General features: G+C 41.0%; 6 protein-coding genes across 9 annotated transcripts in view; 4 read left to right on the top strand and 2 right to left on the bottom strand.

The window, feature by feature from the left end:
* Positions 1–38,001: 38,001 nt before the first annotated feature.
* HNRNPH2 (heterogeneous nuclear ribonucleoprotein H2) lies at positions 38,002–44,382 on the bottom strand. Of its 2 annotated transcripts, none has more exons than XM_028096371.2 (2): positions 44,292–44,382; positions 38,002–40,257 (listed from the first exon to the last, which is right to left on the bottom strand). In XM_028096371.2, exon 2 carries the CDS (start codon positions 40,202–40,204, stop codon positions 38,855–38,857), a length of 1,350 nt encoding a protein of 449 aa, XP_027952172.1. In that variant the 5' UTR covers positions 40,205–40,257; positions 44,292–44,382; the 3' UTR covers positions 38,002–38,854. The 2 variants fall into 2 exon arrangements, with proteins under 2 accessions (XP_027952172.1, XP_027952175.1); XM_028096374.2 differs by having other exon boundaries at positions 44,280–44,382.
* Positions 44,383–44,634: 252 nt separating this feature from the next.
* On the top strand, positions 44,635–53,834 carry GLA (galactosidase alpha). The gene is made up of 7 exons (XM_028096372.2): positions 44,635–44,885; positions 47,662–47,836; positions 48,834–49,011; positions 49,553–49,644; positions 51,056–51,217; positions 51,618–51,815; positions 52,389–53,834. The coding sequence occupies exons 1-7, from the start codon at positions 44,692–44,694 to the stop codon at positions 52,650–52,652; spliced, it is 1,263 nt and encodes a 420-aa protein (XP_027952173.1). The 5' UTR covers positions 44,635–44,691; the 3' UTR covers positions 52,653–53,834.
* A 736-nt stretch (positions 53,835–54,570) lies between these two features.
* On the bottom strand, positions 54,571–57,333 carry RPL36A (ribosomal protein L36a). Of its 2 annotated transcripts, XM_028096373.2 has the most exons (5): positions 57,223–57,333; positions 56,709–56,814; positions 56,455–56,522; positions 55,027–55,149; positions 54,571–54,735 (listed from the first exon to the last, which is right to left on the bottom strand). In XM_028096373.2, exons 1-5 carry the CDS (start codon positions 57,331–57,333, stop codon positions 54,715–54,717), a joined length of 429 nt encoding a protein of 142 aa, XP_027952174.1. In that variant the 3' UTR covers positions 54,571–54,714. The 2 variants fall into 2 exon arrangements, 1 of the variants encoding a protein (XP_027952174.1); XR_015769439.1 differs by lacking the exons at positions 54,571–54,735; positions 57,223–57,333 and adding an exon at positions 57,038–57,216 and having other exon boundaries at positions 55,068–56,522.
* A 3,828-nt stretch (positions 57,334–61,161) lies between these two features.
* BTK (Bruton tyrosine kinase) lies at positions 61,162–92,456 on the top strand. Of its 2 annotated transcripts, none has more exons than XM_088028703.1 (19): positions 61,162–61,310; positions 69,728–69,898; positions 70,437–70,535; positions 73,742–73,810; positions 75,388–75,469; positions 81,520–81,648; positions 81,936–82,003; positions 83,175–83,362; positions 83,781–83,843; positions 84,424–84,478; positions 84,691–84,770; positions 84,937–85,064; positions 85,892–85,966; positions 86,454–86,625; positions 87,143–87,359; positions 88,397–88,461; positions 89,060–89,178; positions 89,706–89,863; positions 91,951–92,456. In XM_088028703.1, the coding sequence occupies exons 2-19, from the start codon at positions 69,758–69,760 to the stop codon at positions 92,020–92,022; spliced, it is 1,980 nt and encodes a 659-aa protein (XP_087884829.1). In that variant the 5' UTR covers positions 61,162–61,310; positions 69,728–69,757; the 3' UTR covers positions 92,023–92,456. The 2 variants fall into 2 exon arrangements, with proteins under 2 accessions (XP_087884829.1, XP_027951593.1); XM_028095792.2 differs by lacking the exon at positions 61,162–61,310 and adding an exon at positions 67,288–67,840.
* Positions 92,457–93,118: 662 nt separating this feature from the next.
* TIMM8A (translocase of inner mitochondrial membrane 8A) lies at positions 93,119–95,988 on the top strand. The gene is made up of 2 exons (XM_028095788.2): positions 93,119–93,385; positions 94,937–95,988. Exons 1-2 carry the CDS (start codon positions 93,254–93,256, stop codon positions 95,096–95,098), a joined length of 294 nt encoding a protein of 97 aa, XP_027951589.1. The 5' UTR covers positions 93,119–93,253; the 3' UTR covers positions 95,099–95,988.
* A 32,955-nt stretch (positions 95,989–128,943) lies between these two features.
* Positions 128,944–143,838, top strand: part of TAF7L (TATA-box binding protein associated factor 7 like) — a 17,364-nt gene continuing 2,469 nt past the window's right edge. Inside the window, exons 1-13 of the mRNA XM_088028971.1 lie at positions 128,944–129,202; positions 132,191–132,258; positions 133,079–133,157; positions 134,462–134,595; positions 135,253–135,274; positions 135,344–135,448; positions 135,695–135,750; positions 138,862–138,903; positions 139,704–139,851; positions 140,190–140,303; positions 140,933–141,163; positions 141,361–141,473; positions 142,649–142,708. Of these exons, the coding sequence (XP_087885097.1) occupies positions 128,944–129,202; positions 132,191–132,258; positions 133,079–133,157; positions 134,462–134,595; positions 135,253–135,274; positions 135,344–135,448; positions 135,695–135,750; positions 138,862–138,903; positions 139,704–139,851; positions 140,190–140,303; positions 140,933–141,163; positions 141,361–141,473; positions 142,649–142,708 (1,431 nt within the window). The remainder of the gene's footprint in view (positions 129,203–132,190; positions 132,259–133,078; positions 133,158–134,461; positions 134,596–135,252; positions 135,275–135,343; positions 135,449–135,694; positions 135,751–138,861; positions 138,904–139,703; positions 139,852–140,189; positions 140,304–140,932; positions 141,164–141,360; positions 141,474–142,648; positions 142,709–143,838) is intronic.

The following is a 143,838-nucleotide window of genomic DNA, read 5'->3' on the forward strand; positions in this document are numbered from 1 at the left end:
CACGAGGGCAGAATTTGAGAGATAAGCGACACGATAAGATGAAACAACATTAGAATAATTGGGATCCCAGAAGAAGAAGAAAGAGAGAGGGAGGCAGAAGGTATATTGGAGCAAATAAGAGCAGAGAACTTCCCTAATGTGAGGAAGGAAACAGGCATCAAAATCCAGGAGGCACAGAGAACCCCTCTCAAAATCAATAAAAATAGGTCAACACCCCAACATCTAATAGTAAAACTTACGAGTCTCAAAGACAAAGAGAAAATCCTGAATGCAGCTCGGGAGAAGAGATATGTAACCTACAATGGAAGAAATATTAGATTGGCAACAGACCTATCCACAGAGACCTGGCAGGCCAGAAAGGACTGGCATGATATCTTCAGAGCACTAAACGAGAAAAATATGCAGCCAAGAATACTATATCCAGCTAGGCTGTCATTGAAAATAGAAGGAGAGATAAAAAGCTTCCAGGACAAACAAAAACTAAAGGAATTTGCAAACACGAAACCAGCCCTACAAGAAAGATTAAAGCAGTCCTCTAAGCAAAGAGAGAGCCTAAAAGTAGCATAGATCAGAAAGGAACACAGACAATATACAGTAGCAGTCACCTCACAGGCAATACAATGGCACTAAATTCATACCTTTCAATAGTTACCCTGAATGTAAATGGGCTAAATGCCCTAATCCAAAGACACAGGCTATCAGATTGGATTAAAAAACAAGACCCATCAATATGCTGTCTGCAAGAGACTCATTTGAGACCCAAAGACACCCCCAGATTGAAAGTGAGGGGGTGGAAAACCATTTACCATGCTAATGGACACCAAAAGAAAGCTGGGGTGGCAATCCTTATATCAGACAAATTAGATTTTAAAACAAAGACTGTAATAAGAGATGAAGAAGGACACTATATCCTACTTAAAGGGCCTATCCAACAAGAAGATCCAACAATTGTAAATATCTATGCCCGTAACATGGGAGCAGCCAATTATATAAGGCAATTAATAACAAAAGCAAAGAAACACATTGACAACAATACAATAATAGTGGGGGACTTTAACACCCCCCTCACTGAAATGGACAGATCATCTAAGCAAAAGATCAACAAGGAAATAAGGACTTCAAAGGACACACTGGACCAAATGGACTTCACAGACATATTCAGAACATTCCATCCCAAAGCAACAGAATACACATTCTTCTCTAGTGCCCATGGAACATTCTCTAGAATTGATCACATCCTAAGTCACAAATCAGGTCTCAACCAGTACCAAAAGATTGGGATTATTCCCTGCATATTTTCAGACCACAATGCTTTGAAACTAGAACTCAACCACAAGAGGAAAGTTGGAAAGAACTCAAATACATGGAAGCTAAAGAGCATCCTACTAAAGAATGAATGGGTCAACCAGGAAATTAAAGAAGAATTAAAAAAATTCATGGAAACCAACGAAAATGAAAACACAACTGTTCAAAATCTTTGGGATACAGCAAAGGCAGTCCTGAGAGGAAGGTATATAGCAATACAAGCCTTTCTCAAGAAACAAGAAAGGTCTCAAATACACAACCTAACCCTACACCTAAAGGAGCTGGAGAAAGAACAGCAAATAAAGCCTAAACCCAGCAGGAGAAGAGAAATAATAAAGATCAGAGCAGAAATCAATGAACTAGAAACCAAAAGAACAGTAGAACAGATCAATGAAACTAGGAGCTGGTTCTTTGAAAGAATTAACAAGATTGATAAAGCCCTGGCCAGACTGATCAAAAAGAAAAGAGAAATGACCCAAATCAACAAAATCATGAATGAAAGAGGAGAGATCACAACCAACACCAAAGAAATACAAACAATTATAAGAACATATTATGAGCAACTCTATGCCAGCAAATTAGATAACCTGGAAGAAATGGATGCATTTCTAGAGATGTATCAACTACCAAAATTGAACCAGGAAGAAATAGAAAACCTGAACAGACCTATAACCACTAAGGAAATTGAAGCAGTCATCAAAAATCTCCCAACAAACAAAAGCCCAGGGCCAGATGGCTTCCCAGGGGAATTCTATCAAACATTTAAAGAAGAATTAATACCTATTCTCCTGAAACTGTTCCAAAAAATAGAAATGGAAGGAAAACTTCCAAATTCATTTTATGAGGCCACCATTACCTTGATCCCAAAGCCAGACAAAGACCCCATCAAAAAGGAGAATTACAGACCAATATCCTTGATGAACATGGATGCAAAAATTCTCACCAAAATACTAGCCAATAGGATCCAACAGTACATTAAAAGGATTATTCACCATGACCAAGTGGGATTTATCCCTGGGCTGCAAGGCTGGTTCAACATCCGCAAATCAATCAACGTGATACAATACATTAACAAAAGAAAGAACAAGAATCATATGATCCTCTCAATAGATGCAGAAAAAGCATATGACAAAGTACAGCATCATTTCTTGATCAAAACTCTTCAGAGTATAGGGATAGAGGGTACATACCTCAGTATCATAAAAGCCATCTATGAAAAACCTACAGCGAATATCATTCTCAATGGGGAAAAGCTGAGAGCTTTTCCCCTAAGGTCAGGAACGTGGCAGGGATGTCCACTCTCACCACTGCTATTCAACATAGTATTAGAAGTCCTAGCCACAGCAATCAGACAACAAAAAGAAATCAAAGGCATCCAAATCGGCAAAGAGGTAGTCGAACTCTCACTCTTTGCAGATGATATAATACTGTATGTGGAAAACCCAGAAGACTCCACCCCAAAACTGCTAGAACTCATACAGGAATTCAGTAAAGCAGCAGGACATAAAATCAATGCACAGAAATCAGTGGCATTCCTATACACCAACAACAAGACAGAAGAGAGACAAATCAAGGAGTCGATTCCATTTACAATTGCACCCAAAACCATAAGATACCTAGGAATAAATCTAACCAAAGAGGCAAAGGATCTGTACTCAGAAAACTATAAAATACTCTTGAAAGAAATTGAGGAAGACAAAAAGAAATGGAAAAACGTTCCATGCTCATGGATTGGAAGAACAAACATTGTGAAGATGTCAATGCTACCTAGAGCAATCTACACATTCGATGCAATCCCCATCAAAATACCATCCACTTTTTTCAAAGAAATGGAACAAATAATCCTAAAATTTGTATGGAACCAGAAGATACCCCGAATAGCCAGAGGAATCTTGAAAAAGAAAAGCAAAGCTGGCAGCATCACAATTCCGGACTTCCAGCTCTATTACAAAGCTGTCATCATCAAGACAGTATGGTACTGGCACAAAAACAGACACATCGATCAATGGAACAGAATCGAGAGCCCAGAAATGGACCCTCAACTCTATGGTCAACTAATCTTTGACAAAGCAGGAAAGAATGTCCAATGGCAAAAAGATAGTCTCTTCAATAAATGGTGTTGGGAAAATTGGACAGCCACATGCAGAAGAATGAAACTGGACCATTTCCTTACACCACACACAAATAGACTCCAAATGGTTGAAAGACCTAAACGTGAGACAGGAGTCTATCAAAATCCTAAAGGAGAACACAGATAGCAACCTCTTCGACCTCAGCCACAGCAACTTCTTCCTCGAAACATCGCCAAAGGCAAGGGAAGCAAGAGCAAAAATGAACTATTGGGATTTCATCAAGATAAAAAGCTTTTGCACAGCAAAAGAAACAGTCCACAAAACCAAAAGACAACCGACAGAATGGGAGAAAATATTTGCAAATGACAAATCAGATAAAGGGCTAGTATCCAAAATCTATAAAGAACTTATCAAACTCAACACCCAAAGAACAAATAATCCAATCAAGAAATGGGCAGAAGACATGAACAGACATTTTTCCAAAGAAGACATCCAAATGGCCAACAGACACATGAAAAAGTGCTCAACATCGCTCGGCATCAGGGAAATCCAAATCAAAACCTCAATGAGATACCACCTCACACCAGTCAGAATGGCGAAAATTAACAAGTCAGGGAACGACAGATGTTGGCGGGGATGCAGAGAAAGGGGAACCCTCCTACACTGTTGGTGGGAATGCAAGCTGGTGCAGCCACTCTGGAAAACAGTATGGAGGTTCCTCAAACAGTTGAAAATAGAGCTACCATACGATCCAGCAATTGCACTACTGGGTATTTACCCCAAAGATACAAATGTAGGGATCTGAAGGGGTACGTGCACCCCAATGTTTATAGCAGCAATGTCCACAATAGCCAAACTGTGGAAAGAGCCAAGATGTCCATCGACAGATGAATGCATAAAGAAGGCGTTGTATATATACACAATGAAATATTATGCAGCCATCAAAAGGAATGAGATCTTGCCATTTGCAACAACGTGGATGGAACTGGAGGGTATTATGCTGAGCGAAATAAGTCAATCAGAGAAAGACATGTATCTTATGACCTCCCTGATATGAGGAATTCTTAATCTCAGGAAACAAACTGAGGGTTGCTGGAGTCAGGGGGCGTGGGAGGGATGGGGTGGCTGGGGGATAGACATTGGGGAGGGTATGTGCTATGGTGAGCGCTGTGAATTGTGCAAGACTGTTGAATCACAGATCTGTACTTCTGAAACAAATAATGCAACGTATGTTAAGAAAAAAGAAAAAGAAGAAGATAGCAGGAGGGTAAGAATGAAGGGGAGTAAGTCGGAGGGGGAGACAAACCATGAGAGATGATGGACTCTGAAGGGCAAACTGAGGGTTCTAGAGGGAAGGAGGGTGGGGGGATGGGTTAGCCTGGTGATGGGTATTAAAGAGGGCACATTCTGAGTGGAGCAGTGGGTGTTATGCACAAACAATGAATCATGGAACCCTACATCAAAAACTAATGATGTGATGTATGGTGATTAACATAACAATAAAAAATTAAAAAATAAAGTAATGGAAGGAAATATGCCAAAATTTAAAAATTAAAAAAATTTTAAAAATTAAAAAAAAATTTGCTTGACACAGATTACAAAGATTTTCTATTATATATTTTAGACATTTTATAGTTTTAGCCCTTACATTTAGGTAGATGATACATTATGGGTTGATTTTTGTGTAAGGAGTGAGATTTATTTTTTTCCATGTGGGTGCCCACTTGTGCCAGCATTCTTTGTTGAAATAACTATTCTTTTTCCACCGAATTACCTTGGCACTTTTACTGAAAATCAATTGGCCATTTGTGTGGGTATGTTTTGGGACTCTATTTTGTTTCACTGTCTATCCTTTCACCAAATCATACTCTTTTGATGACTATATTTTATATAGTCTCAACATCAGGTAGTGTGAGACCCCCACTTTTGTTCTTTTCCGAAGTAGTTTTGACTATTCTAGGTCCTCTGTTTTCCATAGGAATTCTTGTAAAGATTGTATTTATTTATTTATTAAAGAGAGAGAGAGCACAGGAGCGGGTGGGGGGATGGGCAGAGGGAGAGGGAAAAGCAGATTCCTACTAAGCAGGGAGCCCCACAGGGACTTCGGGGGAGTCCATCCAGGACCCCAAGTTCATGACCTGAGCCTAAGGCAGATGCTTAACCAACTGAGCCACCCAGGTGCCCCTCCATATAAATTTTAAAATCAGCTTGTCAACTTCTAATCCAAGAAAAGCCCTGCTGGGATTTTGCACCCCACAAATTCTGATATGTTATCATTTAATTAAGGCTTAGTTCAAAATATTTTCTAATCTCCATTTTTATTTCTCCTTTGACTTATAGGTTATTTAAAAATATACTTCTTATTTTCAAAACACATAGCAATTCCCAATTTATTTTTATTAGTTTCTACCTTAAATTCATAAAGGTCAGAGAACATATTCTGTGTTATTTCAACCTTCACCCTTTGTCAAGACTTGCTTTATGCCCTTCATATAGTCAAATTTTGTAGATGTTCCATTTGTACCGAAAAAGAAAGTGTATTCTGCAATTTTAGAGCACAGGATTCTACATTTGTTGATTATGCTAAGATTATTAATTGTGCTATTCAAATATATATTCTTACTGATTTTCGTCTTTATTATAATTTTACCAATACTGAGAGGGATCTGCTAAAAATCTCCCATTATACTTTTACAATGAAATATTTTACAACAATAATATGAACAAACTGCAACTGTGTGCAACCACATGGATGAATCTCACAAACGTAATATTGAATGAAAGAAGGCAGACACAAAATAGCACAGAGTTGATGATTCCTTTTATTTATTTATTTATTTATTGCCTGAATTAATTTTATTTTTTTATTAAGTTCAATTAGCCAACATATAGTACATCATTAGTTTTTGATGTAGTGATCAACGATTCATTAGTTGTATATAACACCCAGCATTCGTGGCATCACATGCCCTCCTTAATGCCCATCACCCGGTTACCCCCCCAACCCCCTCCCCTTCCACAACGCTCGGTTTGTTTCCCAGAGTCCAGAGTCTCCCATGGTTTGTCTCCCTCTCTGATGTCTTCCCATTCAGTTTTCCCTCCCTTCCTCTGTGGTCCTCTGCACAGATAAAATTCAAAAACAGGCAAAACTAATCTGTTTTTAGAAGTCTGAACAATGGTTACTCTTGGTAGGGGGAGAGACTTTTGTGACTGGATGGGGACACCAGTGGGGCTTCTGGGGTACTGTTAATCTCTTTCCTGATCTGGGTTCTGGCCACACAGATATGTTCATTTTGTAAAAATTTATCAAGGTGTACATGTATGGTTTGTGCACTTTTCTATTTCCAAAGGCTCTCTCTCTCTCTTTTTTTAAAGATTTTATTTATTTATTTGACAGAAAGAGAGAGGGAGAGAGAGAGAGCACAAGCAGGGGGAAGAGCAGGCAGAGGGACAGAGAGAAGCAGGCTCCCCCATGCAGGGCTCCATGTGGGGCTCCATCCCAGGACCCTGAGATCATGACCTGAGCCCAAGGCAGACGCTCAACCGACTGAGCCACCCAGGCGCCCCCTAAAGGTTCTCTTTTTATTTATTTTTTATTATTTTTATTTATTTATTTATTTATTTATTTGAAACAGAGAGAATGAGAGAGAGAGAGCACATGAGAGGGGGGAGGGTCAGAGGGAGAAGCAGACTCTCTGCGGAGCAGGGAGCCCAATGCGGGACTCGATCCAGGGACTCCTGGATCATGACCTGAGCCGAAGGCAGTCGCTTAACCAACTGAGCCACCCAGACGCCCCAAAGGTTCTCTTTTTAAAAAGTTAACCTTACGAGTGATCAAGAATCGGCAAATTCAAACAGCAGTGAAATATTATATTTTCTCACCAGAATTATAATTCTCAGTATTTGTATAGAGGTAGAGAAATGGATAGTGGCGGGGCGCCTGGATGGCTCAGTCATTAAGCATCTGCTTTTGGCTCAGATCATGATCCCAGGGTCCTGGGATCAAGTCCCACATCGGGCTCCCTGCTCAGCAGGGAGCCTGCTTCTCCCTCTGCCTGCCGCTCCCCCTGCTTGTGCTCCTTCTCTCTCTGTCTCTCTCTCTCTGTCAAATAAATAAATAAAAAATCTTTAAAAAAAAAGAAATTGATAGTGGCTTTATATTGAAGGTGGATCTTTTTAAGCACCATGTAGTTATTTTTTTTAATCCAGTTGGACAAGTTTTGTCTTTTAATTGGAATGTTTAGGCTGTTTCTCCATGATGTAATTACTGGCATAGTTGGGCATAAATCTACCATCTTACTATTTATTTTCTATTCGTTCTGCCCATACTACATTACTTTTCTCTTTTCTCTTGCCCTCTTTTGGATTGCTTGATTTTTTTTTTTTTAGAATTCCATTTTCCTTTTGTCTGGTATAGAGCTCTCCTAAGTAAATTTTAGATCCCTTGGCTGTATTCCTCACTCCCATCTGTGATTCAAAAAGCCTGTGCTTTTCCCTCAATACCACACTGCCTTGGAAACCAAGTGATTTTGGTTCTATACTTTGGCTCTTTACCACAAGGAAAGGGTTTTTATCTCCCTTTCCTCCTCTCATCAAGAAAAGTTGATGAACTGGTATTCATATGTATGCATCATTTCATGGTATATGTGCACCATTCGAAACAGCTGTAACACAGCCGAATCCTGATTCCTAGAAGTTCGTCATCCAAAAAGGGAAGCAATGTGATAAAATTGGGAAGTTATGCATATCAAAGCCAGGGTAAGAACCCAGGCTGGATGTAACCTGAAGTGTTTTCATCCTATCTTGACCTATCTTCATTTATAGGTACAATTTGATATTCTTGACTCTACCACTAGATGTCAGCAAATCCTAGAAAGGGTTGGGCTGTTCATGTTGTAGGATTGTGGGTGTTTATTCCAATTCTCTTTTTTACTGTACTTTCCAAATGTTACAAAGAACATGTATCACTTAAATTCTAGGAAAAATAAAACTATTACACATAGCAAGCACTTAATAGTGGTAAGCACCATACCTATTCCTCTTTGTTCCAGAGGAAAATAATACAGTTCACTGTCACTACTAAGCTATCACTGGATGTCTTAGTTCTGTAACCCCGGTATCTTTCCCAAAGACAAGGCCAGTTCTCACCTTCTTTGGGACTCAAGTTTCTACACCTTTAATATGTGGAAAACGATCCTCCCTCAAAAGGCTGATCTGAGTCTGTAATGCCACCATGCACATGCAAAGGCAAAGCTCTGGGCAAGTAGCTCCCCACCCAGTTAAAGAGGCACACAGGAAACACAGGAGTCCCTTGAAAGAGCACCCCTTGGTTCAGGTTGCTCAGAGCACAAACCACTTGATAGACAAGGCTGTATATGTAGTCTGTATCCACCAGGTGGGGAATGTCAGCTGGGGAAAGGAGTTTGCTGTTCTCTTGGTAGGTAGCGGATTGCCTCTGAGGGTATTTGCGTGGTAATGTCAAAGCCAGCTGCAAAGAAACTGTTTGCGGAATCTGTGTGTAAAGTGGCCTGGAAGGAGGCAGGTGGAAGATTTGGAAAGCCATTACAGGGGTTTGGTACTTGGGGCTCAAGCCACCTGCTTTCTCCCCAAAGGGCCCTCTCTACAATGTGGACAGGTTAGCAGACCTTGATGAAGACAGAGAGAGAGAAGGGGGTAAGGAAGAGAGGGAAAGAGAGAGAGAAATCAATGAATAAAGTATATATGAAACCAAATTGATAGTCTTTTAGTCTTTGTATATGAAAAAACATTTCAAGCATAATTTGTGCCATCCTATATATACTATTTAATAAGAGACTTTAAAAATAACATTTGGGGATGCCTGGGTTCGTCAGTCGGTTAAGCATCTGCTTTCAGCTCAGGTCATGATCCCAGGATCGAGTCCTGCATCGGGCTCCCTGCTCCGTGGAGAGCCTGTTTCTCCCTCTTCTTATGCACTCTCTCTCTCTCTCTCTCTCTGACAAATAAATTAATAAAATCTTTTTAAAAATAAATAAAAAATAAAAATAACATTTTGTTTCTTTAAAAATGCCTTTTTATGGCTGAGTAATATTCCTGTATGTGCGTCTGTGCGTGTGTGCGTGTGTGTACACACTACACCTTGGAGGGATGGTGAAAAAGGTGAAGAGGATTAAGGGTACGAACTTCTAGTTATAAAATAAATAAGTCATGGGGATGAAAAGTGCAGCATAGGGAATATAGTCAATAATATTGTGATAACACGGTATGGTAACAGATAGTAACTACATTTATCATGGCGAGCATGCATAATGTATAGAATCGTGGAATCACTATGTTGTATGCCTGAAACTAATATAACATTGTATGGCAACTATACTCCAATAATAAAAAAAAATTAATGTCTTTTCTTTTAAAAAGAGAAAAAAATGGGGGCAGATGCCACCTGGTGATCAGAATCCAAGTTGCAGGGGCACCTGGGTGGCTCAGTCCTTAAGCCTCTGCCTTCAGCTCAGGTCAAGATCCCAGAGTCTTGGGATTGAGCCCCGCATCGGGATCCCTGCTCTGTGGGGGACCCGCTTCTCCCTCTCCCACTCCCGCTGCTTGTGTTCCCTCTCTCGCTGTCTCTCTGTCAGATAAATAAAATCTTTAAAAAAAAATTCAAGTTGCAGTACTGAAAAACAGGACAGGAGGCTCTGCAAGGGGAGGAGAAAATAAGGTAGGGACTTGCATTTGGCCTCAGCCAGGTTTTCTTAGAACTTACCATCCAGCGGTAACAACCCTCTGTGACTATAAGCCATTCTGTGGCCTCTACGCCGTAAAACTAGACATCTGTCTCCTGCCTGAGCTGAAGCGAAAGCGGTATATATGAGCGTATTATTATCTGGAGGGAAGAAATTTGAGAGAGAAATACACATTCACAAATACACTGTCAAATCAGTTATTTTACTCTTTTCCCAACAAACCATATATTGTGAACACATTTCCAAAACACAATGTATGTGTACATAAATTTTGTCACTTGGGTGACATATTTTTGCTCTTTACAATTTTATCTTAATAAATTTCCCTGATTATAAAATTTTAAACATGATGAAAACATACATGTGTAAATTAAATTATCTGGTACATCCCATTTACCTAACCCTCACTCCCCGACTCAGAGATATTCACTGAAAATAGGCAGGTGAATATTCTCCAGGTGTGTTTCTCTGTATGTAGTTGATTGATGTAGTTACATATAAATACAACTGCATAAAATATACTAAAGTACACATGTTCTTCAAAATTGTAATCTTGTTACAATTTGCCTATTTCATTAATATGAAAATCTCTGATTTTCACTAACATTTCATTAGCTAGTGTTTACTGTGCACAAATACTGCCCCTTATGTGAATTTTCTGTTGACATCGTGGACCTACCCATCCACCTAATATATCACACATATGAACTCCATAGACTTTGCAAATATTATCTCTGCTTTTCACATAACTTTTACATTTTTTCCTGCCATACAGTGTTTTAAATTTTGAATATTATTAATTAAAACTAGACAGTTTTGTAAATCTGAAAGTATTACAAAATAACATTTATGTTAAAAATAAATAATAAGGGGCGACTGGGTGGCTCAGTCGGTTAAGCATCTGCCTTCGGCTCAGGTCGTGATCCCAGGGTCCTGGGATTGAGCCCTTAGTTGGGCTCCCTGCCCCACCCCCCACTCGTACTCTCTCTCTCTCAAATAAATAAATAAAATCTTTTTTAAAAAAGAGAGACTTTTTAAAAAGGCAGAAAATAACAAGTGTTGGTGAGGGTGTAGAAAGCAGGGACTCAGATATTTGTGCACCGGTGTTCATAGCAGTATTATTCACACTGGCAAAACTCTCTCTTTGACCAAATTTTAGTCATACACCTCTGAACCTTCTTCTCAACCTTTGGACTTCCATGTTCATCTTTGCCTAGCCTAATTTTAGCAAAAATCCTGCTAAGTCAATTCCGCAAGAATCACCACCTTGGATGTCTTATCACCCAGCCTGCCTTCACCAAGGATCCTGGTCAGGTCAGTTTAACCAGCATCCCTCCCATACCCCCAAGGTTTCCCCACCTTGACCTTTACCCTGCTCCTTGGCTATAAATCTCCAAGGAAGATTTATAGCTGTGTTCAGAATTAAGCCCAGTTCTACACTGAAGTCTCTTTCCCCATCACAATAGTTCCTGAATAAAATCTGTTGTTACCAGTTTGACTACTATACAGCTGTTTTCTTTTTATTTTTTTAAGATTTTATTTATTTATTTATTTATTTATTTGACAGAGAAAGAGCACAAGCGGGAGGAATGGCAGGCAGAGGGAGAGGGAGAAGCAGGCTCTCTGCTGAGCAGGGCCCCTGATGCAGGACTCAATCTCGGGCCCTGGGGATCATGACCTAAGCCCAAGGCAGACGCTTAACTGGCTGAGCCACCCAGGCGCCCCAGCTCTGTTTTTCTTTAACAACATTAGCCAAAAGATGAAAACAATCCTAATGCCCATGGATGGATAAATGTATAAACAAAATATGGCATATTCATAAATGAAATACTATTCAGCCTTAAAAAGAAATGAAATTCTGATACATGCTACAATATGGACAAACCTTGAAAACATGCCAAGTGAAAGAAGCCAGACACACAAGGACAAATACTCTATGATTCCACTTATGAGATACCTCTAATAGTGAAATTCAAAGAGAAAGAAAGTCAAATGGTTGTTGCCAGGGGCTGGGAGGATGGCAGCATAGGAAATTACTGTGTAAGTGATATGAAGCAAGATGAAATGAGTTCTGGAGGTGGATGGTGGTGATGGTTATACAACAAAATTGATGTATTTAATACCACCGAACTGTACACCAAAAAAAAAAAAAAAAAAAGATTCAGGGCACCTGGGTGGCTCAGTCGGTTAAGCATCTGCCTTCGGCTCAGGTCATGACCCCGGGGTCCTGGGATCGAGTCCTGCATCGGGCTCCCTGCTTCTCGGGGAACCTGCTTCTCCCTCTGCTTCTGCCTCTCTCTCTGTGTCTCTCATGAATAAATGAATAAAATCTTTTAAAAAAAGATTCAAATGGTAAATTTATGTAATGTATATTTTATAAATACATACATAAGTACATAATACAGTCCATTTAACAGAAACTGAGCAATACCTTGCCAAGCATCGAATGCCAACCCCCAGGGAGATTAGAGCACTCAGCCCTGGAGGCTTCGGGACACAAAGGGCAAAGCTTTAGAGTAATTCCAGCCTTAACTACTTATCTCTGCTAACTCAGTCCACACTCAGTGATAGGGGATTGTGCATTACTCACATGCATGAATACCAGGAGGCATGGCTCATTGGGACCATTTTAAGGACTTCCTACCACAATATCATTTCCCCATCTCTCTATATGGATTACTAGGAATGCTTTCATATATCATGACCATTAGCCCCAGATAATTTGCAAATGTTTACTCTAACCATTTCAGACAAGGTTTGCTGATTTATTTGCCATACAGCATTTTAAATTTTGCAGTAATATTATAATGTAAAAGTAATACAACTCATTATTAAAAAAAAAAAGTAATTAGCTGACCAGCATCAATTTCCCAAGGAGATTAGAGCATTCAAACCCTGGCAGCTTGAGGGGCACCTGGGTGGCTCAGTGGGTTAAGCATCTGCCTTCAGGTCAAATCATGATCCCAGAGTCCAGGGATCAATTCCCACATTGGACTCTCTGCTCAGCGGGGAGTCTGCCTCTCTCCCCACTCATGCTCACTTTCTCCCTCTCTTTCTCTCAAATAAATAAGATCTTTAAAAAAAATAGTTTAGGGACGCCTGGGTGGCTCAGTCCGTTAAGCGTCTGCCTTCCGCTCAGGTCATGATCCCAGAATCCTGGGATCAAGTCCCGCATTGGGCTCCCTGCTCAGTGGGGAGCCTGCTTCTCCCTCTTCCTGCTTCTCCCTCTTCCTGCTGCTCCCCTTGCTTGTGCATGCTCTCTCTCTCTCTCTCTCTGACAAATAAATAAATAAAATCTTTAAAAAATAAAAATAATAAAAATAATAGTTTATCAAAGCCCTGACAGCTTCAAGACACAAGAGGAGAGCTTTAGCGTAATTCAAGGTTTCACTACTAAGCAGGCATTTACAGATTGACTTTACCTCTCCTAATTTCCTATAACCTGATCTGAATTAGTGATTTAATAACAAGTAGCTCATATAGCTGTTAAGATCAAGGGAGATCTTGAGAGCCTGGTGCTCAGTCCCTCACACACAGGGCCTTCCAGGATGAGAGACAGGATGAAATCACAATGTCACATGAACTATTTTATAGACCAGTGACCAGTCCCCTCATACGTTAGGGGAGTGACATAGTATCACTCACTGCCTGGGTACACTGTACACTGCCCCCTTTGACACCAAGCCGTGTACATCCACCAGCCCTCTCAGATCACTGTGATTCTCTAGGTATTCTACAACAGCTAAATGACACTTTTGTTTATTTCTTTCTCTATTAGGCACATCAGTGGTTCTCAAACTGGTCCTTGGACCACCAACTTCAGCATTACTTGGGAACTTGTTAGAAGTTCACATCCCTGGGCCTCACCCAGATGCAGTCCAACAATTAGTCTTTACACATCCTACAGGTGATAAAGAGCAAAGTTGAAAATCCTCTGCTTTAATCCAGAAATGACTGATGGTTTTATATGTTATCACCTCTCTGAGCCTCAGTCCTCTCAGTGAATGTGCAAAATCCTACCACTTCACCACAGTGGTATGAGGAATAAATGGGAAATCTTTTGCAAATGGTATCTGTTGATACTCCTGTGTTGTAAGATGAATTACCTCCTGGAGCTGGGAAAAGAATAAAAAATCCTGATGCCATTTCCTTTTTTTTTAATGTTCTAAGACTGCCTAAAAGTAAATTCTTTAAAAAATGTGCTTTGTTGCCCTTACTTTTTCTTCTCAGTGATTTTAATAGAAAATATAGTGAGAAAACTACCTTATAATGTCTGGCACAGAATAACATTTCAACAAATACTAGTCCTGGCCTACCTTAATTTCTCTCTCACATAAAAAACATGACTTTGGGGCGCCTGGGTGGCTCAGTTGGTTAGGCGACTGCCTTCGGCTCAGGTCATGATCCTGGAGTCCCGGGATCGAGTCCCGCATCGGGCTCCCTGCTCAGCAGGGAGTCTGCTTCTCCCTCTGACCCTCTTCCCTCTCGTGCTTTCTATCTCTCATTCTCTCTCTCTCTCAAATAAGTAAATAAAATCTTTAAAAAAAATGACTTTGACATAAGCTACATGGAACAAAGCTATCATAGACAGCATCTGAAAATGTAAGCAAGAAGTAAATTATGCACACATTTGCATAATGTATAAAGCTTTGGTGCCATGTCTTCATTGATGAATGTGAGTTCTGAGGGAAAAAATATTTCCACCATTTCCTTTTATTCCAGGTGCTTACTGGGCCGTACTAGTTTAGCATAAGTTTGACATTGGAGGGGAATTATTTCTGACTGATCAGTGTGGCTAGAGGTTTATCAATGTCCAGTCAGAACACTGGTCAGGCAAAGTGGCAACAGTCAATCCGAGCTTCAGGGCTAAGGCAAACATTGCCATCCTGCTTAGAACACCGTCTGTAATATACCAGCCACTCAATACATTACAATGAATGGATTAATAAAGAAATAGTAGTGACTCCTGGGCTCAGTCTCTGGATGATCACCCATCTCCTCAGGCAAAGGGCTGCAATCATGATCTCAGGTAAAATGCAAAGAAGCAGATTCTGAGCAGCTCTGTGCATCAAGCTTTGTTCTAGGTGTTTGAGATACATTAGTGAACAAAACAAAGTCTTTGTCCTCCATGCAGCTTATATTCTAGATTCTTAGAATATAGAAGAAGAAACAGACAGTAAACAATGAAATACCATATACGCTATAATGTCAATGTGTGCTATGAATATGCATGTGGATATGAGGTTTAATAGATGGAATTATTATTCCATAAGCAGCTCGGAGAAATGGCTGATGCCAATTCTGGGGTATTTAATGTACAAGATAAGGCTAGGATGTCTTGTCATATCATTCAGCAAAGAAACTATCAAAGATTACTGGAGGGGTAAAATTAAAATACTGAGGTCATATCAAAAGGACACAGGAGATAACCTGAAGAGGCTTCTACTGACCAAAGATGGAACTTGAGTATTTTTTTAAAAGACTATACTAGATAAAACACATTGAATAAAATTTTTTTAAACTACCAAGACTGTTCTCAAAAATATATATATAAATGACTCTTACTTAAATATGTGAAAAAATATTCAACCTTACTCATAATAAAAGGAATATAAATTAAAACTAAAAGGATTAAATTCAACCTTATACTATTATACTAAAATATATATTTAGAGCAGTGTAAATGCTTTGTTTAGGAAGTGAAGTCATGTGCTGGCTGCTTCTGTAAAGCCAGAAATTAGTGGGATATTGAATTAAAGGAGGCTTTGACTGCATTCCATAGACTGGAAGCAAGGGTAGTTTTTACATCCTGTTATATGAAGCATAACTAAATGGTAGAGTAGAGTCTCAGTCCTGCAGTTAACATGTCACAAATTTTTCAAATTACTTATTCATGTTGTTGTATTAATTATATCAGAAAATCAAGACAACTATCAAGGATAACTGGGATCTTATCAAAAGCATTCAGCAACCAATTTGAAGAGTCACAATGGCCAATTTCAGTACCACTAAAAATAATAACTGCAAGAGTTTGGGAAGATGGCTGAGTAGGAGGACCCTGAGCCTACCCCATCCCACGCTTACAACTAGATATCATCCACATCCAAGTCAACAAATCAGAGAGAGACCTGAAGACTGATGGAACAAACTCCACAAATAAATATAGAGAAGAAGCTCCATCTGAAAGGTTGGGAAGGTCAGAAAGGCAGAGAGAGGTTGCCTGCAGGAGGGAGGAAGCAGCATGCACAGAGAAGACAGAGAAACAGGCCCTCCCACCAGGGAGCTCACAGGGGGAACACTAATCCCCATAATTTTGGCTTTAAAAACCAGAGGGGCTGCCTTTGGCTCAGGTCGTGATTCCAGAGTGCCGGGATCGAGCCCTGTGTGTCGGGCTCCCTGCTCAGCAGGGAGCCTGCTTCTCCCTCTGTTCCTCACCTTGCTCACCCTCGCTCGCTCTCTCTCTCTCTGTCTTGCACTCTCTCAAATAAATAAATAAATAAATAAAATCTTTTTAAAAAATAAAATAATAAAAATAAAAACCAGAGGGGCTGAATTCTGTGAGTTTGTAAAACCAGTGGGACTAGGAGCCTGGAGCTTTAAAAGTCAGCTGACTCAGCGCTGGGTGAGCCAGGAATGCCATTGATAGCTGGGACTCTGCCCTTCAAGAAACAGCAGGCTGCATGGAGAGGCAACATAAAAACGGCAGTTTTGAATAGAGAGCCCAGAAATAGACCCTCAACTCTATGGTCAACTAATCTTCAATGAAGCAGGAAAGAATGTCCAATGGAAAAAGGACAGTCTCTTCAACAAATGGTGTTGGGAAAATTGGATAGCCACATGTAGAAGAATGAAACTGGACCATTTCCTTACACCATACACAAAGATAAACTCAAAATGGATGAAAGACCCCAATGTGAAACAGGAATCCATCAAAATCTTAGAAGAGAACACAGGCAGCAACCTCTTCAACCTCGGCTGCAGCAACCTCTTGCTAGACACGTCTCCAAAGGCAAGGGAAACAAGAAAAAGTGAACTATTGGGACTTCATCAAGATAAAAAGCTTCTGCACAGCAAAGGAAACAGTCAACAAAACTAAAAAGCAAAACTAAAAGGCAACCTACAGAATGGGGAAAGATATTTGCAAATGACATATCAGATAAAGGGCTAGTATCGAAGATACTATAAACAAATATACTATAAACAACTTATCAAACTCAACACCCAAAAAACAAAAAATCCAGTCAGGAAATGGGCAGAAAACATGAACAGACTTTTCTCCAAAGAAGATATACAAATGGCCAACAGACACATGAAAAAATGCTCCACATCATTCGGCATCATGGAAATACAAATCAAAACCACAATGCGATACCACCTCACATCAGTCAGAATGGCTAAAATTAACAAGTCAGGAAACAACAGATGTTGGCAAGGATGTGGAGAAAGGGGAACCCTCTTGCACTGTTGGTGAGAATGTAAAGTGGTGCAGCCACTCTGGAAAACAGTATGGAGGTTCCTCAAAAAGTTAAAAATAGAACTACCCTATGACCCAGCAATTGCACTACTAGGATTTATCCAAAGGATACAAACATAGTGATCCAAAGGGGCATGTGCACCCCAAAGTTTATAGCAGTAATGTCCACAATAGCCAAAACATGGAAAGAACCCAGATGTCCATCGACAGATGAGTGGATAAAGAAGAAGTGGTATCTATCTATCTATCTATCTATCTACCTATCTATCTATCTATAGAGAGAGAGAGAGAGGGAAGGAGGGAGAGAGGGGAATATTACTCACCAATCAAAAAGAATGAAACCTTGCCTTTTGCAACGATGTGGTTGGAACTAGAGGGTATTATGCTAAGCGAAATAAGTCAGTCAGAGAAAGACAAATACCATACGACTTCACTCATGTGGAATTTAAGAAACAAAACAGATGAACATAGGGGAAGGAAAGGAAAAATAAAATAAGATGAAAACAGAGAGGGAGGCAAGCCGTAAGAGACTCTTAACTATAGGAAACAAACCGAGTGTTACTGGGGGGGCGGGGCTGGGAAGATGGAGTAACGGGGTGATGGGCATTAAGGAAGGCACTTGATGTAATGAGCACTGGGTGTTATATGCAACTGATGAATCACTAAATTCTACCTCTGAAACTAATAATCCGGTATATGTTAACTAAATTGAACTTAAATAAAAAAAATTTTAAAGCCCTGCTGACAATATGCTCCACCAACTCTAACCCCTCCTTTTCTTACTGGCATACTTTTACTAAGGATCATTTGAAACTTCAAAGGCTTCTTTGGGAAACTTCAGATCTCCCCCAAATTGGCTCCTCTAAAGCCTTTACCTTACCATCACCTCTGCTCCTCCTTCCTCATTTCACTTTTATTTATTTATTTATTTTTATGTTCAGTTAGCCAGCATATAGGACATCATTAGTTTTTGATGTTGTGTTCAACGATTCATTAGTTGCGTATAACACCCAGTGCTCATCACAACACGTGTCCTCCTTAATACCCATCCCCTGGCTAGCCCATCCCCCCAACCCCTCCCTTCTGTAACCCTCAGTTTGTTTCCCAGAGTCTAGAGTCTCTCATGGTTTGTCTCCCTCTCTGATTTCTTCCCATTCAGTTTTCCTTCCCTTCCCCTATTGTTCTCTGCACTATTCCTTATGTTCCACATATGAGTGAAACCAGATGGTAAGTCTTTCTCTTTTGATCTTCCTTCTAGTTCCCTTGAATCTTTTGCTATGTCCCCCTTCAAAATCTTACCTCCTCCATCCCTCTGTCCACTCTGACAGACTTTTACCTTCCCACTTCAACCCCTTAGCTCCCCACAGTCACTTGAACTGTGGGACCCTTACCCTCTAATGAGGTCCCCCAAGGAATTCAAGGACTCCCAAAAGCAACCACCTGAGGATGAATGAGGGGGAAAAAAGGCTATTTGGAAACAGAACTAGATGTTTTATACCTCAGATGGCTGTAGAGACATATCCAGACAGCTGCTAGATGTTTCCTCAGTCACTTACCTAAAATTTGGCCACCAGCCTCCATAAAATTACATATAAGAGCAAAACAAAATCGTAATTGTCTGCTTCAAAATATTAGTAAACAGGTGACCTTAACTTTCCAGAAACACTATTTAAATAAAAATTTAAAGTGGAGATGAGAGGTAACTATTTTATATAAACAAATGAGTTTGTATTACTATGTTTTACTGACTAATGGCTAAAATTTTAGAGTAAAATATATAAGACCTCTGTTTCTGTCTATATATTTATGTATGTATGCATGTATGTTTTGCATAACTGTTATTTTTTTTTACCTCTGGATGGTACTACCAAAATAATTTATAAAATCACTTAAAGGACTTCTATTCAAATTGGCTTAGTGATAAATGAGCACTTAAATAAATTAAGTATTCCCAAAACCCTCAGAAATATAGAAACGAATCCAAATGTGTTTTTAAAGTTCACATGACCTAGGATAATCTTTGGTAAATAAAGCTAGTTTTAAAATTATTGGTAAAATCAGGGGTGCCTGGGTGGCTCAATCATTAAGCGTCTGCCTTGGGCTCAGGTCATCATCCCAGTGTCCTGGGATCCAGCCCCGCATCGATCCAGCCCCGCACTGGGCTCCCTGCTCAGCGGGAAGCCTGCTTCTCCCTCTCCCACTCCCCCTGCTTGTGTTCCTTCTCTCGCTGTGTCTTTGTCAAATAAATAAATAAAATCTTTAAAAAAATAAAATTATTGGTAAAATCAAAACAAGCATGTCTTCAGATTTGTCAGCATTAAATATGATGCAGACATAAAAATTGTTTCTACCTAGGTTTACTAATCAAACAAGTTTATGTTATTTCCACTAGATGTTTAAAATTATAAAACTACAAATCCAAGCTAAGAACAAACGTAAAATAAAAATCAATCACTTGATTCATGTCAAGCGTGTCAGTAAAAAAAGGGGGGGAAGAATGGAAGAACCATCTGCTTAACTTTTTAAGATCTTTGCTTCCATAATATTTTTGACATGTCTGATTTGTCAACAAGAAAAATAACTGAAGATGATGGCTAACTTTGATGTCTCATGAAAGTTTCGTGACCAGTTCAAGCATAATTGTTAAGAACAAGTAAAATAAATAGACGAAAGTGGGATAAGAGTTTATAAATGAGCCTTTCAACAATAATTGTGCTTTATATCTACTTAAAAATAGTTTCAAAAACCTTTTTGATAACTTGAAAGCTTAAAGCTATGCTAAGTTAAATTATGGATATTCATTAAATATCTAGGTCATTTCCAAATAAAATGAAATATTAAAACATTAATTGCTGAACATAAGATTAAATTTATTTACTTTTGGCATCTTGGTTTTTTTAAGATTTATTTATTTATTTGAGGGGGTAGGGGCAGAGGAAAAGAATCTTCAGGCAGACTCACCGCTGAGCGCAGGCAGACACAGGGCTAGATCCCAGGACCTATGAGATCATGACCTGAGCTGAAACCAAGACCGACTGAGCCACCCAGGCGCCCTTTTGACATCTTGTTTTTATATGGTTTAAAGAAGCTAAATATATTTGGGTCTGCTAATAAGCATGAGAAATTGTACCATGAAAAAGATATATGCCTCTGGATACAATGAAATATTCTCAAATTTGCTACAGAATGGTACTTTGTGGTAGACAGTTTATAATTGCTTACTTTCTAGTTTTTTCTTACAGAGAAAAGGGGGGTGTTACTAATACTTAAAATTTTTAATCAATATATGTACGTGAAACTACTAGGAATAATAAGAGTAAAGAAAAAACTTGGGGCACCTGGGTGGCTCAGCCAGTTGAGCACCAGATTCTTGATTTTGGCTCGGGTTGTGATCTCGGGGTTGTGGGATTGAGCCCCACTTTGTGTTCTGCACTCAATGGGGGCTCTGCTTGGGATTCTCTCTCTCCCTCTCCCTTTTGCCCCTCCCCCCAAAGTAAATAAATAAGTTTTTTAATAAATTAAAAAGAGAAAAGACTGTGTGCAAGGAAAGTAAGATGTGTTTTTACAAGGAAAAAAGTAATTTTGTCCTAAATTAGAATAACTGAATGTTCCAGAATGAGAAAGAGGAAAGAGTAGGATAAGAACTGAATGGATATTTAAAAAAATAAGTTGTAGGAAGTTTGAGGAAAAGGAATTTTATGTGTGGTTAAGTTGCTAAGATTGAGTAAATTTATATGTTTTTAAAAACTGAGTAAATATCCAAAGAACACTGATGCAAAACTAGAATTTGGTTTTCTATTAAAAATGACAAAGTTTTCTTAGATTTTTGGTCTTCTCTTTAAAAAGAAATCATATAAAGGTTTTTCTTTACTTTTTAACTAATCTGCCTGGGAAACCAAGATTTTGTGTCTTATCAAAATAATTTCCTGTGCTTCATGTTGTCTTTATCAATCTTTGATTGCTTAAGAAAACTGAATTTCTCATATTAAGAGCTAAGATTTTTAACAGCTACATAACTTTCTGTATTTGTCTTTGAAATCTTTTAATTGTCACTTTGGTTAAATGGATAGCTAAGTATTGTTTCACAGTGATCTGTGATCCTATTTAGCCATGTGTCCAAACCTTTTGACATTTTTGACAACTTTCCCAAATAAAATTCTAGATGGAGTACTTTTGAGCTCAAACTAATTTTGAAATTTCCCAGAAGGTCCCTGGAAATTTTCAAAAGAATTTGTCTCTCACCTTGTAAAAGAAAGGTATTAAACCAATTAGATTTATTTGGTATGTTAAATTACATGGGAAGCATTGTCAAATAAGTGATGATAAACCTTTTTAGCTTATATGTGAATCAATATATATTACAAATATAGATGCTCCAGAAATTTATCAATACCTTCTTTGTCCAGTTATTTATGTTAAAATTTATCTCACAGAAATAACTAAATTTCCTTATCAAAGGAACTCTCATCAGATCTGTAACCATAGCCATTTTAAGTCATTTATGATTCACAGTTATTCTTCTCTGAAAGCATTTGATTCTTCTCGGAAAACATTCTTCTCAGTCAGCTACGGCGCGATCGCTCAGTGACGGCATCACTTGAATAACCTTGGGACAATGCCACTGGACTGAGTAAGAATTTCTAGAACTGTTGAAGAAGCTGATAGATTCATAAAATTGTTAACTCAAGAGTAAGCAGAACCAGAATTGAATTAATTACATGGGACTGAATGAACAGATGAGGATGATTATAATCTTTTGTGATTCTGTTTGAAACATTGCTGGTTCTTTAATTTGTGTTTTCCAGGTCTAAGGAAGTCTTTTTCTCTTTTCTCTTAAACTATCTATAACTTACAGCAATTTGGTAAAGTATACTTTTGTGACCAAGATGAAACAATTACTTTTTTTTGCTTCCTGATCCCTCCAGAATTTGGAAACTCTTAGTGAGTATTCTTATTTTTATGGCAGTATAGTTAGTTGCATAAGTTCAATAACAATCTGTTGTCCTTTGAAACAGGACAAAATTGGAAACATTGGATATATATAATTTATATTAAAATTATATAAATTATATATATGACTGGAATGTCATATTTGAGAATATGCATATAATATGATTAGACAGCTTTAAGAAACTAAGGTTGACTTTACGGAGAAATTAAACCCCTTGGAAAAGCCACCAGGAACCGTATGGAGCCAATAAAGCCCCAGAAAAAACCACCTGGTATCTGTAAGTGTTCCCAGTCTTACAATGTGAATAAAGAAGGTCAATTCCTGGCAGGCCCAGGAACCTCAGAATATTTGGGGGACCTCCATAAAAAGAGGAATTCACCTGAATCCATAGGTATTGCAGGCAAAGTCTGATGGCTATTCTTTGGCTTGGCTTCTTTGCCTTGAGAGGCTCTTAAAAGTCCAATCTGAGATACTTTTGAAAAGTTCCAGCCAAGAGAGCTTAAAAAGAGTTACATGGTCAATCGCTCTTCTTGCACTTATATAAATAATCAGGTGAAGTTTAATGAGATTAGGCTTCTTTTGCAAATTCTTATTGTGATGATCTTTGATAGAAACGGGGGTGAGTATTGAGAAAAAAATTATGTTTAATAGAAAACTATAGCATACTCTTGTAGGTATTAAATTCTAGCCCTATTCATTGTCTTTAAAGTTTGTTTGTTTTTTTTTTATCTACATGTAAACTGGATTTGGTCCTGAATTCTTTCTAGTTTCATCCAATGTCTGGCTACAACTCTCCAAATTAACATTTCCAATTTTTCTCCCTCTGAGTGGAATCACTGAGAACCAAAACTGTCCTTTTCCCAAAGCCCTGCAAGCTGAAGCTGGATGACTTGGTAAGACCTCCATGGAAATCACCATCACAGATCATGTATGAGCAACCTTGGTGCCTGTCACTGTGTGGGCTACTCAGAAAGTTCACTGAAACACAATGCCATGACCATGACCATTCAAACTGCAAACCAGGAAATCCATTGGATTACCACTGCTGTCCTTACTCCACCATTTAAAAATACTTTGAGCCCAACATCTAGAAATCTTCTCAACTAGCTCCTTCTGGTCTCAGAAACTGGGTTTCAAATTATTGATCTTTGTTTTTCTTTTATTTTCATAGAATTTTTTTCATTAAATGCTTGACTGCTAGCACCATCCAGCAGATACCCCCTACTGCCAAGTCCCAATAGATGATTCAGCTGGTCCTTAATGAACAAAAGGCAATCAAATGAGAAATGAACTTACATTGTTTAAGGTAAAGAAAAATGTTTCTTCTTTCCTTGAACAAGAGGAGTAACTAACAAAGATTCTTTGCTTGACCAAACTTTAGTTAGGCTCCTGAACTTTCTGGGCCCATCTTTGCACTTACTTGTAAAATCCACTTTTAGCAAAAACCCTGCTAAGTTTCTCCAGAATCCTCTGCCCTTGGTATCTGATTAGGTTTCTCATTTTCTACCATCCCCCAGGTGATATCTAATCACACTGAACTGTCTTTAGCAGAGAATCCTGTCAGATCTGTTTAGCCAAAATTCCCCTTAACCCTGATGTTTCCCCTTAATTTGTCATCCACTGGCCTCCATCCTACCTACTCCTTGGCTATAAATCCCCACTTGCTCATGCTATATGGTATGTGCTTAAACTGCGTACTGGGAAATCTAACACTGTCCACTCCCGTTCTTTTTTTTTTTGACATTTTTTGCTATCTTTATTTTTTTTGTTATTATATTCAATTAGCCAATATATAGTACATCATTAGTTTTTGACATAGTGGTCAACGATTCATTAGTCATGTACAACACCCAGTGCTCATCACAACACATGCCCTCCTTAATGCCCATCACCCGGTTACCCCATCCCCCCACCCCCCTCCCTTCTGTAACCCTCAGTTTGGCTCCTGGAGTCCAGAGTCTCTCATAGTTTGTCTCCCTCTCTGATTTCTTCCCATTCAGTTTTCCCTCCCTTCCCCTACGGTCCTCTGTGCTATTCCTTATGTTCCACATATGAGTGAAACCATATGATAATTGCCTTTCTCTGATGGACTTATTTCACTTAGCATAATCCCCTCCAGTTCCATCCACGTCGATGCAAATGGTGGGTGTTCATCCTTTTTGATGGCTGAGTAATATTCCATTGTATATATGAACCACATCTTCTTTATCCATTCGGCATCTCGGCTCTTTCCACAATTTGGCTATTGTGTCCACTCCCATTCTTTAATTCAGACTATCATTGCTTTCTGCCAAAGCAACCATGTTTCCTACCACATTGAGTCATTTGTATGTGCTATTCCTTCTACCTGGAATCCTGTTGTCTGTCCTCCACATTTGATGGACTAACTTCTGCTTTCTTTTTACATCTTTTCTTAGACATAATTTCCTTTGGGAAGCCTTCTTTACCTCAGTGATGTACTAGAGTTAGCTTGCTCTGATTTTCATGAGCCTGTTATGCATATCCCTTCCCAACTCTGTGTCCAGTGACATCAAATTAACAGCTTGAAATTGGCCATGATGAAAGCACTTACAACATGAAAATCAGCAAACACTACAAATCAGGACTTTTATTTTTTCAGAGAACTGATTGTCAAACATTTACCAGCACACTACAGCCCTGCCTCCTTCCCACATATCCCAAATTTGTGTTAGATGGCTGTGCTATGGGCTCTGATAATACCTTAACACCCTTCACTATTTACTGTAGGTTATTTGTCTATCTCTCCCTCCAGTCTGAAATTTTCTTGAAGGCAGAGATACTATATCTCTAGAATCTTATCTATGTGGCTCACAGAAAGTACTAATTAGTATTACTACTCTCCGACAAGACTGGTCATCTGAATGAATGACTTTCAGAATGCATGCTTGTTAAACACTTGCAAACCCTGGGAGAACCATTAGCAGAGAAGACAGTTGCTGGCTGCCATCTGCAGTGATCACATATTTGCCTGAAACATGAACTCAGAGCAAGGGGAGTGAGTTGGATACTTTCTATCACCTGTGCCATCAAGTTATGACTTGATGCAGGTATTTCATCTACACCACAGCTATAGGTCTGCCCTACAGAATAGACCATGCTATTCACGGTCCAGGGTTCCTTCCTTCTCCATCCTATCAAGCAACAGAAAAGACTGTTTGCTTCTCTGATTCACCTTGCTCTTTGCTGCCATTGTTCATCAGCCACCTCTTACAGTTAACATCAAGGGCTCGCAATAGCATACAGATCTGGTAATACTTGGCATAGCATATTTCCAAATCTACTCATATACAAGAGACGGACATGGTATCATAAGCAGAGCTCTGGTGCACAGAACTACTCTAAAATAGCTGTAGCCAGAAGCTTAAGAGTTCTAACTCAGCTAGCCATCCTTGATCTATCACTACAAATTCCTGGACAACCGGAAGCACCCCTGGGGATTCCAAGAATATGGAGGACTACTCCTTAGTGTTGCTATTCAAAGTGTGATCTGAGATCAAGCAACATCAGCATCACCTGAGAGTTTCTTAGAACTGGAGAATCTTAGGCTCTATTCTAGATCTAATGGCTCAAAATTTGCATTTTAAACAGATCCCCCAGGTGATACATATACACATTTAAGTTTAAGAACCACCGGTCTAGGGGCGCCTGGGTGGCTCAGTCATTAAGCATCTGCCTTCGGCTCGGGTCATGGTCCCGGGGTCCTGGGATCGAGCCCCGCATCGGGCTCCCTGCTCCGCGGGAGGCCTGCTTCTCCCTCTCCCACTCCCCCTGCTTGTGTTCCCTCTCTTGCTGTGTCTCTCTCTGTCAAATAAATAAATAAAATCTTAGAAAAAAAAAAAGAACCGCTGGTCTAACAGAACATTGAATTTTCTGAAACCAAGCAGTTAGGCCCTTAGAGTCATGGGGTTTAGGGTGTTAATGCTATTGGCATTTCATAATAACAAATACTATATATGTAACATGAAAAGATTTCCATTCATTTGGTCATTAAATCAAAAAAACCAACTCTACAACTTAGCCGATTTAAATCAACCTGATCCTGAAGCTTGAAAGCTCACCATCTGAAAGAAAGCACTCTAAACACTACAGGCTTGGGAGTTAAACAAAGCCTGGGTTTGAGTCCTATTTGTTCCACTTACTTGCTGAGTGATCCTGAAAGAACTACTTAACTTTTCTAAATATCCATTTCTTAATCAGTTAACGGTGAAAATAATAGCATTTCATTTTCAGAGCGGTGGTAAAAATTAAAAGAGAAAACCTATAAAAAGTGTCCAGCATGTAGTAATTGCTCATTAAATATAAGTTTCCTCCCTCCCTGCTACCTCCTTTCTGAAAACAAATTAATTCAGAATAAAACAAACAATCCAGGGGCACCTGGGTGGCTCAGTCGGTTAAGCATCTAACTTCAGCTCAGGTCATGATCCCGGGGTCCTGGGATCGAGCCCTGCATCAGGCTCCCCGCTCAGTGGGGAGTCTGCTTCTCACTCTCCCTCTGACCCTCCCCCACTCATGTTCACTCTCTCTCTCTCTCAAGTAAATAAATAAAATCTTAAAAAAAAAAACCCCAACCATGCCATGGGTAGTTTTGTAAATTTAAGAGCAAAAAGGAAAATAAGCACTATTTTGTACATCGATGTACATTCAATACCATCTCTGTGTGGTACAATGAATTGTTCTGATTGAACTAGGGTTGAAAGAAAAGCATGACATTCTTTTCAAATGAATTGGTGACATTCCCTTTCAGTTGTTGGACTCTAGGTTACTAGCAGAGGTTCATATTGTATTCACCCATGCTCTCTGGGAAGCATATTTTGGCCTGGTATTCTTTACCTATCAAAACACAGACACAAACACAGACAGACAGGAGAGGGTAGATACTGAGTACCTGGCAGGCGGGCAGCCCAGTTCCTAGACAGGCTTTCCCAATCCAGGGCCACCACCATTAAAACTTCTCCACTTTGCATTTGTTTCATCATCTGATTATTCTCTGACAACCCCTCACCACCTCCCACCCTGCTTTATAAACACCCTGAGCAACTGTGTCAGAGTTTTGTTGTCATTGCTTCTGCCATGAGGAAAAAACGACCATGACAACCTCGACAAGGACTTGCTTCCAACTAAAAGAATATGGCATAAGTGGTAGTGGTCACAATGTCTCTCAGACCATTCACTCTGGAGGAAGCCAGTAGCTATGTCATGAGGACATTCAGCCAGCCCTATGAAGATATTTACATGGTGAGGAATGGAGTCTTCTTGCACACAGCTCCATGAGGTATCGTAGAAGTGGGTCCTTTAACTCCAGTCAAACCTTCAAATGACTGCAGTCCTGGTCTACATCTTAAAGATTTTTTTTTTTATTTGAGACAAAGACAATGCGAGTGGGATAGAGGCAGAGGGAGAGGGAGAGAGAGAATCTCAAGCAGACTCCCTGCTGAGCATGGAGCCCGACTCAGGGCTCAAGCTCATGACCCTGAGATCATGACCTGAGTTTAAATCAAGAGTTGAATGCTTAACCGACTGAGCCATTCAGGTGCCCCCCTGCCACTTTTTTAAAAAGATTTTTTTATTCTGTCCTACATCTTAATTACAACCTCATGAGAGACCCAGAGCCAGAATCACCCAACTTAACCACTCCCAGCTGACCTTCAGAAACATGTGAGATAATAAATGTTTATTCTTTTAAACTGCTAAATTTGGAGGTAGGTAGTTATGCAACAATAGGTAACTAATAAGACACTTTTCAAATAATTTGCTCCCCTCAAAAAAGCAGACTTATATATATTACTAGAAGCAACGTATGAAGTTGCTATTCTCTGTCCACTGGTTTTGCTTAACAATTCTTTCCATAAGGGACATCACTTATCTGCTCTTCTTTATTTTTTTAAGATTTTATTTATTTATTTATTTATTTATTTATTTATTTATTTATTTATTTATTTAGAGAGAGTGCGCAAGCAGGGATAGGGACAGATGGAGAGTGAGAGAGAGAATCTCAAGCAGACTCCCCACTGAGTGCACAGAGCCAGACATGGGGCTTGATCCCACAACCCTGAGATCATGACCTGAGCTGAAGTCAAGAGTCAGACGCTTAACAGACTGAGCCACCCAGCCATCCCTATATCTACTCTTCTTAATGTATTACTCAATCAGCTTTTGTGGTGGCTATAGCATTTGTTTAAGGGTAAAATTGAATGGGCAAAATTAGCACATTGGAAACTATAAGAGACCAACCAAAGAGGACTGAAAATCTGCTTAAAAATAACCAAGAAATCAAGGTGTCTAGAGAAGTAAAAAGTGGTTTCAAAGAGGAGGTAAAACATTTGCAGTATATTCTGCAGAGAATAAAATTATTTTTTCTAACCAATGAAAAGTAAACTGAAATAATTGAAAAATACTAAATTGGAAACAAATGGAAAAGCCAACATCAGATGTAGCAAATTTTCCTATCCAACTCACATACCCTTCTATAAATTTGAAGATAGTGCTATAACAGTGGGTAAACAATTTGTCCTTGATATACTTTGCAATGAGAGCTTCTAGAGCAAAATGCAAGCGTGTCATCACAATCCACAAACAATAAAGCCACTGTCAACTGGAAATAAACCTGTATTGAGCACCCATTGTGCGCCAGGCAAGGAACTCTGCATGGGGAAAGGTGGCTTACTTTAACTACCCTCTACTTGGTAGCTCCAGCCCAAGTATAGACCCCTCCTCCCCAGGTCTGCCTCTCCTCTTCTTCCTCAACACTCTTCCTCCACAAAACAGATAAGAATAAAGGCAGGGGATCTAAAAATAGAGCTAGGAGAGAGAAACTTCCTGCCACTGCTGCTAATGAGATTTCATAACAATAAACATCATTTATGTAACTTGAATATATACTAAAGATTTATATTCATTTTTGTTTTTAAACCCAGAATAACTTCATTTCCTCCACTCCTCTCTCATCTCCAGAAACCTGCTTCTTTACCAAAGAAAAGGCTGGCTTTCTCCTTCTTTGAGACTTGATTTCTTTTCTAAAATGAGGATAACGGGGCACCTGGGTGGCTCAGTTAAGTGTCCAACTTTTGATTTCAGCTCAGGTCATGATCTCAGGGTTGTGAGATCGAGCCCCTCATTGGGCTCCGTGCTGGGCATGGAAGCCTGCTTAAGATTCTCTCTCTCTGGAATGCCTAGGTGGCTCAGTCAGTTAAGCATCTGCCTTCAGCTCAGGTCATGATCCCAGGGTCCTGGGATGAGTCCCGCATCCAGCTCCCTGCTCAGCAGGGAGCCTGCTTCTCCCTCTACCTGCTGCTTCCCCTGCTTGTGCTCTCTCTCTCTTTCTCTCACAAATAAATAGATAAATAAAAGATCCTCTCTCTCCCTCTCCCTCTGCCCCTCCCCCCTCTACATTAATTAATTAAATGAGGATAACAGTGTTCTTTGTGGGGTTGATCTGATCATGTAATGACATCATGTCATTATGACATCATGTGTGAGGGCCAAGCCCTGTGAAAATTGAATGCCAGCATGTTAAAGGGGTGTGGAAAATGCAGGAACCTCTTCAAGGAACAGAAAATGGTGCAGTTTGCCAAGAGACCAGAGGGCTTGGGAGAGAAGACTAGAAACGTACTCTGAATCCATGGGGTGGGGATCATTGAATGCTGGCTCAGGACTCTATAAATAATGTCAGAAAATCCAGTCTGGCTAAGATACTGTTGTCTGGGGGCAAGAATGGGGATATTTCTGTATAAGAATGTCAAGAAAAATGGTATTATTTCAAGTGATAATGACATACAAATGTTCTATTTTGTTTCCTTCCACTTATTCAAGATCTTATTTATTGTGGTTAATATACATCATGTCTTATTTTTCAGAATCCTAACTACTAAATTTAATCTCAAATAAAGCTGTGTACATATGTAACACTTACATTTTACTCACAACTTTCTGACAGCGATGTCATTCCAAGACCTTAGGGGATGGGGGATGGAGGGAGGTGGCAGTCAGGGCAAGCAGTATGTCCTTCTGTTGATAGGGAGTAGGATGCCTCTGAGAGCATCTAGGTGATAAGATTCCATCCAGCTTCAGGAAAGCCAATCTGGGCAACTATGAACTATTAAAGAGAAATTATTCCAACATTTGTTAAAACAATAAGGAAGACTTCATTCAACATTATTGCAGTAGGGGGGAGAGATTGAACTCAACTCCAAATACAGCAAAGACAGCTAGAGCTTTATAGCCAGTGAGTAGAGTGAAGAGGTCAGTGGATGGAAAATTATTAAGAGGAGACATCAAGGTGAGGGGGATTCTTGCTAAAGACAGGCCAAGGGCAGGAAGCCAAGGTCATGGCCTAGTTCAGAAGAGGGCTCAAAGGAGTTTGACCAAAGTTTGGTCAAGAAGAGTGTCTTTGCCAGGGCACAGTTGCTCAGAAGAGAATGATGGAGGTGAGGGGAAGTCTGGGAAGCCTTTATAGAGGTAGAATACTGGGAATATGGATGGGTTGTTTTCTCTAATGAGCCCTCCCTAACTGTGTGGACAGCTCCCTTGATGTGAGAAAGGAAAGAAGCAGATCATCTGGGAGAGTGTCCTCTCAATGATCTCTAGGTATCCAGTCAAGAGACACTGGTCAGTGAGGTAGTCTAATAATGGCTCCCAAAGATATGTCCACGTCCCAATCCCCAGAACCTGTAAATGTTACCTTATTTGGAAAATGATAATTTGCATATGTAATTAAATTAAGAATTTTGACATGGGGAGATTATCCTGGATTATCTGGATAAACCCTAAATGCCATTACAAATGAATTTATAAGAGGCAGGAAGGCAGAGGGATATTTGCACACAGAAGAGGAGAAAGAAAACAAAACAAAACAAAGACCAAACAGAAGGGGGAAAAATACAGGTTATGTCCTGATGCTCTTCTACTTCCAGCTGAGATTACTCCCTGGGAAAAAGGCAGGACTATGAAGAGCGCAGAGAGGATCTTGAATTTATCAGCATGCTTATCCTAAAGAAACTAAGTTCTAACCCAGAAGTAACTGGGTTATCCTGAATTGGCAAATTTAGTTTTCAGTTCTCATTAAAAAGGTTTGGGATGGTGGGGTGGTAGTTGTGAGATATATTGAGTTCAGTTATAGAGAAATAAAGTTACATTTTTGCAAAAAAAAAAAAGGAGGAGGAGGAGGAGGAGAAGAAGAAGAAGAAGAAGAAGAAGAAGAAGAAGAAGAAGAAGAAGAAGAAGAAGAAGGAAGGAAGGAAGGAAGAAGGAGGAAGAGGAGGAGGAGGAGGAGGAGGAGGAGAAGAAGAAGAAGAAGAAGAAGAAGAAGAAGAAGAAGAAGAAGAAGGAGGAGGAGGAGGAGGAGGAGGAGGAGGAGAAGGAGAAGACACAATGTGACCACGGAAACAGAAATGAGAGCAACCTGGCCACAAACCAAACAATGCTGACAGCCACCAGAAGCTAAGAAGCAAAGAATAGATTCCTCCCTAGAGCCTCTGGATTGGGTATAGCTCTGCCAACATCTTGGTCTTGGCTCAGTGAAACTGATGCTGAATGTCTGGCCTCCAGAATTATGTGAGAATGAATAAGCTTCTGTTCTAAGCCACCAAGTTGGTGACAACTTGTTACAGCAGCCTCAGGAAACTAATACAGTCAGGCAAAGCAACCTCATTGTTAACATCAGCATTGCCACCCTGCCTGATACACACTAGCCGCTCAGTATGTGGTCATAAATGGATGGAGGTGACTCCTGGGCTCAGTCTCTGGGTGAGCACACACATCCTCATGCAGGAGATTGCAAGGAAGCAGGGTCTTGGTACCTCTGATCCATGTCCACTGGAGGCCTTCTGCTTCACAAAGGGCAGCATATTCAGGAGTCCCCAACCTTCCTCCCATGTAAACCTTGAGCCAGGCTCCCTGCAGGAGTCCAAACACAACCCTGCCTCCCATCCTGAGCATTGAATTGGGGTTTCTCTGTGCTGAGGCTTTTTGGGAAATGGCTCTCAGGAATATAACAGAAGGGGCGCCCAGGTGGCTCAGTCGGTTAAGCATCTGCCTTCAGCTGAGGTCGTGATCCTGGGGTCCTGGGATCGAGCCCCGTGGTGGGGTTCCCCGCTCAGTGGGGAGCCTGCTTCTCCCTCTCACTCTCCGTCTGTGCTCTCTATCTCTCAAATAACTAAACAAAATCTTTTAAAAACATTAAAAAAAGGAATATGATAGAAAATGCCCATAATGTAGCAATCTCTCTGATCTCTCTTTGTAGGGTGGGAGACATAGTAGGCCCACCTTGAAGAAAGCCCCTTTTTGCTGACAATCACAGATTTGGGCTGGATGAAATAGAACCTGATCATAAACATGCACTCACAATGTAAGGCATGATCAGCCTTTATTGATAATGGCACAGATACTAAAATCTTGGGAAGGTGGAGTAATCTCCAGAACATTCTTCCAGTGCTGCTTTCTGTGGATATGGTGGCTTAGAACCTCCGCAGAGGTTCTTTGCTGTAGTAAGATGAAAGCAGGACAGTATGCTGTCTTGCAGCTGTGCACGGCCAGAGACAGGTACAGCTGGACTGTGGTCACTGTCCTACTGGCCTTCAAGCCATCTCTTCCTCCATTCAGTAAGGGATCGTGGGTCTCAGTGGGCTCTGGAGGTGTCCCTGCCTTGCTCCTGCCCTGTGTTGATCCTCTTCTTTCTGTCTGCAAAGTCATGCCTGCCTTTCCTTCCTGGTCCCTTCCTTATCTCTCTAAATCCAGGTACAAGTCCAAAGGTTTATAGGATGTAGGAAACTGTATCGGAACCGGCACCTGGCAAGTCTGGCGGGTGCCAGTGCTGACACAGACACGGCAGCAGCCTTGCAAATGGATCTACAGCAGGTTGATGAATGTTATTAGGTGACTTCAGCATTGACTTTACAGGTGACAGCTACTGTTCCAGCTTGCTACGTGTAGCAAATCAAAAACTGTAACAATATCATACAGCAACATTATTACTACCTCCACGTCACAGGTGAGGAAACCAACTCAAATAGGGTCTCTGTCCAAAGTCACAGAGCAAATAAAAGATTGAAGCAGGATGCTGACCTATACCTGTCTGATTGCTAAGCACTAGGTATTTCATTCTAAAATGGATTCTGGTCTAACGGATGGCAATTAGCCATGGTTCTGCTCTCCAGGGCCTCCACTAGTGCCCGAGTAACCCTACTTGCCCCAGTATGGATTTCAGCTTAACTTGGCTCTCTTCTGTCCTTCATGTACCTTAGGCAAACCTGCCTTATGGTCAGGTTTGAACCAGACCCTGTGTATTCTTAGAACATATGCCTTCTCCCATCCCTGAGTTGCATAAACTTTAGTCAGGCCCCCTGCAGTCAGGACCAAGCGGGGTGGTTGGGATGTGCCCAGGGGTGACAAAATTACACAGAGGGGACATGGCCCAGGGCAGGCCGACAGTCTGATACCCAGGGAGTCATTCAGTTGCTGAATTTACCAACTTTTCAGCACAGCAGAAGTCAGAAACCTGCTTTGCAGCATGGATCTATCTCATCTGCAGGGGCTGACTCATATGTCCATACTCGGGAACCTACTGGAACTGGGCAGATTTGAAAGATTGCAGAAAAGACTTGCAAAAGTCCACTTGTGTGTGGGCTGAGGAGACTCCTTGGAAGGTACTCATGATTTGTATATAGTTGCGGGGGTGGGGGGGGGAATCTAGGAGGCTGTTTGTGGCTGTTGGTGATGAAATGGACCCAATCAAAGTCTACTCGCAGTAGAGGCTCAGGAGCCTCCAGGAAAGGATTCAACTATGCCTGCTCCTTGAAACAAGGCACATCTGAAGAACTGGTGGGGGGGCCTGCCACAAGACTATTTCAGGTCATAGTGGGGGTAGAGAGGTCTGAGCAAAAGGAAATTCATCCTGAGGGAGAATGGAGCCAGACACAATGATGTCAGCCCAGAAACAAAGTCTTGTCATTAGGGAGGTAGGGCCAATGACAGCCCAGGGACTAGGATTCCCGGTAGTACCTGTTTCAACACCTCATAGTCCAGTATAAGTAAATGGTTCAAAAATAATTACTGAATAAATCACAGTGATTCTCAGATGTTGTCTCTCAGGACCCATCTCTTTTTTCAGAAGGCTAACACTCTTTTCAGCAGCTGCTGACTGACAGCTGGTGGGAGGTGTGTTCTGGGCATCTGCTGTGCAGATCACAACCTGTGGGAGCGGGGGAGAGGCTTCCCACAGACAGGCTCCAAGCACAAGCTAACCCTCTGCATGAGGTCGTGGACCCAGCTAACCTGGTGACCCCACCGACATGACTGCTCTGCATTCACAAGACTGAATTTTGGTCACTGTGAAAGCAGGTTGTGAAATGGCCCTTGTGACACTCCCAGCTAAGCATCAGTGGCAGTGTGTAGAATTTGATTTCATCCACGCGGTGGTCTGTTCTTACAACAGCCCTCGACGCCCATCGTGGAGAAATCTTCCTTTTTGCTGACAACTTGGGAATTCTCCCCGAGGGAAAAGAACCTTGATTTGTAAGTGAATTTGCGATGCGTTTTCATACCAGTTTGGGAGGAGAAGACACAGAAGCTGGGCCGTGCTTACAGACAGATTGTCTCTGGTTTAGGGACCTCCTTTAGGATTGGATGAATGAATGCAGAAAGAAACGAATGGGTGAATAACAGGATGCCTACACTAGCCAATGGTTCTGTGCATCAGCATCACCTGCGGGGCGTGTTAAAACGCAGATATGGGGCCTCGCCCCCAGAGTTTCTGATTCAGTCAGTCTAGGAGGGACCTGAGACTTTGCATTTCTAACAAGTTCCAGGTCAGGTTGCCGGTGCAGGAAGCACACTCTCAAAACCACTGGCATCAGCCCTCAGCAGAGACCACCTTAGGGCATGATTGTTGCGGCTGCAAACTCTCAGCCAGCCGGGGCCTGCCAGGTAGCTCACAGGTGCAGTCTAGAATGAATCCCCTGGCTTGGTGGTTGGGGAGCTCTGGGTGGGTTTCCCACTTTACCTCCCAGCAAACTCTCCTGGGTAGTGTTAGGGTGTTAGATTTGAGAGAGTTAGAGGTGTGTGTGTGTGTATGTACATCTGTGCTGCTCCCCTGACAGGTACTTCTGTCCCTTTCCACACCTCTAGTGCTGACTGCTGACCTTCTCCAGGGTCTCTCTCTTTTGACCGCTTCCCTAAATGCGTGCGAGTTTTCTTATCCAGCAAGAGGCTACAAACACCTTTGAGCACAGGTCTCAGCCAATCCTTTCCTGGCATTTGGTGACATCTAGTGGCTAAGTGGAGAATCTGCGCTCATACTTAGAGAACATTCTGGAAAATTAACTGAGCCACGGAGAAAGGAAAAACACCTACTTGTGAACTCCCTGAGAAAGCCTTCCTGAAGGAGCTTAGGAGGGCAAGGTAATGACTGGCTCGGTATGGCATGAGTCAAAGTGGATTTCTTGCTCTTTTGGCAGCTGTGACAGAAATTAGACGTCATTAAAGAATCTCAAATCACCTCTCATTGTACCCCCAGTGTGAATGATTTACTAGAAATGAGACTCAATAAAAAGTATCCTTGAATAAAATTGAATCAGGTAATACCAATTTGGTATTTGCTTCCCCTCTCAGAGCATTTCTCTGGGCCCCAAGCTATAAGCATAGCCAAAGATAACAATCCATTTCCCAGCTGGTCAGGAGAGCCACAAAACCAACTTGCAGAAGTTCAGGTGCAGCTGGTGGTGACCCGAGGGCATCCGGGCCTGAGGGTCATTGAGAGGTGTAATTGTTAACCGCAACTACATATACAGAAATGTAAGATAACCCCTGGTGTCACAGGCGTTTGAAGTCCTCGTGGGAGGTGCAAGATATTGTAAACAATCATATGCAATCTGTACTTTAACAGAAAGTTTAAATTGTTACGGGAATGTAGGGGAGGCAATCAGGAATCACGGAGCAAGCTGCTTCTTAAAGCCGCCGTTCTGGGCCTTTAGCCATTAGAGAGGGATGGGTCACAAAATGGGGTCATTGAAACCAAGAGCGTCAGCAGACTTTTTTTTTAAGATTTTACTTATTTATTTGACAGAGAGAGACACAGCGAGAGAGGGAACACAAGCAGGGGGAGTGGGAGAGGGAGAAGAAGACTCCCCACTGAGCAAGGAGCCCGATGCAGGGCTCAATACCAGGACCCCGGGACCACGACCTGAGCTGAAGGCAGACACTTAACGACTGAGCCACCCAGGCGCCCTGCAGCAGCAGATTCTTAAATACAAACTCAGAATTACCGAATTTCAGAAACTCTAGGAGTGAGGCCCAGTAATCAGTGTTTTTACGAGCCCTGCAGATGATACTGGGGCACGCTAAAGTTTGAGGACGAATGGTTAAGAACAAGCTTTAACTACCCTGAAAAACCTTAAAGCGTGTTGACTCTATTAATAAATGCACGGAGACTGAATTATTTGTATAATAACATGGGCTTCCTTCTTTTTAAAAACATATAAAGGTCCCTTAGATCTTCCATTTATGATTAAATCAAAGGAAGGGGATTTATTTGCTTTTACTTCTGGGCTTTTGGAGAATGCTGTCTTGATAAAAGTCTAGTCTCCTGAGTAGCTCAATAGCCCTGTGGACATGGAGATGAGTTTAGAAACAGAAAAATACTCCACCTCAGTTTGAATTAAACAGAAATTAAAATAGCAATAGGATACCATTTTTCAACTAACAAATTAGCTACGATCAAGAATAATATGCACCACTGAGGAGGCTGGGGGGGGGGCGCATATACTCCTGGTGCAAACACAAAGTACCATAATCTTTCTGATAATGCAAATCAAAAGCCTTAAAAATGTGGGTACCTTTGACTCAGCAATTCCACTCCTAGGCATATAGTTTAGAAATAATTGATATATGCAAAAATGTATGTATAAAGATACTTTATGTGCTTATAAAAATTTTTTAAAAAACGATTTAAATTTCAAGGGCAGAGGACTTGTATCAAAGAAATGGTTCGGTATGCCTGGGTGGCTGTCGGTTAAGCGTCTGCCTTCGGCTCGGTTGTGATCCCGGGTCCTGGGATCGAGTCCTACGTCAGTGTCCATGCTCAGCTGGGAGTCCGCTTCTTCCTCTGCCTGCTGCTCCCCCCGCTTGTGCGCTCACACGTGCTCTCTCACAAATAAATAAAATCTTTCAAAAAAATGGTTCATATGAATGGGAGGAAATCAGAAAGGGAGACAAACCATGAGAGACTCTGGACTCCCAGAAACAAACTGAGGGTTACAGAAGGGAAGGGGGTGGGAGGACGCGGTATCCGGGTGATGGGTATTAAGGAGGGCATGTGCTGTGATGAGCACTGGGTGTTATATGCAACTAATGAATCATTGAACACTACATCAAAAACTAATGAGGTACTGTATGTTGGCTAATTGAACATGACAAAAAAAAAGAAATGGTCCATATGATAGAACATTAAAATAATCACGCTGTACAAGATTTTTCCAGTTTTTAAAAGGAAGATTTATTTAACAAGTTTCACTTAGTACAATACATCTAATGGAAATCACAATACAAGGAAAGATTTAAATCAAAGCCTCAGAATCTCATACAAACGACATGACCAAACTCCTAAGGTATTGGTATTACATCTCAAAATTGTCCCAGATCTTTAAAAAAAAAAAAAAAAGTAAAAGTGTACACTCACGTGCCTTACAGGATATTAAACCAAAAAGCTAGAATTAACAAACATGCCAAATGTTTTCACTTTGAATCGTAGACACAGCTCCTATATTTGAGTTTTACAGAAAAGCATGTTTCTCAACATGCATCCAAAGTTTTCAATGTATTGTGGTATAAGAGCAACATTTAACATAAGTGAAACTGCTTTAACCTAAATACGCTTACTGCTTAGGTACACTCCTACAACGTAACTAACTTGAAGAAAGCTTAAAATTGTTTTAACAGTTATGGTCAATACTGAACGTTGTTATTATACCCTAGATGAATGTTTCAGTGTTCGAAATTACTGAGCTTGAAGTTGTAAAACCTTGACTTCCACTTTACAGTAAGCATGAATCACAAGCCTGTAATGCAAAACTGTTAAACTTAATTTTTGTTTTCTTAAAAAAAAGAAAGAAAGAAAGAAAGAAAGAAAGAAAGAAAGAAAGAAAGAAAGAAAAGAAAAGAAAGAAAGAAAGAAAAAGAAAGAGAAAGCTGACCAAGAGTGATCAGAATCAATGATATTTCCCATTTACCAATCATACTGGATATACTAAACATCACTCTCATTCTACAACTCCCATAAATGCAGGGCTTTTATTTCTGTAATAGGTGTTTAGTGTTCCTTCACCTAAGCAAGGTTTGACTGATAGTCACTGGAGTTTTCCTGCAGAACTTGGTCGTATCCACTCATACTGCTCTGACCACCATAACCACCTCCATAGCCACCACTCAGCTGCTGACTAGCAGGACCCCCATAACTAGACTGGTTGGACAAGCCCATCCCTCCCATCATTTGACTACCATAAGCACCGCCACTTGCCCCTGCTGTAGAATTCAAAAAGAGTTCTACATAGCTGTGATCATATGCGCCCCCACTTGTTCCTGCAGTAGAATTCAAGAAGAGCTCCACATATCTGTGTTGCATATTAGCTTTGTCTTTTGCCATTGCTGCCACGGCATCTTCATGGGTAGCAAATTCAACATCTGCCTCACCAGTAACTCGGCCATCAGGTCCGATTTCAATGTGCACTCTCATGGGGTTAAGAGGTGAGAAAAAATTGTAAATATCATTCTCAGTGGCTCTGTAAGGTAATCCCCTCATGTGTACACAGTGCCCTGTGGTGCTCTGGAAACTGGACCCACCATCTCCATATCTATGATCAGACATTCCTGAAAAACAGTAATTGAGGTCTCTTCCAAATCTATCCGACCCAAAGCCATAACCATCATTATAGCCACCATAGTCGTCATAGCCTCCGTACCCTCCACCGTAGGCACCACGCCTCATCCTTTCAAACCCTGCCCCTCTGCCAATGCTATTATACCCTCTGCCAGCCCCCGGCCTATCATAGGGACCTGGCCGCTGCATGGCCATGAGCTTTCGAGGGGGGTCGTAGTGGGTTCGGACTTCAGCTCGGCTACTCTTGAAGATTTCAATGTACCTGTGCCCTATTCTTTCCTTGTGTTTCTTTAAGGCCTTCTCAGCTATCTCCTGGGAAGCAAACTGCACAAACGCCTCCCCTGTGCTCCGCCCCTGAAAGTCCACCGGCAGTGTCATCCCATTTGGCACAATTTCCAACCCAGAAAAGAACTGAACAATCTCTTCCTTGCTACAGCCAAACGGGAGTCCTCGAAGCCGGACGAAGCCATCATTGGCGGTGTCAGGACTATTCGGACCTGTATGCTTCAACACCCAGTCCATTTCAACACTGTTGGACTTGAAAACTTCAACGTATCTGTGTCCCATGGTTTCTCTGTCCTTCTTCAAAGCCAATTTCACTTCATCTTCGGATTCAAGTTCGACAAATGCTTCACCACTTGGTCTGCCTTCTCTGGTGTAGATGAAACGGATACCTGATGTGCCATTTTGGATTTTACAATCGGAAAAGAAGCGCATCACTTCATCAGCTGAGCAGGACCAGGGTAGGCCCCTGACCTTCACCACAAACCCCTCCCTGCCTTCTGTGCTCAGCATCATGGTGACTGTTGGGCTCTTGGTGGCAAGCTTGGCTCGATGCAATCCCGGTGTAGCTGAAAAAAATTAGAAGACTATTGTCATGGAAAAAAGTTCACAATACAGTAAGAGGAAAAAAGCAAACTAATAATATAAAACTCACATGGATAACTTTTTTCTAAAACACTCATATAAAAGACTACACCAAATTTCTAATTTGTTCACCCAATGAATATTTTACTCAATACCTATTACGTGTTGGATACCATTAACAGTGGTTATTTCTGGGCAGTAGGATTATGGGAACTTCTTGATTAAAGGAGTATTTTCTTTGGACATTTCTGTATGTTCTAAGTTTTCTACACTGAACATGTATTGACATCACAGAACATAAAAGGCATAAAAAATTAACAGCAACAAAATCACTGGAAGATGTGAACAAATATAAGATGGCTATCCCCGATTACATAAAAATGAAAAACTTCATTACATCAAAGGTAAGATTAAATAGAATTAAAAGACAAACAATACACTTGATAAGATACTTACACCAATACATTAATATCCTTATTATATAAAGAACTCATGCCAATTAATAAAATCAGGGAGATATTAAGGCCTAAGACATAAATGGAAAAAATTCACACATTCCTTTTATATTTTTCAGCTGCCAAGTTCAGGACTTGGCTTTGGGATACAAGGATCAGTAAGCCCAGAAAGTGTTTATGGTCCTACAGGGGCATTATACATCTTTACTAAAGACAAAAGGGCAAATAAACAGTATCCCTGCTATGACAAAATTCTGGCCAGGGTGAAAAGGTGGTATAAAACAGGGACTAGTTGGTCAATTCTAACAGTTGGCACAGAATTGTTAAATAAAACAGACTCACCAGTTCAAGGATCCACAAGTATATTTTAAAAAAATTACGGATGGAGCATAAAATAGGATGAGGCTCGGCGAGAGAGAAGGCTGGCAAGGTAGACATAAGATCCCAAAGACCTTACTTGATAGACAAACCCTGAGGGCCTTCTAAGGGTTTTAAGCATGGGAGTGAGGGTAGGGGAGTGAGGGTAGGGGAGTGGGTGAAGGAGTGAGGAGAGGGAAGTGGGCAGGGGAGTGAGGGGAGGGAAGTGATGTAATCAGAGCCCTTTCAAATAATAGATCACCCTGGCAACAGTGTGGGACTCAAACAGAGGGGGTTGGTATGACACCAGCAAGATCAGCTAGAAACCCAGTCACTTTGAGGCAGGCATAAGGGATTCACCTAAGGCAACAGCAGTTTTTTTGTTTGTTTTTTTAAAGTATCTTATTTGACAGAGAGACAGAGAGAGCACGTGCGGGAGCATAAGCAAGGGGAGTGGCAGGTAGAGGGAGGAGAAGCAGGCTTCCCGCTGAGCAGGACCCTGGAACCATGACCCGAAGGCAGAGGCTTAACCAACTGAGCCACCCAGGCGCCCCAAGGCAACAGTAGTTTTTAAAAAAAGAAAGGAGAGCGCCTGGGTGGCTCAGTGGGTTAAGTGGCTGCCTTCAGCTTAGGTCATGATCTCAGGGTCCTGGGATGGAACCTGCTCTCTGCTTGGTAGGGAGTCTGCTTCTCCCTCTCCCTCTGTCCCTCCCCCCCGCTTGTGCGCGCGCGCTCTCTCAAATAAACAAAATCTTAAAAAATATAAAAGAAAAAAGAAAGGAAAGATGTGATCTACGCATTCAAAGCAGTGGATTCTGCAGCACTTGATAACAGATTAAATACAGGGGAAAACAGATGTGAGGGAGGATACAGGAGAGTTGTCTGGGAAATGTTAAAACCTCATCAATCATCAGAAATCCAAGTTAAAGCCAGAATTAATCAACATTTTTCACCCACCAAGACAGTGAAAATTAAACAGGGAGGATAAGCCAATGCTAATATTCAGGGTTCTTGAACACTCCTAGAGGAGTGAAAGTAGACACAGTATTTCTGGAAAGCAATTTGGAAACATGTATCACAGTTTTTGATATAGTAAATCCATTTCAGATTATGTGCCCTCAAGAGATGACCTGAAATTCAAAGATTTATGGAGCTATATATTCTTCAAAAGGTATTTTTTAAGAAAGAATACTGCACACTTAATTTTAAAATTATACAAGTATTTAATAACATGAGGAACTACATATGCTATAATCTTATGAACCAAGATCACGGCTGCTTTATAATCTCAACTGTGTAAAAAAAAAAAACATATGTTCACATATCCTTTGACCCTACTATAATTCCTTCCAGGAACCTGGTCAACAGAAATACTCACAAATGGTCACTGTTATTGCACTGTTAGTAATGGCTGAAAATTAGAAACCTAACTATTCATCAATAGGGGAATGGCTGAATGAATTACAATATACTTTATCCTTAAAATGGAATCCTATGCAGCTGTTAAGAAAAAAGATCTGCCCTGACCTAGGAAGATTTCCAAAATGTATTAAATAAAATATGCATAGTATGATCCTACTTATTTTAAAATATAAGCATGCAGGTATATATGTATGTAAATGCATAGACGACAATCTGAAAGCACATAATACAAATTTGTGTTCTGAGAAAACAGGAACTGGAAGGTAAGGTGAGATAGATTTTCACTCTTTACCCAATATACTTCTTTCTAGTTTTAATTTTTTAAAAATCAGTCATTGGAGGGCGCCTGGGTGACTCAGATGGTTAAGCATCTGCCTTCGGCTCAGGTCATGATCCCAGGGTCCTGGGATCGAGTCCCGCATCGGGCTCCCTGCTCCTTGGGAGCCTGCTTCTCCCTCTGCTTCTCTCTCTCTCTCCCTCTCTCTCTTCCTCTGTCTCTCATGAATAAATAAAATATTTTTTAAAAATTTAAAAATTAAAAAAATAAAAATCAGTCATTGGAACAAAATGTTAGAAAAATATATATACATGGGAAATGCGGCAAATGTTAATAGTGATTGCTCTAAGTGGCAGGTTTCTGGCTTTTTCAATGTTATTTTTTCAATTTCTTGTGCATTCTTAATTTTCTGTGCGATTAATTTTATTTCAGCAAAAAATAAACTTAAACGTTTGCTTTTATAAAGTTCTAATTCTGTAATGTGCACGGCTTATCTGACATGGTCTGGAAACACTAGGCCTCTTGGAAAGAAAGTACAAAGTGTAATAACTGCCATAAAACTACACTGAGGATTCAACATTTATTAATTGCCTATTATATGCCTGGCACACTGCATCTGCAAATAACAGTCTCCCCATAAACCATCTTCAGGTTTGAGTGACAGATTTACCGACTGGTTTTTTGCATGCCTTATCTCTTGGATGACCAATCCCATTTCATGTCACTGCAGCACTTTAGAAATTAATATCCCCTCCGTAGTGGCAGGGAGATTCTGCTTCATTACTCTATCTCCTGGGAAGGCCACCAAGACTAAGTTGCTTAAGTAGGAACCAGGATTCCATTTGTGGGTTAAGAAATTGTGTATTTATATGTGTGTTATACACATACTTTTTATACACCAAAATGCTGAGTAGCTACCTCCCGGTGATGAATTACGTGTATTTTTTTAAATTTATAGTATACTGCTATTTTTTGAATGTTCAAAACTGAACATGTAGACTATTATAAGTAGAAAAATAAACGTTATTTAAATATTCAATTCAGTAAAAACATTTATTGAGCGCCTCTGTCAGGCACGCATTTGCCTAGAAGTGACTCTACAGATATAATTCACTTGGTGCCTCCCCCTACAGACAGACAATCAGTGGGGACTAAGTGCCTGAATGGATGGAACAGCACTCCGGCCACTGGTCTCAATATTTGTTTTTCCTAATCCAGGGACGTGGTTTTCAAGCGTTTTCACCTTAGAGTTTCTCTTAAGGGTCCCCTGAGACCCGCCCAGACAGACAGATATACAAATACACATACACAGTCACGAACGTCCACCATTTCCCCACCAGGCGCAGCAAAGGCGGCTTCCCGGCACTGAGATGGGGGGGAGGGGGAGCGGGGGAAGGGAAAGCGGGGAACGAAAAAGGCGGAGGCGGCCCGCGGATCCTGCTTTGGTCTTCATCATCACCACCCTCGGGTCCCCAGTTCCCACCCACACACCAACCTCTAACGATACCGGATAATTTTCCTCCTTCTTCCCTCAAACGGCTATAGCGAGACGGTAGACGACGACCAGAACTACTTCTGCTCACGTAAGCGACTGATCACGTGATCACCTACGTCATGTGAGATCTCGGTCACGTGAGCAGCTCTCGGCTTAGACTCGGGATCTCTAAAGCGCCGCACTTCCTTCTGGTATGCAAACAGGGCGGGCCAATATCAAGAAAGGAAGAGTGTGATTGGTTGCGGTGCGTTTGACGTGACTGATCATTGGTCCGCCTCTGGGGATAACCGTCCCAGTTGCCTCAGAAACAATAACGTCATTATTTAATAGCTCACCGGTGATTGGTCCGCCTCTAAAGTTAAACTTAAAAGCCCACTTCACCGGTGGAAATTTGTATTGCATTAAGGTGGCAATGAAGCTGGAAGGCCGAGTGCGGCTGCCGGGCTTCCTGCTGGCACTTCGCTTCCTGGCCCTGGTTCTCTGGAGCTTCCCTGGAGCCAGGGCCCTGGACAATGGCTTGGCGATGACCCCTACGATGGGCTGGCTGCACTGGGAGCGCTTCATGTGCAATGTTGACTGCCAAGAAGAGCCGGATTCCTGTATCAGGTATGAGAGATAATGAGTACCCCCTTGGGTTCGCCTTCCCGTGTGTTTGTCTGTCTCTGTTTGGGGGGAGGTAGAAGGTCGCAGAGGGAACATTTGAGCCTGAGGGAGGGCTCCCCTACTGCTGCTGCTGTTTTATCTCTAGCAAACTACCCTGGTGGGGAACTAGCCCTAAACTTTGGCGTGACCCCCTCCTGCGGTAGGAGTCGGGTCAGCAACCCCTTACTTCTCCGTCTCTTTGTGCCGGATCAGCCAACTAGGGACTTGATCCATTCACCATCCACTTCTGTTCAGACCCTTCTTGGGAACTGCTTGTTCTGCCTCTGTCTGCCAGGCACTGGTAGTGACCACAGCCGGGGTGAGTAGGAGAGACAGAGGACTAAGACACGTGCTCTTTCTTCTGCTTTTGGGGTCAGGGGTTCCTTGGCTGTAACTGGAGGGAGTTTAGAGGAACCAGGGAGTCTCTGAGATATCCCCACCCCCTCGCCCTTGAGTGTGGCATCTGGCTAGAATCTGGTTGACCTGGAGGAACTTTATAAAGGTTTCCCCTTCTGTCCAAAAGTTGAGTGTTCCATAAGCGGAAATGGCTTAAAGTGAAGAAGCAATTACCATTAATTTATATGGAAAAATTTTTGAGCATTCCCGGACCCAAAAAATAACTTCTCTTGGCTTTGATGCACAAAATAAATGGAGATAAATCACAGATGCTCACAGACACAGTTCAAAGCTATGGAGGCTTAATGCTGGGATGCTGAATGTAGTTCCCATCACATATTTCTTTTTGTCTTTTCCTTTTTTTCCCTCTAAGTAGTTGCTGGCTTCTTTTTATATCTGATAATAAAACTAATGCATGATCATTGCAAAAAACATAGATGGTAAAGAAGAGTATAATGAAAACACAGTTTTCCTGGCACAGAATAAGTGCTTCACAAATGCAAATTATATGTATATCATTTATTTAAGCAATCTCCTGTTGATAGCTATTCAAGCTCTTCAGTTCTTTTTATTACTGTGAGGCTGTGTTAACCATCCTTGTACATCATAAGATTCTTTCCTTAGAAGTGTAATTATTGGATCTAAAGGTATGTTACATATCAAACTATTTTGTTACATATCAAACTATCCTCCCCAAAAGTTTTACAAATGCACATCCCCAAGAACAGTGTATGAGAATGTCTATTTCCCCACACACTGGCCAACACTGTATTTTTGTCATTCTTTTGAAATTTTACCAATCTGGTGTTTTTATTTCCACTTAAATTTTTAGTTGAAATGTTCTGGGTTTGGTTTTGGGGTTGTGTGTGTATGTGTGTTTGGTCTGTCATATATTATGAATATGGTGGTTCCAGCTTATGTTGGTTTTTATGATTTCTGGCTCTGGCATCATGTTGAGAAAGTCTTTACCTACCTGAAGATAATATAGTCACCTACATTCTCTAGTAGCATTTTTATGGATTTTTAAAATATTTAAATCTTTTGGATGCCTGGGTGGCTCAGTTGGTTAAGCGACTGCCTTAGGCTCAGGTCACGATCCTGCAGTCCATGGATCGAGTCTCGCACTGGGCTCCCTGCTCTGCTCTCCCTCTGACCCTACCCCCTCTCATGCTCTCTCTCTTTCTCATTCTATCTCTCGAATAAATAAATAAAATATTTAAAAAATATTTACATCTTTAATCCACCTGGACTTGATTTTCCTATAAGGAATGCCACATTTAATATATACTAAATTCCTGGGGTACCTGGGTGGCTCAGTCGGTTAAGCGTCTGCCTTCGGCTCAGGTCATGATCCTGGGGTCCTGGGATCGAGCCCACATCGGGCTCCCTGCTTAGTGGAGAGCCTGCTTCTCTCTCTCCGTCTGCCCCCCGCCCCCCCCACTCGTGTGCACACACATGCTCTCTCTCTCAAAAAATAAATAAAATCTTTTAAAAATATGTATATACTAGATTCCATGGTACCAGATGGCTGGAAGGATCTCTTTCAGAACTTTCTAATTCCATTGATTTGTATATTCTAATGCTACTGGTACTATACCAGCTTCATTTATCTTTTGTAAAATGTTCATGTGTTCTCTCAGGTGAACTTTTGAATCATGTTGCCAAGTTCCTTAAAAAGTCCTTCTGGGGTTTGTTCAGGGTTTTAATAAATGTATAAGAGATGCCTGGGTGGCTCAGTAGGATTAAGCATCCTACTCTTGATCTCAGCTCAGGTCTTGATCTCAGGGTCGTGAGTTCAAGCCCCATGTTGGGCTCCACACTGGGCATGGAGCCTACTTTAAAAATGTATAAAGGTATGTTTTAACATTGAGTTTTCTTATCCCAGAGCATAATTACGCCTCTCCATTTACTGAAATCATTTGGGAACATCATAGTTTTATTCATATGGATTCTGCACGTCTTAAATTTATCTCTAGGTATTTTAGGTTTTTCTGTTGCTTTTTTGGTTGCTCTTGTGAATGGTATCTTTTTTTTTCCAAACAGGTTATTGTTGGTATCTAAGGAAGCTGTTGATTATAGTAACTTTGTAGTTTCTTACTTTACTGAACTTTCTTCTTAGTTCTAATTACCTTTTCAATTTCATGTATTTCTCATTCCTAATTGAGGTTCTTAGGGTGGAAGTATTCGGGCAGGGGGAAATAAAAAAAAAAGGGCCCAGTCCATTTTACCTTGCACTGGTTACTACTGAATTGGGTAGTAACTGGGTTGAAAGAACTTGCAAAACCCCAAGATGCCTTATCATTTGTTTAACGATTTGCAACAATTTTTGGAATTTCTCTTTCAGTGAGAAGCTCTTCATGCAGATGGCAGAACTCATGGAGTCAGATGGCTGGAAGGATGTAGGTTATGAGTACCTCTGCATTGATGACTGTTGGATGGCTCCCAAAAGAGATTCAGAAGGCAGACTTCAGGCAGACCCTAAACGCTTTCCTCGTGGGATCCGACGCCTTGCTGATTATGTGAGTTTATAGATGATTCTCTTCCATTCAGGAGACTGTAAGTACTTTTGTACTGAAGCTTATTCAGAAAAACTGAGAAAATAAAATAGCTGCTATTATCTGAATATCAAATTGTAAGGCTTATCACGTGGAATTTTCATTCCATCAGCAGATCCTTGTTTTGCAGTAGCTCTTGAGGCCCGTCTTGGAGAAGTTCTCCTTTTGCTGAAACCACTGAATTCTCTAGGAGGAAAAGGGAACTTGGTTCTTGACATGTGTGCATGTATTTCCATATGCTTTGAGCAGCTATTACAATTGTAGTATAAAGTAGAAGATAGAAGGAATATATTTTGGAAATTAAGGAGTAATAGAGCTGGACACTAGTTAAAGGCAATGAAGACAGATGTATTCAGTACTACTGCAATAGGGGAAGGAGCCAAGATCAATTTCAAATACAACAAAGACAAGTGGGGTTTTATAGTCAATGAGCAGACTTGAGGGGGTCAGTGGATGGAAAATTACCAAGAGGAGACATCAAGGTCTAGAGGATTCTTGCTAAAGGCAGGCAGGCCAAGGAGTTAGACACGAAGGGCAGGGGATGAGGAACTTGATCAAATACCAAGGGTAGGGAGATGACTTAGCAGGATTCTTGCTGAAACAACATGAGGCCTACTTGAGAAAAGGGCACAGAGGAGCCTAAGGTACGGTCATGGTGAGAGTCTTTGTCCAAATAATTGTATCATTGCCATGGAAAGGCAACTTTTAGGATTCCATCAGAAAAAGATGAGAGTGATAGCTTTCCCTTTAGTTCTGTATCATAGCTTACATATATAGTTTGAACTCAGCAGCATTGGAGACTTTGTCTCCCAGCTAACTCACCTGGATAATTTCGGGGGTTTGTGAAAAAAGAAGCCCCTGATACCTAGTGAAATATACTTATCTGTGCCCCCAGCCTACAGTGGTTCTCTCTACTTCATGATTGCCCTTCTACTGTGGTGATCCTTTTCTCTCATTTCAGGTCCATAGCAAAGGACTGAAGCTAGGAATTTATGCAGATGTTGGAAATAAAACCTGTGCAGGCTTCCCTGGGAGTTTTGGACACTATGACATTGATGCCAAGACCTTTGCTGACTGGGGAGTAGATCTGCTAAAATTTGATGGTTGTTACTGTGACAGCGTGGAACATTTGGAAAAAGGTATGATTTAGCCATGAGCAAAGGGAGGAACTTGGAGGCCAGGGTAACTGGAGCATTCCAAAGAGCTCATCTTCACATTTTAAATGCTCAGTCACGATACTGGAAATAATTATTCTCAATGTGCCAGAGCTCCTATCTCTTCTTTTCTTTTCAGTTTGTCCATGCATGTAAAATCCACGCATGCCTAATCATGGCTAATAATGTGCACGTTTCATTCAAGAGGGCTCCAAGTTCATTACAAATAGTAATTGTAACTTTCCATAACAGCACTTGGGAAAGCATCTGGAACGTCAGTCCCAGAAAAAAGAGCATCTTCATTCCTGCCTTTCCTCAGTCTATGCACCATCCCACACTACCTCCTGAGAACAATCCCAGCAGTCTGGGAGGTACTAAACACAATTTAATTACAGAGCAGCCACCTGTCTCTGCTGCTGGTTTAAGATATAACCACGGCCTTTCCAGGCAGCCTCTTTTTAAAATACACAGCGCCAGCTGGAAATTCCCTTCTTTCCCTTATTTCACCCATTGTTTTCTCATACAGGTTATAAGCGTATGTCCTTGGCCCTGAACAGGACTGGCAGAAGCATTGTGTATTCCTGTGAGTGGCCCCTTTATATGTGGCCTTTTCGTAAGGTGAGCTAGTGAGCACAGAATCCAACAGAGCCTCGCTGATAGATTTTCAGAACTTGAGAACAAAGGAGACAAAGGGTCTCCTTCAAAGTCCAGCCTTACTTAACAGTCTCATCCTACCCTCTCTCTCAGGATCCAACCACTTCTCACCCTCTCCACTGCTGTAATTGGAGTCTAATCTGGGAAATCGGTCATCTTTGATTCTTCCCTTTGTCCCGCAGTTCACAGGCTATCCACCAGCAATGCTATCAGTACTATCTACACAACACATCCTCAATCAGCCCACTTCTTTCCATCTTGGTTGCATCCACCCTGGTCTTGCCCGCCATCATCTCTGCCCAGACTGCACCATCAGCCTGGTCCGCTTCCACGGTCCTGCCCTCCATTTTCTAAGCAGCACCACAGTGATCTCATTAAAATGTAAATCCTATCACTCCCCTGCTTAACTGGCTTCCCATTGCATTTGGAGTAAAATCACACTCCACTGATCTGGTCCTGGCCTGCCTGCAACCTCCCCTCACTCTTTCCATGACTGCACTGGGTTTTCTTTCTGTCCCTCAAACACGCAAGCCTGCTGCTGCCTCAGGGACTTTACACTTGCGTTTTGTTTTTGCCTGGTACATTGTTCCTTCGAGATTTTTAAATGGTTGGCTCCTTAACACTGAAGTCCCAAACCAAATGCTACATATTCAGACAGCTCTTCTCTACTTTAAAACAGCCCTCTATCTGTTTATTCTTTATCACATTGATCTGCTAAATTTCCTTAAGAGCTTAGCACTGTATGGAATTATTTGTTGATTGCCTTATTGTCTGTCTCCCCACTAGAATGTAAGCTCCAGGAGGGCAGGGACCTTGTCTGACTTTATCACTGTATCCCTAGCTTAGGTAAGTGTTGAATAATTACTTATACAATGAATCCGTTCTTCCCCTCTGATATCTGCAAAATACTCTCCCTTCTTTCTCAACATCGTAAACCTCTGATACTCTCCCTCCCTATCTACAAACTTGTATTCGTTCCATTAACAAATCATGTGCCTAGGATGCAGATTGCCTTATCCTATGCTTGTGTATCCTATGTAATTTTGCAGCTTTTATTTTTACTTACAGAGATCATTTTAGTGATACATGTCCGTTTTAGGAAAGTGTGAAATACAGTAAGTTGTGAAAAAAATTAAAATCTCCCATAATCCCGATACTTAGTTACCATTTGGAAAATTTCCAACATAAACAGTGTTGAAGCCATTTTAAGGACAGATTTTAAGTTATAAGGCCTACTTCTGAAGCAGACTTCTTACAATGAAATTCCATTATAATAGGGATAAGAGGCTACTGGTACCTCCTTTAAACTTGACTGTTTTCATCTTGCAAGAATGTCAGTAGAAAGTAAACAGAAGAGTTATGTCTGTTTTCACAGCCGAATTACACAGAAATCCGACAGTACTGCAATCACTGGAGAAATTTTGAGGATGTTTATGATTCTTGGCAAAGTGTAAAGAGTATCTTGGCCTGGACATCTTCTAACCAGAAGAGAATTGTTGATGTCGCAGGACCAGGGGGTTGGAATGACCCAGATATGGTAAGAACCTGAGCCCTCCTTATTCAAGCCCCTGCAGTGGACCTGTTTCCTATTTGATTTTTCAAGGCAAATCAGAAGGGAAAATTCCTAGAATAAGGCCTTACATGAGAGTACTCAGAGCAGGGTGCCACAGAAAGTGGCTTCTGTAGCTAGGCAACTTTAAAAATGTTTGTTTTTGTTTATCTATTCGACAGAGAGAGACACAGCGAGAGAGGGAACACAAGCAGGGGAAGTGGGAGAGGGAGAAGCAGGCTTCCCGCGGAGCAGGGAGCCTGATGTGGGGCTCGATCCCTGGACCCTGGGATCATGACCTGAGCTGAAGGCAGATGCTTAACTGAGCCACCCAGGCGCCCCAAATGTTTCATTTTTTAATTTAAATTCTTGCTCTTCTTTGTCCCAGTTGGTGATTGGTAACTTTGGCCTCAGTTGGGACCAGCAGGTAACTCAGATGGCCCTGTGGGCTATCATGGCCGCTCCGTTACTCATGTCCAATGACCTCCGACACATCAGCCCTCAAGCCAAAGCCCTCCTTCAGGATAAGGATGTAATTGCCATCAACCAAGACCCCTTGGGCAAGCAGGGGTACCGGCTTAGAAAGGTACAGTAAATAATGTTCTATGGGAGAAAATAGGAATTGGCCAGGAACATATGCTTTTGCCTTCTAGTTTACAGTTCATCCAAATGTTTGTGTTTAAGATGGAATGGCTTTATGCCCAAGTACCACCGTTGTCCTGGTCCTAAATCTGTTAAATTAAAAGGATGTGCACTCGTCTTTTGAGACTACTTTTTTTCCTTAAAGATTTTATTTGCAAGAGAGAGAATGAGAAAGAGAGCGTGTGAGAGGGGGGAGGGTCAGAGGGAGAAGCAGACTCCCCGCTGAGCAGCGAGCCCATGCCAGGACTCGATCCCAGGATTCCAGGATCATGACCTGAGCTGAAGGCAGTCGCTTAACCAACTGAGCCAAGAATATTTACTTTTAATCTTCATATTATAATCAGTAATGAGGCTCCTTTTTTGCTAACCATTACCTTATTTCCAAAGCACGCTGTAGGATTTTAATTTTTCCTAGAAGCGCTCAGTTCTGACAATAACAACTGAATGCCAGTACCAGTAAGGCAGCTTCCTGCTAGTTACCAAGCTATCACACCTATTTTCTTGGCTTACTTTTCAGGAAGACAACATTGAGGTGTGGGAACGCCCACTGTCGGACTTAGCCTGGGCTGTGGCTATGGTCAACCTGCAGGAGATGGGTGGACCTCGTTTTCATACCATCTCTATTGCTTCCCTGGGTCAGGGGTTGGCCTGTATTCCTGACTGCATGATCACACAGCTCCTGCCTGAGAAGAGAAAGCTTGGGTTTTATCAGTGGACTTCAGATTTAAAAACTAAGATAAATCCCACAGGCACCGTTTTACTTCGGCTGGCAGCAACCTAGCCTACACTTTTTAAAAAGCCTTCTTTGTTGCGGCCCCTGTGGCTCATCTGTTAAGCCTCTGACTCTTGATCTCAGCTCAGGTCTTTATCTCAGGGTCCTGAGTTTAAGCCCCTACTTCAAAAGGAAAAAAAAATGTGTATTTTGTTGCCAAGTGATTCCCCCACTGGTGTCTCCCTTTTCTTCCATTCCCACTTTAGCTGTCCTCCTTTCCGTCAATAAAATTTTCCTCAGTGGAGTTTTGTAAAAACTTCTAAAGGTATCTTTAGACAACATTTTGGGGAAAAGCTTTTGAAACAAACTGAATGTGCCCGGCACTGTTCTAGATGTGTTAAGTATATTGAGCCATCTGAATCCTCACCAACAGCAGAGGCAGGTACTTATCCACTACAAACTGCAGCCAAGACTTCAGCCCAGACTTTTAACCCTTCAACTACCACCTACTGAGGTGCTTGGATGGCACTGCTTAAATACAATCTTAGCCCAAAGGGAGGGGAAAAACAAAGCTACTTGAAGGGCAAAAAATAGTCCAGCAGGAATAACCTACAGAAGCAACCCAAGAGACCACGTTACTGAATTTTTATGGAACCATCTCATCAAGACACACTCCACCACACAGGTTTCCAAATCCTAAGGTGGTTTGCAGTCTAGATCCAAAAAAAGCACATGGCTTACTTTCACCAGCAAGAGTTGATACGTTATGATCTCTGGCCAGAACTCCCTCTCCCCTTTTAAGTTGCCTCCTCTCTAGGATGTGATGAGGCAATGATCTTCAGACTGCGGTATGTGGGAATGGATCATTTTTTTAAGGAGGTGGTGGAGAATGCCAAGCAGGCTCCACGCCCAGCGCAGAGCCTGATGCAGGGTTCCATCTCACAACCCTGAGATCATGACCTGAGCCATAATCTAGAGTCAGACACTTAAGTGACTGAGCCACCCAGGCGCCCCAGGGAATGGATCATTTTAAAGGCATTTCCAGACATTAGAATTCCATTTTCCTACCATTGATTTGCCTGAGGACCAATCTGTAGTCAAAGCTTCAAGCCTGCTCATCACCTCTCCCCTTTCACAATCACCCTTCTCCCACATGACCAACGGCAGCAGCTCACCCAGGCTGAATGCACAACAGCACAAAATTAGCAAGGGACAAAGACCCTCAAAATACAAAGTGCATGTTTAACAATTCCTTTGCCTGTTAGGTGATTATCAATTATTTTCAATAAAATTGGAGGAGTAATCATCAGTTGCTACAACTGGCAAACCCAGACTTATCACCCACGGAAACAAGGCAATCTGGAAGAAAACTGCTCCATCTCAGAGATGTACTTCGTTACCAAAATGTATCGCTTATATATTTCGCCTCCCGTTTTGCTGTACAAGTATGAAAAGCTGAACATCAGTAAGAATCAAGTATACAGAGGAAAAGGATGTAAAATTTGCAACGATTAGACATCTTTAAAGATCGACAGATATCCGTTAAATTCTGCTGGGCAGCTTAATTCCCTAGACATTATATCCTCTGCAGTTATTTCAACCTGAGAATTTATGTCTACTTTGAAGTCTGAGGGGGTACATCAAAAGGTCTGAGAAATGTTAGAGGAGAGTTAGGTCTGAGCACTTAGAATACATATAGAATGCTCTGCATAGAAAACTGGGCCTAAATTCCTCATTAGATGACTGAAGTAGCAAGGGTATAGGAGAGTAAGTATTTCACTCTTGGTAAACTTTACATTCACTGTGGATATAACTGTTAGTTTTCATGGGACTCTATGTCCCATGATAACTAATAACCCTTGTGTAACAGCGAAAGGAATCCCATGAAACCCCCATGTTAACTGAAAGTGCCAAATTGGAAAATCACCATGTTTGATATGAGTTCAACCAGATCAAATAAATCCAAAATTAGCAAAGTACCCAGAAGAATCCTCAAACATAAACTGCCCCACAAGGGGAGTTTTATTGATGGCACTAGTTTATTTCCCTCTTAAAAGACCAACTGCAACCAAATGAAGTGAACATAACCTCATGATTTTATTGTCTTCGTAATATTAACAAAATATGAAGCTTAGAACTGGATCACTTGGCCCTGTAATAGAACAGAAAAAAAAAGTGAGTTTTTTTATTTTGCAAAGAACTTCTATTCTCTCAAGTACACGGTCTATCCCCCTAAAGGGATCACCACCTTTTAATTAAGTCAAGTCTCCTCCTTATCCCTCTACTACTCATGCCAAAACCCACCAAAAACTTCATACCTTCAGCTATGGGTCTAGTTATTTTAAGAGGATTGCCCCATTCCTGATTCCACCATCATTAAGTGGGGAGAAATGTTCACCTCTCCCAATAGAAAAGATTGCACCTTCCACCCATAATTATATACCTTTCTCTTCTTATCTCCTCCCAGTTCAAAATGCTTGCATCTCTTAATAGCCAGCATTCTCTTAGATCTGCAATTGGGCTCAACACATTCAAGCCTCAGCACAATCTTCTTTGTAGTTTTAGCCTGGAAAAAAATGAAGTCAACCCCTTCATAAATCACTGCAGAAAATCTTTCTTCGAAATAGGACTGTTGGGTTAAGTACTACTTAAAGAGAAGCTCTACAAATGACCGAGTTGTGGCAATTTGTCTTTAGCTATAGGGAGAAAATAGAAATATAAAAATCAGTGCATTTAAGAGGAAATTTAATAGCAAGTAGGTGGTTATCTAATTGCCATCAAATTCTCCATTCCCATCAAACATCCCAAAGAGCTTATCAAATAGGATTCATCACACCACCTTGAGCTTGTGGCCTTTCACCAGCTCATAGTTGGTACTCCCCACAACCAAAAATGGGTCAACCAAGTGTACGACACCGTGAACTAAACATAACTTTCTCACTAGGGTTAGTAATTGTTACTTAAATCTATCAGTTCTCTGGAGACTACCTAAAATTATGTCTACAATTTATGTGCATTCAACTGTATTTATTTAACTCAGCATACACTAATGAACTTTTTAAGTCTACTCCTATAATCAGAATTCTACTTCTGCCCGTTCACAGTTCTCAGAAAAGCCAAAGCCTAGGCAGAATCTTCCCACCTTCTCAACAAGTTAGCTGAATGTGAAAAGGTGATCTGGCATTCCTTGTACCACCTTGAGATCAAACCATTTCTGGCACCTAAACGAACACTAACATTATTCCTTAGTACTTTCTGGAACAAGGCTGAATGAGCAAAGCGCCAAACAAGAAATGCTGTGTTCATAGGAATGCTATTCCAGGCACTGTGTACTTTAAGGGGTAGCCAATCACCTAGGGCAGAACAGGAACTCATTTGGCCTGGATGATTGAATGACGAGAGAATTCAGGAGGGCAGCGGAAGGCCTAGATAAGGATGTTAAAGAGCTTTAAAACTTCATGAGATAGGTAGCAGACTGCAGGCTTCTGAACTGAGAAGCAAAGTAAGAGCAATTCTCACTGCAAGTAAGGGCTGAGGATTCACTAGGGTATGACAGGGAACAGGGCAAAGAAAGGATTCACTGCTGTACTCAAACTTCAGTCCTTAGGAAGTCAGGGCACATTTCCTTTACTTGATGTTTGCCTCTTCAAAAAGGGAAGGACCAAAAAAAGGGAACACAGACAGTGCAGGACTGTAGACTAGAGTCAGATCCGGGTTGCACTCCAGCTCCACTGCCTACTAGAGTAGACAGGTCACGGTAGAGCACTTCACTGAAACCACACACCTGTACTGTGCAAGTGTGGGCTGGAGAAAAATGCAAGGTCTTTACCACAGTAAGTGGGAAGCATGTCAAATAGTAATTACAACTAACCTTTTTCCGGAAAATCGGCTTAGTCTGCCCGCCATAGCCACTCTGCTTCCTGTCATAACGCCGCTTTCCTGGGAGAACCAAGTTCTTTGTTAGGTATAATCACACCCGCCACACGGAAAAGTCTTCTTACATGGTTTATCTTGGGTTTTCCAGCAGAAATAACAATACCCAGGTGGGGGGGGGGGCACGGGGCTGCTCAGGTATTATGAGAGTTCCCGAATGATTAAAACCGCATTACGTATAGACCGTCTTACCCTGGGCATAAAGAGAATCTTTGCCCTTCTTGTACTGTGTCACTTTGTGGGGCTGGTGCTTGCCACACTTCTTGCAGAAAGTCCGGCGGGTTTTAGGAACGTTCACCTAGGAGAGAGAGTTCAGAACGAGCGGCATTATCAGATACCAATTGCACAACGCCCTAACCGACCCAGCTGACATCCCACGAGGGCTTGACTCTCAGACCCCTCGCTAGCACACAACACTCGACCAGAAGGTGGTACGGCCGCACGTGCTTCAGGTCCAGCGGCCTCCGCTGGGCCCAGAAGTGGAGAGCGTGCACGTTCCCTCCACCCCCGGCTAAGTCTACCTCTTTGATCCCATCACTTCATTTCCTGGCCCCGAAGCCCAGTGCCTTCGGGGTCGATCCCGGCAACAATGGGTTTCTTTGGTACGAGTCCACACATGGGCCTAGAGCCAGCCTGGGATGGCCTCGGTCAAAGTGGGCGAAAAGATTAAACTGGATGTTACCGGGCCCACCGCCCCGGGTCCTACCATGTTTGCGAGAGCGCTATCGGCACGGAAAGAAAGAGGCTGGGCCGGAAACGGAAGTATATAGGCGGTTTCTGGTCGCTCTTGCTCATGGGAGTCGGCGAGGAGGATCATAGAGTCTAAGACTCTGTGAGCACCGCCCTCTGGCGGCTGAGGGGACTCGCTTCGGAGCCGTGGGTGGGAGCTTAAGGAAGGGCTCGGCCTGAGGTGGATCCTATCTTCGGCTTGCTCCGATCCTCCAGCTTTGCAGCTTTTCCTCACTTCACTTCTGGCGGACGCCGCTAGGTAGCAGCGTTAAAGGAGGGAAGCCGTGCTCGTTCTAGACCCTCGGGCGTCCCTGTCCCTATCTCCGAGAGAAGGGAGGACTAGGATCAAAGGGAGGGGCCCTACACACCCAGGTTCCGTTACTGTTTCCCATCAAGGACACTGGGAATATCTTAGACCGTGAACTGCTGGTTAACTGAAGGCTTGGAGGGAGCCAGTGCTCTAATTCGTTTATCACATGGCTGGCTGGTCCATTCAACAAATGTTAATTGAATTCCCATTCTGTGTTGGGCACTGTTCTAGGGGAGGGACACGATGATCAAATAATCTCATAAATGTATAATTACAAAGTACTCTGTAAAATAGTACCAACGGTCGGCATTCAAGCAGCCCCCTTTCATTGAAGGAGCAAGTTGGCTGCCCTGGGTTCTGAAAAGTGACAAACTGTCCAGTTCGTACAATAGCAATCAACAGGCCAAGAGATAGTATCCAGCAGCTCTTCCCTTCCCTGCATACCTGGCAAAAGTCATGTGCTAGGTTTCAAGAGTCTAGCAGAGAAAGACTGCCGGGTACTGAGTATTTAAAATGGGTTGTCTCAGGGCGCCTGGGTGGCTCAGTTGGTTAAGCGACTGCCTTCCCCTCAGGTCATGATCCTAGAGTCCCGGGATCGAGTTCCGCATGGGGCTCCCTGCTCAGCAGGGAGTCTGCTTCTCCTTCTGACCCTACCCCCTCTCATGCTCTCTCTCTCTGTCTCATTCTCTCTCTCTCAAATAAATAAATAAAATCTTTAAAAAAATAAAAATAAATAAATAAAATGGATTGTCTCATAAAATTCTCACAGTAATTCTAGGAGGTAGGTGGTACTATTATTCCCATTTTACAGATGAGAAAATTGAGGCCTTAGGCTAGTCAACATTTTGCCCAATGTTCATGGTATTTAGTGGAGCCAGGATACAAACACAGGTGATCTGACTCCAGAGCCTGGGTTTCTTTACCATTATACAATATGCCTGTTGTGGCCTGGAAATTATAATAGCTAACAATTACAGAGCACTTAATATATACCAGGCATTTTCCTAAACACCTCATCTACTACCTCTTGTAATCCGAACAACCCAAAGCAGTGTGTACCATTATTATTATTTAACGGGTGAGGAAACTGCAGCACAACACAGGTGGTTATTTTGTGGAGCTGGAATTTCATCCCAGGTCTAGCACCACAGCCTTGCACCTAACCGTGACATCACACAGGGCAAGCAGGGGTATCTGCACGGTAGAGGCTAATGAAGAGAGACAACTGAGCAGGGACTCAGGAGGGGGTACCAGTGATTAGGGGCTATGGAACTGTGAGAGCCTGGGGTCTCCTGCTTGCATAACTCTCCAGAAATACCCATGGGTCCAGAGCTGACTCTCTGATCATCTCCTTTTTGTTGGATAGTCTCTGGGAAGGAGTTAATGAAAACAGTACCCCTACCTGCTGCTACATTTCCTAAAGTTTCTTTGCCAAACAGCCAGCCCATAGTTTCAGCATTTTCTTCTTCTCTTTGGGCTCTTAGGCAGTCTTACTGGCCTTTGAGGAGTTTCTAGAGGTTTTTAATGTTAGTAGCATGCGAATATGAAGACGGTGAACATGGCCCCTCTTAGTGTAATCAATCTCAGTTCTTTCTATTACACCTTGTGTGATGTGCCTTTGGTTTTGATTCCCTTCACTAATCCTGGTCTCTGTTTTGGACATGCTCCAGCTCATTGTTTTTCCCTAACATGAGGCACTCAGAACTGAGCACAGGAGTCTAGATCTGGCCTGACCTTGCAGAGTAGGTGGCCTTCTACAAGCAAGCCTCATATCACCTTGGATTTTCTGGCAGCTATGTTACTGATATGACATTTCTCTTTATTACTATCAGCAAAAACCTCTGAACCATTTTCACAAATGCTCCGGCTATCCCACTTTCACCTGGAGTCTTTTGAGGTTCAACTCGGTGCCCCATTATGGGACGTGACCCTTAGCTCTGGTAAAATACCCTTGGGTGAAGTTGGCTTATCACACCAGGTGATCAAGATCTTTTTGCAAACCGATTGCTCCGGTTCCGTCATCCAATCTAGCTCACCCAACGGCCTTGCACCATTCGCAGATTAGCTAGGCTACTTTCTGTATCTTCCTCAAAGTTCATTAGTAAAAATGTTGAACAGGATACCACCGAAAACAGAACCTTATATTACCCTGGGAGTCTTTTGAGGTGACACCAGGCCATTTATTTGCACTATTTGAGTGCAGCCCTTCAATCATCTAGACAAGTGTGTTAGGGAAGTGCTCATGGGCAGATGGTTAAAAAAAAAAATGTGCCTAGGTTTATTTTACCCTATCCCCTGTCCCACTCTCCCTTGTCCAGAACCCCAATGTACGCCTGTTAATTTCCAGTCTCCACCCCCCGATGGATCTTGAGAAGGGACAGGCCATGTGACAACAGGTAGTGTCTGACTGAAGAAAAGGAGAGGGAAGGAGAATGTCTGTGACCGACTCTCAGACAGGCGACTAGAGCAGCTGTTCAGAGGTGACTAGTAAAACGATATATGTTGTCAGTGAAATAGGGAGATCGTGCAACACTTACTGCCCGTCTCTCTTGTGCAGATGTGAGGATTACCCACTCTGACATTCCTACAAAATGCTTTTTAACAAAATCTTGTTGCCTTAAAAACTCTGACAGACTTCTAGTGAGGTCCGTGCTCTGCTCCTACATTTCGATCCAGCACGGAGGCGGGGGGGGGGGGGGGGGCAAATATGGCCGTGCCTGATGTGTCAAGGTGGGCATGCAGCCCAGTCAGCCGGCACTCCACGGCAATCCTGGTCTGTGGACACTATTGGCTGCATGTCCCAGGGGAAGCCTCCAAGAGACGACTGGGGCTTAGAACATAGGCGAGGAAGTAGTTGAGGACACATTCAGGCTTTGAGTGACACGTTTAGTCGGGTTCACAGATTTACAGAATTAAAGAGAAAGGTATACACAAAGAGTTACTCCCTCAGGCAGAATCTGAAAGGGAGAAAATCAACATCCACAGAAAATGGGGAAGGGCACAAGTCTTTGTGTGGGCTTACATTCAGACATTTTTATCTGTAGGAAAAAAATGCTTTCTTAGAAAATGACTCAGCAGGGGGAAGTCTTGACTCTACCTCTCACAGGCTCTGCACTTTGGGGTCCCTTTTATGAGCACTCTCCATCTTTTGTTATCAAGCTTAAATAGTGTGACCACCCCCCCCCCAATCTCCTGTGCCTTCAAGGACAGGAGGCTCTAAAGGCACTCTTCCTCATTAGACCCTTTGTTTTGTCTTTGCAGGTCTGCAATTCCCATCCTTCCTGTAAGTCTCCACTCTCTGCTGTTTATCCCCACAGTTCTTTAGGTACGTGGTCCCTTTACCTCGGGGAGGTCAGCATGATGACCTGTCTGCTCAACCCAGCCCCATCCAGAGTCTCAGTGGCCCCAGTAATGTTGAGCAGGGCTCTCTCAGAGCACATTCAAGATAGCAGTGTCAGAGGTCCCAAGCAAATGAAGGGCGGGGACAGCTGGGGGTTGGGGGGGATAGGGGCAGCAGCAGGGAACCAGATACCATGCTGCTGAGAAGAAGAAAAAAAAAGGCATTGGTTTAAGTCAGGAAACAAAAAAAGGGAACTGAGTGGCTGTGAAAGGGTGGGGTTTGCTCAGACTGTCCTTCCTCTCTGGACTGTAAGAATATGTCTCCAGGGCCAGTGTCTTCTGAGATCGAGTCACACCTTCAAAGTCCTGGCATCTCAATGCATCTGGGAAGCTACCTGCATTAAGTCAGGACTGAGGTGGGTCTGGGGCATGGCGGGGGCTGGGCAGCCGCCACAAATACTTTTCATGGGACACCTCCCCCCCCCCCCCACTGAAGGCCGGAGAGAAAGCATGGCTCGTGCCATGTAGTAGTCTGCTGGCTAAGGAGACTGACAGAGGGTGGGAGTGTCATTCAGCGCAAGGCCCTGGCAGTCCTTCGCAATGATCAGAAGGGGCTGTAAGGGTTCCTTCCGAGTCGGGTTGTGGAGGGGAGGAGACAAGAAGAGCAAAGTGGGACATGAGGTGACCATCTGAACAGGTAGCAAATGTTGGAAGGGGGCACCCCTGCAAAACTTGGCAGCACAGGAATCTCGCTGATGGCAGTAAGATACAAATAGGCCATTTGGTCGAATACTGCCTGAAGACCCAAAAGGTTGACTTGTGTCCAGAGGCCCTTAGAAGAAGAAAATCTAAGGGGCAGATGGAGAAGACAGTAAAAGCTCACATGCCACCAGAGGCCCTCAGCCTTTGTAAACTGGGGAAGAGCCCAGGCTAAGTAACCCTGGGTGTAAGCTACCTGCCTGGGGCTGCATCGGGCTGATGTTGCCAGGAGCGGAGCTGGCTTATTGGAAAGATTGTGTGTGCGCCAACCTCGTGGTAATGTGGGTAAAAGACTGGGCCAGAAGAAAATAGCCTCAGCCTCAGCCCAGACAGTGTGGCCAACCCTTGAGGTCATGGGGAAGGTTTTTCCTATTACCGTTGCCTACCATGTGCACGGCTTTCTTTTGTCTTCATCATTTCTCATCTCCTTTTTTCTCCTCTCCTCCTCTCCGTTCCCTCCTCCTCTCCATCCCCTTCCTCCTTTTCCTGTATTCCCTCTTCTTATACGCCCCCCCCTTTATCTTGTTCATTACCGCATCCCCTGGAACAGAGTCAGAGCTTAATAAACAATTGTTGAATTGCACTGGATTATTCTTGCCCTTTCCTTCCCCTGTTCTTTTCCCTTTTTCCTTCCCCCCTACTTTTCTAGTACCTTCCCCATAGGAATGTTGTGAGTAGTAACTGTGTTAATATATATAAAACACTTAAAGCCTGGCAATAGTAAGTGCTAATATCTCCATGTTTGCTATTATTTTTATTCTGCCTGAGTGGGTCTGCCTAGAGCAAATGGTGTGGCATTTAGAATAAAAGGGATTGGTGGCCCTGCTCAAAACATCCTTGGATGAGCTATTAGACCTCCAAATGGAATCCTGGTCCAGTTTCCTTTTTTTTTTTTTTTTTAAGATTTTATTTTTTGTTTGACAGAGAGAGAGAGAGCACAAGCAGGGGGAGCAGGAGAGGGAGAAGCAGGCTCCCAGCTGAGCAGGGAGCCCTATGCAGGGCTCGATGTGGGGCTCAGGGCTCGATGTGGGGCTCTATGTGTGGCTCGATGCAGGCCTGGATCCCAGGACCCTGAGATCACGACCTGAGCCAAAGGCAGACGCTTAACTGACTGAGCCACCCAGGCGTCCCCAGGCCTGGCCCAGTCCTGATCATCCAGTTCTCCACACTCAAAATCTCTATGGCATGTTGTGTGTTTCCAGAGGCAGGACAGCCGCAGAGCCCAGAGGCAGGGGTCTATAAAGCTGAGGGACTGTCCTCTGTGCCCTTAGCTGTGTGTTTGTTCTGCGTCTGCCTTTGTTTTGCATGCCAAGCCCCTGAAACAAGGGTGCTATAGCCTCTCGGGAGCCTCAGTTATTTGATAAAACAATGTCATCCTCCTGATAAGCCACAAAATGCAAATACTCGTGGAACCTAAAGCATTCAACCAAAACAGGATCCCTTAAGGCTAGCCCTGTTTGTTCTATTCTGACCCCCCCTTTATAGTCAAACTGTTTAAGCTGTTTATGTTAAAGTCCAAATTCCGTTGCTTATGGCTAGTGATGTGTTCGTCTGGAGCCCTTTGTAAACCCTGTATGGTGAGAACCAGTGCAATTTTCCATCCACTTCGAGGGTCTTGGTGCAATTTTAAGTTATCATCACTATGATTTACTATTTCCATTTGAGCAAATTTCCTACAGAGACTTTCCTTTCAGTGGACTAGACCCATACCAGGAAGTGACTTAGGTATAAGGGGAAGATATGCCTTTTGAAAACCAGTTCGGATGTTCTCCAAAGAGTCATCCAAAGCAGATACCTGCTGCTTTTTGCCCAAAGATGCTATACTGAGATCTGATTGCTAACTCCTGGGAAGAAGGGAGAGCTAGAATTTTCAGTGAGTCAGTGCTCAACAAGAAGCTAGAGACAAGACACTGACCTAATTCACTCCAAAGCTGCTTGGTTATGCAAATGAAGCCATCAGGGGAGGGGGAGAGAGAACTTCTCTGAGGACCCTGAAACAAATGAGCCACGTGTGACTTTCAGTTTCTATAGAGGTTCATGTGCACTGACAGAGGGTGTTTGAAACACAAAAGCCTTAATCCCGGGCTTTCCTTCTTACTCTGAGAAGCATCACCAGATGCCCTGAGAGTTAATGTTGCTTATCTGAACCTCAAGGAGAAGCTCATCTCACTGCCTTGCTTCCCTAAAAAAAATAAACTCTAGTCAATTAGCTCATCCCTAGAAGAATGAAATTCTTCTGAAATTCACTGGCTCAATGAAAAAAAACAGACTAGTCGGCAATAAAAGCAGAGTAAAAAAACTGACTAGAAATGGAGCAGAAGATAAAGGAATGGGAAAAGCAGGCTCTCAAAAACTGCTATCTGGAGTGGAAATTGGTAAAGTGCTTCTGGAGACTACTTTGTCAATATATTTCAAAATGCAAAATGCACACACTTTCTGACTTGGTAAATGATGCTTATATAGAGATCCTAATATCATGGAAAAATAATCAGGAATACCGTTAAACAAGACCTTTAGATATTTTGGGGAAAAGGTGTGTTGGGTGGATGGATGGATAGATAATGTTAAGAAATACAAGTAAACTGCAAATACTATGTGCAATGTGATCTCAAACCTAAGAGAAATGCACAGAAAAAAAATGAAAGGTAATATGCCCCAATATTAATGCCCTTGGATGATGAGCTTGTAATTGATGTTTTCTTTTTAATATTCCTGTACTTGAAACATGTTTTATAATGAACATGTGTTATTTTAATATCGAAAGAGAAAATACAGCAAATATTTAAACCAGGGAAAACAAAAACTAAACTGAAAAAGAAAGCCAAAGGGCCACTCAAGTCCAGAGTGAAAGACGGACACCCCAGGAGTCACCCTCGGAGAAGAGGGACAGTGCTGAATGTATTACCACCAATCTGATGCTGAGTGCAAACTTCTGGCTCTCAGGTCCAATGTTAGCATGATGAAAGGCTGAAGAAGAACCAGAGACCCGAGACCTCTTGGAGAGGACTGCAGGAGATGAGAATTTCCCTGGTTAACATGCAGCCAGAAAACCGATTTTGGCTGGAGGGCTTCACCACAAATTTGGTCACCTGTCACGTTGACCATGAAGTTTATCAAGTAATTAGGTTTCCCTGGTGCCTGAATAGAGCTTTTTGGGAACTTAGCAAGAGTAATTAGGTTTCTGTGTTGTTATGGTTATATTCTAAAGAAGACTTCTCTTCTGGTTCCGAGGCCAGGGAATTCTCAGTGAAAATCTCAATCAGAACCTGAGAGATGCTTCTTGGAACTGAAAAGAGATTTTTGGGAATATAAATTTAGCCCATCATACTGTACTCTAATTTCAGACAGTTGATAATTCTACCAGATTCCATAGTAAAACTTCAGGAAGACAGGACTGAAACAGGAACAAGGGATAACACAAAGCACATAGGCCAACAGATAAGCCAGACCTGGGTTTGCCACTTTGTCTGAGTAACTGAGAATTCATTCTGAGAGTGAAAATATATGATCACGTGTACAAGGATGTGCATGGCAGCATTGTTTATAATTGAAAACAAGTTATCTAAATATCCATCAATAGGAGAGTGGACAAATAAAGTGTGATGAATTCATCATACAGAATAGTTTATTCATATAGAAATAGATCAAAATGTATGAACTAGAGCTACCAAGATAAATAAATCATGAACCATTATACTGGGAGGGGCACCTGGATGGCTCAGTCGGGTAAGCGTCCATCTTGTGATTTCGGCTTAGGTCATGATCTCATGGGTGGTGAGATCAAGCCCCATGTGGGGCTCTGAGCTCAGCAGGGAGTCGGCTTGGGATTCTCTCTCTCCCTCTGCCCCTCCCCCCATTCGTGCTGGGGCGAGTTCTCTCTCTCTCTCTCAAATAAATAAATAAATCTTTTAAAAAAATTATACTGAGAAGAAAAGCAAGTTGCTGAGGAATATGTACCACTTATATAAAAATGTAAAACATGCAAACCAATACTAAATACCTTTTATGGATATTTACATATCCAGGAATAATATAAAAACATGTCTAGGAATGATAAACTCCAAATTCAAGATATTGTTAACCTCTGAGGAAGGAGGGGATTAGTTATAGAGGAGTATACAAGGAGGTTTTGACTCTATGGGTAGTATTTTATTTCTGAAAAACACCGGAAGCAATTATGGCACAGTGCTAGGATTTTACAGAGCTCGGTGAGTTTTTGAGTGTAGTGTTATTCTCTGTACTATTTTCAACATTTCATAATGTAAAAGAAAGTACCTTCGATCAAAACATTGTATTCACAGTATGCAATAACAACCCTAGGGATAAGAGTGGGTGGGTATTCCATCTAATCTTGTGCTTTTATCCCATCAACAATGAAACAAATCCTGAAAAGAAAACAGCAAGTAACACCAGTTAGGATCTCCTTGTGGAAACTTCAAGGAAAATGTAAGAAAATCTGGCAGGACTAGGAAGAGTCCACATGTGGGAAAAAGTACAGTTGACAATTAACAGAGCTAAATCATCCTTTTTTGCTTGGAGGGTGATTGCAGAGGAAAATGCTCCAGGATCCTGTACTCTCTCTTATCCCCTGAACTTACCACCATTTCCTCTTTCGCCAAATGTTCCTAGAAGATGCAGAGGGGTCTGTCCCAACTGCTCTTTGATGATAGCCATTGGGGATGACTAAAGGTAAAATGATGGGTATATATATATATATATATATATATATATATATATATACACACACACATACATATATATATATCTGGGAGGCAATGAGGTAGGTATCACAGAAAAAGCAAGGGCTATGGAGTCACAGATGGATGAGGTTGGGCAAGTCACACAACTTCCATGAGTCTCACTTTCCTCAGCTGTGTTGAGAGAAATAAATGAAATAATGAGTGTAAAATGCCTGATGGGTAGACTGTACTGAGAGAAACAAGAGTTTCCTTCCATTCCCCTGGGGAGAAAAGGGAATAGACAGACTCTTTCTGGGCAATTAAGTAATGCTTTAAAGGAGAAATAAAGAGAGAATGATGTTTCTTGGATAGTCTGGCTAAGTAGCTATTTGAACTATGACTGACTGGTTATTTCTAACTAGCATCTCCGGGACTCTTCCCAATCATAGGCAGGCTGTGTAGTCTTCTGAGTTTTGCTCTGGTGTTGTCCCTAATGGTGTTTCTCTTAGCTTGAGCAATGATAGGGTCAAAGGTGGTTTAGTTTACTGATCCTGCAAGTGCTTTTCGTATCAATTCGTTGGCATAGTGCAGTTTGTAAGATGGCTGAACTCTTACTCACAAGCATCCTCTTTATGAATTCTGCTGCTCCACAGGGAGCTGGGAGGCTGCACAAGGTGGCCACATGAAAATCCTTGCATTTGTAGTTTAATAAAGAGCACATTATAGTGCTGGAACTCTGTATTTTAAATGAAGACCTCTGTGTTTTTCCATTATTTTTCCTCCTCTTTCTTTATATGAACAACAGTGTGTGTGTGTGTGTGTGTGTGTGTGTGTGTGTGTGTAACATTCATGTCACTTCCGGTTTCCACCCCCACCCCCACTCTCTGAGTGAAGTGGAGGGTCAGCCCTCACAGTGCATCTTTTGTGGTCAAATTGACTGTCAGCTGCTGATATGGTTAGAAAAAAATTTAGAACCTTTCACAAAGAAGTTGCAACTGCCCTCTAACGCAGACTGTCCATCACATGCCAACCTTCAGGAAGACATAAAGACAGATGCACCTCCTTTCACATTATTGGTGGATGGATCAGTGATGATTAAGGAAGAACTACCACATTTTCAGGCTGTGTGTGTCTGGACTGGATCACGAGGAATTAAGGGGAAAGCAGTCAAAGAAGGGGCAACCAGACTTTGGAAATCCTGGTAATCCTCCAACTCAATGATCTAGCAATAGAGGCCATTTCACCCTTTCCTCAGAGGGGTGATGGCTAGTGAGAGGCTTGCTTACTTCCTCATACTTAGACCAGCACTGAACCCTAACCCAACAGACACTTGAAAGGGAGGAAGGCTTCCTCTTGTACAAACTGGATTTGTTCTAAAAGAGAAAAAGAGCAGAGGCAGCTTCCAGAAGGACCTATCTTATAGGAAGTAAGAGCAGAGGCCAAGACTGAAGCGGATGCTGGATCAGAGCAGGGAATGTGTCCATCAAGAGCTTACAACAAAACTAAAGGTAAAATGATGGGTATGCTTTATTCAGCTAACAGAAGCAAAACTGGATGTAGTTTGTTGGGAGGCTTCTGATCCAATTTACTGCTCATGCTACTCACTTTCATTAGGGCTTTACTTTATCCTCTGTAATTTGAGTCTTTTTGATTGTGAAGAGGTACTTAATTGGAATTCACTGTGGAAAAAATGTGATATTATTACTAGGATCTTGATGAGTTGACAGTTCTTGAGACTATAGTATTATTACTTGGTTGCCACTACTTCGGAATAATCGAATAATTTCAATGTTGACAGAAATCTCAGTGGGGTTTGAGCATTAGAAAGTACCCTGGTTGTAAAGTCTTATCAGTTTGTCATTCCCGTGAGAGACCATTTAAACCAGGGAGCCAGGGAACTGTGTGGCAAGGTGTGGGAAAAGGTTTGCTCCTTGGCCTAATTTTTCTCAAAAGATCGTTTATAAACCATTGAATGAATCCACCACCAGAAGACAGTAGCATTGACATGGTGAATAAGTGGCAAAGTGATCATTCTGAACATCCCTGGTGTTCCTTTAACCTATTTTTAATGTCTCCCCGGTATGATAATAGAATTTTCTACACCACAGGAAAGAGCAAAATAACAGTGCGGATAGCCTCAGACTGTGATAAAATCTGCTCCCTTGCTTCCCTGGTGTGAGCAATAATCTGTGCTTGGCAGGTAGATAAATGATGCTGGCTTTATTTATTCTGTATCCAACAGTGCCACCAAAAGCATAAGGAGTTTAGTTTTACAAAATGTCATCAATCCCCCCTTAAGAAAAAGCCACCTGTAACAAAATTTGAGGGGAGCTGGTGATTTTGTTTCAGTACTTATTTAGCTCCCCATTTTGTGACAGTATTTATATTTTCACTTTATCTTTCTAAGGAAGGTTTGGAATTAGTAATATGTAATTGTGCATAAACTTTCAGTGAATAACTAATATGAAGTGTGTTTTGTGTGAATAAAAAAAACCAACGGTGATTTTTTGAAACTCTCTTTGCATTTCTGTACTTCAGTCACCTAAACTGAATCTTTCTAGAGTATTGTAAATTTGGAGAGGGTAAACAAGTGACTTTTCGTAAATAATCAGAGATGGCATCCATGAGTAAGACAGTTGTATCACTTTTGTATGACAATGTCTAAAAGAACCAACGTAAGAAAAAAAGGAGGGGAAAAACCAAAAACAACAACAACAACAACAACTCCCTCCCCCAAAATTATTTTTGCAATTTTAGAACAAAGCATCTATCCTTTGTAGCTCAGCCAGCGGTTGATGGGCCAAATCAGTTGGGCGGCAGTTAGTACACGTCTATAGTGCACCCCATATGCAGGTGCAGCCTCCATATCCTTATTAGACCCCTTGGTTAGCAGACCCCAGAGGGACAATGTTTGAAAAAATTGCACTCACTGTCTAGGAAACTGGGAACTGAAAGTCCAGTATCTGCCTCAGTGGAGTTCTGACACCTGCATTATCCCTTCAGGGGATATCAGAGTCAACAGCTGCACAGAGACTTTTGCTGTTCACAGATCCTGCACGTATCATAAAAGGGTGGTTAGTATAAAGCGGCCTCCAGACATTACCAAGCACACAGGTACATGTCACTTGACATCAAGAGCATTCCATGGCCTTATACAAAAAGCCAGTGTATGTGAACTCACGCTGAACCCGTCCTCCCTATTCAATGCGCATCCATTACACCTGAAAACTGGCAGAAGATGGAGGCTGTGGAAGGAGGATGTCAAGGTAGGAAGAAGGCTCTTCATTAGCTTTGCACGATTCTGTTCCATTTGAAACTAGGTGGCCAGGCTGAGGGGAAACCAGGAGGGTTGAGGATTAATGTGCTGGGTCCTCAAGAACTCTCGTTATCAACAGCACACAAGTGAGCTCCGGAAAGAAGAAGCCATGGCTACAGTGATACTGGAGAGCATCTTTCTGAAGCGATCCCAACAGAAAAAGAAGACATCACCTTTAAACTTCAAGAAGCGCCTCTTTCTCTTGACTGCGCACAAACTTTCCTACTATGAGTATGACTTTGAACGTGGGGTAAGTTTCTCTGCTGTGAAACCTGACTATCAAGGACTTGTCCTTAGATCTTCCTTGAGGAGGTAGATACTTTTTTGGTCAGAGGAGGGAGGTGGTAGGGACCTAGGTATGTTGCAAATTCAGGAAGATGTTTCCTAGCCTAGAACTAACTGCAACCATGCTGGTGCAAAAATTCAAAGGTGCTAAGAAACCATGGGGGTAGTCTTACCATGGAATCTTGCAGTTGGTGATCATTCATTAAATGTTGTTGAGAAGGAAATCCAAGTCTTCAAAATTATTCTTTATTTTTTATGGTACAGGCACACACAGTCATCCACTCTTCTATAGTATTTGCCCTCTATCTGGTAGCCAAAAAAGTTTAAATTAATAGATCTGGAAGTTGTTGTTTGTTTTGTTTGTTTTTCAAAATGACAGGTCCTGATGGATAGAGTGTGGGTGTCACCTCACTATGTTGAATGATTAGATAACAAAATCTAATCATCTGGTTGCTTAATCACTCCTAATCTTTCTCCATTTTCTTCCTCATTCTCTTTCTCAGAGAAGGGGCAGTAAGAAGGGTTCGATAGATGTTGAGAAGATCACCTGTGTTGAAACAGTGGTTCCTGAAAAAAATCCTCCCCCTGAAAGACAGATTCCAGTAAGTAGAGACCATTGTCAGAGCAGGGATGGGGCGGTTAAGAAACTTGGAACACTTCAACTCTCTGTAAATCGGTAATGCTGTGCAATGTGTTAGAGCTCCCTTACAAAATTTTTCACTCTGTTATTGGTTATACTGAGTCTCAGCATGCTTCCCCCAGATGCAGAACAACTCACCTCACCTTGAAAACGTCTACCACGAGTTTTACGATGACATATCAAATTTTCTTTTTTTTTTTAAGGATTTTATTATTTTTTTAAAGGAATCTCTACAACCAACGTGGAGCTCAACCTCACAACCCTGAGCTCAAGAGTCGCATGCTCCCCTGCCTTAGCCAGCCAGGAGCCCCAATATATGAACTTTTCAAACTGATCAGAGATAATTGGTTTTACTCTCTCAGATACCAGGATCAGATTTATAGGCTTGAGTTAGTCTGAAAGCCAGAATCTTAGGGCTCTGAGTCATGAGATTCTTTAACAACTCACTCTTTATTCTCTCCTCTCATTTCTCAGAGCCTCTCCAAGGTGTAACGCCTATGGATTTCTGAGTTGAGGTTTTTTTTAATATCATTTATTATTTTTTTCCTATTACAAAAGTAGTGTGTACTTATTATAGAAACTCTAGAAAATACAAAAAAGCACAATAAAGAAGATAAAATCATGCAGAATTCCATTATTCAGCTAAAATAACTATTATATGTTGGTACACAGACTTACAGATGTTTTTCTCCACTAGTAACACATATATTCACACTAATATGTATATTATATATTTATTTTTGTAAAGTTTATTTATTTAAGGGGCACCTAGGTGGCTCAGTTGGTTAAGTATCCAACTCTTGGTTTCAGCTCTGGTCATGATCTCATGGGTCCTGGGATCCAGCCCTGTGTGCCCAGCGGGGAGTCTGCTTGAAGATTCTCTCCCTCTGCCCCTCCCCCCACTCACACTCTCTTCCTCTCTCTCTCTAAAATAAAGAAATAAATCTTTAAAAATGTTATTTATTTAAGTATATCTACACCCAGTGTAGGACTCAAACTCAGGACCCTGAGATCAAGAGTCACGTACTCTTCTGACTGTGTCAGGCACCCCTATGTTATATATTTAAAACATAGAATCAGGGGTGCCTGGGTGGCTCAGTCAGTTAAGCAGCTGCCTTCGGCTCAGGTCATGGTCCCAGGGTCCTGGGATCGAGCCCCACATCAGGCTCCCTGCTTGGCAGGGAGTCTGCTTCTCCCTCTCCCTCTGCCTGCCACTCTGCCTGCTTGTGCTCTCTATCTCTCTGTCAGATAAATAAATAAAATCTTTAAAAAATAAAAAATAAAACATAGAATCATACTACACATCTTGCTTTGTAATCTAATTTTTCAATTTAACAATATATGGAAACTTTTCCCATGACAACAGATACTCTTTAATAACGTGATTTTAATGGCTGTGTGGTATTCTCTATTATGAATATATTCCAATTTGTTTAACCAATCTCCTATTACTACACATTTGTTTCCAACTTGATATTATAACTGTTGAGAACGTCCTTGCATACATCTTTATGAACTTTTGCTATTCTTTTCCTTATATTAACTTCCTAGAAGTAAAATGTTGTTCTTCTCTTTATTAAATCTGCACAATTTTATTATGTTTATCTTTTTATTCTATTTTATTTTCTAGCAGTGTAATTTAAATTTCATACACTCCTACAAGCTATGTATGAGAGTATCTCTATTTCTCTACATTCTTTCCAATACCAGATACTTTAAATGTTTATTAATTTGACAGTCAAGAAAAGTGGTATTTCATTGCTGACTTATTTTTCAATTTTTTGTTACTCATAAGGTTGAACGTTTATATGTCTTACGGTTCATTTACATTTTTCTGTTTTTGAATTGCCTGTTCATTTTTTTGCCCATTTTTCCATTGAAATGTTTACTTTATTGCTAGTACTTTTTAAGAGATCTTGATATATTACGAGTATCAATCCTTAGCTGTAATACATGTTGAAAATATTTTCCCCAGTTTTTTGTTTATCTTTGAACTTTGTTTATGGTGTTTTTTTACTTGCTTATTTTTACCATTCTGGGTTTTAAAATCTATGTCATCAAATTAGTTCATCTTTTTCTTAATGAGTGTAACTTTTAGCGTTATGAGTGGGAAGTCTTGTCTCCCATAAGATTATATATATAGTCACTTGTTTTTTCTTTGTCAACTCATAGTTCCATTTTTTTAAGCTTTTGAATCCATCCAGAATTTACCTTGATGTATGGCGTGAAATAGCCACCTAACTGCCCCCCCCACACACACACCCAAATTAGTGGTTAAATATTTGTCCCACCACTGATTGAGTAACCTCCCTTTCCTCGATGGTTTGAAATGCCTGAGGTTTTTTTGAACATGTATGTGCTGGATCCTATGGATATGTGTCCCTGCTGGGTTAAAGGAAGCAATCTGTAATCAGTAGCATTGTCTATGTGGGAAATTCTTCTGGAGCGAGTGCAAAAGACTCCCAGTACTTAAGGAAATCCAAAAAAAGAACAATGCATCAACCAATAACTATGCTTTCTTTTTTTAAGTTTTTATTTTAATTCTAGTTTGTTAACATGCAGTGTTATATTAGTTTCAGGTGTACAATATAGTAATTCAACACTTCCATACATCACCCAGTGCTCATCACAAGTGCCCTCCTTAATTCCCATCACCCAACCCCCCACCCACCTCCCCTCTGGTAACCATCAGCTTGTTCTCTATACTCAAAAATCTGATTCTTGCTTTGACTCTCTCATTTTTTTCCTTTGCTTGTTTGTTTTGTTTCTTAAATTCCACATGTGAGTGAAATCATATGGTATTTGTCTTTCTTGTCTGACTTATTTCACTTAGCATGATACTCTCTAGCTCCATCCATGTCGTCGCAAATGGCAAGATTTCATTCTTTTTAATGGCTGAATAACATTCCATTGTATACATATACCACATCTTCTTTATCCATTCATTAATTGATGGACACTTGGGCTGCTTCCATATCTTGGCTATTGTAAGTAATGTTCCTGTAAACATTGGAGTGCACATATTCCTTCAAATTAGTGTTTTTGTATTCTTTGGGGTAAATACCCAGTAGTGAGATTGCTGGGTCGTAAGGTAGCTCTATTTGTAACCTTTTGAGGAACCTCCACACTGTTTTCTACAGCGGCATATGCTTTCATCTTTCATTGCAGAGAAGGGGTGAAGAGTCCAGTGAAATGGAGCAGATTTCAATCATTGAAAGGTTCCCTTACCCCTTCCAGGTAAGGTATTTTCTCTCACCAGCTCTCAAAGGTCCCTGTAATGTAATTAGGGTTGGGGTGCAGGGCACAGTGAAGAATACTTGGTCCCAGTGAACAGAATATGAGGTGGACAATGAAGCTGAAGTGAGAAATGAGACTGACATGGGCTAAGAGTGTTAGCTTTTCTGTTTTCCCAATTTAGCATAGTACCTTTTAGTCCCTACACCTCAAAGCAAATCCATAATGGCAGTAACTCTATTATGGTGTGTCTTGTCTATAGTAACTGCATTGAGAAAGATGCTCTGTTGAGTGACCATTTCACTTCCTTCTGGTTCTGCCTATCTGTCTAATGGTGGTCATGTGGGTTGAAAAGACAGAAAAGGGGAGGGAAGGAGTAGTTATTAGGAAGTTCGGTATGGGGAAGGCTTATTAGACTTACACATAAACCTAAATTCTATTCTAGTCTGAAATAACTGAAGAACCACATAGACATCTGTTTCAAAGATGCATTGTAATCCATGAAGGAGAGCAAGAGCTTCAGATTCAGTCTTCAACGTGGTTTGCTTGTGTCCTGAAAACTCTGTAGGTCACATGTTGTGAATATAGCAGCCTCTGCAAACAGTGAAAGCCAGAAAAGGAAGTGGAAAGTCTCAGGGGAGGGGGCTTTCTGTCATGGATTTATGAGCACAGCAAAACTAACAAGAAAAAAGAAAAATGTGCAAGGATCTTGCTCATGTCCCTGACTGTATCAAAATTCATAAAACCTGTGAAGGAGGAGTGTTTTAGACATAGTTTTTACTATTGTCTTTCAACAAGATGATGCTGTTTGGCTGGACTAGTGGGTAATGCTAAATAACAGATAATTCAAATTAATTTACATTTGATTTCAGAATCCACTATGTAATGTCTGTTAAGTCTGTGAGGATTGGAACCACATGTCTCATGCATCTCCAGAACACCTAACACAATGCCTTGTACATGTAAAGTGTTCAAAAAATACTGCCTGTATGATCTGATGACAATGCTTAAAATAGACTTTACTTTTTTTGAAGTAAATATATACTTTACTCTTTTGTGGTTCCAAACTTGGTTAATTTTGGTGAGGGGAGGCCACTAGGCAGTAGGAGAAAAATTAGCCATGAGTTAAAATTTTGCTTCATATTATCCAAGTGAATAATCCATATGTACTAAACAAGACTTAAGTTATACAAATCATTACTTCAGTTTCTCTTCTATACAAACTCAAGGTTTAATAAGATCATAAAATATTCTTTGTTGAATAAACACAAATCCTGTCTCCACCAAGGCTGGGGGAAATATTATGAACTAAGTTTACACACAAACTGAAACACAAGTCAAGAGGATCTAGGACTCTTTAAAAAGCTAAGCACTTCTAAGTCCTACAACCCTGGATGTTAATTGTTCAGGAATTTTTCAGATAGTTCACATGACCCCAGCTCCACCGCCAACGGAAGACCCTACCTTTCTTTGTTTTCCACTATGAATATACAAAGTTGTAGCTGAAGATTAGTTCCTTCGAAGACTTTCTTCTTTTTTCCAAATCCTAACTGCTGAAGTCTGTGTGTCCATTGCTTCAGGTTGTGTATGATGAAGGACCTCTTTATGTCTTCTCCCCAACTGAAGAACTGAGAAAGCGTTGGATTCACCAGCTCAAAAATGGTGAGAATTATTTGGAAAATAATTTGGAGGTTGACAAGGAGGAAGGATGATAGATGGCTTTTTCTCTAATGTTAGTGATATGATCGAGTTTCATATTCCATTATATGAATAAGAGATAACGTGCTAGACTGAGTTTCAACCCAGTTCCACCACGATCTCTCTGGTGCAATTCTGCAGTTGTAGGCACCTCTATTTCCCTATCTATAAAATAGTCCCACTCTTTACACCAATTACAAGGGTGGTGTGTTGTGTTATTCAATGGTCATTGCAATATTTCAAATCCTAAGTATAAAATACCTAGTTCCAAAAATTAGATGATCATGAGAGTGCTTGAGGTCAGTGTAGAGAAGCTTCTTCCAAGCCCTCTTCTACCACACATAAGCTGGGTAACCTCTGGCAAGTAGGCTAACAAGCTTCTTCTGAGGTTTAGTACTTTCTTCTGAAATAGAAATAACAATGATGCCTGCCACACCTACCTCCAGGGTTGTCCTAACGATCCAATGAGGTAATGTATGTGAAAGCACGTAGAAAACTGTGAAACACCGTACAGGAAAGCACTGTACATCTTTTCATTATGGGTAAATATTTTCTAAGGAACTAGTTCATGTTCCTTGTTTTGTGAGGACTTAAACTTGAACACAGTTTCAGCATTTGACATAGACCATACAATGTGCTGAGATAAACTTGACTCTAAAGGCTTGCAGCACAGGATGCATGCAGACATATTTGTGTGTATATATAGCCACATGTCAAGTGACTGAGAGATTAACTGGTTGAGTTGACATCAGGAAAGGCTGCCTAGAGAAACAGGAAGGATGGCAGACTGATAACAGCATGGTTGGGTTATTGCATGACAGCCCTTTGTCTTAGATTCTGATATTTGGTGGCTCACTGTACCACCCTTATTCACTCCCTTGAGTGCAAGTCTGATGGGCCAAAATAAAAATCACCAAATCTTTCAAGCTGAAAGAGGAGAGGAGAGAGGAAGAAAGGGGTCATTTATTGAATTCTTGCTATGTGCCAGACAATGAGCTAGATACCTTATGTTTATTATCTCATTTAATTCTCACAGCAACCTTGGGGTAAAAACAATAGTAATAGCTAACACTTAATGAGCGCTTGGTATCTTCCAGGCTCTGTGCCAAGTGTTTTGAATGTACCAGCTTTTAATCTTCATGATAAGCTTTGAAGTATGTATCATTCCCCTGTTTAGAGATGAGGGAACTGAGGTTCAAAGAGGTTCAGTAACTTCAGTAACCTGCTCATGGTCACACTCATGGGCACGCTGAGAGGTGAAGCCTGGATCTTTGCCAGATCCCTATGTCTGTAGGACTCCAGAGCCTAAGCTTATTGCATAGTGTCATGCTACTTTGTTCTCAAGTCCAGAAATTACACCTGTAGTTGGCTGCAAGCTATTCTAGAGTAAGGCCATGTTGAGATTGCAAATTGGTGATATCTTGTACCACAAAGTCCAGTTCTTGGCATGTTTTGAGGTAAGAGGCCTGCTTTAGCCCTAGGGGGACAAAATGAGCACACAGAGGGCATGTATATTTGCACTTCCTTGGTTCTCTCCACAGTGCCTCATGCAGTGCCTTGCACACAGAAAGAGACCAATAGTTGTGTTAACAGATTTTTCTGTAAGGGTAAACAACCACCAAGGGTGGTTGGGCTCCATGTTGATGGACAGCTAGGATTTAGTTTGGAAATAGGGGAAGGTGGGACATACTGAGGGAGAACCAGAAAAGGAAAAAAAAATGTGACATGTGCAAGTTAGTAACTCCTTTACACTTAAACGACTGATTTCAAAACCAGTCATAGATTAGCCTAGCAAATACTTCTAGAGTGCCCACTACATTCAAGGGATGAGCAATGACAGAGGATAAGAATATCCAGCTTGTAAATTTGGTTTACTGACTCAAATGGCAAACTTATAATGCTGGTTATGCACTAGTATTAAAGTTCACTGGGCAAGTAAAATTACAACAGTAAAAATAAAGCCAAAACAAATAGAAAACACCACCACTTCAAGTGGGTTATTAGTGCAGATGGATAGTGTGGGTTAAGGTGCAATTTTGCCTTCTCTTCTCTTGCATTTTACTGAAGGCATTTCATTTCCAGTTGTTCTAGACCTGGGTGTATGTCTTGTTGAACCTGCTTGGGCTCACACATGACCCAGAAAGGAAGCACCTTGCAACAAATACCCACAGTTGCTAGGAGATTTAGGGGCAAGTCCTAACAATCCCAGAACAGCCCCAGGTGCTGGCAATGCGAATTGTGAAATAATCTAACAGGCACAGAATCCTACTTCAGCGATAAGTTATCCTGCTGTAGGATGAAATGCATGAGAAGGGGACTTCATCAGGGTCCTGGCTATCTCTGCAGGGGTACTGGCTATGAAAGTACATCAGGGAGCCTTCTCTGGTGCTGGATCTGAGTGGTGGTTAAACGGTTGTAGACAATGTGGCCAGTTTGCCTCAAATATGCCTCAGATTGCGCACTTTATTATATGTAAGTGATAACTCAATTTAAAAGCAAGGCCCCAGGACACCTGGGTGGCTCAGTCGGTGAAGCAGCTGCTTTCAGCTCAGGTCATGATCCCAGCGTCCTGGGATCGAGTCCGGCATTGGGCTCCCTGCTCCACGGGGAGTCTGCTTCTCCCTTTCCCTCTGCCTGCCGCTCCCCCTGCTTGTGCTCTCTCTGTCTCTGTCCAATTAAATAAATAAAATCTTTAAATTTTTTTTAAAATAAAAATAAATAAAAGTAGGGCCTCAGGCACCTCATATCCAGCCACCATCTTTTTTCAGTGGCACTTTCTATGCAAAGGTTGCACCCCTGAGGACTTAGCCGTGGTCTCTCTTCTTCCATTTCCCTGAACACGGCAGTGCACACTTTAATGGTATAGCACCACAGATACGTGTCTGTATTCGCTTTAGAATCTTTGTTTGGTTGAGCTCAATAGATCATCTCCTAATTGCAACGTCAAAAATAAGCAAAAGGCCTGAGCTCACCAACGATGAAAGAAAGAGGGGGCATTGGCAAAACTCCAACAACCAATATAGGGAGGAATAGTTCATGCGTGCCTGAAACAGAGTTTTAGATATTATCCCGATAAATATGAATATGAGAGAGCAGCCCATCCAGGACTTGGAGAATGTGCACCAACCATTAGTGCCTCCCAGACAGGACCGGCCCTATGCATTGGTGCAGTAGTCTTTCCTGGTCCTCTCCCTTGGACACTGTGTGGGTCAGCTCGGGCTGTAATAATAATAAAAAAAAATACCATAGAGTAGGTGGCTTAAACAGCATCTATTGATTTATCACAGTTCTGGAAGCTGAGGCGTTCAAGATGAATGTGCCAGTGGATTTGGTATCTGGTGAGAACTATCCGCCTGGCTTGCAGAATGGCTCCTTTCTCATATGGCAGAGAGAGAGAGAGAATCTCTCTCAAGTCTCTTCTTATAAGGGCACTACTCCCATCATGAGGACTCTGCTCTTGTGACCTAAGCACCTCCCTAAGTCTCCATCTCCTAATACCATTACTTTGAGGGCGTTATCATATGCATTTTGGGGCGGGGGGGACACACAAACATCTAATCCATAACAGACACTACCTCTGCGATTCTCTCCTAAGTAGCTGGAAATACCAGCTCTGGAAATACCAAGTTGGCCAACAAAAGAAAGGGGGTCATCTTCACGGGGTCTTTTAAGAGGCAGGCAGTATTTGGGAACATAGGGTGAGCTCCTTAGGATCCACTGGAGGTAGAGAGGGCAGAAAACATTCTGCACCCCCATTAGCATATTAGCATAGCTTAGTTTAGCAGAGCAGTCAGATGTTGATTAAAGATTCTTGGCAGGTCTACCAGGGTCTAGGCCTGCACCAGAGGGTCTTCAAATTCCCTGGGTGAAGAATAATGGTGAGGGGAGGGAGGGGCAGAGAGTGGAGGTAGGGAGAGCAATTAGTCCTGGCTGGTATCTGGAACATTGTTCAGAATTGCCAGTGCCTGGTAATAATAAAAGACAGACTTGGGTGCCTGGGTGGCTCAGTCGGTTAAGCGACTGCCTTCGGCTCAGGTCATGATCCTGGAGTCCCGGGATCCAGTCCCGCATCGGGCTCCCTGCTTGGCGGGGAGTCTGCTTCTCCCTCTGACCCTCCCCTCTCTCACGTGCACGCTCTCTCTCTCTCACTCTCTCTCAAATAAATGGGTAAAATCTTAAAAAAAAAATAAAAGACAGACTTTTGGTTGGTTTTATTATTGTTTTAAAATCCTCTATAGATGGGCGCCTCTATAGGTGGCTCAGTCGGTTAAGTGTCTGCCTTCAGCTCAGGTCATGATCTCAGGGTCCTGGGATCTCGGATCGAGCCCCATGTGGAGTCCCTTGTCATTGGGCTCCGTGCTCAGGAGAGAGTCTGCTTCTCCCTCTCCCCCTGCCCCTCCCCCCATGCTCTTTTTCTCTCTCTCTCTCTCTCAAATAAATAAAAATCTTTAAAGTCTTTAAAATAAAATAAAATAAAATAATAAAATAAAATAAAATTCTCTACAGACAGTACAGCCCCTTATAGCTTGTACCTCCATCTGAAGAGCTCCCACCACCCTGTGCTTGGTATGATGGTGAAGGGGAGTGCTGAGAAAGTAAGGGGTGAGGGTGGGCAGGGGACTAGTGGCTAGAAGTCTTCAAATCCATGTTTAGAAAAGCATCAAAATAGCACTTAAAAAAAAACAGCACTTTTGTTCATTTGCCTGTAAAATGCACCTGGCCACCAGAAGCTTCTAGGCTTCCCCCAAAGTCTTAAGTGAATGGAGTGTGACTAGCAAGCTCTTAAGAACTTGAGTTGGTTTCTATAGAGGAAAGCTGTGCCTTGTTTTTATCTTTTAAAAAAGTTATGTGGGTTTCCTCTTAGCAGCAAACACTGAAATGTGTAGGTACATTTCTTTTTTTAAAAGATTTTTTATTTATTTATGAGAGAGAGAGAAAGCATGAGCAGGGGGAGGGGCAGAGAGAGAGGGTGAAGCAGACTTCCCACTGAGCAAGGAGCCTGACCTCAGGACCCTGGGATCATGATCTGAGCCGAAAGGCAGATGCGTAACGGATCGAGCCACCCAGGCACCACTCAAATGTACATATTCTTAGACTAGTTGAGGTCTTTTTGCCCCAATGCTAGCTGTTGTCAGTTATTTCAGTTGTCTTTGCTTCTCTGTTTCTGACAACACGATCCCAGGATGACTTGTCTAATTGAGTTCATGCTAAGATTCTTGAGATGCCACAGTATTAAAACAAGTGATACCAATCCCTCCTATCTGCAAACCACTCTATTCTTTACAAAGTACTTTGGCTTCTGGGAGACCGTTTGAGCCTCACGACTCTGTGAAGGAAATGGAGGTGCTGTGTTCATCTCCCTCACAATGAGCTCAACCCACCTCAGAGGCCCTAGGAAGAATGGAACCATGTTTATGCTAGAAGCAGAATCACTTCATTTGCTCCTGAGCACCATTCTGTTGACTATTCTCTCAACACTGAAAGCCTGAGAGAATAGTCTCACGAAATAGTCTCATTGCTTTCTCACGAAAGCAAATCTCTCTAAAAGATCACTCAGATAGATGGGACATTGGTGTGCTGAGAACTGGAGTGAGAGTTTGGCTTGGGCACAATGTTTCCTGTAACTGGGAAAGAACACCATAATCAACACTTTGCCTTACAAGATTGAAATGGTTACTGGGAAAACAGACTATATATGTATGTGTGTGTGTGTGTGTGTGTGTGTGTGTGTGTATTTTTTTTTTTCCTCTTGGGCTCTGGAGACATCAGATATGCTTATCTTGGTAGTCAGGAGATAGTCATCATGACAGCCCACTGCAGAGAACTGCACAAGAACTTCCCAGGGCCAGGGATGTGAGCTAACTGGTTCTGTTGCCTGCTTTCTTCAGGGTGGGAGAGGAAGGGGCAGTTGTTCGAAGCTCACCACTAACCTTAGTCAAAGAGGAAAACATGCAAATGGTGGATTCTTCAGAATGTCAGATGTGATCTCTTTCTCTCTTTTCTCCCTGCTATAGTAATCCGGTACAACAGTGATCTGGTACAGAAATACCACCCTTGCTTCTGGATCGATGGGCAGTATCTCTGCTGTTCTCAGACAGCCAAAAATGCGATGGGCTGCCAAATTTTGGAGAACAGGAATGGAAGTAAGAGATCTGATCAATATAATTCCTCCCTCTGTTGATTCTATCTGTCACTCTTTAGAGGGTCGGCCAATGCACAAAGGGGCCTGGGGGAGGGGATAGGTTGGGGCTGACATCCCACTGGCGCTCTGCTCTCCAAACCATGTGACTTGGCACAGGCCTGTATCCACTCAGACTTTTCCTAACTTTCCTAAAGGCACTGTATACAAAAGCTAAGTCCCTGATCAAACCTGTCCCTGGGCCCTTTCCTAAGATGCATTCTATATCAACACTGGTTTCTTACTTTGCAGGCTTAAAACCTGGGAGTTCGCACAGAAAGACAAAAAAGCCCCTTCCTCCCACGCCTGAGGAGGACCAGGTATACAGGAAAATTGGCGCAGATACTACTTAAATAGAAACTTACACGGGTGCCTGGCTGGCTCAGTTAGTAGAGCGTGTGACTCTTGATCTTGGGGTTGTGAGTTAGAGCCCCATGTTGGGCATAGAGATTACTTTAAAAATAAAATTTAAATTTAAAAAAAAGAGGGGTGCCTGGGTGGCTCAGTTGTTAAGAGTCTGCCTTTGGCTCAGGTCATGATCCCAGGGTCCTGGGATTGAGCCCTGCATCGGGCTCCCTGCTCTGCGGGAAGCCTGCTTCTCCCTCTCACACTCCCCCTGCTTATGCTCCCCTCTCTTGCTGTGTCTCTCTCTATCAAATAAATAAAATCTTAAAAAAAAATTTAAATTTAAAAAAAAAAGAAAGAAACTTCCAGTCACACCCTGAAAACACACCAGTCTTAGAACTCCCATGGGACTTGGCAGTGTTCATTGGTGTTCTTGTGGAGAAATGGGATTTGTCCTAAAGAGGACAAATCTTACCACTCTTCAGCGATAAGACAGAGGGCTATTAGGAAGTTCTTGGCAACAATTTAATCCAATCACCTGTTTAAAATGAAACAAAGACTGGGTTTTTTTTTAAATGAAAAATATTTTCAAACATAAAGTTGTAAGAATTTCACAGTAAACACCCATATACCCAATACTGGATTCTACCACTAATATATTATTTTAAAAGTTGATTTTTTTGGTTACTTTTTGAAGTCTAAAGAGCACTTTCTCATATTTTGTAAGAAAGCAGGCGTTATTATGCTCATTTTAAAACAAGGAAACCAAGATTCAGAGCCACTTAGTAGATCCATGTACTAGTTTAGTGCCAAGGTTTCTTGATCGTGGCTGTTCATGGTTTTTGTCCAGAAAGCTTTAAAAATATTGATGCCTGGGCCCCACCCCCAGAGATTTTGACATAATTGGTATAGGAAACTGCCTGGGATTGTTAACTGCTCTCTAGATGATTCTGATGTGCACTCCAGGCTGAGAGCCCAGCATAAATACTTGAGAATTGTTGAATGAATGCTGAATAAACCTTTTTTTTTTTTTTTATGCCTGATTTAGGTTAGACTGGTGTCTCTAGTAAGCCAGAGAGTTGGGGGAGAAGAGGAGGGTGCTTGATATCTAGTCAAACACCCCTACTTTTTCCCCCAACAACACAGATCTTAAAAAAGCCACTGCCCCCTGAGCCAACAGCAGCACCTGTCTCTGTGAGTGAGCTGAAAAAGGTTGTAGCCCTTTATGATTACATGCCAATGAATGCAAATGATCTGCAGCTACGAAAGGGTGACGAGTATTTTATCCTGGAGGAGAGCAACTTACCCTGGTGGAGAGCGCGGGATAAAAATGGGTGAGTCCACTCCAGCTCTTCTGGAACTTTCTGCCCACCCTCTCCACACGTGTGCAGAAACATGCAGCATAATTCCCCTACTCAGTATCCCAATCAGCAATTGTTTTTCCCACCCCAAAGGGAATATGCTGTCCCGCCAAATACTTCCCAGAGTGCTCTACTCGTGGCCACATCTCTGAGCCTGTAGGGTCTGGCCCATATGTTGTCATGCACATATAATCAGTGCCACATGTGCAGAAGCTACACACTTCACTGGCCTAGCCATGCATCAGTGACATGGTCCTCTTTGAGGGAGGGGCGTGGCTTTTATATCTCCATTTGAGACTGGTTCTGAGCTCAGAGATATGGGCATATGAATCTGTCTCCACCCCCAAGGATGAGAAGTGCTGGATGATCTAACAAATTATCTCCTCTACAGACAGGAAGGCTACATCCCTAGTAACTATGTCACCGAAGCAGAAGACTCCATAGAAATGTATGAGTGAGTATGCTTATGTGCCCAGCACACAGTCTTCCCAGAGGAACCGAAGATAGGGTATACATGTTTATACTTTCAATACATTTATTTCAAGATATTTACTAAAGTCAGTGCCAATGGGGTCAAATGATGCCACCACCCTAAGTCAGTAGCTATGTCTTACCCTCACACCAAACACCCTTTGCTTATGAGAGCTGGAGAGGTCACCATGCCCTCCCCCCAAATCCAGAAGAGCCACTCCAAGAAAAGGATTTGACAACTGGATAGGAAACATTTGCAAGGGTGAAAATGTCACACTTCTGTCACTGTCCTTTCTCCTTAATTGTGGAAATGGATTGTCCTTGGCTGCCCTGTCCCTGATCCTGTCCCAGCACCCCTCTGCCACCTGCCTTTTGTCCTCTACTCTTCATTTCCAACCAGGCTCTGGGAAAGGGATGCAGAGTGCTATGCACACTATAGGTACTCAATAAGGAGTTGAGTGAACTGACTGAACCACTGGCATAGATGAACTGTGGAAGGCACTCTAACCTCTAAGCTGCTAACACCATGGCCTAAGAGCCACTGAAGCATTCTCCCTTTACAGGTGGTATTCCAAACACATGACCCGGAGTCAAGCTGAGCAACTGCTAAAGCAAGAGGTAAGGGTGTGACCACAGGCAAACAGCATTCTCCTTGCACAAGCGAGGGCTTGCTGCTCTCTGTCACCTCAAGGCAAGGAGGTGTCAAGACTGCCATTTTATGGAAGGGCAGTAAAATTAGGGCTTCAATTTTTCTCTCAAGTTTGGGCAGGCGGAATGCAGGTGTGAGTGCCACTTCCTCCTTAAAGTCGGCTTCTTTTTCGTCATTTCAGGGGAAAGAAGGAGGTTTCATTGTCAGAGACTCCAGCAAAGCTGGAAAATACACTGTGTCTGTGTTTGCTAAATCAACAGGGTGAGTGTTACTGTTTCAAGGCCCTGGGGACAACGGACAGAGGTATTTTCATGGTGGGCCCCTCCTACTGTCTCTGCCCCTTAACACTCAAAATTCATCTCACTTTACTTCTTGGGTCCTGCTGACCCTTGTTCCCAAGTCACTGACTCAGCCTCCACTTCTTCAGGGATCCTCAAGGGGTGATCCGCCATTACGTTGTGTGTTCCACACCTCAGAGCCAGTATTACCTGGCAGAGAAGCACCTTTTCAGCACCATCCCCGAGCTCATCAACTACCATCAGCATAACTCTGCCGGTGAGAATCAGGGGCACCAGAGAAAAATGATGTGACAAGAGCCAGGAGAGGCAATTTGGGACAAGGTGGTGAGGGGAAGAAAAAGCCTCATAGGGCAGGGCAAATTTGGTGAAAGAAAACCCCAATGATGTCAGGGCGAGATCAAGTAAAGAGGCGGTCAAAGGCCCACTTTACAGCCAGCAGGGAGTGACTTCTTATCGGGTGACTGATGCTCAGTGCTAAGGAAAGACATAGAAGAGTCTGGTAATTAACAAATGAGCAAGTACTCATTGAGGTCCTACTGTAAACGCAGCAATTTTCTTGGTACTGGAGGAGAACACAGTGAAATTATCAGTCAAGGTCCTTGCCCTCAAAGAACATACAGGTTGGACAATACCCGAAGACAGTTTCTAAGCAGGGTGGACATTTGAAAACCTGGAGATTGGTGAGGGCATGAAGACATGGGATAAGCTTCACTCAGAAGACTTGCTACTATCTGCTACCTCCACGCAAGGCAGTCTCAAGGCCGTCATTTTAGGGGGTCCCAGTAACACTTTGCAGTGTCAAAAGCAGAAGTTGGATGTGAGCTAAGCCTGGGTTGGGAGGTGGGGATATATTTAGTTGGGGAGTATATTTCAATGTGTATTTCCTCTCTCTTTTTTTCTTCTGAAAATTCTTTTGTGAGAGGAGAAGCTTCCAGAAACATTGGTGTTCGTGGAGATCCCCTGGGATTCAAAATGTGTCAGAAAGATGACTGTCAGAAGTGTGAGGCTTTATGTGAGGCTGTGTGCAGCGTCCCACTTCCCACACTGCACCAGCAGCATGACCCTCTTCTCTGTATGTTTCAGGGCTCATATCTAGGCTCAAATATCCAGTGTCTCAACAAAACAAGAATGCACCTTCCACTGCGGGCCTGGGCTACGGTAACTACTTATTTCTCTAGGGTAGGGTGGATGGGCCAGTGACAAGGACCACCTTTGGCAGACCCAACTAGACCTTGCAGCACACTGTCCCGCACCAGCTGCCTTGAGGAAGATTAAGTCAGGGCCAAACAAGTTATTTAATATTTTTTCTCCCTCTGGTGGCTCCTACTGGGATTGCAAACACACAGATTCTGAAAGGAATTATTTTTTAACTGTGTGATTAAAAAAAAAAAACAATCATAAAGGGATTTTAAGAGGTTGTCTAGTTTCTCCTTTCTTTATGGCTGCCTGGCACCTAAAATGCCAATTCCTCCAACCAGTAACCATCCTGTCCCTGAGATTTACCTGAGCAAAGATAGATTAGCACTCCGGAGCATTTCCCTTTTACCGCTTGCCTATTTCTACCCCCACTAGGGATTCTTATCTATTGTAGGAATTACACATACATGATTCCCCAAAAAATCATATCAAGGCTTTGTTGTTATAGGATCATGGGAAATCGATCCAAAGGACCTGACCTTCTTGAAGGAGCTGGGGACTGGACAGTTTGGGGTAGTGAAGTATGGGAAATGGAGAGGCCAGTACGATGTGGCCATCAAGATGATCAAAGAAGGCTCCATGTCCGAGGATGAGTTCATTGAAGAAGCCAAAGTCATGATGTGAGCTACAGCCCAAACTCAACCCTCAACCCAGTTGCTGGAGTCTAGGAATTACCAGGACAGTTTCCATTGTGGCTTAAGGTGACTTAGAGTGAGAGAGATTTGGGACCAGGGCCTGAGGTCAATCTTTGATTGGCGGGAGTACTAACTGCTAAGGTAACCATTTCTCTGCCTTAGATATTGGTGGATAACAGTGTTGGTCTTGGGTGTGTACTACCTCAGTAGTATTTGGGGATAAACATGGAAAATGAGACTTTCAAAGGGAAGATGGGTTCTGACTAGCCTTAGTGTTCAGTCAGCCCTGGGCTTATTTTCTGTTCTGTTTGGGCTCCATATCCCTGCCTGCCCTCACATATTAGGCACTTTTAGGGTTCAGGGTGGGAAGGAGGAAGCTCAACTTGTTATCATGGGCCCTTATCTGATGCTCTACTTCCAGACCAACCCCTTTCCTCTCCAGCCCCTTTCTCATTAGTATGGAGAGCCAGAAAGGGAGGACTGGTTTGTTGCCTCTCTGTAGGAATCTTTCCCATGAGAAGCTGGTACAGCTGTATGGCGTCTGCACCAAACAGCGCCCCATCTTCATCATCACCGAGTACATGGCCAATGGCTGCCTCCTGAACTACCTGAGGGAAATGCGCAACCGCTTCCAGACTCAGCAGCTGCTGGAGATGTGCAAGGATGTCTGCGAAGCCATGGAATACCTGGAGTCAAAGCAATTCCTTCACCGGGACCTGGTAGGACCTCAGAAGGATTGGCCTGGGACCAAGGACTGAGGGGGTAGAAGCAGCAGCGGAAGAAAGATAGATCATACCTGGATGAGGAGGGTGGCTGGAACCATCATTTCAGTTTTATCCAGAAAACATTAAGAGTTAGGTGAGCCCGTGCCCCAGTGATCAGCCAGTCGAGGATCTCCAGCCTCAACACTACAAGTCGTGCCATGATGGGAGCTGGAGCCGTGACTCATGCCCAGCCCCCTACGGCAACAAGGAAATGGTGGGGTCCCCCACCCAGAACAGAAGGGCAACCCCACTTCCCAATGGGGCTGCTCCTGGCACAGAGTCATCATTTGGTTACAGAGTCATATCCTGGGGGCCTGTGGGTAACATTCATTGTTGTTTTTTTCCAATGTTATAGATTATCTAGCAAACACTGAAAAACACATCTGAAAAAACTGTATTTCCAGCCTCTCGTGACAATCTTGGCCACCCTGAAACATCAGGCTCATTCTCACAGGCCACGCTAACAGTCGCCTGGAGCCGAGGGGCAGCTCACCTCCTTTGGACCAAAGGGCGTGCTCTGCATTTTCCTGCGATCCACCCACCCCCCTTCCCTCTATCAGTTCGGTTGCCTGGCCTCTAGAGGCCTCGGAGTTTTGTGCCCCTGTCTATGGCAGCCAGGCCAAGGTTCAATTTGTCTTAGCCCCACTGGCAGGAAAGCAAACACAACAAAACAAAACACACTTGCCTTGGGTTCTCCCTCATTCTCTCAGCAATTCAGCAGAGGACAGGGTGTCAGGGAATCGTCGGTATGAATGAAATCATTCTGCATGCCCTCCGATGCTTTACTTCTGTCTATACATCAGGTCGCTTTAGATGTAGTAGAAATGCATCCGAGTTTCTCAGTGGCATCACCTGACTCCTGCTGGGTGGGAAAGTGTCTCTTGAGTTGAAAGAGATGAGGCTTCCCTGGCTTCATTCCCCTGGTGGGCAGAAGCTTGGTGCCTTTAACCTGTGTGCTGGTGACAGTGTCACTGGTAACTGTTGTATTACAGGCGGCTCGAAACTGTTTGGTAAATGATCAAGGAGTTGTTAAAGTATCTGACTTCGGCCTCTCCAGGTGGGTGTGCCTTTTTCATCTTTCCCTCTAAAAGTAAAAATAGCACAGTACAAACATGAGGCAGCATTTTTGTTTTGAATCCTCTCCCTTTCTGTTTTCCCCCTCATTCTAGTCTTTTCCACCCTCTTTCTATCCCTTTTTTTCCTCTGAATTCTTCCTCCTTTTGTTTTATTGTAATATCCCTCTCCTCGCCTTTCTCCCTCCGTCTTTTTAAAGCTAAGATTCCCCGATACCCTATCTTGATCTGTTAATCCTGTTGTCTTTGCCCCCCCCCCCCCCAGTATCTCCTTCTTTCCTAATCAGTCTAATTCCCACTGGCAAGGGCAGCATAGAAGGAAGGATAAAACAGAGAGGGGGACAGAGAAGAGGAGGGGAGTACCTAATAGATCTTATTACGTCATCTTTGCCGTAACCATATCGTCAATGAGGAAAGCTAAATCAGATACAAAAACAGGAATACACTAAAAGTTACATTTGTAAAAGACACTGGAGGGCCTGCAAGCATGTATTTCCTTGGCACCTGGAACTGTGCCAAGAAAATGTAAGTAAATGTCAAGCTCTCCAAAATCGTAACAGTAACAAGTCCTGACCCCGGCAGGTATGTCCTGGATGATGAATATACAAGCTCAGTAGGCTCCAAGTTTCCAGTCCGGTGGTCTCCACCAGAAGTCCTTATGTATAGCAAGTTCAGCAGCAAATCTGACATCTGGGCTTTTGGTAAGTGGAGGGAATTATACAGATTATACAGCTCAAAGGAAGAGGAATGCATTGGGGAAATTGACACTGCAACCTGCACAGAGAGATTATTATGTGTTGTTTTCCTTCCCCTAACCCTTAGGAAGTGCTTGCTATTGTCAGGCACCACAGGGGTTCCTGAGGATAAAAAGAGTAACCTAGACATGATCCCTGCCTTCTTAGGACTTAGAATATACTGAGAGGAACAAACAATTTGTTCAGTATTCCACAGCTTCTGAATACTGATTATGTACCAAGGGACGCTGCCAGACCCTCTAATTACAAAGACAAATAAGAGGCTGTCTCACTCCAGAGGAGCTAATTGTCCAGTCCAACCCTGACTACCCTCCAGCGTGGTCAGTATGAGAGCAGAAGTTTGGACAAAATGTAAAATTCACAGAGTGGGGAATCAGCTGAAATCTAGTATTTGAGGTTGATCTAGGAAGACGAGGAGCCCAACTACCCAAAGAGACTGCAAATCGACTTACTGCATTTTCTTCATTTCCTAGGGGTTTTGATGTGGGAGATTTACTCTCTGGGGAAGATGCCATATGAAAGATTTACTAACAGTGAAACCGCAGAGCACATTGCCCAAGGCCTACGTCTCTATAGGCCTCATCTAGCTTCAGAGAGGGTATATACCATCATGTACAGCTGCTGGCATGAGGTAAGTGTTTTGGGGGGACCTCTCAAATTATTTCCTTGAGCCTCCCTTCCCATTTAGCCAGCCAGGCCCCCAGGCCCCACTCTCCCCGGCTCTGTGGCAGCTGGGCACACACTGATAGCCACACACATCCTGGGACTCCACCTGTACCCCAGTCCTTTCATGGCCAAAGACTTTCCCAGGCTCATCTAGTTCCCACTAGAGTATCCTCAGCAGACCCCATTACCAACTCAGCTTCAGGGGGAGGGGATGCTGTGGGGCTGTGTCACCTAGCATAAGCAGGCAGCTAAAGGCATTCGGCCAAACATATGGACACTTCAAAAGAAAAGCCATTAAAATGTATGTTCATTCCTTTGGAAGTCATTAGCCTTTTCTTCTATTAGACTAACTAACTGCCAATCTTTTTTGGCTGTGATCCTAACTGGAATTAAAAAAAAAAAAAAAAACCCTCCTGAAAGGGAACTAAAATAGGTCGTGGTCATTTTTTTATTTTTAAATGGGGTGCATCGCGGGGTATGTGGGTAGATGTGGTATTTTGAAAACAGGGAGCCTGTCCCACTATTACTAAAATGTTTTATTGCTCTCACCTTGGGTTCTTTCAGAGGTGCTTTCTCCACTTTTTGGTAGGTCCTTGGCAACCTTAATTCGGCAACCGAAATCTCTAGTAGGAAATGAATGCTACAGTGCTAGAAACAGGGCAGGACGGTGTCCAACAAGCACATACGTGAAGCTGGAGCCCTCTTGGGGGGCTGAAAAGTGGGGACTTGGATCAGAGCGTGGCTCCTTTCCCTTCAACAAGTAACTGAGGTCACAGGGGAAGTGTGGAGAAAGGGACAACCATTTCTCTTCTCTCACCTGTGCCATGCAGGATTAAGGGGGACTGACTGTGCTCCCTCCCAACTAGGACATCCTCACTCTGCTAGTTTAACTATTTCAGACAGGCCCTTTCTCCACAGCCTATTTAAAGTAATACTCTTGAAACTGGGTGCATATCAGAATCCCTGGGGAACTCTTAAAACTGCAAATGGCTGGGCCTTATCCTCAGAGATTCCAATTAGGTATGCCTGAAGCAGAACCCAGAAATGTCCTTTTAAACTTCCCAGGAAATTCTGATACTCAGTGCAGTTTAAGAACCACTGATTCAAAGGAACAAGAAATTGAAAGATTTTATTTATTTATTTGAGAGAAAGAGAGAACAAGCAGTGGGGAGGGGCAGAGAGAAAGAGAGAGAGAGAGAGAGAGAAGCAGACTTCCCACTAAGCCCGAAGACTGATATGGGGCTCAAGCCCAGGACCCTGGGATCATGACCTGAGCTGAAGGCAGATGCTTAACCAACTGAACCACCCAGGTGTCCTCTGACTTGTTATATTTTTAAATCTAAACTCCGTCTAGAGATCTGTTACCATAAATAAATACAAAGTTCTTGCTTGACTTCCTTGTATCCGTTATCCCTAATGTTCATTCATAGACTCATGGGCAGGGGCCTTAGGGATAGTCTTGGTCCAGTTTTCACAGTATGTTTAGTAAAACCCTAGGGGTTTGTGGATCATGGCTGTCACAAAGGGCCTTAGTCTAGAGGCCAGACAATGGTAATAAAATGTCCCAGGTGCTCGGGATCCCTATTCAGTGATGTAGCCCATGGTCTTGAGATGTTAATTCCTCTGTAAAACTTTGGCTATGGTATGATAAAACAGTGTTTGAAAGTTTACAAGATTTCAGTTCTGGCAAACATTTAAACTTGTTTAGTTAGCCATTTTTCATTTGAGGATCCAAAATAATGATGTACTGGTGTACAAGTCTGTAATGAATTTGCCCTCAGTTTTTAATCAGTGTTTGCCAGTTTAATTTGCAAATTGTCCCCATCACATTAATAACGTGGGTTACTAAAGATGAAAAGTGAACAAGGACTTCATGGAGCACTTCAGTTTCTTTTCCTTTTTCTTTCTTGTGTGTGTGTGTGTGTGTAATTGACAGGGTATGCTACAGGGCATATAGTATATACTTAATAAACATTTCTGCTTACTCACTGCATTTCCCTTGAATTCTGGATTCTAGCCCACTGTAACAGCCTGCTTTTTCTTTGGTTTTAGAAAGCAGAGGAACGTCCCACTTTCAAAATTCTTCTGAGCAACATCCTAGATGTCATGGATGAAGAATCCTGAGCTCACCAATAAGCTTCTTGGTTCCATTCCTCTTCTCCACAAGCCCCAATTTCACTTCTTCGGAGGAAATCCCAGGCTTACAGGCCCTGGAGCCTTGTGCTCTCAATGAATACACAAAGGCCCCTCTCTACATCTAGGAATGACTCTCTTCTTTAATTCTCTGAGATAGTACCTTCTGAGCAAAAACCAAGGAATTATTGTGCCTGGTATTGTCCTCAGAGAGAAAATTTTCCAGGAGTATTAAGACAGACTGAATTTGGGATGGAAAGTTTGGGGGAGGGAGGGGTGTAAATAGCCTGACAAGGGGTCCAACAGCTCTTTGGGTAGGCATTAGAGCTTGGGGGAGGGAGGCAGAATTTGGCAAGAATAAAATGGTGTCATAAAAATGGGAGGGGAGGGTGTTTTGATAAAATAAAATTACTGGAAAGCATTAAGTTTTCTTGCTATCTCGATTAATCATGCAACCTCCCTGGAGCGCCCTATCTCAGTGTTCCAGAAAACTGTTGTGTGGCATTGGTTTGGCATATTCCTACTTTGAGAACTCAAGATCCTCAGCAATTTAACCCCTCTGGCTCATGGAAAATTCTGGCTCTGAGTCAGAGACAAACTCACAAGCAAAGCACCAGTGCCTGGCACAGAGCGGGCATGTAATATTACCGGAATGAATCTGAAAGTTGGGGACAAATTCTATCGGAGCCTCTTTCTCCTCCATCAGGAGGCAAAACACCCTCAAAGAAAACTGGATGGCTAAGAGACGGACGGGCCAAGCTATCTGGGCCAAGAAAGCACCAGCACTGCAGCGGGAAAAGCGCGGGCCAATTTGGAAGCGGGCAGGGGCGGGGCTGTTGGGCCGGCCGGAAACCGGCCACGTGGTGTTAAGTAACTTCCTTTTTTACTTTTTTCCCCTTTCTTTTTGGGAATAACGTCTTGTCAGCACCGCAGCACTGGGCTGCATGCCCCGAGACCTCAGGGCTCACGTGGGTCGCTGCTGCGGGGTCGCAGGCGGGAACCGGGCGCACCGACGGCTGGGAGGAGCGGCCGGCGGGGGCGGGGGTGGGGTGGGGGTGGGGAGTGGGGGGTGCAGGGCCGCGCCCGGGGCCGCGCGCCGGCGCGGTGCGCTCACGGGGGCGGGCCCAGAGACGGCAGGTTGTGGTTCCGGTTCCGTCGCGGAGACACGTGAAGGTCGGTGAGTTGGTGCGGAGTTCGTCTCGGCACGCGTGGCGGCGCTGGGATGGATTCCTCCTCGTCATCGTCCGCGGCGGGTTTGGGCTCGGTGGACCCACAGCTGCAACATTTCATCGAGGTGGAGACTCAGAAGCAACGCTTCCAGCAACTGGTGCATCAGATGACGGAACTTTGTTGGGTAAGGAGCCTGGGGCTGGGACCTGGCCACTGTACCTACTTTCCCCCTGCCCTTGCCCGGCGGGACCCCCCAGAACGTCCGGGATTCGGGGAGGGGGGAGGACCGGTTAGCATCGCCTTGGTTTCTTCAGGTTTCTCAGATCAAGCCGGAAGGTAGAAAAGGTGACTCCGCTTCTCGGAGGACTCTCACCCCAGACCTTGGCTTTGTTGGTGCCGAGGACTGGGGATCACAGCCGACTTTTGCCCCTGTCCCAAGCAGCACTTTAGGCACCTGAGGTTGAAGCTGCCCATTGCTGGTCACCAAGACTGATGAGAGCCACCAATACTGAGTTTTTTTTTTTTTGAGCCCCGATTCCCAGGGAGTGAGTCTCCTGTTCCTGGACTTCTCAGGGTTTACCTGGATTACCCAGTTGCTGTTGCCCGTGAGAAATGAGTGGCTCTAGCCCACTAACTGTAGAAGTGGCGTAATCCCCCCCCCCGCCACACACACACACACACACACACACACACACACACACACTCTCACACTCGCTTTCTTGTTGGGTTGTTGTGTAATACCAAGCTCTTTCAGGTCTGAAGGTTGAGGAATTGAGTATGCTCTGTGAGGGGACTTTGTCGAAAGGACGGAAGCATTTGCAGCTGGGGATCAAAGTGTTCTCTGGCTGCCAAGGACAGCATAACCGCCATGCCTTGTGAAAGAAAAAATCTCAGGATTTAGAGGCTAAGGATAATTTTCCTTGGAAGTGGAGAGTCTGAGGTTTGTGTACACAGCAGAGAATAACGAACAAAATTCATTTGAACCACTTACTTGAACTATATACAGTCATCAGTTCCGTAGTCCCTTTCACATAAACCTATGGTATTGCTGGACTCTGACCCCTAACAGATGCTTACTTTATGTACTCCTTGGTGCTTTGATTCTTAAAAAAAAACTGATTCTTTGGCCAGAAGCGGGTGTGGTTAAGGACTCCTTTAAGAATCTGTAAGCTGTGGGTCCTTTAGGAAAATTCATAGAATTTTCCATTCATCTTGAGAGTATTCAAGAACTTCTGGCTTAAGTAGACAAGGTTATAGAATCTTGGGTAATAAATTCCTTTTTTTTTCTTCGGTAGGTTTTAGGGTGTCACGCGATTTATTCTTTCACCCTTTTTTCCCTGCAGTTACTCTAAAGGCATTTAATGTTGGCAACATTGTGGAGTTAAAACCAGATTCAGTGAAAGGTTACTCCACTTGTATTTTGCTCCCCCCCCCCTTTTTTTGGCTCTATAATAGCTCCACCATTTTCTGTTCCAATAACTTTGGGCAAAATATCTCTGCCACGATTTCCTTCTTTGTAAAATGAGGATTAATGATAGTATCTATTTTGTAGGGTTGTTGTGAGAATTTAATGTAACTGCTTGCCACATGCCAAATGTGAAATAGTAACATATCAGATACTGTTTTTAGGTGAAGTTTTTCCTATAAATAACAAGTTAGCTTTCCCTCCCTCCCCCCCCCCGGTCCCGAATTTTTTCTCAAGTTCTCTTTGTGTTTCTGTACCTTTCCTGAGCAGGAGAAGTGCATGGACAAGCCTGGGCCAAAGTTGGACAGTCGGGCTGAGGCCTGTTTTGTGAACTGTGTTGAGCGCTTCATTGATACAAGCCAATTCATCTTGAATCGACTGGAACAGACCCAGAAATCCAAGCCAGTTTTCTCAGAAAGTCTTTCTGACTGATCTCAGCATTACCTCTTTGGAAAAGGAAGGTAGTTCAAGAAATGAAGAGCGGTTGATGGGATAGTTGAAGAAAAGGCTATGGGGGAATTGGCTCCCACCTTTGTCACTCTTGGGACATCCTGTCATCTGAGAATGAACAAAGACCAATTTTGTGTGTGTGTGTGTGGGGGGGTTTGAGGGTCATATGTGTACTTGATTGTGTTTTTTAATGCTAATCATGTGAAAACAATTGACAGATGAATGGAAAACTCTACTAGATGCATATTACTGTATGTGGGACTGTGCTTTCTCAAAGTCCCATTAACTGCTCCCTATAATTTTGATAGTGGAACTGCTTTCTATAATTTGATTGTGGGACCACAGAAGTCTGTCATTTGTGTGGATTCATTTCAGATTTCTGGGGAGATTGGATATACATCGTTGTGTCTCAGAAAGGGAAGCAGTGGGAGAAGAGTAATTTGGTACTTAACTATAGGCCTCCTTAACTAGTGTTTTGACTATCAGTGCTGGAAAAAAATCTATGGTATGTTCATACAATACACTCAGCTTTCTAGATTCTCTCCCTCCCTTATGCTGTGATTTTCTTAAATGTATAAGGTATGGTCTTGAGGTAGTACAGGTAGCCTGAATGTCTAGAGGCCTTTAGTTAAAAAGGAATCTAGTCAGTGAGCATAATTCTCATTACTAAACTGCCATAAGGAAGAAGCTTACTTACCCTGTATATCAGGGTCCGAAAAATTCAAAGATGTGCCTAAATAGGTTATAAAGATTTAGGCCAGTCAAAAACTAACAGCAGTTTCAGGTAGAGGTGCATGCCTAATGTTAATCAGTGTAGACTCCATTTATTGCATTCTTTTGATCACTGAAATAAAAGCTTCTACAAAATTAAACTCTGATTCAGAAGGCTTTCTATTCTGGTTATCACCTGCACCCTGGAGAGATTTGGTGTAGGCTGGTTCCAAGACTGAAGTGTAGCCTGTCTGGGTACTTGATCTGTGCAGGTAACAGCACAGTATTCCAGGGATGTCTTGTCTGACCTTTTTGTGAGAAAGGAGAACCTTGAGATGAGTTGGGGAGGGAAGGGATTCAGTGCTGACAGTCAGCTCCCTGAGTGGAGTGGACGAGGTTATAATGACTGGATTCCCCTCCCAACTTCAGATGCTAGTAGACTGGAGTGTAGACCTAACAGGGAACTAGGTGTTGGGAGCCTCTAGTTCTGATCCCTGAAGGTTGGGGAGATACACATTTCTAGAAGCCTCAAGTCCTTTTAGCTTTCCACCATATAGGTACCACAAGGATTTTTTTTTTTTAAATCCTGGTGAAAAAATTTACAAAAGTTTAAGTGATTTTTCTGTGCCAGACACTGTTTTTGGTGCCAGGGCTTCAAGAGTGCACAAAAAACAAAGTCCCTGCCCATGTGGAGCTTATGTTCTAGGAGAGGGGAGACAGGCAACAAACCCATAAATATGTCCGTTTAATGAGTGCCATGGAGAAAAAGCAGTCTGGGGTATTAGGGACTGTTTGTGGGGCTGTTGTTATTTGAGATAACAGAATTAAATGACCAAGCCATGTTGGTATCTGTGAAGAACATTGCAGGCAGAGATGACAGCAGGTCCAAAGGCCCCAAGGTCAGAGCAGCATGCCGTGACACTAAGGTAGAACAGTCAAAAGGTCAGTAGGGCTGGAGTAAAATGAGTAAGGAGAATGGTAAGAAATAAAGTCAGAGACATAAGCGTGAGACGGATTGGGGCTGGGAGGCAGGTAAGTGCACTGATCATGTAGGGGGTTGTAGGCCATTGCAAGGACTTGGCTTTTAGCAAGCAAGATGGGGAGCCACATGAGCGTTTTTAGCAGGTGAGTAATGTGATACAACTTAAGTTTTAGGAGGGTCCAGCTGCTATTTGGAGAACCTGTACATGTACAGCAGTAAGAATAATGGCGTTTTAAAGTCCAAGAAAAATCAGGCTCTTAGGGTAGGTGTCTAGCATGTACTTTGTATCTGTATATCCCCTTTGTTTTTTTTCCTACAAAATTTAGTGTGTTCATGGAAAACCTCAAATCATAAAGGAAGGGTCCTTTAATCTTTGCCTTCTTATTCATTCTTCCTTATTCCTCCTTTTTCGTATATATTACTGTTTTATTATTAACTATCATTCCTTACTCTTCCTTTATACAGTATTAAAATACTCCAGTCACGGGTGCCTGGGTGGCTCAGTTGGTTAAGCGACTGCCTTCGGCTCAGGTCATGAAACTGGAGTCCCGGGATCGAGTCCCACATCGGGCTCCCTGCTCAGCGGGGGGTCTGCTTCTCCCTCTGACCTTCTTCCCTCTGGTGCTTTCTGTCTCTCATTCTCTCTCTCTCAAATAAATAAAATCTTTAAAAAAATAGTCACATTTAGACACAGATGTAACTTTTTTTTAACAATGTTACCTGCTTGCTCAGCTAATGTACATAATGAGAGGGAGGGTCTGTTGGATTTATACAGTATGCTTGAGCACCAAGTGTATGTTCAGTACTACTAGGTACAAGATAATGGGAGAAAGGAAAGGTAGAACATTGTCCCCATCGTCAAGGAGGTTAAGTATACCAGAGCAACAATTTGAGCTTTTTGCTTTGTCAATCTCAGAAACTTCAGAATCTTGATAGAAAGTTGGTACTGTCAGCCCTAATAACACTCAAAAGTTCTCATTTCAGTATTCAGGGTAGAATGCTTAAGACTCCCAAGTATGAAACAAAAGGATTGAATTAGCAGACTCTTTCCCTGAAATGAAATCTTACTTGGAAGCCTAATACATAAAATAGAAAAGCAAAGCTGGTTTGGAAAGAGGCCCACTGTTGTCACCCCCACCCCCACTTCACCCACTCCTGTGGTGCCTGAAGCACTGTCTTAGGACCTCTAGGGTTTTACTAAACATACTGTGAAAACTGGACCAAGACTATCCCTAAGGCCCCTGCCCATGAGTCTGAATGAACATTAGGGATAACGGATACAAGGAAGTCCAGCAAGAACTTTGTATTTATGGTAACAAGTCTCTAGACGGAGTTTAGATTTAAAAATATAACAAGTCAGAGGACACCTGGGTGGCTCAGTTGGTTAAGAACCTGCCTTCAGCTCAGGTCATGATCCCAGGATCCTGGGCTTGAGCCCCACATCAGTCTTCCTGCTCAGTGGGAAGTCTGCTTCTCTCTTTCCCTCTGCCCCTCCCCACTGCTTGTTCTCTCTCAAATAAATAAATAAAATCTTAAAAAAATATGTCAGTTAACCCCATGTAAGATAACATTCACATGCAAAGCAATCAGTCCTTTTTTAAAATTTTTTTTAAATTAAAAAAAAAACCACTTTTCACTCCTATCAGTACCTTAATAAAAAATCTTGGCCTAGGACGATTTTATTTCAAAGACGACCCAGTAGTGCTTCTTTTAAGACTCTTCATACTCTCTTCTAGCTTCATCTTCTGGACTCAAAAGAGGCCGATGCAGAAAAGTCTGGTAATTTGCCTGTTTATTCCACGGAAGAGTGAGAGTATTGTTTAGATTAACTGATCTCCAGTCAAAGGGCAACAGATACAGACCACAAGGGACATCTCCAAAGGTGTGGAGGAAAAAAGGCAGAGAACTATGGTAAGGAAACCATATGTGGTACTAACCAAGGTTGTTGAGGGCCTACGCTGCCATTCCTTGAAAGAATGGCAGAGAAGGTGATGACAGCTGTCGGGAGAAGCAGACACCACATGGCCTTGTCTGCATAGGTACTGAAAGTATATCCAAGGCCCTGTTCAGATAGTTCATTTGAATGCTACACCAATCAAAGACAACAGTATCCAGTTGAGGGCTGGCTTTGTGATTGGCTTCCCTAAAATAGCTGCTTCAAGGCAACGCCCAAACTTGATACCTGACGCAGAAAGTGAGCCAACAGAAGAGCAGGTAAGAATATACACTGGGAGGTTACCCAGGCCATCAGGAGGTCCCACTGTGAAGATAAGCGAGTGGAACTGGTCACGACACACAGCAAAAATGACAAATAGATAAAAGAAAATTGAATTACTACTTTGAGGAACTCCTGTAAGAAATGCTAAAGCAATTTGACAAATCATTACATTCTATGACACTTTAGCAAATGAGGAACATTTCAGCAATTAGCCATTTAATGTATGAACTAATAAAATTTGTATTGTGTATCTAAAACTTTTTTAAAGATTTTATTCATTTATTCATGAGAGACAGAGGCAGAGGTAGAAGCAGGCTCCCTGTGGAGCAGGGAGCCCGATGGAGGGCTCGATCTCAGGACCCTGGGATCACAACCTGAGCCAAAGGCAGACACTTAATGGACTGAGCCACCCAGGTGCCCCTAAAGCTATATCTTAAAAAAATCACTCAAGAAGGCAAAACCTATACAATATAATTATGGTACTTTTCTGTTACACAGACATGCATAGAAGGGACAATTAGGATATAGCAAGCCAGGATGCAGATGTACTGATCAGGAACTCTAGATGAACAAAAGGGCCAACAATTTGGAGATCTATCTGCAATATAATGATAATAGCTATGCTTCGCTGAGGGTATGCATACTATTTGCCACATACTGTGCTAAGTGTTTCACATGGGTCATCTTTTTAAAAATTATAACTATGAGAGAGGAACTATTATTACCATACCCATTTACAGATGGAGAAGGTCAGGTTCAGAGAAATGAACTTATTCAAGGTTACACAGCTAATAAGTTATAAGGATGGTATTTGAATCCAGGCAGTTTGACCCCAGAACTAATGGTTTGAACTACTACACTAAACTACCTCCTAAACTTCCTACCTAAAGATAGGAAGTAATGTTTCTTTAAAAGGAACATTTCATTCTAGAGATAGCATGGTATGGTGGAAAGAGCATAGGTTTTAGAGTTTTAGAGTTAGGCAGAACTGGGTTCAAATCCTGATTCCACCTGCCAACACCTGTGTGACCTTAGGGACGTCACTTAACCTCTGATCTTCAGTTTCTTTACCTGTAAAACTGAAAAGGTAATGCCCACCTTACAGGGTTGAAAAAAGAAATCACATGTAAAGCACTTGGCACACTCTAGATGTTTAAATGGTAGCTTTTTATTACTATTTTTCAGAACTGAGCATCTTGGATAACCCTGGTGGAGCCATTAGAGAGAACAGTGGAACAATATAAGGATATTTGTACTTTTTAAAACAGACAACAGTACTACATGCATGTTTTAAAACTTTCAAACAGTATAGAATTGTTTAAAATAAATGAAAGTCCTCCCCTTACCATCATGGATGTATTTTGATCACTTTAACAGCTAAATGGTAGCTGGATTAAGGCAGAGAGAACGGTAGTAAGAGTATTTTGTTAATTCAGCCAAGAGACTGTGGAAGAATGGATTCAAATAGTGCAAGTGGGGACATATTAGGAATTTGGGGGAGCTGTGAGAGAAATCTGGAGTAACGTGGAAAGGGAGTAAAACATGATAAGAAAGGAGGTAGGGTATAGAATAATGTGCCAATGAGGGGATGCCTGGAGGTGCAAAGGGCAGCAAAGGTGAGCAGGGAGAAAGAAGGTATCAACTGATCACACTGAACAGGCTGCAGAGAGGAAGGTACACAAATGGCTATGCCCAGTTCCATAGTTCCAGTGTCTAGGTAACCCCTGGAAATGTTTCTTGCTGTCTTCCGATTTAAGGAACATAAGCATACCCCTAAAGTCAGAAATACTTAAAAGATTACTCATAGATACAATGTTCTATAAACTTCTTAAATATTTTATTTATTAGAGAGTACGAGCTGGGGTGGAGGGAAGGGCAAAGGGAGAGGGAGAAACAGATCCCCCACTGAGCAGGGAGCCCGACATGGGGGCTCCATCCCAGGACCCCAAGATCATGACCTGAGCCAAAGGCAGATGCTTAACTGACTGAGCCACATGGGCACATCTAATGTTCTATAAACCTCTAACAGGAAAGTTGAGAAAAAAGCCAAGAAGAAAAAGTAAGATAAAAATACCGCTTGGGTTTTAAATACTCTACTTTGATAAGGAAAGGAGGCAGGAGTCGAATGACAAAAAAGAAGAAGGAAATGGGATTCAGGGACTCAGCAATATTTGTTAAACTGTACTTGAGACCTATAGTCATTTCCTTAAGGCTTAAGCCATTTTCTATATAATGTGACTGACTTGTGTACTAAGCCAGTGTTGTTCAAATTAAAAACCTAATGTCATGATATTGCTAGTTGTACCTTGTCACGAAAAAGGAAACATTATCGACACTGTCTAGTTCTTTTAATTTTTTTTCTTTTTGTCTAGGTCTTTCTCTAAACAGCTCTCTTTCATTATCATTGTGTGGCAGGTTACACCACCAGGTCGAAAGAGCTGATCCCCATTTTTCAAGCACTTTCTTCTTTTTTCTTCCCTCAGGCAGGTCCCAGGGATGCTTTCTTTTCCTCTTAAAGCTGCCAACACTTCTTTGGGGATTCTTCTTCCTACCAGATTAACTATTATTCCCAATTCACCCCATTCTTCCTATTCAAGACAAGCACATAGGCCCTCAGCATGTCAAGGGCTTTGTTTTAATCACTCTGGGGAATTAGACATGGGGACAAAATACAGAATAAATATGGGAAAATTGCAAAGACTATGGAATTTTAGAAATTTCTAATGGTCAACTGATTCACATTCCCTTCCTTACTGATATAGTGATTATTAAGATCCCCCTCCGTCTTTATTGAGTGAGCTTTCACCAAGCTTCCCCACTTCACACAAAACTCAAAAGCCATAAAATAAAAGGTTGTCAGTTTTGTCTACATAAAATAAGTTCTGAACAGCAAAAACTTCCATTAGCAAAGTTAAAAGAAAAACAATAAAAAGGAAACAAATATTTGAAACTTTTCTACAAAGGACTAATTTCCTTATTACATAAAGGGCCCCTACAAATCAATAACAAAAGACCATTCAATAGAAAAATGGACAAAGGATATAGAGAGACAATTCAAAGAAATGGAAATACAAATGGCTCTTGAACGGGAGAAAAGATGTTTATATTTAAGAGAAATTTAAAAACCTGCACTGAAATATCACCTCTCACCTCTTAGACTGGCAAAGCAGAAGCCTGATAACTATTGTGTGGCCAGTGTAAGGAAACAGTTGTCCTTACATTCCTGGTGGGGGTATAAATTGGTACCATCTCCATGGACAACAGTTTAACAATATCTACCAAATTATATATGCATAAACCTATTCCAGAAATCTGACTTCTAGGAATTCATCCCGTAGATATACTCACATGTTCAAAATGACAAGTTAGTCACTGGAAACCACCCAAGTGTCTCTCATTGAGATATTGATTAAATAATGTTCCTACAATGAGAGACTTAACTATGCAACTATAAAAATGGATAAGGAACCCATATATATATATATATACACACCAATATGGCTTGAACTCCAGTACATAGTTAAATTAAAAGAGCAAGATTCGTGACACAGCATGCTACCATTTGTGTAAAAGAGGGGAGATTAAAATATATGTACACATTTGAATAAGCATAAATCATCTCTTGAAGGATATTGTGAAATGTTGGTTGCCTCCAAGAAGAGGGGCTAGGTGCTTAGAGGATAAGGATGGGAAGAGACTTGACATCTTTTCTGTATGCCTTTTGAATTTCGAATCATGTGAATGTATTACCTATTCAAAATATAAATCTTATTTTAAAAAATAAAATTTCTTCCCACTTCAGAACTCTGAACTCTGTACTAAAAATTAATTAATTAAATGAAAACATAAAAATAAGAAAAATAAAAAGTGGGGAGGTAAGATGGAAACCACTTCCAGGACTAAAAGCTCTATATTTCAACTGCAATACTATCAGATGCCCACTAGTTTCAAATGGATTATTTATATACCTAAGGATCTCAAGCAAGTGTGGGATAAGTATGGGATGAATAAGGCACTCACCGTGTGCACAGAATTTAAGGGGTTACAAAACGAAAACCTCCATAATCTAGATAATTCCGCATTTGTCAACTAAAATTAATGCAAAAATCCATGATGAACAGAGTATCAAAATTTTAAATAAGGACAAGATCAACAAAAGTGCCATATTGAGCCATACTGGAGCTTGAGGCAAAAGGAAAAATGTGGGCCCCATATACATGTTTTTATGTATTCCTGAATGGTTAATTTTTTTCCAGAACATGAAAGCAGTCGAAAAATTGCAAAGTAGATACATTAAAACTCATAGCATTAAGGCTAAATATTTTACTCATGCCAACACCAGAATTTATTAAAGTTTACTTTCCTGGCTTTAATGAAAGCAAATTCATCAATAATATTTTGTTAAAACCAGTAATATTTTCATTAAGTACTTTCTTGGGCCTAATAAGAATATGTAGAATTTGGGGGAAGTGCTAGTGATCTGGTGCAACTGAAATGCAAGGTAGATACTGGAGAATCTTGAGATAAGAATCACGAGGTAGACATGGACTATTTATGCTATGCTAAGGAGTTTGCATTTCATTTTGAAGTTGATGGGGGAACATCTAAAGTATTTTAAGCACGTGTTTCAGGCAGATTACAATCACAACAGGGCCAAGGACTGAAGGACAAGACTAGAGGTGGAGACTGGATAGATTTTTAAGGTAGAAAGGTAATTACGAGGTAGATAGGCTGGGTTTTGATGACTCAGAGAAGAGGGAAAAAATGAGGATGACCAACCATTCAAGATTCACCCATTTACAACCTATTCTGTATCCATATTATATTATACATTCATTCTTGAAATGTGTGAAAGGAGATAAATCACTCTCTCCTTTCTAAAAGGCATGCCAAACAGCTTTTACTTCTGTAACAGAGCTCACCAAAAAACTGGAGAACCATTCATCTGATCAATTTTCTCATATTAAAAATGACCCATCCATAATATACGCACATATGTGAGAGGTATCCTCCCCACCTTCACTACAGTCCTTGGCAAGAAACCGGCAAGAAGTCTGGTATTCTGCCAAATGTACCAAGACTTGGATAAAAAGATTAATAAAAGAGGCAACAGACCTCAGGTAACTGGTAGGTTGACAGTTTCGTTTCCTTTTTTAGGCAAGCAAAAAATATTTTAAAATGGAATAGGGCAGAAAAAAGTCCATTTACATTCTTCTGTGAAAGGGGGATGGCCTCCTCAATAACGGAGTAACGTCTAAGCCAGTGCTGCCTGCCATCCTAAGGTTATTTTCCTTTAAAAATAATCTTTCATGTCCATTTCCAGTAACATGGTGAAAATAACCTGCAAGTCTGTCCATACTGTAAAACATGGAGAAATACAGAATAAAGTATAGCATCCTTTCAAATGTATAGCTGAGTTTGCAAGTACGTAAAGGAAATCATTAAGGGTCCAAACACAAAGTGGGAAACCCCAAACCAGAGCATTTAGCAGGAGTTGAAGCTTTAGCTGCTTTAATGGTGGGATGCAGGTGGCTTAGGTTTTGAAGACTATGCAGAGGCAGTAAACAGAGCCTTGGGCCTACGACAGGGGGTTGGAACTAAGACACCTGTAGAAAGGTGAAACTTTCAAGGATTGCCCCTACGATAAGGGTGAACCAGACAAAAATCCACTCACTAGCATAGGGAAGACAGCCTGGTATCTGGGAAGGCAGAAAAAAGGTCTCCCTATGAGGATTTGTAATCTCAAACCTGCTTTCACATGGGTTTGGAATTTAAAACGTATCCTGCAAGGTCCAAGAATGCTCCAGGTCAAAATATTAGTAGACAGTGTTTCCTAGCTGTTGATATCCCTTGAACTACCTGGCAGAAGCAACATAAAACAGCTTTAGGGGAACGAATCTTCCACAAGATCCCCACAGGTAAAGCCACACTGAACACAATTTATAATAAGAATATTACAAAACACATGAAGCAATACCCCATCAGCAGCCAATGCCTGAAGACACAACAGCAGGATTAGACTCCAAATCTTCAGATAACTCTTCAGTGTTAGAATCATCTAACACTAGAACTCTGTGTAAAATGATTACAGACATAACTGAAAACATGAGAGGGGCGCCTGGGTGGCTCAGTCGTTTAGCGGTTGCCTTCAGCTCAGGTCATGATCCCAGGGTCCTAGGATCGAGCCCCGCATCGGGCTCCCTGCTCAGCAGGAAGCCTGCTTCTCCCTCTGCCACTCCCCCTGCTTGTGTTCCCTCTCTCACTGTGTCTCTCTGTCAAATAAATAAATAAAATCTTTAAAAAAAGAAAACATGAGAAAAGGACACGATTTTTTTTTAAAAAACAGACCAAATAATTTTTTTCATCAGCAGAAAGGATCTCATTTCAATCTACCTGCTGTTAAATCAACATTTGTTGATTTCTGCTTTTTTCACTACCCCAAATTTTTAAGAAATAATTCTAGAAATGAAAAAAATAGTTTTAAAACTAAAACCTCAATGGACAAATTAAACCACAGATTGAGCACAGCTAGAGAGAAAAAGTGGAAAACTGGAATATAGATATACAGAAAACAGCACAGAGAGATAAAGAAATAAAAATATGAAAGAGAGGTGAAGACACATAGAGGACAAATGGGGGAAAAAAGTAATATTCAAAGAAGTAATGACTGGGGATGTTCCAGAACTGATGAATTAAAGATGTGAATTCTCAGATCCAGGAAGTCTGAGTCCTGAGCAAGATAAATACTACTAAATTCACATTTAGACCATTTTGGCAAATCTTCAGAACACCGAAACAAATGACCATAATGATAATACTTTCCATTTTTTATGTGCCAGGACTGTTCTAAATGCTTTAATATGTTGGCATATTTTCTTCTAGACTTTTATCCATATAAATATATGAATATACATATATATATATAAATTTCAAAGAAAATTTAGAATAATACTATATAAAGTCTTGTATTCTACTTTTTTTTACTCAATATTTTTCCATAGTCATTGTCCCGTGTCAGTAAAGCAGCAGGTGCTGCAACAGCACAAATAGCAGCTGACATTTTAGAGTTTGGTCATGAAGATGGGTTTTGAAGTCCAAATTTCTGTGTTTGAAGCCCAGCTCCCACTTACTAGCCATGTGAATATGTGAACTTGGGTAAGCGACTCGTCCTCTCTCTGATCCCATTTTCTCATCTGTAAAAACCTACATCCTAGAGTTATTGTGAGTTACTATTTACTGAGCTACCTGCCAGGCACTGTGCTAAACACATGAATAAACTTGCTGAACCTTCATGAAACCGCATGGCCTGAAACTCTTATTGCCCATATATTACAGGTAAGTGGGGCTTAGAAAGACTATGAAGTGATTTGCCCCAAATCACTCAGCCAATGATGGTGCTTCAACTTGAATTCAGATCTGTCTTGAATCCAGATCCGTTTTCAAAACCTATGCTCAGGGCGCCTGGGTGGCTCAGTCAGTTAAGCATCTGTCCTCCACGCAGGTCATGATTCCGGAGACCCGCTCAGCGGGGAGCCTGCTTCTCTCTCTGCCCCTCACGCCGCTTGTGCTCGCGCGCTCTCTCAAATAAATAAATAAAATATTAAAAAAAACTTATGCTCTTGATCATTATGCCTCACTCTTCTTCGATATATTTGAATGGCTTCAGAGTATGTACAGATCATAAAGCTCACCACCAAATTCCCCAAATGTTGCATATTTAGATCCTGGTTTCCACTTACTTCCTATGACAAATAACCCAGCGAAGACTATATTCGCCATAAAACACTGTGTGCAAGTTAGATAAACCCTTTAAGGAAGTTACTCTGAAGTGGACTTACTAAGTCAAAAAGTATGAACATCTTAAAGCTCTTATATGCTGGCAAGCTCCTTTCCAGAAAGGTCAAAATCATTTACGTACCATTGGTACTGTATGAGAGTAAGGATGAACATTTCTTTTCACATATTGACCACCTATTGATATGCTTTTGCTCTTGCTTCTTTAAAGATGTTCATTTTTCTAATTTGTTTGCATGTTATATATATGTTATATGTGTATACATGTTACATATACTATATTGTCATATATTAACTTTCATATATAGTTATATATTGGTCAGTGTTATCATACACACCCTCACGTGTATATATATATATATATATATATATATATTTGTCATTCCCATATACTTTGTTATTGAAGTATAGTTGATACACAATGTTACATTAGTTTCAGGTGTACAACGTAGTGATTCAACTTCTCTATACATTATGCTATGTTCATCACCAGTGTAGCTACCATGTGTCACCATACAACGCTATTACAATACCATTGGTTATATTCCCTATGCTGTCTCTTTTATCCCCATGACTTATTCATTCCATAACTGGAAGCCTGTACCTCCCTCTCCCTTTCACCCATTTTGTCCATCCTCCCCACCCCTGCGCCTCTGGCAACCATCAGCTTGTTCTCTGTATTTATATCATATGTATAGTTTAACAATCTTTTTTTATTTTAGAATAGCTTTAGAGTTCCAGAAGTTGTGAATGGGACACCTGGCTGGCTCACTCAGTTGGTGGAGTATGTGACTCTTGATCTCGGGGTCGTGACTTTGAGCCCCATGCTGGGTGTAGAGATTACTTAAAAGAAAATCTTAAAAAAAAAAAAAAGAAAGAAAGAAAAATGGTGACAACTGTACCAAGAAGTTTCAAATACCCCACACTCAGTTTCCCCTGCTGTCAACAGCTTACATTAGTATGGTACATTTGTCACAATTAATGAATCAATATTGATACATTATTATTAACTGATGTCCATACTTTATTCATATTTCTTTATTTTTCACCTATTGTCCTTTTTTGGTTCCAAATCTCATCCAAGATATCACAATACATTTAGTTGTCATGAGTCCTTAGGCTCCTTTGGCTGTGGCTGTTTTTTTCTACCACATATTTTTGCAAATCTTATACTTCCAATTTATAATCTGCTTTTCTCATTTATGTGTGCTGTTTTCTAATGTGTATAAAAAATTAAATTCTATATATAGTATATATATATTAAATTCAATTATATCAACATTTTCTTCTGTGATATCTTTTGCTGTCTTTATACTTAGAAAGTTTTTCCTTATACCCAAATGAGGGAAATGTTTACCTATATAATTTCTTATTGTTTCATGGTTTCACTTTTCATATTTATATCTAATTCACCAATCCATATGGAGTTTATTTTGGTATATGGTATGAAGTAGGGCCCTAATTTATTTTTTTCCAAATAGTTGCCATTTCTCTGAAACCCTCTTTTACAAAATCCTTCTTTTATTTAAGATTTTATTTATTTATTTGAGAGAGAGCATGCACAAGCAGCGGGTGGGGAGAGGAAGAGGCAGGTTCCCTGTGGAGCAGGGAGCCCAATGCAGGGCTCGATCCCAGGACCCCGGGATCATGACCTGAGCTGAAGACAGACGCTTAACCGACTGAGCCACACAGGCGCCCCAAAATCCTTCCTTTTCCCACTGATTTGTGATTCCCTCTTACCTATTAAGGTTTGTTTCTGGGCTTTCCATTCTTTTCCACTGTTAGGATGACCAACGATTCTAGTTTGTTCAGAACTGTCTCAGTTTGGGCACTGAAAGTTTTGTGTCCTGGGCAACCCATCACTCCCAGGCAAACTGGGATGTTTGGTCATCCTATCCACTGCCTATTCTTGTGCCGTTGCCATACTATCTTATTTATTGTTAACTTTAGAATACATCTTACTATCTAGTAGAGCAAGTACCCCTCACTGTTCTCTCCAAAAATTGGCTGTTTCTTCTCCTAGATGAAATTCAGAATATTTTACCTAATTCCAAAATAAAAATCCTATTGGGCTTGCATTACAATTGCAAATAATTTGAGAACAGATATTTTTGCAATACTGAGTCTTCCCCTCACGAAACATGGCATACTTCTTTCAAGTCTTCTTTTATGTTTCTTGTTAAAGATTCAAAGTTCTTTCCATATAGGCCCTTACATGTATTTTTATTCCTAAGCAATATAAAATTTTACACTGCTGGGTGCCTGGGTGGCTCAGTTGGTTAAGCGTCTGCCTTTGGATCAGGTCATGATCCCGGAGTCCCAGGATCAAGCCCTGGATGGAGGCCTGCATCGAGCTCCCTGCTCAGCAGGGAGTCTGCTTCTCCCTCTGCCCCTCACCCTGCTCATGCTCTCTCGCTCACTAGCTCTTTCTCTCAAATAAATAAATAAAATCTTTAAACAAAGAAAAATGTTTAAAGTTTTACACTGCTATAGGACATGGGATCTTTTTTCCCCCATTATGTTTTCTAAATAATTAAAAAATATTTTCACATATATCTACACAATTTTACCTAAATGCATAAATGTGAATACATGGATGCTTTATTTATTAACCACAGTCTTTTTTTTTTTTATTTTCTTCTCTCTCTTTCTTTTCTTTTTCCTTTTTTTTTTTTTTTTTGGCTTGGCTTGGCTACCCCAACTCTTCTTCATTTCTACCCTTGTCACACATATTAACAACTTAATATATATCTTTCTACTTCCCCCATACTTAGATAAGGATAGATAGAAAGATAGATAGATATGATTTTGATCATAGATTGTTTTAAAAAATGGGATCATATTATATGCATCTTTAACATTTTTGATATTGCCAGATTGCTTACCATGACTATGATACTAAATATTTCTACCATCAATGTGTAAGAATACTTATATGGAAAAAAATACTCTTCTTCCTGTGTTTCTCCTTTACTCTCACACTACTACCGCACAATACTTCTGACACCAGATGTGTGGGTTTTCCACACATCAGGCAATTCTCTGACACCAGGTGGGTGTCTTACAATTCAATTCGGTTCCAACACTACCTAGAGTTGGCATCAGATCCCACAAGTTAAGGGCTCCCACTCCCACAAGACTGCCCCACTTCAGACACCAGTTCAAAGTCCCAGGTTGTCACCTGAACTTCTGACTGACCAGCTATAAATTGGGGTTCCCATGACACCTTCCTTTGGTTTGATAATTTGCTAGAATGGCTCATGGAACTCAGGGAAACAATTAGGTTTAACGGTTTATTATAAAGGTTATAATAAACACTATGACTGAGCAGCTAGATGAAGAGAAACATAGAGCAAGGTCTGAAGGGTCCTGAACACAGGAGCTTTCGTTCCTGTTGAGTTGGGATGTGCCACTCCCTCCTAGGTATGTAAATGTGTTAAACTCAGAAGCTCTTTAAGCCCTATATGTTTGGGATTTTTATGGAGGCTTCATTACATAGGATGATGGTTTGTTGATTCCGTTTCCAGCCCCTTTCCCCTTCTTGGAGGATGGGGGGCCGGGACGAAAGTTCTAAGCTTGTAATCATGGCCCAGTTTTTCTGATGGCTAGCTCCAATCATGAAGGCATTCAGGAGTCCACTAAGTGTTGCCTTGTTAGAATAAAAGACAGCCTTATCACCCAGGAAATTACAAGGGATTTAGGAGCTCTGTGTCAGGAACTGGGGTTAAAAACCAAATATTAGGGGAAAAAATCCTACTGATGCTCTTATCGCTTAGAAAATTACAAGGGTTTTAGAAGCTTTATGCCAGGAACTGGGGACAGAGATCAACATATATGTTTTCTATTATTTCACAATACCCTTTCCCCATATAGCCAGTCTTAAACCACCCAAAATTCCAACATAGGAGATTTTCTGGGTAAAATATGGTACACTGGAACAACAGAAGACCATACAGCTGTAAAAATAAATAAGAAAGGTTTCTATATGCTGCTATGGCATGATCTCCAGTATATTCTGTTAAGTGAAAAAGCAGAGTGCAGAGCAGTATTACAGTATGCTAATTTTTATGAACTAAAGGGGGGATATAAGAACATATATAGCTATTTATGTTTTTGAAAATAAACAATGTAAGTATAAACTAAGAGCTAATAAAAATAGTTACCTCTAAGAAGAAGGAACAGGCTGTCAGACTTCTCTGAATGTGTCTTTCATAGTTTTGACTTTGGAATCATGTAAATTTTTTTCATAATTATAACAAAACTTAAACCAAAAGCCCATAAAAGTTGAAAACACAACAAAACAAAACAAAAATACAACAAACGACTCTAAATATATATTAGCTGTTGGCAGAACTACACAGAGAAGTCCAGTTTTCTTTAAAGCACAGCAATTTGACTAAACTGATGGACTATACTCCAAAGGCAAAAATAATCACACAGAAATATTAAATTAATTCAATAATCATATTTGTTAGCAATAATACTGGAATTGATTTTTTAAAACTATTAGATATTTGGTAGAATAAAGTAAATAAATAATTATGTTAATGTCACTAGCAACCGAGATTTCAGCATAAGAGAAAAGAGATAAAATTATAAAATAAAAAAAGTTGAGTACAAATTCTATGATCTTAATTTTGAACTGGAAACACCAGAATGAACTAATTTACTTTTCTTTTTTGAAAAAAATATACTTCTAATATTTATATAGTTGAATAGGTCTAGCTCTTCTTTTAGATAGCTTATGGATATACAGTCATTATTAGAAAGATTTCTTCTGCCGCTGCCCTGTACCCCCAATCTGCCAGACTCTCCATGTGTACCATTTTACTTTTATATTAAGTATTAAGACATCTGGAATTTATTTTTGAAATTGTGTAAGAATCCATTTTTATTTTCTTCCAAATGGATAGCCAATTGTGCCAGTTTCAATTATTAAATAATCTACCCTTTTCCCACTGAACTATTGACTTGGTCATACATTAACTTTTCACATACCCTGGAGTCTCATTCTGGATTTGTTATTCTGTTACATTGACCTGTCTAATCTTGTATTACTATTATGCTGATTGGATCACATTGGCTTAATAGCGTTTCCTAATACCTAGGAAGGCAAACCCTCCCTCGGTGTTCTTATTTTTTAGACTTTTCTTGGCTACTCATTATATCCAATTCCCTCTAAAAAAAATCTCGTGGGGATTCTAATCTGAATTGCATTACATTCATATATTAATTCCAGGAGAATCAACATTTTTATGACATTAAGTCTCCCCATCTGAAAACACTGCATGTGGCTTTTCATGAGTTCATGAGATTGTTTCATATTCATAAAATATTTATAATGAGATTTTATAGTTTTTTTCAAATAAGTCCTGCGTGTTTATGTTTAAGTGTATTCCAAAATATTTTAAGTTCTTTAAAAATTTTTTACCATCTATATTGAGGCATACTTGACAAATGAAATTTGTATATATTTAAGGTGTACAAGATGATATTTTGATATATGTATACATTGTGAGATTATTGCCACAATCAAGTTAATTGACATATATGTCACTTCACATAGTTATGTTTTGTGTGTGTATGTGTGTTTGTGTGGTGAGAACATTTAAGATTAAATCTCTTAGTAAATTTTGGACAGAACAAACCACAAATAAAGGAAGAGAAGAGACCACAGTGAAGAAGGAGCAGGAGACATAATTGGCTTTTCTAACACAGAGAAGAAGGCAGAGACTTAGACAAAATGCCAGGACAGAGGAATTTATCCCAAATGAAAGAACAAGATAAGGCCACGGCCAGACATGTGGGTGGAACAGATATAAGTAACATGCCTGATGGGGAATTAAAAACAATAATCATAAGATACAGAGCTTGAGAAAGGAATAGAAGACATCAGTGAGACCCATACCACAGACATAAAAGAATTAAAAAAGAATCAGAGATGAAGAGTGCAATAAATAAGATTGGAAATGGGCTTGATGGAATGAACAGCAGATTGAAAGAGGCAGAGGAACGAATTAGTGACCTAGAAGATGAAATAATAGAAAATAATGAAGCTGAACAGAAGAGAGAAAGAATTATGCAACATGAGAATAAGGCTAAGGGATCTCAGTGACACCATCAAACGTAATAGCATTTGTATTATAGGAGTCCCAGAAGAAGAAGAAGAGAGAAAAGGCAGCAGAAAAATTATTTGAAGAAATAATAGGTGAAACTTTCCTAATCTGGGGAAGGAAACAGGCATCTAGACCCAGGAGGCACAGAGAATCCCCATCAAAATCAACAAAAGCAGGCCAACACCAAGACACACTGTAGTTAAATTTGCAAAATATAGCAATAAAGAAAAAATCTTAAAAGCAGCAAGTCAAAAGTAGTCCTTAACGTACAAGGGAAGACCCATAAGGCTAGCTGGCAATTTCTCAACAGAAAGTTGGCAAGCCACAAGTGAATGGCATGATATATTCAAAGTGCTGAATGGGAAAAATCTGCAGCCAAGAATAAGCTACCCATCAGGTTATCATTCAGAATACAAGAAGAGATAGAGTTTCCCAGACAAACAAAAACTAAAGGAATTTGTAACCACTAAACTAGCCCTGCAAGAAATATTAAAGGGGACTCTTTGACTCTTTGACCAAAAGTGAAAAAGACAAGAAAGGTTCAGAGAAATCTCCAGAAACAATGACAAAACAAGTAATAAAATGGCACTAAATACGTATCTATCAATAATTACTCTATATGTAAATGGACTAAATGCTCCAATGAAAGGACATAGGGTGTCAGAATGGATGAAAAGAGACCCATCTGTATGCTGCCTACAAGAGACTCATTTTAGACGTAAAGACACCTGCAGACTGAAAGTGAGGGGTGGAGAGATTTATCATACAAATGGCTGCCAAAAGAAAGATGGAGTAGCAATACTTACATCGGACAAACTAGACTTTAAAACAGAGTGTAACAAGAGACAAAGAAGGGCACTATATCATAATAAAGGGGACAATCCAACAAGAAGATATAGCAATTGTAAATATTTATGCACTCAACATGGGAGCAACAAATATATAAAACAATAACAAATATAAAGGACCTAATTCATCCTAATACAATAATAATAGGGGATTTTAACACCCCACTTACATCAATAGAGAGATCATCTAAATAGAAAATCAAGAAGGAAACAATGGTTTTGAATGATACACTGGACCAGATGGACTTAACAGATATATTCAGAACATTCCATCCTAAAACAGCAGAAGACACCTTCTTTTCAAATGCATATGGGACATTCTCCAGAATACATCACATATTAGGTCACAAATCAGACCTCAACAAATACAAAAAAGAGTGAAATCATACCATGCCCTTTTCTGACCACAATACAATGAAACTGGAAGTCAAACACAAGAAAGCATTTTGAAAGACCACTAATACATGGAGGTTAAACAACATGCTACTAACATCAAAAACTAATGATGTAATGTATGGTGATTAACATAACAATAAAAAATTTAAAAAAACAACATGCTACTAAACAATGAATGGGTCAACCAGGAAATCAAAGAAGAAATTAAAAAATACATGGAAACAAATGAAAATGAAAACACAACAGTCGAAAACCTTTGGGATGCAGCAAATGTGGTCCTAAGAGGGAAGTATATAGCAATACAGGCCTAACTCAAGAAGCAAGAAAAATCTCAAATAACCTATCCTGACGCCTAAAGGAGCTAGAAAAAGAACAACAAACAAAGCCTAAAGCCAGCAGAAGGAAGAAAATAATGATTAGAGCAGAAATAAATGATACAGAAACTAAAAAACAAGAGAAGAGAACAATGAAACCAGGAGCCGGCTCTTTGGAAAAATTAATAAAATTGATAAACTCCTCGCCAGACTTATCAAAAAGAAGAGGGAAAGGACCCAAATAAATAAAATCACAAATGAGAGAGGAGAAATAACAACCAACACCATGGAAATACAAACAATTATAAGAGATTATTATGAAAAACTATATGCCAACCAATTGGACAACCTGGAAGAAATGGATAAATTCCTAGAAACATATAAACTACCAAAACTGAAACAGGAGAAAATATAAAATTTGAACAGACTGATAACCAGCAAAGAAACTGAATCAGTAATAAAAAAACTCCCAACAAACAAAAGTCCAGGGCCAAACGGCTTCAGAGGCAAATTCTACCATTTAAAGAAGTTAATACCTATTCTTCTCAAACTATTCCAAACAATAGAAAAGGAAGGAAAACTTCCAAATTCATTCTATGAGGCCAGCGTTACCCTGATACCAAAACCAGATAAAGACTCCACTAAAAAAGAGAACGATAGGCCAATATCCTTGATGAATATGGATGCAAAAATTTTCAATAAAATACTAACAAACTGAGGGGCTGTTGGGTGATTCAGTCAAGCATCTGCCTTCAGCTCGGGTCATGATCCCAGGGTCCTGGGATCAAAGCCCTGGGTGGGGCTCCGTGCTCGGCGGGGAGCCTGCTTCTCCCTCTCCCTCTGTCTGCCATTCCACCTGCTTGTGCTCTCTCTCTCTGCCAAATTAATAAACAAAATCTTTATAAACAAAATCTTTAAAAAAAATACTAACAAATCGAATCCAACAATACACTTAAAAAATCATTCACCACAATCAAGTGGGAATTATTGCTAGGTTTCAAGGGTGGTTCAATATTCACAAATCAATCAACGTGATATACCACATAAATAAAAGAAAGGATAAGAAACATATGATCACCTCAAGAGATGCAGAAAAACAATTTGACAAAGTATAACATCCATTCATGATAAAAAAAAAAACCCCAACAAAGTAGGTTTAGAGGGAACATATGTCAACATAATAAAGGTCATATATGAAAATCCCACAGCTAATATCCTCCATGGGGAAAAACTGAGAACTTTTCCTCTACAGTCAGGAACAAGACAGGGATATCCACTCTCACCACTTTTATTCAACATAGTACTGGAATTCCTAGCCACAGCAAAAAAGAAATAAAAGGTAACCAAATCAGCAAGGAAGAAGTCAAACTTCCACTATTTGCAGATGACATGATACTATATATAGAAAACCCTAAAGACTCCACCAAAAAACTACTAGAATTGATAAATGAATTCAGTGAAGTCACAGGATACAAAAGCAATGTACAGAAATCTGTTGCTTTTCTATACACTGACAATGAAGCAGCAGAAAGAGAAATTAAGGAATCAATCCCATGTATGATTGTACCCAAAACAATAAAATACCTAGGAGTAAACCTAACCAAAGAAATGAAAGCCCTGTACTCTGAAAACTATAAAACACTGATGAAAGAAACTGAAGATGACACAAAGAAATGGAAAGATATTCCATGCTCATGGATTGGAAGAACAAATACTGTTAAAATGTCTATACTACCCAAAGCAATCTACGCATTTAATACAACCCCTATCAAAATACCAACAACATTTTTCACAGAGCTAGAACAAACAATCCTAAAATTTGTATGGAACCACAAAAGACTCCAAATAGCCAAAGTAGCCTTGAAAAAGCAAAGCAAAGCTGGAGGCATCACAATTCTGGACTTAAGTTATATTACAAAGTTGTAGAGATCAAAACAGTATGGTACCAGCACAAAAACAGATACATAGATTAATAGAACAGAATAGAAAATCCAGAAATAACCCACAACTATAAGGCCAATTAGTCTTTGACAAAGCAGGAAAGAATATCCAATGGGAAAGAGAGAGTATCTCCAACAAATGGCGTTGGGAGGACTGGACAGCAACATGCAAAAGAATGAACATGGGCCACTTTCCCACCATACACAAAAATAAATTCAAAGTGGATTAAAGACCTAAATGTAAGACCTGAAACCATAAAAATCCTAGAGGAGATCACAGGCAGTAATGTCTTTGAATTTGGCTGTAGCCAACTTCTTTCTGGATATGTCTCCTGAAGCAAGAGAAACAAAAGCAAGAATAAACCATTGGGATTCTGTCACAATAAAAAGCTTCTGCACAGCAAATGAAACAATCAACAAAACCAAATGACAACCTATGGAATGGGAGAAGATATTTGCAAATGACATATATGATGAAGGGTTAGTATCCAAAATCTATTATGAACTTATAAAACTCAACACCCAAAAAACAAATAATCTGATTAAAAATGAGCAGAAGACATGAATAGACATTTTTCCAAAGAAGACAGACACATGAAAAATGCTCAATATCACTTATTATGAGGGAAATACAAATCAAAACTACCCCCTTACACCTGTCAGAATGTCTAAAATCAACAGCACAAGAAACAACAGGTGTTGGTGAGGATGTGGGGAAAGGGGAAACTTCCTGCACTGTTGGTGGGGATGCAAAGTGGAGCAGCCACTCTGGAAAACACTATGGAGGTTCCCCAAAAAGTTAAAAATAGAAGTACCCTATGATCCAGCAATTGTACTACTGGGTATTTACCCAAGGAATACAAAAATACTAATTCAAAGGGATGCATGAACACCTATGTTTATAGCAGCATTATCTACAATAGCCAAACTATGGAAACAGCCCAAGTGTCTATTGACTAATGAGTGGATAAAGAAGATGTGTTACACCTGAAACAAATAATGCATTATATGTTAATTTTAAAAATAAATGAGAAAAAAAAGATGTGTTACACACACACACACATACACACACAGGAATATTACTCAGCCATAAAAAAGAATGAAATCTTGCCATTTGCAATGACATGGATGGAGCTGAGAGCATTATACTAAGTGAAATAAGCCAGTTAGAGAAAGACAAATACCATACGATTTCACGCATATGCGGAATTTAAGAAACAAAACAGATGAGCAAAGAGAAAAGAGTGAGGCAAACCAAGAAACAGACTCTTTTTTTTTCTTTTTAAAGATTTATTTTATTTATTTGACAGAGAGATAGTGAGAGCAGAAACACAAGCAGGGGGAGTGGGAGAGGGAGAAGAACGTTTCCTGCCGAACAGGGAGCCTGATGCGGGACTCAATCCCAGGACCCTGGGATCATGACCGGAGCCGAAGGCAGATGCGCAACAACTGAGCCACCCAGAACAGACTCTTAACTATGGAAAACAAACTGATGGTTATCAGAGGGGAGGTGGATGGGGGGATGGGTGAAATAGGTGAAGGGAATTAAGGAGGGCACTTGTGATGAGCACCAGGTGTTGTATGGAAGTGTTGAATCACTATATCATACACCTGAAACTAACATTATACTGTATGGTAACTAACGGGAATTTACATAAAAACTTAAGAAAATCTCTTAGTAAATTTCAAGAATACAACACAGTGTTACTAACTATAGTTGCCATGCTAGACATTAGATCTCCAGAACATATTCATCCTACATTAATGAACCTCTGTCCCTTTGACCAGCATCTCTCCATTTCCCCCATGTCCTCTCCCCAGACCCTGGGAGCCACCATTCTACTGTTTTTATGAGCTTGATTTTTTTTGGATTCCACATATAGGTGAAATCACGCAGTATTTGTATTCCTTTGTTTGGCTTAGGGGCTCTTTTTTTCTGCTATGGTAAATGTGACATTTTTCTCATTTCCATTTCTAGGTATGTATAGCTATGGTACAGAAAATTGTTTATTGTTGTGTATTTATCTTAAATCCAAACTCTTTTAATAATTATAGAGTTTTTGTTATTGAAGTCTTGGGTTTGCTATGTATATAAGTATACATGAGGAAAAAAGATCATTTAATCTCATTTTTCATAGTATATACACAGATTTTCTTATCTTCATTCTCAGAATAGCACTATCTAGTGGAATTTTCTGTGAGGATGGAAATGTTCTATAGCTGTCCTGATACAGTAGCAACTAGACACATGTAGCTACTGAGCACTTTAAATGTGCCTAGTGAGACCAAAGAACTACATTTAAAATTTTATGTACTTTTAATTAATTTAAATGTAGATGGCCACATATGACTGGTAGCTATCATATTGAACAGCACAGGTATGAAATATCTAAACAAATGTTGAATAATAATAATAGTAGGGATATCTGTATAGTTCTTGGGTTTTTAAAAAGATTTATATATTTATTTATTTTAGAGAGAGAGAGAAAGAGAGAGAGTGACTGGGGGGAGGGACAGAGGGAAAGAATCTCAAGTAGACTCCCGCTGAGTGCAGAGCCCAATGTGGGGCTCAGTCTCATGACCCATGGATCATGACTGGAGCCAAAACCAAGAGTCAGATGCTTAACCGACTGAGCCACCACAGTGCCCCTATATAGTTCCTGCTTTTAAACAAAATGCTTTGTCTTTTGCTACTTAGGATACTCTTTGTTGTTGGTTTTTGGTAAATATACTATTATTTAGGGTTTTTTCTATTCCTATTTTACTTAGAGTTTTTATTAGGAATTCCTGCTGAATTTTATCAAATTCCTTTTCACTATGAATGTGATCATAGGGCTTTCTCCTTTAATTTGGTGATACAATGGATTATGATGATAGATTTTCTTATATCTAACCACCCTCATTACTGGAATAAACCATATTTGGTCATACTTGTTATTAAGTAATTTCAACATAAAAATTTTGAAGTCATTTTTAACTAGAAACTATGTTTTAGTTTCTTCAGTCAGTATCTGGATCTTTCAATTTCTCCACCATCTATGACAAGGTAGAATTCTGCTGCCCCTTTTGGGCATAGATCATTATTACTGTAGAGCCCAGAACACTCAGGATGTAGCCCATCTTTCTATATATAATCAATTACTTCATTCAAAAAGTATGAAGATAAAAGTGAACTAGGGTGAAACAGATAAAAAGTAGAAACCAAACATAGGCTAGGCAACTCTTGGAAAAATTCTTGGTAAATATGACCAAGGCTACTACAATTTTTCCTTATACCCTACAGATTTTTTTCCCCTAGTGTTTTGATAGGAATAAAAATGGCTGATAGGAATAAAAATGGTCCTGGGAACAAAGTAAGAAGCAGCAAAGGGCATGTAAGACAGATAAATTAACTAAAGAAATGTTATTGTACAAGTAACAATTTAAGCAATGTTATAGTTGGAGGGCTTTATATAAGGGCAAATATTTGTTGAAATATATAGTATCTTCTAAACACAATAAAATTTAAAATTTCTCCTAAATAAAGAGATAAGGAAAATAAAAGACCATCTTTGGCAGAAGCAAAATACTATCAGTTAGAATTAATTTGGGAGTATGAAAATTAAAAATAAGAATGAGAAAGATAGAATAAAAATTATGATGATGTTAACAGAAGCCCCAGATAAAGCGTCTTAATTCTGCTTACCTGACTAATATACTCAGTGCACCCAGGGGATGCTAGTGAAAAGGCACAGGCTATAAAATTGGTAGCTGTTTCAATTCCCACTGCAAAGGAGACATCAAGTTCATGACTAAGTGAGGGAACATGACTATAAACAAAACTTGGCATATCTGTACTATTTTTTACATACACTACACTTCCTCAAGTCAAGTCCAGCCCATGTAAAGAATCAAAAGCTCTTATACATACATTTGTGCTAAATAAACTCTGAACATTTACCAAATTCCAGTTTAGTGCTATGTTTTTTCCCAGTTAAATAAAATCCCACAGTGGCTATAAAATAGGATAGTTCTTACTGATGTTCTAGTAGTTATCATTATGCCAGTGAGCCAAGATTGATAGTTTTTTTTAGGCTGATAATTTCTAACATGTCATGACCCACCAATCAAAGTATCCACAAATACGTGCAAATGACTGGTAAATGAGAAGAAAATACATCATGTTTTCCAGAGAAATGAGCAGTAGATAAGCATTTAATTTCTATTTCACTATGATTAAGAAAGCTCTACTTCTGCCAGAAGAGAAGACCAAAAAGGCAGGATTTTGTTGAAAGGTTCACAGACAGTCTCAATTTCTAGAGTCTGACATCAACATTATCCTTATCTCTTTCTGTTATTTGTTCCCCAAATGCTCCCTCATTTGGAGACCTTTTCTGGGAAAGTTGTTTACCCATAGTGTAGGCCTTGAACAGTGAGACTCAACTATAACTCTAAACCAAGTCAACGAGAGCTGAAGTTAAATTTGCTTTTGACTTAGCTACATAGAAACGGATCTGAATGTAGGGCAGAGACAAAAATAGACTCCTGAGATAATTTTTTAATTATAGAAAAGTAAGTAATGTTTATGTGACTATTTCTGTGTATATGAGTATACAGGTAATTATGGGAGGAAATGATATTTTACAGAAAATATCTGAGAAAAAGAGAAATCCTGAATCTCTGTTGGCTTATTCTAAATCTGACTGTGATCTCTGAAAAAAATAAACTCAGTTTTTCTTATATGAGCATTGGGTTAAATATAATTCCAATAGGTTATAAACTGAAGAGTGCTTACTGAATATTAGTTCAACTCACCAGAACCATTCTTTCAGGTATGTATGACCACCATGACCTAAAGAAAGGCCGAAAATGTATTAACTATCAATTCTAGAACACTGTAATATAATAAAGTAATACTGCAACTATTTATATTTTTCCTCAGGTGAAAAGATAATTGAAAAATGTAACTGTTGGGTGCCTGGGTGGCTCAGTTGGTTAAGCGACTGCCTTCAGCTCAGGTCATGATCCTGGAGTTCCAGGATCGAGTCCCGCATCGGGCTGCCTGCTCAGCAGGGAGTCTGCTTCTCCCTCTGATCCTCCTCCTTCTCATGTGTGCTCTCTCTCTCATTCTCTCTCTCAAATAAAATAAATAAAATCTTTTAAAAAAATGTAACTGTTCTTCATGAGCATTAGTAAGGAGCTTGGATGCTTCCTATCACATTCATGAAACTTTTTTTATTCCATTTATGAAACAAGATATTTATCTGTTTTTGAAGAAGTTTCATTTTTTTCAGATTATAAAATTGACATGTATGTTAACTCCAAAGAAACAGGAAAATACAGACAAGTAAAAGGAAGAAAATGTGCTAATGGAAAGAAAAGCAAGAGGGAGAGAAGAAAAGCTAAATAACCTTTCTATTTTTATTTTTTTGATTATTCTTTAAAAGTTTATTTATTTTTAAGCTATCTCTACACCCAACATGGGGCTTGAACTCACAACCCCAAGATCAAGAGATGCATGCTCTTCTGACTGAGGCATCCAGGTGCCCCTAAATAATCTTTTTTCTTTTTTAATGTAGAGATTTCTCTAATAGAAGTACTGCTGGTCATTTTAATAAGTCCTATCTTCTTTAAGATAGAGCTTCCTCCTATGAAAATGCTGGAGCTGAGAGCCAACACTAGGCCAATATAGACATCAGAGTGGCCAGACATTGTTTCCTTCCAGCAATGATTCTCTGGTGGGATAAAATACTGGGATGGACAATTTGTCCAGATACCAAAAATTCCTGTGTTTGAGTGACATCAGCAAAAATGACAGAGTAGGAAACTCCAAAAGTCCTTCTCTTCACAAAAGCAGGAAATAAACTGGCAAACACTCTCAAAATCAGCTTTATAAGAACTCTGGAAGATAATAACAAATTTATAGCAACTATGCTTGTTGAGTGACATCACCAAAAATTGCAGACTAGGGAATTCCAGGGTTCCATCTCTCCACAAAACAACTAATTAGATGGGAGGCTGTGAAAGGAAATATGTGGGAGAATAAGTGTCTTTAACAGCTCTCATGTATACTGGGAAATTGAGAAAGCCCCATGCATGCGCAGAGCTGCACACATGCTCAGAAAAGGCCTGAGAAGACCTACGCTTTCATTTCTGGCTGATCTTCAGGATTTGTGCCAGTGAGAACTGAAGGTTAATGCAGAATTGTAAATGGGTTTGGCTAAGCATTGAAAGAGTCCCCCAACACAGAGCCAGTCTCCAAAAATTGGGAGAGTACTTTTTTCTTTCTCTTTTTCCTCTTCTGTTTTTCTTTCCATGACTCCTGACATTTAAGGAAATTCTGTTAAAATAGTAGTTGACCACTAAGCTAATGGAATACAAGCTTCATTGGCCATGTTCCAGAATAGTGACTTTACAAAAATAGTTTAGACTATTAAACAAACAAACAATAACCACCTACAAAAAAACAAGCAAAAACAAACCCTGGGGAGTGGGGAGAATAATATTCCAAGGGCTGCCATATTATAATATTTAGAACATCCAATTATCAAGAAAAATTGCAAGGCATGCAAAGAAAGCAGAAAGTATGGCCAATTCACAGATAAAAAGAAATTAATAGAAACTTCCTGAAGAAGCTCCTTGAAGAAACATTGGATTTACTAGACAAAGACTTTAAATCAACTGTCTTAAATACATCCAAAGAGCTAAAGGAAGCCAAGAGCAAAGAATTATAGGAAACCAGTAGAACAATGTCAAACCAAATAGAGATTATCAATAAAGAGATAGAAATTATAAAAAGGAACCAAAAAGAAATTCTGGAGTTGAAAAGTACAATAAGTGAAATGAAAAATTCCCTAGAAAATACAACTCAAAACCACAATGAGATACCACCTCACACCAGTCAGAATGGCTAAAATTAACAAGTCAGGAAATGACAGATGTTCACAAGGATGTGGAGAAAGGGGAACCCTCTTACACTGTTGGTGGGAATGCAAGCTGGTACAGCCACTCTGGAAAACAGTATGGAGGTTCCTCAAAAAGTTGAAAATAGAGCTACCCTACAACCCAGCAATTGCACTACTGGGCATTACCCCAAAGATACAAATGTAGTGATCCGAAGGGGCACCTGCACACCAATGTTTAAAGCAGCAATGTCCACAATAGCCAAACTATGGAAAGAGCCCAGATGTTCATCAACAGATAAATGGATAAAGAAGAAGTGATTATACACACACACACACACACACACACACACACACACACACAACGGAATAGTACTCAGCCATCAAAATAATGAAATCTTGCTATTTGCAAGGAAGTGGATGGAACTAGAGAGTATTATGCTAAGTGAAATAAGTCAATCAGAGAAAGACAATTTTCATATGATCTCACTCATATGTGGAATTTAAGATACAAAACAGGATCATAGGGGAAGAGAGGAAAAAATAAAACAAGACAAAATCAGAGAGGGAGACAAACCATAAGAGACTCTTAATCATAGGAAACAAACTGAGGGTTGCTGGAGGGGAGGGGGTGTGGGGATGGGGTAACTGGGTGATGGACATTAAGGAGGGCATGCAGTGTAATGAGCACTGGGTATTATATAAGACTGATGAATCACTGATCTCTACCTCTGAAATACATTATATGTTAATTAATTGAATTTAAATTTAAAAATAAATAAAAGAAAAATTAAAAAAAAGAAAAATTCCCTAGAGGAGAGAGTTTTGAGCAAGATTTGGGCAAGCAGAAGAAAGAGTCAGTGAAATTGGAGATAGATCAATCCAGATTATCCACTCTCAGGACCAGGAAGAAAAAAGAATGAAGAAAAATTAATAAAGCCTAAGGAACTAGTGGGACACTATCAAACATATTAACATATAAATAATGGGATTTCCAGAGGGAGAGAAGAGAGAAAAGGTGGGAATAAAGAATATTTGAAGAAAGTATAGCTGATACCTTCTCCAATTTGATGAAATACATGAATCTACAGGCCAAGAAGCTAACAAACTCCAAGCAGGATAAACTCAAGGGACCCACACAGGTACATTATAGTCAGATGGTCAAAAGCCAAAGCCAAAGAGATAATTTTGAAAGCATAAAGAAAGAAGTGACTCATGATGTACATGACAGACTCAATATGATTAACAGTCTATTTCTCTTCAGAAATCATGGAGGCCAGAAGGCAATGGGGTCACATATTCAAAGTGCTGGGAAAAAAACTTGTCAAGCAAGAATTCTGTATCTGTTAAACTACACTTCAGAAATTCAGTATAAATTAGGACATTCCCAGATAAACAAAAAACTGATTTGTTACTAGTAGACCTGCCCTACAAGAAATGCTAGAGAGTCCTTCAGGCTGAAATGAAAGGACATTAGATAGTAACTCAAAGCCATATGATAAAATAATGAACAAAGCAAAGGTAGCTACAGAGGCAAATGCAAAAGCCAGTATTACCATATTTTTGGTTTGTAACTCCTTTTTTCATCTTCTACAGTATTTAAAAGACAAACACATAACAATAATTATAAGTCTATGTTATTGAGCACACAATTTATAAAGGTGTAATTTGTGACATTGAGAACATAAAGGGTAGGACAGAGCTATAAATAGAAGTAGAATTTTTTATACAATTGAAGTCGAGTTGGTTTCAATTAAAATTAGATTTTTATAACTTTAAGATGTTATACGTATTCCCCATGGTAACCACTAAGAAAATATCTATAGAAGGAAGGGAAGGGAACCAAAACGTGTCACTACAAAAAAGGAACTAAACACAAAGGGAAATCAGAGACAATAAAAGACCCCTATAAGTCATGTAGAAAACAAATAGTAAGATGTCAGAAGTCCTTCCTTATTAGAATTTACTTTAAATGCAAATGGATTAAATTCTTCAATCAAAAGGCAGAAAGATTGGCAGAATAAATAACTATTGGGCCAAAGAAGAAATCACAAGGAAAATTAGAAAATAACTTCAGACCAATGAAAATGAAAACACAACATAATAAAACTTATGGGATGTAGCAGAAGCAGTGCTAAGAGGGAAAGTTTTAGCTAAAAACACTTACATTTAGAAACTTCTTAAATCAACAACCTTCCTTTATACACTTTAAGGAACAAGAAAAAGAAGGACAAACTAAACCTAAAGCTAACAGAGGGAAGAAAATATTAAAGATTAGAGCGAAGATAAATAAAATAGAGAATAGAAAAACAATGGAGAAAACCAATGAAACCAAAAGTAGATTTTTTTGAAGTTATCAACAAAATTGAAAAATCTTTAGCTAGACTAAGACAAAAAGAGAGAAGACTTAAATTAATAACACCAGAAAAGAAGCTGGGGACATTACTGTCGATTTTACAGAAATAAAAAGGATTACAAGAGAATGCTATTAACAATTATGTATCAGCAAGTTGAACAGCCTAGATGAAATGGAATAATTCCTAGAAACACACAGCTGCTGAAACTGAATTATAAAGAAATAGAAAATCTCAACAGATTTATTACCAATAAGGAGATGAAGTCAGTATCAAAAACCTCCCAACAAAGAAAAACTCTGAATCAGATGGCCTCATTGATTAATTCTACCAAACATTAAACATATTAACTCCTACATTTCTCAAACTATTCCAAAATATACGAGGAGAAAATACTTCCCAACCCATTGTATGAGTAAGTGAAAGAATCCAGATACAAAAGGACAAATATGACTCTACTTATATGAGGTACCTAAAGTAGGCAAACTCATAGAAGCAGAAAGTGAAATAGAAGTTACTAGGGGCTGGGGGGAGCAGAAAATGGGGGAATAACTGTACATCTAATTGTGTAGGGGAAGTCTTTGTAAACATCAACACAGTCAAGGGACCTGGGATTACATTACGTATTGGCTCCACCATTTACTACATGTGTGACATGGGTCAAGTTAATTAACCTTTCCAAATCTCAGTTTATCTGGAAAAAAAAAAAAAAAAACCCAGGATCATAGTCACACCAAACTCACAGAGCAATTGTGAGGGTTAGATGAAATAATACATACAAAATACTTAGTAAGGAGCTTAGCATCTAATAAGTGCTCAATGAATGTTAGCTATTATTAACCTTAGAGTGGTTTCTGGCACATAACTGAACACATTTCTGTTGAAGGAATACATGCAACTGCATATTTGCTATAATGATGAAATTGGTCAAAGTCACAGTTGGGGGAGAGGATGGGGTCCAGAAGAACTTATTGGAAAGATAGCAACATGACAGAGCAGAGCCCAGAAATATATTCTGTATCTATTTGACAATATGATAATATGCATATGACAGGTTTTTTATCTGTACATCAGTGCTACTTCTTGGATCAGCTCTCTTCCAGCAAGAGAAACCACAATTTTCATGCCCTTTTCCTTCTTGCACATTTCATCCCCTTTTCCTTAAGAAGGGGCTGGAAATCTGGCAATAGAGGAAAAATTACATATATGTATGCCTGTATCTTTTTTTTTTGTATGCCTGTATCTTAAGGGTAATTTTCGCCTCCTTCCATGAAACTCTTACCATATTTTAAGCATCTAATAAATATTTAAAATCTAGTCTGGCACGTGAGATTTTCAACTAACATTTGTTGGATGATTGAATTTATACATGAGCAGTTACTGTTCCCTTCCTCTACCTATAGGGATGTTCCCCATAACACTTCTGTCAGAGTACTATTTTTATTTATCTACTATTTATATCTGACTCTCCTCTTTTAATGTTTTTAAAGTGATCTCTACACCCAAGTGGGGCTTGAACTCAGGACTCCCAAGATCAGGAGTCACATACTCTACTGACTGAGCCAGCCAGGCACCTCTCTGATTCTCTCTCTTTTTAAAAAAAAATTTATTTATTTATTTATTTATTTGATAGAAAGAGATCACAAGCAGGGGGAGCTGCTGGCAGAGGGACAGGGAGAAGCAGGCTCCCCCTGCAGAGCCGGGAGCCCTACATGGGGCTATCCATCCCAGGCCCCTGGGGTCATGACCTCAGCCCCAGGCAGATGCTTAACTGAGTGAGCCACCCAGGTGCCTCTCTGATTCTCTTTTTAAAAAAGTTTTGAGGGGTGCCTGGCTGGCTCAGTCAGTAGACTCTTGATCTCAGGGTCTTGAGTTTGAGCCCCACAATGGGTGTAGAGATTACTTTAAAAAATAAAAAATAAAAACCTGGGGCACCTGGGTGGCTTAGTAGGTTAAGCCTCTGCCTTTGGCTCCGGTTGTGATCCCAGGGTCCTGGGATCAAGCCCTGTGTTGGGCTCCCTGCTACTCAGAGGAGAGTCTGCTTCTCCCTCTGCCTGCTGTTCCTGCTTGTGCTCTCTCTCTGTCAAATAAATAAAATCTTTAAAAAATAAAAAAAAAGTTTTGAAGCAGCTTTCAGTGTTACTGCACAAGATAAAAATAATTAGAGGATTGGGAGAGAATATGGTTATTTATTTTTACTTTTTTGAAGATTTTATTTATTTATTTCACAGAGAGAGAGAGACAGCGAAAGAAGGAACACAAGCAGGGAAAGTGGAAGAGGGAGAAGCAGACTCCCCTCTGGGCAGGGAGCCCAATGCGGGGCTCGATTCCAGGACCCTGGGAGCATGACCCGAGGGGAAGGCAGATGCTTAACGACTGAGCCACCTAGGCACCCCAGAGAGGTTATGGTTATTTAAGATAACAGAAAGATCAGCATATGCCAATAAAGTTCACAGTGGTTGGAGGTGGGTTGTAAAATTGGTTCTGAGCTTCCTAGCAGCTATCACAAGGAAAGTTAATTACATTAATTCACATGGTCTATGATTCAAAACACAGTTACTCAGCTCTTTCAGTTACCAAAAAAGGAATTTTTCCTTTGAATTATTTTTTCTAGATTTTATTTATTTACTTGACACACACAGAGAGCGAGAGAGAGAGGGAGAGAGAGAGCGCACAAGCAAGGGGAGCTGCAGGCTGAGGCAGAGGGAGAAGTGGGCTCCCGCGGGGCAGGAAGCCCTAGGTGGCGCTGAGCACGCAGGACGCCGGGGTCATGACCTGAGGCAGACGCCTAACCCACTGAACCACCCAGGCGCCCCCTTCCTTTGAATTATTAAACAACTATTGTGTGATATAAATGCCTTCAAGAATATAGTACACTACATGAAAAATGAGTTTCATTGGTCTATTTTGTATTACAACCCTTGATAATAAAGATCAGTGGATGGATTCCAAAAGGGACCAAAACAATTTTGTCTAGGTCTGAAACTTCGCATAATTTAGCTTCACTGAATGAAAATCTTACCCAGAAGAAATGACTGTCCAATAATGAGTCTTCCAAAAATATTTATCCCATATGATTAAGTTTAGATATGTATTAGGCAGTAGAGATTTCACCGCCATCATCTTTAACAGGCACCAGTAATGTCCCTTAATATTATCCCTATGTCTTTAAGGAGGATAGCTTTGACATCATTTTTTTTTTATGAAAGTTCTGGAACCTTCAGGGTCACATGACTAAATAGGAAGCCATTTTAGAAGCTCAAGGAGTAGATCATGGAGCACCCTGAGGAACAGCCTCCGGACCTGTTAGAAAATGATTCCACACCAACAGTTTCAACATTAGAAGTAACCGGCTCACAAGATCCCCAAATTTCTGTCGACAACGGGGCTGAAACCGTCGGCATCCAGGGCGCCGAAAATGCCAGCTGCCAAGTCACCCAAACTGCTGTTGACCATGTCACCCAAGCGGACGCCGACGGCAGCACCCAGGCTGGTGCCACAGCTCCTCCGGAAAACTTACCAGAAGGGAAAGGTAAGGGGCCTTATTTATTTATTTATTTATTTATTTAACATCACAGGTTAAGGATATTTTGGGGGAGAAAACTGCTAAAAGTTTATTTGAACTGAGACCCTTTAGGAGAAATAAGCCGTGTCACTAGTGTCCCTGTCTGAAAGACGTACAGTGGTGACTCTCTTGAGGAGAAGAGAGCAGCTAATTAGGTGAGAGTAGTTTGGGCGCGGATTCCAGTTGTTTAATGGTTGTGTGGCGGCGTATTTGTCACCAGGCGAGGTCGTCTCGCCAAGGAACAAATCGGTCCAACCTAACGGCTTCGACGAGCAAGCGAATGTACCGCCCCTTTTACAAATATCACTGTGTACCGCTAAGACTCCCGCGGCCGCCCCGAAGGTCAATTCCCTGTAAAAGGAGTTTGTCTGGAAGCTTTGCTCAGCAAGGTCCCCACCGCGCTCAGCGCCTTTCAAGCCTCCCTGCCCCGGCACGCGGTGAACCGGCCGCCTCCTCGAGGCCACCCGCGGGTCCAGTCAGGCCCCGGCCCAGGAGGCGTGGCTAGGCCGGGAGGGGCGGCGCGCGCGGCTCCTACCTGTCGCCACGCCGTCTGTCCGCAGCCCGCCTCCACGCCCGCTGCCAGTGGGCCCACTCACGCCCTCGCCGGAACCCGCCACCCGAACCCAGAGAAGAGAGGCGGGTTCCCCCCCCGCCTCCCCCCCCCACCCCGCCGCGCAGCCTTTCCGGTCCTGGCGCGAGTGAGCGGAGCCGCGGGTGAGTCGGGGCCGGCAGAGGGTTCCCCAGCCGGGTCAGCGCCCAGCTCCCGCGCGCCGCACTTCCCTCCCCAGCCCGCCTGGACGGCGAGGCGCGAAGGCTCGGGACCCTGGGCCCCGCGGGAGGCTTTCCAGGGAAATTGGATCAGGGCCTAGGAGCTGGACTCTTCCTTGGAAGCTGAGTGCCCCTGGGATAAGGATGGAGTGGTCATTGCCTCCAAATTGCAGCCAGCGGCTATGAACTTGAGAAAATACCAATTTAGGCTTGTGCTGACTTGTGCTGCCTGGAGCATGCTGTTAGGCACCCTCCAGCTAGCTGTAATTCTAATTCCAAATCTGATTTCGCTGAAACGAGATGGAGCTGGGGATGAATGGTGGAGAGCGGTCCTGTTAGTTTAATTACTTATCAGAGTGCTTGTCTGAAAAAAAAAAAAAAGGATGCCTTTTCCTAAAAGAAATACAATACACCGGGTTCATTGGGTAAATGAAAGTAAAAGGTAAAAAATTTTACAAATAATTAAAACTCATTTCAACTAGGGTCGTCCACCTTCTCTGAAATAGTTTTGATTCTTACATTCTTTCTTAAGAGAGGAGTTGCCAGAAAGGCCTTGAAATGAACAAAAAGCCCTAGTCCTAGTTCTGCTGAAAAATCTAAAAGTTACTTCTGATCTGATAAAATCTTGCTTAGCAGCTAGTTCTTCAAATAATCTGTATTTCTGCCCCCAACCTTGTATTTGCTACTTTTCGTTCTGTTAGGCAGTGTGCCCAGCCCCAAGATTTTTATTTAATTAATTTTTTCCTTATGTTCACAGTTTCTCTCACTCTCTCTCTCTCTCTCTCTCTCTCTCTCTGTGTGTGTGTATATATATAACTTTATATAAGCAGGAAGAGAAGAATTGACTATCACAAATAATCAAATTTCTCTCATCCTGGGTGTCTCCTTTTCCACGGCTGACCTCTCTTTTGCTTTCAATGCCTTTCTGGTAGTTTCTGAAGTCATACTAAAGGACTGGTGAATGATTTCACCATAATAGGGTCTCAGACTCACTTGCATGTGTTTTTAAAAATGGTTCCAATGCTTTTAAGTGAGATTCAAATGGTTTACTGTGTATTGGGAGTATTGGGAGCTGTGCTTAACTGGAGATTTTAATCTAATTTAAGGTATAATATTTTATAACTTGGTGTACAGCATAATGTCCTTAGAGCATAGGAAGACCTTGTCAGGTTTCATAAGTGTATATTGCTTTCTTTCCACCTTTTGAGAAAAGATTTCCTCAGAAGTGTGAGCCCAACATTCAAGTCACTTACAGATATATCCCAAATAGATGGAAAGTAAAATTAAAAATAAAGATGAACGTTGATGAGATTATTCACTTTACAGAAGTTTTGTTTTTGTTTTTTTTTTAAATAAAGGGATCCATCTTAAGATTCCTTTAAATAACTTTTAGGGGTATTTCAAGTAAGTGGTGGTTATAAGGATTAAATGAAATAATAGATCTAATGCACTCAGTGATGTGCCTGGCATATAGAAGGTACACAGTAAATGTTAATAATGAGTTGATTAATTGGGTTTTCTGATCTTTCATATCACCCCTTCAAGAAAGTGTCTATTCCATGAACCTAAGTGTACTCATATGGATGGCCTAGCCACAAGAACTGGACTCCTAACTTTTCTCCAAGATAGCCCAGGGCCATTGATGCTGACTTTAGAGTTGTAAAAGCTACCTGCGCTCCCATGGGCTTAATTCCTACCAATCCGTTTGGGTGAATGAAATATTAAAAATTACGCTCTTTCCTTCAAATCATCATAGAACATTTCTGCCCGTGGTTTTGGTTGATTTTGGCCTTTGGTTGGCACTCTTCCCTGCAGAGGCATGTAGTTTGCTTCGGTAGCCACCACTGAGTTGATGAATTGTGGTCCTTTACCTAAGAGTCTAAGAATATCATTAAGAAGACTAAATCATGTTTCATAACAACTATTACTTCATTTGTTATCATGTAATTTGGACTATCCTTGGAAAGTCTGCAAATATTAGAGGGGAGATAAGGTGACTTTTAGAAATAATCAAGTTATGTCAAATAAGATACTTCAGAGCTGTGCACAAGTCATTCCAGTGAGGGTTATGGGCAAGATCTTGTATAATGTAACCAGTGCTACCAGAAGTGGTCAGCAGAGGGAGCAAGACGAGTTTTTGGTCACTTTTCTGTCGATTTTTTTGCTTTCATGAACTCAAAAACAAAGAGATGAGTAAAAGCCAGGATGAACCTCCTCACGAACTTGAGAACCAGTTTATATTGCGTCTGCCTCCGGTAAGAAACCCTTGTATCTCAGACCAAATATCTTCAGTGCATATGTATTAGCTCTGCTTGGATTCCGTGGTATTTCTATTTAAGATATGCTATAAAAACTAAGAACATTTGTTTCCCAGGAATCACACTCTATTCAACAGTCCTATCCTAGTGTGTACTCTTTTAGCAGAATTTTTTTCATCCTGTACATGCTGCCTATCATGTGGGCTGATTTCCTGGCAAACGGCTGTGACAGTGAGGGATTCAGTCACTTACCAGAGGTGCTAACAGCCTGTTCACTGGACAGCCAAGATAAGACTCTTAAAATCCTTTCTGTCACCTCCAAAGGGGCAGTGAGAAGGACCATCACTATTTCCTCAAGTTTATCACCATGCCAGGCTGTTGAAGCTCATCTTAACATTGTGCTAGGGTCTCTTCTCCCTTTGATACCTGCATTCAAGTTGTATTTAGTCTAAGAAAGCTATATTAAAGACGGGTTTCAGAAAGGTATTTTCCCAATTAGGGCTACTTAATATACCCAGTAAACTGCAGCTAAGCCTTTCCTTAGCAACTACAACTGAAGGGCAGCCGTGAGAGGCAGGAATGTAGAGCTAGAAGAAGGCTTTAACTGTAGCTACTAAGAAACAACACTGAGACTAGAGTCAGCCTCATCCTAACTTGTCTTACACAGTGCATGGTATGCCATGGTGCATGGCATTGTTCTTAACATTTGGCAGGTTTAAGGCTTTATTTAAGGGAGGACTGTCTGTGACATATCTCTTCTATTAGTTGCCAAGTAGACAATTCATCCTTCTGATTTTAAAACCTCCCTTCTTTTTAGGAACATGCATCTACTGTCAGGAAGATACTACATTCTAGAAGTGTTGCCATGAAGGATAAACTCAAAATTGACTTATCTTGTAAGTAGTGACTGTCCATTTACCATACATTGAACAGTACTTTATTCTGGGATTGCTATGTGCCAGACACTATACTACATACTAAGGATATGACAAAGAACAGAATATGGTCTCTGCCTTGATAGACTCTAAGAAGTCTTAAGAAGCTTTAAGTCACTTTCACAGCTTCTTACTGAGGAAAGGAAGTAGAAATTATGTAATTTGAGGTAATTATTATAGTGTGTATAAGGAAAAACATGGGGGCCAACTGTGTGATTTGTCTACTGCTGTTTGGCTTTGTGATTTCTAACTGTCCAGGGGAATGACAAATGAATACTGTTCTTTGTTTATAAAAGTGACATATCCTTCTCTCTTTTAAATAATATTTATTAGGTGTTTTAAGTACAGAGAAGTATATAAAGAAGAAAATTTAAAATGGTCTATAATACCATCACTCAGGTAGCCCTTATTAACATTTTTAAAAAGGTAATACAAGTTCATGGTTGGAAAATTCAAATAAAATAGAAGAGTTCAAAAAGAAGAGTGAAACCTCTCCTTTGCAGTGCTCCAGTGTTAATGCCAAAGATAACTAATAATAATTGTTTCTCCTTGTGTTTCCTTACAGACAAAATTTTTATGCACAATACCAACATTTAAATCATCTGTATCTTTAAAGTTACTTTAAAGAATTAAAGACACAAAAAGAATCATGTCCAACATCACTCTGCATTTTTCTTTTTCACTTACTATTAGAAGATTTCACTTGAATCTTTTTGTGTTAAAGGACATTCATGTTTGAGACATCTGGGCAGGAATCAGGGTTGTCAGTATATGAATATATATATATATATATTCCTACCATATATGGATATTGTGTAGACTAATAGCTTTGTGAAGGTAACTAGAGATTATAACTTCAGATTTACTAGCACCATTCTGGGATCAACCCTTCCTTCACTCAACCCTTCACTCGACATACCCATTTGCAATGACATAAGTGAGTGCTTATGATGGTGTCAAAATGAATGGGTTTGAATGCAGTTTGCCTTTCAGTAGGAGAATGAAACGCTTACCACTTTATCTGCATTTAGTTCACAGTGATTACAAAGAAACTTAGCTACTTTTGATCGAGTAGCATAAACATATACCCTGCCTTCTTTTCTCTGGGAAGTTACTGATTACATACACAATTCTAGCATTATGAGAAATAGTAGAGTTCGCTGAAAGACTAGTCTGTCCCACGTAAGTCTTCATTACTCAAACTCTAGGAAGCTTAAGAATGCATTGGGAAGATGTCAACTTTAGTTTTTCCTACCTCTCTTCAGCTGATGGACGTCATGCAGTTGTTGAGGTAGAAGATGTCTCACTAGCTGCAAAGGTGGTTGATTTGCCATGCGTTATTGGAAGCCTGAAAACTCTTGATAAAAAAACTTTTTATAAAACAGCAGATATTTCTCAGGTATGGACGAGTTTTCTTAATCTACTAGCTCTTACATTGTTCAAGGGATCCCTTTCTCCCTACCTTTTCTTTCAGTGCTCCTTCCCACTTGGTGAACGGCTGCTTATCATTTCTAATTCCAGCTCAATTGCACAGGAATACAATGTCATGTTCTGGTTTGGTGTTTGAGCCATAACTTTTGACTACGTAATTTTATCCAAATAGCTTTTAGATAATAAAGGTTTATGTTTGCCATTTATAATGATTTTCATCTGAAAAAATGAGGATCTGGGATCTTCTTCTGAACTTTCTGCTAGAGCAAGATGCTGTGAACTCTGGAGATTATATTTGTTCTTTTTCATCATCTTGTGATTTCTTGTTTGTCTTCTAAATCAAAATGCTAAGATATATTTGTTTTGAACATATTTCCTCTGCAGTGGTAAGCATTTGAGCTAAAACAAACAAATAAATAAAAAGAAAACCCAGAATCCATATACAGTGCTGCAGAGACAGAGAGAATGAATATGTATGTATATTAATACTTGGTTTTCTGGAAATGCCAAGTAACATTCTCCTTACTTCTGTGCTCCAGGATTTCTGGTAGTAAAAATGATCACGATTCATTACTAACCCAAGATTTGTGGCCGTAGTCAACTTCTTTATCTTTGTTAAATGTAGATGCTTGTGTGCACTGCTGATGGTGATCTCCACTCTCCTCTGCAAGAACCAGTTACCTCTACTGATCTTAAAGTAATCAGGAAAAATGAAGGTGATCTCCACTCTCCTCTGCAAGAACCAGTTACCTCTACTGATCTTAAAGTAATCAGGAAAAATGAAAGAGAGAGACAGAAAAAATATGTCTGGAAGCATGGCAGTAAGTCACCAGCCCCTTGCTCATTCTGGCTGACTACATTTATCTGCTGAATCCTAATTACTCGTGAGCCAGGGACCTGTTACCACACTTAGGTGTTTGGTTCGTTAGGCATCCAGACACTCTTAAAGGAACAGGTCATGTCATGAGCTAGTGGCTTATAGCGTGACCTTTCTCTTTATCAAATTCAGGTAGATGTGTGACTACCAACAGTCATATATACATTTCACCATGTTGAATTTATTTTAGTTACTCCACCACTTAAGAATGTCAGAAAGAAAAGGTTCCGCAAAACAACAAAAAAGGTTAGTTGCATGCTACTTCTGTGTCTACTGGGTGGATTGGAAGAGGATTATGAGTGGGGAGGAAAGGGAGACAGTCAGTTGGGGATTAATTTGTTCATTCCTTTATATGTTCAATAAAGATTTATTGTGAGCTAAATGCCAGGCACTGTGTGGTAGCAGTTGGGATTCTATAGTGAACAAAAACCAGACCTGATCATTTAGGGATCTGGATGTGTCATGAATTTGAAACTTCTGCTAATGCTTTCAGTTTTCAATTGCAAGACCTAGTTTCATGGTGAACCCATCTAGAACCTGAGAATTGAGAACTGTGGTTATATTCCTAACCTTACCTCAGACTTGTAGAACCTTGGGCAAGCTACAGGATTATTGTGGCTTGGCTTCTTCTTTTTTAAATTAACTTTTGATTTTGAAATAATTGTAGGTTCACATGCAGTTATAAGAAATAAAAGAGAGATACCATGTACCCTTTATCCAGTTTTCATCATTGTAACTTTCTGCAAAACTATGGTACATTATCACAAACAGGAAATTGATATACAATTCACCAACCTTATTAAAATTTCTCCAGTTTTACTTGTACTTGTGTTTGTGTGTGTGTGTGTGTATGTTTAGTTCTGTGCAGTTTTATCCCATGTGTATGTTCGTGTATCTGCCTACACAGTCAAAATACTATGCAGTTCTGTTACCACAAGGATCCCTCATCTCACCCCTTTTTAAAAGATTTTTTAAAGACTTATTTATTTATTTTAGAGAGAGAGAATGAGTGGGGGAAAGGGCAGAGGGAGAGAATCTTCAAGCAGACCTACCGCTGAGTGTGGAGCCTGATGCGGGGTTTGATTTCAAGACCCTGAGATCATGACCCGAGCTGAAACCAAGAGTCAGACGCTCAACCGACTGAGCAACCCAGGTGCCCCATTGCCCTTTTATAGTCACACTCATCTCCCTCCTACCCCACTCCCACAATATCTAACCCCTGACAATCACTGTTATGTTCTCCATCTCTGTAATGTCATTTTCAGAATGTCATATAGATGGAGTCATACAATGTGTTACATTTAATACTGGCTTCCCCCCCCCCAACTAAACATAATTCCCTTACGATCCATGCAAGTTGTTGCATGTATCAATAGTTCGTTCCTGTCATTGCTGAGTAGTATTCCATCGTACGGATGTACCACAGCTTGTTGAACTGTTCACCCATTGGAGGACATTTGAGTTGTTTGCAGTTTTTTACTATTATAAATAAAGTCCCGAGCTGGTTTTTGTGTGAACATAAGTATTTGTATCTTTGGGATAAATGCCCAGGAGTGCAATTGCTGGGTCCTCTGGTACTTGAATGTTTAGTTTTGTTTTGTTTTCAGAAGGGGGAGGGGCAGAAGGAGAGGGCGAGTGAGAATCTTTTTTTTTTTTTAAGATTTATTTATTAGAGAGAGCACGTGCAGGTGGAGGAGGGAGGAGCAGAGGGAGAGGGAGAGATGCAAGCAGGCTCCTCACTAAGCGCAGAGCCTGATGCTGGGCTCCATCCCCCGACCCATGAGATCACAACCTGAGCCGAAACCAAGAGTCAGACGCTCAACTGACTGTACCACCCGGGCACCCTGAGAGAGAGAATCTTAAGCAGGCTCCATGCCCGGTGAAGAGCCCAATGTGGGGTTTGATCCCACAACCCTAAGATCCTGATCTGAGCCAAAATCAAGAGTGAGACGCTTAACCAACTGAGCCACCCAGGTGCCCCTTGAATGTTGAGTTTTATAAGAAACTACCATACTGTTTCCAAAGTGGCTTTAACATTGTGCATTCCCACCAGCAGTGTACGTGTGATCCAGCTACTCTACATTCTCATCAGAATTAGGTGTCTGTCACTATTTTTTTTTATTTTAGCCGTTCTAATAGATGTAGTGATCTCATTGTGGTATCAGTTTGTATTTCCCTGATAGCTAATGGTGTCAAATATCTTCTCATATGTTTTTTTGCCACCCATATAGTTCACTTTAGTGAAATGTCTGTTCATGCCTTTTGCCCATTTTCTAAATGGATTTGTTATTATTGAGTTTTAAGAGTTCTTTTAATATTCCAAATACTAGTCTTTTGTCTGTAGAAATTTGTAGATGTTTGCAAATAGTTTCTCCTAGTCTATAGTTTGTCTTTTCATCTTCTCCACAGGGTCTTTCAAAGAGCAAAAGGTTTTTGTTTGGTTAAGTCCAAAGTATTGATTTTTCCTTTTAAGGATCTTCCCTTTGTGTCAAGTTTAAGTACTCTTTGCCTAGCCCAGATCCTGAAGATTTTCTATTTCTTTTTTTCTAAAGTTTAACATTTTCCATTTAAGCCTGCAGTCCATTTTTTAGCTAATTTTTGAAGGTTTTTAAAATTTATTTGAGAGAGATAGAGAGAGATTGAGAGAAAGAGTGAGGGGAGGGGCAGAGGGAGAAGCAGACTCCCCACTGAGCAGGACCCTGGGATCATGACCTGAGCTGAAGGCAGATGCTTAACCGACTGAGCTACCCAAACAGCCCTAGTTCAAGGTTCATTTTTTTTCTTGCATTTTGCATGTCCAGTTCCTCCCACTCCATTTGTTAAAAAGACTATCCTTCTGCCATTGTATTTCTTTTGCACCTTGTCAAAAATCACTTGAGCATATTTGTGCGTGTCTGTTTCTGGGTTCCCTATTCTGTTCCATTGATCTATATGTTGATCCTTCTTCTGATATCACAGTGTAGCTCTATAAGTCTTGAAATCAGCAAGACTGTTCTTTATTTTTCTTTGTCAAGATTGTTCTAGCCATTCTAGAGCCTCTACCTTTCCACATAAATTTTAGAGTATGTTTGAGGTTTAGAAAAAGTTTTCTATGTCTATAGAAAAACTTGTTGGAATTTTGGTAGGAACTGCATTAAACCTATATAGAGATCAATTTGGGGAGAACTGACAGCTTTATTGCATTGACTCTCTCACTCTATGAAGAGAGTTGCCTTGGCTTTTCTACTGTCAGTCAACAGCATGTACTGAGTGCCTACTAAATATAAAACTAAGTTAAGAATAATTTTACAATTCTTTAAGCTTTAGTGAAGGAGAACAATCATAATATAACTTCATTGTTTGTGTTTTATTTCGTAGCTCCCTGATTTCAAATCAACTGAAGAAATCAGCTTTCCGGAGGTAGAGCAATCATAATATAACTTTATTGTTGACCCTTGGTGGGTTTTATTTCATTGCTTATTACTTTCAGGTACAAAGAAACCATAAAGGTTACTTTTAAGCCTGCCTTTTCATCTCTAACTGCTGCTGCCATGCACAGACACTGAATTTGATTCATTTAAAAATGGATTCATTGTTTAATGTGTGATACCTCCTAGAGGAAAAGATACAATTTGGCTAGTGACTCTGTATTCTAATCTGCTTTTTTTTTTTTCCTCTGGTACTTATTTTAAAAGCCATTTCTTGGAAGCCAGGGTTCACTTTTACCAGCAGTTGTTTGCAATTGCTTATTCCCCCTCAAAGTTCTAATTTCTATTTGTGGCATGACGAATTGGTTGCTGTGGAGATAATTGTCTAAAATTGGATTTAAGGGAGAACATGTAGCTAAGACCCAGTTTTTATAGGAAAATCTTTAATAATAAAGATGTGGAGAAGTGAACCTTGGGAATTTGGATCTTTAGACCAAATTACTGTTAAATAACAAATAAGGAATTGTAGTTCTTTGCCAACATAGGTCAGGGCAAATAATTAATAACCGAGACCCAAGGCTTGTGCCTCTGAGAGAGGTCTTTAACACAGAGTTGCAGATTGAAAAGATTAAATGTCTCAAGTAATATGTTTGAATGGGGAAAAAAATAAGTTTACTGTACAAAAACCTAGACCCTGGTCAAAGATTCCTTCATAAATAGCATTATTTAAAGTTGAAATTTGGTTGTATGCATGTTGAAGAGGCCGAATTATTTGAATTTATTTGTATGTAGGAAGAGGGCATTCCTGCAAAAGACAGGGTGGTAAATGACCTTACTGGTATTCCCCCTTCCCCCACTTTGGTTGAGTACATCGAGTCTCCCGATGTGGAAAAGGAAGTGAAAAGACTCCTGTGTTCAGATGGTGAAGCTGTCAGTGCTCGTATCCTTTTATACTAAATATTTTCCATGTAGTCTCTTCCACCCCACATGCACTTGCTGACCAAGCCCTCACTTCTGGTATTTGTGTGCGAATTGTGATGTGTGGAACTTAAGATTTTTTGGAGGTGTTATTTCCTAGCTAGGAACAGTAAATTCACATGATAGAAATGTATTTACCTGTGTGACTCAGTATAAGGTACTTCTTCATACTAGGAATTCAGATACAAATGGCCTGAAGTTGGACTAGATTAAATAGCATTTTCAGCTGGAGAGCCTCTTCCCTTTCAACTGGGCCTTCTCCTTTCTTTCTGCTTGTTCCTTGACTGACCCACCTTTCAGGATGGGAAGTAATTGGTGAAGATGAAACCAAGGAAATAGAGAGTCAAGGCTCTATCCCAGGCTTTGCAATATCCTCAGGAATGAGTGACTATAAGCAGGCTCGTATCTCATCAGGTATGTCTATAAAAGTGAAACAAGAGCTTCAGAAAGCGCAGGTGTTGACTGTGTGAAAGGCCAGTCTCCATAGACTTACAGGCCAATCACAGAAAAAAGGAGGCCTTTGCCCCCCTTTCCTCTTATTGGTCCCTCAGTGCTTCAGGGGTTTTAGATTGGTGTTCTAATCTCCCACCCATCCCTGGTATCCTAAATTCCCAGAGGCCCTTTGATACTCTAAATGTCCTGATCATTTTTTTTAAAGATTTTATTTATTTATTTGAGAGAGAGAATGAGAGAGAGAGCACATGAGAGGGGGGAGGGTCAGAGGGAGAAGCAGACTCTCTGCCGAGCAGGGAGCCCGATGCGGAACTCGATCCCAGGACTCCAGGATCATGACCTGAGCCGAAGGCAGTCGCTTAACCAACTGAGCCACCCTGGCGCCCCTAAATGTCCTGATCATTGAATGCATGAATGAATGTTAGTGTTTTGCATTTTCTGTCATTGTTCTAGGAAGGGGATAATCTTCCATCAAGAGAATTATTTATAAAATGCATCGGTTGAGTGAATTTGAGGGGAGGGAGTATAACTGCAGCTAGAGTGGGAGTCATCTCATAGAGTTTTATCCTTCTCTTCCTTAAAACCAATAGACTTTGGTATGCTTCAGGAGATGTTCAGTGATTCTAGCAGTAACAGTGATGAGGAGGAGGAGGACGAGGAGGACGAGGAGGACGAGGAGGACGAGGAGGATGACTATGATGATGAGTACGAAGTTGAGGAAGAGGAGGACGATTATTATGAAGAGGATCTGGAAAGGGCGCTACAGGCCAAGTTCTTTGCATCTGGCCAGTATGAGGCAAAGGAAGGAGCCAGTTCAATAGGTAGGTTACAGAGGAAAACCAAAGGGGTGGCACAGAGTGGGTGGCAGTGCTGAAGATGGACTCTAAACATGTGTTAGATGCAAGGCTAAGTTTGAGAAGTTATTGCTGAGATGTGTAGTGGAGTTTTAGTTGATTTTGATCTCAGTCCACCAGTTTAGGCTATATGTTTAGATAAAATTTCTGTCTATCTCCGTTAGTCATGGATATTCAGAAGCAGATTCATTACATGGAGAAAAAGCTCCAAGAGATTCGATGCAAAGCACAAAGACAGAGGCATCTCTTAATGAAAGTGGAAAACCTGATGCTCAAGGTAAAGTCCTGTTGGCTGGGATAAAGATATCTTGAAATCTTACTTTCAAAATCCCATCTTTGTGTTTCTACTCATGTTATGTCTGTGCGGCATTCTTATTCATTTGCACACCTAAAACAACCTTTTAGAAACCCCTAATAGAACATAACCCTATTCCTTTTACCTGAGTAATTTTGATCATCTCGCATAAGCAATTTTGGGAAGAGACCCGGAGACCTGAGATGATAACTACCGATATTGAGCATTTGTTATGTGAAAGGCACATAAAGAGCTAACCATTTTCCATGTATCATCTCATTTCATCCTTGCATTCCTGAAATACAGGTACTGTCACTAGTCCTAGTTTATAGATAAGGAATTGGAAATTCAAAGAGGTTAAGTAACTTGCTGAAGACCACAGTAAGTGGTAAGACATAGATTAAGTCCTGTTGTTTGTACCAAAATGTATTCATCGCAGTGAAAGAAAATTAACTAAATTCATTTTTAAATGTTATGATGCATGCCTTAACAGGAATAATTATCTTGCTTTATTTTTGTTAACACATATTTCAACCAAAGGAAAATTTATGTTTAGACTATGTTTGCATCCTTTTTTATAGTGAGGGAAATTCTGAAGAATCTGGAAAATTCCTTGCCAGATTTCATTTTTTGGAGAGCTGTAGTCATCAAAATGGAGCAACGTGACACAGAACTGTACCTCTTTAGAGTGTTGTCCTTTAGAATAACCAAGTGAGATGATAGATGTGGACACACTTTGGAAGATACAGCTGTATGGTATTATTATGATGTTGCATGAAGTACTATTTGGGAATAGTACTATTCTGCCCTAGTGCAGGGAAATGAATGAGTCAGCATCAAATTCCAAGCCAGTTTTTTAAATAGTTCACCACAGTCAAAGGATTTGTGCTAAAACTAAAAAAAAGGTGCCATGAAGGCACTCCAACCATTTATTTTAGGGCAAGAAAAAAAAATGCTGTGTGTAGGGTTATAAAATCCAATCAGATGGTTCTGTAGTTAAGGGGTACAAGTTGTTAGACTCTAAATCCTTTAAAAAGAGTGCTCTTGTGTTACAACTGACCATTTTCTTAACAAATTATTTGCCGAACTCTTTGTTTCGCTTGGTTCTCTTTTCCCTTGAAACTCAGCATTCATCATTTATGCAATTTGTTTTCCAGAGTCATTTACAGTCTGTCCTGGAGCAGCTTAAGTTACAGGAAATACAAAAAAATGAGCAGGTGAGAAGTGTGTTTTCAAACCACCCGGGAAACATTTGATACAAAGACTTCCCCACCCCCCCCCCAGGGTCATTTCTGGCCGCTCCTGTCACAGGAGGAGTAGTGGCCAAATCTTCTAAACGAAGGGTAGCAGGTCGGAACAAGGTTTTTGTGAAAATTCACTCATTCAACAGATATCAAATGTGTATTAAGTGAAAAGCACAAGCTGTACAGACGGCGTTGAATAAGACAGAGCGCTTGTCCTCATGGAGCTAACTGTCTAGCACAGAAGACTGGCAGTGAACAAATTATCAGACAGACCTAAATGTGCAGATCGTGAAGAAGTGCTGTGAGGGAGGAAGAAAAAAAACTCCGTGGTTCTATTTGAGTAAACAGAGTCGTGCATTAAATTGAATTAAATTAAAATGATCGGCCTTTCTGAGAAAGTGATATTTCAGCTTTGACCTACAGGATAAGTCCAGGTAAAGAGGGAATGGAGAGCCTCTTGGGTGAAGCATATGCCAAGTCCCACACTGGGAAAGAACTTGGCCTCTTGGAGGACCTCTGGAGTATTTAAAGCAAGGAAGAGAGTGACTTAACATGAGGTTGCCGAAGTAGGCAGAGGCCATAGCATATGGTCCCTTGCAGGCCATGGTGAGGAGGATGGGTTTTCGTGTGAAGTGTGGTGGGAAACCCATGAAGAGTTTTAAGTGGGAGAGTCACATTTACACTTGATCCTAGCTGAAAGGCCGAGAAGCGATAGGAGGGTCACATTTAATTTAAGCTTTTTAAAGAACATGCTGATTATTATCGGGATGGATTATGGGGGGGCAGGACTAGAGGCAGGGAGACCACTTAGGAGGCTGTGTGGTGGTCTCTCATAAGAGGTGGTGACAACTTGAACTAAGGTGGTGGTGGTGGATATGGGAAGAATATAATATTTTTTAACTGCAATAAAGTTTCTATGACAGCTTTGTTGAGATATAATGCACATACCACACATTTAAATTGTACAGTTCAGTGGCTTTTAGTATATTCACAGAATCGTGCAGCCATCACCACAATCAATTTTAGAACATTTTCATCACCCCAGAAAGAAACCTGTACTCATTAGCAGCCACTCCCCATTTCTTCTGGATTCCCCCCACCTG

This window comes from Eumetopias jubatus, unplaced genomic scaffold (assembly GCF_037043125.1).
Source record: "Eumetopias jubatus isolate StellerSeaLion01/CBP00866 unplaced genomic scaffold, mEumJub1_p1.0 scaffold_11, whole genome shotgun sequence".
NCBI lineage: Eukaryota > Metazoa > Chordata > Mammalia > Carnivora > Otariidae > Eumetopias > Eumetopias jubatus.

Coding starts and splice junctions, on each gene's coding strand:
- HNRNPH2 (XM_028096371.2), bottom strand. CDS start 40,204: ATGATGCTGAGCACAGAAGGCAGGGAGGGGTTTGTGGTGAAGGTCAGG.
- GLA (XM_028096372.2), top strand. CDS start 44,692: ATGAAGCTGGAAGGCCGAGTGCGGCTGCCGGGCTTCCTGCTGGCACTT. Junction 49,645..51,055: donor ATATGTGGCCTTTTCGTAAG/GTGAGCTAGTGA, acceptor CTGTTTTCACAG/CCGAATTACACAGAAATCCG. Junction 51,816..52,388: donor AGGGGTACCGGCTTAGAAAG/GTACAGTAAATA, acceptor CTTACTTTTCAG/GAAGACAACATTGAGGTGTG.
- RPL36A (XM_028096373.2), bottom strand. CDS start 57,333: ATGATCCTCCTCGCCGACTCCCATGAGCAAGAGCGACCAGAAACCGCC. Junction 56,523..56,708: donor AGATTCTCTTTATGCCCAGG/GTAAGACGGTCT, acceptor TGGTTCTCCCAG/GAAAGCGGCGTTATGACAGG. Junction 54,736..55,026: donor GAGGAGATAAGAAGAGAAAG/GTATATAATTAT, acceptor GTTCTATTACAG/GGCCAAGTGATCCAGTTCTA.
- BTK (XM_028095792.2), top strand. CDS start 67,787: ATGCTGGATCAGAGCAGGGAATGTGTCCATCAAGAGCTTACAACAAAA. Junction 69,899..70,436: donor AGTATGACTTTGAACGTGGG/GTAAGTTTCTCT, acceptor TCTCTTTCTCAG/AGAAGGGGCAGTAAGAAGGG. Junction 82,004..83,174: donor CCACGCCTGAGGAGGACCAG/GTATACAGGAAA, acceptor CCAACAACACAG/ATCTTAAAAAAGCCACTGCC.
- TIMM8A (XM_028095788.2), top strand. CDS start 93,254: ATGGATTCCTCCTCGTCATCGTCCGCGGCGGGTTTGGGCTCGGTGGAC. Junction 93,386..94,936: donor AGATGACGGAACTTTGTTGG/GTAAGGAGCCTG, acceptor TTTCCTGAGCAG/GAGAAGTGCATGGACAAGCC.